This window comes from Dromiciops gliroides, chromosome 3 (genome assembly GCF_019393635.1).
Source record: "Dromiciops gliroides isolate mDroGli1 chromosome 3, mDroGli1.pri, whole genome shotgun sequence".
NCBI classification, from domain to species: Eukaryota; Metazoa; Chordata; class Mammalia; order Microbiotheria; family Microbiotheriidae; genus Dromiciops; species Dromiciops gliroides.
The window spans coordinates 162,491,061-162,635,239 of NC_057863.1; the positions used below are offsets into that span (position 1 = coordinate 162,491,061).

The window sequence follows — 144,179 nt, forward strand, 5'->3', positions numbered from 1 at the left end:
CCACACTATGGGGCAAAAGATCCTGGAGCTAAGGCTGCCCCAGACACAACTATCCTCGGTGGTACTGTTTGTTGACTCAGTGGTATATGCCCAGAGGAATCTGTGTTTCAATCAGGCCTGAACCACTACCACAGGAGGTCAGATCTTTATAAAGTTCTCCCAAATTGTCTTAGACTGGACAACTGCTTTACCTCAATTTTTAATTATTTCTTCCACTTTAAAATTTACTTTGAGGCAGTACTTTAAAATATTTGCAGGGGAATTTGGGAGAGCTGGATAGTTTCCTGACTTATTCTGCCATCTTTCCACAATCCCCATTCAAAGACCTATAATATGGTTTTAAAAAGCTACTTCTTTGTATTCTACATAAAAGTATCTTTTCTTCAGGATAGATGGGATTAACTGAACAAAGTAATAGCCCTGCACCTTATCTAACATTTGGGCAGCTTTTCAAAGTTAATTACTAATTATGTTTAATTGTACAAATCTAGAACAGGACAGATTATTGCTTCTTTTTCTCAAATCCTTATGTGAAGAGAAACTTGATGTTTATACAATGGTAGTTTAAATATGGCTTGTTTAGTTATACGGTAGAGTCAGTTAAGAATAAATGAATTCTTTTAAAAATTATAGAGACAGCAAGAGAGAAATGTTAGCTTTATTCAAATTATTATGTAGGTCATAATTTGTTTTTTCCAAACATTAATGTTATTAAAAAGATATAATCTTCATAGCTTAGGTGAACAATCAAGGGTGAGACCTGCTCTATACAACTCATTTAGCCTACTGACTTTACTTTTTTCCAAAATAATTATTTTATTGATATTCTCATTTTTGGTATGTGTGTGGTTTGAATGTTTTCTAAATCAATTTATCAATCTGTTTAATGTTTTAGATAATTTTATTGAATAATTTATAATTTAGTATACTCTAATGTGTCAACCTGAATTCAACGTGCCAATATTAGCATGGTATTGTTTAGTTCATCAATCATGTTTTTCCTTATCTGTCAGTCCATTTTTGGAATTTTAAGGATCATATTTCTCATCATTATGATTATGCTACTTTCTTTCTCATGAAACATAGTCATAGACCATACTCGGATTTCCCCTCCCTGATGGATTATACAGAATATAGGCAAATATTGCCTTCCTGGTTCCAGTTCACTGTTCCAATTTTTGCAGCTGACACTCACTGGGTAAAGAAAAAGAGTGACCTGATACTTCATCACCCTTTTCCTTTGCATCAGTGAATGATGCAGGACTCCTCTGATCTTATTCCAAGAGTCAAGTAGAGGAAAAGCTGAAACTGGCACAGCATCTATGAGTACATGGACATATCTTTCTTTCTCTTTGTACATTTGTGAGTATTCCAAGATGGAATTATGAAGACAGTAACCTTTTGAAGTTTGAAACCTTAGAATCTTTTTGGCTGATATATCAGTAGTAATGTCCATTATAGCAGTAGTGACCAACAGGGATGGGAGTGGCTGTGATGGGAGAAGAGAGACATGTCAAAGACAGATGGCTCCAGGGAGTTTGACTCCCTCATGGTGGAAAAAGATGCCAGGTAAGGACCTCAGTAAAGCATAGACTCTTGGAGCCCAGCAGAGAAATACAACTAAGGGGACCTTTGTGATTATGACTCAATGGAGAAAGAAATTCTAGTAATAGAAATTAGGAGGTACCCAGATGCCTTATCTATTCTTATGCATTCTCAACATAAGTACCTCACTACCACTATACTATAAATTTATACTCGCTCTCTGCTCCCCATGGAATCGGTGTTTATATGGTGGAAGAGATTGTACTCTAGGATTTTTTTTTGAAGGGTGGGGAGATATTTTGTACTATTTTGTATTCTTTTTATTATCACTTAGTAAATTCCCTTTTAGAAAATTTAACTAATTGAGGTTAATTGTTGATGGTAAGGTCACATATATGAAATGGGTAGCTATCATACTAGAAACACAGCACCTTAGGTTCACCCCTAGAACTCTGAGGATAGCAGCCTTCTGGGCATCCCAACTGTTGTTAGGTGAACCCTAGAAAGGCTGCTTACACTTAGAAGCTTCTAGAGTTTTCCAGTTTCTTCTTGAAGAAAAGGAAATTTTTATAGTGAACTTCTTCATGTATCATCATGACTTTTTTTCTATTCTTACATTATATGTAACTTTCCATTCTTAATTACATATAACCTCAGAGTAACCATATTTGGCTAAACTAAAATGAACCTTAATGTAAATTCAAGGTCTTTTTGAGGTAGCAACCTTCTAAAGCTCTGAGTTGGGGTAGTAGTGGTAGCAGTAGTGGTGGAAATTATCAGCAATAAACATGGGTACATTATTGTATAAGAATGTTTTTAGGAATTTTCCAATGCCTAATTATGTCCCTTCTCAAATTAAGGAAACAACTTTTCCCTTCTGGCCATCGTTAAACACAACATTCCTGCAACAAATATGTTCCTCCTTGCTTTAGGACTTTATACTCACATAATCACAAAATGATAGCATTTGAGAATTGGAAGAGACCCCAATGGCCATATAGTTCAATCCATAAGCAAAGGAATCCCCACTATAAAATACCTGACTAGTGGTTGTCCAGCCTCAGCTCAAAGACATCCCAGGAAAGAGACTCTTCCACCCCTTGAGGCAACCCTTTCTACTTTTTTAGTTTTGGACAGTTCTAATTATTAGGAATATTTTACTGACACCATGCCTCAGTTTACCTCCTTGCAACTGCCACCTATTTTTCCTATTTCAGTACTCTGGGGACAAATGGAATAAATCCAACCCCTCTTCCACATGCCAGACTTTCAGATACTTGAAAACAGTTATATCCCCCCTAAGCCTTTTTGTCTCTGGGCTAAAATATGTCAGGTGCCTTCAATATGATATGCCTCATAAGATACAGATTGAAGGTCCCTCACTCTCTTGGTTGTCTTTTAACTTATCGCTGTCCTTCATAAACCATGGTGCCAGAAATAAATAAGGTAAGAGATGTAACAGAAGCTGGAATGAGATTATCAGCCTCCTGTTTTAGGAAACTATGCCTATCTTAATTCAGTTCAAGACTGCATTAGATACAAGACCCTAAAGTACCATAAAAAATTGGAGTTTGGGGACATACCTGGGGTTGTGCAGTGGATGACTGTCTTGTGTCTGAGGCCGGGTTTTGGCTGGGATCGCCCTGGGTCCTGGGTGGATGTTTTGTCCACTCTGTCACCTAGCTGCCCCATGATGACATCTTTAGGGTTAAATTGAGGGGTGAGGGGAATGCACTGGGGAGGGGGAAGGGCAAAAGTGAAATCCTACATGAAAGAAACAGGAAAAGGTTTATGGATTGGGGGAAGAGATGGGGGAAGGGGAGGGGGAGGGCAGTAAATGAATTTTACACTCATCAGAAAAGGCTGGAAGACCTTAAACTCATCAGAGCTGCTTGTAGGAGGGATTAACACACACACCCAACCGGGTGGAGTAATCTATTTAATCTGGGCAGTAAATGAGCCTAACACTATCAGAATTGGCTCAAAGACCTCAATCTCATCAGAATTGGCTCAAGGAGGAAATAACATACACACTCAATTAGGTGGAGTAATCTCTCTAACCCTGCAGGAAAATAAGAGGGGAAGGGGATTAGGAGAGAGGGGAAAAGAAGGAAGGGCAGATTGGGGGAGGGTACAGACAGAAGCAAATCCCTTTTGAAGAGTGATAGGATGAAAGAAAATGGATAATAGAATAAATATCATGGGGAAGGGAATAGGATGGAAGGGAAACAGTTAACAATAGTAATCATGAAAAAGAGAAAAGGGGGGGGAAACTGTACAAAAAATATTTATAGCAACTCTTTGTGGTGGTTAAGAATTGAGAATCAAGGGAATGTCCATCAACTGAGGAATAATGGAAGAAGCTGTGGTATAAGATTGTGGTGGAATGGTCTTGTGCTATTGGAAATGACAAATAGGATGATCCCAGAAAAACCTGGAAAGACTCATGAACTGATATATAGTGAAGTGAGCAGAGCTGGGAGGACATTGTACATAGTAACAGCAGTATTTATTGTTCAATGAGCAATTGTGAATGACTTGACTACTCTCAGCAATGCAATGATCCAAGACAATCCCAAGGGACTAATAACAATGCTTACTATCCATCCCCATTGAAAGAACTGATAAAAAGAGCATTTGTGGATTGTACATATATAACCTGGTTGCTGTCTTGTGGAGGGGAGAGGAAAGGGAGGGAGGGAAGGAGAAAATTTTGGAACTCTAAATCTTATGAAAATGAATGTTGAAATTACCCTTACATGTAACTGGAAAAAATAAAATAAATGTTTGTTGATAAAAAAAAAAAAGTGCATTAGATTTTTTTGTTGTTCATTTATTTTGACTGCTACATCACAGCGCTGACTTATATTGAACTTTCAATGCACTTAGACCGCTAGCTCTTCTTCTGAATTGATAGAAATTATTAATAACCAATATCTTGGGGGATTGAGTGCCCCCCTCCCATCCTCCTGTAAGGGCTAAAATTCGAGCTAGTCTGTCTAAAATATCTAATGAGTGGTCACCAATAAATTATAAGCTTTAGCAAGAGTTTAGACTTTTAAGCATTTATTAAGGAGAATAAGAATTTAGTAAAGAGAGAAAAAGAGGCCTAGATTCAGCTGTCTATCTCAGGGAGCCAATATCTCCAGCTCCTCTCCCCCCTGAGGTCCCCCAGAAAGAGATCGAGAGAGCAAGCCTCACCTCTTTTATAGACAGTACCCACGAGCAAACATCACTTCCTGAAGCCAAGGAAAACTGCATGGCTTGCCCTCGGATGCCTTCTCCTCATGGCGGAGCTTTCCAACAGTAACTCTCCAGCAGGTAGCATCACTCCAATCATCACAGTCCCCCCTTTGTTTCTTTGAGGAACATGCAGTGTTTCCTTGATGAAACAGTCAAAAATAACAGAATACCCTATGCTAACAAACAATATGTTAATAACAATATAGGAAAGGGAGAAAGGGGAAAAATTAAACCAAGAGAAACCAACCTCAACGTTTGTCAAAAGTCATTCCCTTGGCCATAACTTAATTTCATGCATGTCTCCCCTCTTAAAATAGGTGGATGGGATATACATCCATGCCACCGAACATACTGGAGGAAACTGAGTCAGACTCCAGCTCCTCTCCCCCCTGAGATCCCCCAGAAAGAGATCGAGAGAGCAAGCCTCACCTCTTTTATAGACAGTACCCACGAGCAAACATCACTTCCTGATGCCAAGGTAAACCGCATGACTTGCCCTCAGACACCTTCTCCTCATGGTGGAGCTTTCCTACAGTAACCCTCCAGCAGGTGACATCACTCCAATCATTACACTCCCTTACAAAGTCCTGACTTTAAAGATTTTGTTGATGATGAGACTGGACTTACTTTCTAGTTCAAGGCTGCACACTGGTGAAAACTATTGTTTTCTACTCTGGCCTGGGTTGGATATACATTTGGTCTGGTATAGAGATACTTTCCCTATCCAAGAAATACTCAGCCCTTCATCTTAATATAGCCCGTGTCCAATCACATTAACCAACTAAATTGATTGTTGTTTAATGGACCACCTCCTGTTTTGTAATGATTGGAATGACGCCACCTGCTGGAGACTTACTGTAGAAGAGTTCTGCCCGTGAAGGGAAGGTCTTTGAGGGCAAGACCAGGAGTCTTTTCTTTAGCATCAGGAAGTGACGCGGGCTAGTGGGAGGAGGAAGGAAGAGACTGGCGCTCAGTCTCGCGCTCTTTCCTCTGGACTCTGGCGGAGAAGGGAGCTAGAAATGCTCTCTCCCTTTAATAGATAGAAATCTAGGCCTTTCTCTCTCTCTTTACCAAATTCTTATTCTCCTTAATAAATGCTTAAAAGTCTAACTCTTGCTAAAGCTTATAATTTATTGGCGACCACTCATTAGATATTTTAGACAGACTAGCTAGAATTTTAGCCCTTAACAGTTTTGAAGGGTATATTAATTTTGAGTCTGCCACCACAATCATCTTTGGTCTAAAAGAGAAGGTCAAATGACTACCCTTTTATTAGTATCCTGCTGGCCTTATTAATAAAATGATTAAATTACCCAGAAACTATGTCTCTTATACCTTTTTAAACATCACAGAAGAACTACTATCTAACCATACTTCTTTCATCTTGTACTTGGGTAGCTGATTTATTTTGTACCCAAGTGTAAGACTATATTTATTCCTATTAAAGTTAATTTTTACTAGTTTCAGCCCAATGTTCTCACTAGCCTGTAAATAAAATTTTAGATCCCAATGGTCATCCAATATGTTAGCTATCCCTTCCAACTCTGTGTACATATGATAAGCTATTATTCAAGTCATTTAGAAGTTCCTCTTAGACTTCCAAACCAATACCACCTATTTCAATCATTACATTTACTATAAGAGTCTCTTTAACATACATATATTAAAATATATGTAAATGTATGCCTCTATATTGTACATTATTTAAAATCTAATTAGCATATGAAAGTCTCAGTGGCAAGGATGTGGGTCTTACTTTTTGTTAACAAACACCATAGTGCTTATTTACTGTAGTGTGTATTTAATAAGTATTAATTAACAAATGTCATTAGCAATACAAACAAGTGGAGGTGCTTGAGCTAAAGTTACCTATTATAAAATGAGTTGTCTGAATCACTATCAAGTGAAGGGAAATTATATCAAACAATTCATCACAATTTAAAGTAGCAAACCTGAATAGTTGACTATATAGAGAATTCAAGTGGTAACTGGGTCTTACTGCTTTTCATTCTATTCTTTTTTGAAAATAAATTCAGCAAATTAATAATATTAAATATCCTACCTAGTCATCTCATTAAGGGGGTTGACTTTAAGTGAGAGAATGTTTAGTTAATGGGCCAATCAATAAATCGAACCACTTTTATATTTTAAATATAACATGGAGAACATAGTTAACAGTTTTCCTAATAAATGTTTTTACTGGTACTTTAGCTTAATTATCTTTAAAGATAAATTCTAAAGTCTGTATTCAGAACAGCTCAGAGAACTCTGTGTCACCAGAGAATATATTGGGTCCCCCAGGACCTCATTCTGCTCCTGCTAGGGGGTTTTCTATGTGTAGATCTACATTTATCCTTCTACTATTAAAGAAAAACAAAAACAACCCAGATGTTTTAATTTTCATTATAATTTAAACTAGTCACAATAAAAATTGACAAGGAAATTATTATAATTAATATACCACATGCTATAGAATAGCTGGCATTAGTTAATTTATTTCTTTTTTAAATGGTTCATGCTGTATTTTAATTTTGGGGGAGCCCAAATTATTACTTTATCCATTTAGATAACTCCCTGTGAGGAAACTCCCTGCTCTGCAATTATCCATGATAATAAAATCACAGGTGGTACTTTAGACCCAAGTCTTTTTCACTCAGAGGCCAGGTCCCTAATTATTATAAATACCAGTGGTATATTATGTATGTGTGTATATCATTCTATCTTTTTATACACATTTCCAGATAATTTTCTTTTTAGAAATCTATGTAACCAAACAGTCTTTTGTCATTGTCAACTTCTCTGTGTTGTCTTTTGGGTAAATGAAATAAGATTATCTTGGAAGATTTTGCTTTCTGCCAATTTTCTTTTGGTCAATCTCATCCTCTCTAGTAGACCTTTCTTCTAAGCCAGAAACATGCTTATGGCTCCCCTGGCCTTAAAAAAAGAAGAAAACACCTTCCTCTTACCTTTGCTACCCACCTTAAGCTCATTTCCTATCTTTCTCCTGCAAACTTTCATTGTCAAACTTCTAGAGAAAGCAGTGAATCTACACATTGTCTCCACCATCCACTGACATTCAACTCATAACATGGTTTCTATCCTCACAATTGCATTTAAATGGTCTTTCCAAAGTCATTAGTTGACTTACTATTCATTAAATTCTAGGAACTCTTTTCTGACCTCAAAATCTTTGAATACTTCAGCATTTAAGACTGGTGACCAAGCCCTCCTCATAACCTTTTCTTCCTTGATTTTCATGACAATATACTCTATATGTATATATTCTTCTACTTCTCTGAGAACTGATTCTCTTAGCTCTTTAGTCTCTTTTTGCCCCTTAAACAGAGCCATTTCCCCAACACTTTATCATGTCACTCCTCTACTCTCTCTATACTTTTCCCCCTCAATGATCTCACATATCCTAATGGCTTTAGTTATCACCTTGATAATCAGAATTCTCAAATCTATGTTTCTGCTACTAATCTATGTTTCTGCTCTCTCCACAGAGCCCTAATCACATTTCCAAATGCCTGTTAAATGTTTCCAACTGAATGTTCTACTGTAACGATTGGAATAACGCCACCTGCTGGATACTTACTGTAGAAGAGTTCTGCCCATGAAGGGAAGGTCTTTGAGGGCAAGACCAGGAGTCAGGAAGTGACGCGGGCTAGTGGGAGGAGGAAGGAAGAGACTGGCGCTCAGTCTTGCTCTCTTTCCTGGGGACGCTGGTGGAGAAGGGAGCTAAAAATGTGCTCTCCCTTTAATAGATAGAAATCTAGGCCTTTCTCTCTCTCTTTACCAAATTCTTGTTTTCCTTAATAAATGCTTAAAAGTCTAACTCTTGCTAAAGCTTATAATTTATTGGCGACCACTCATTAGATATTTTAGACAGACTAGCTAGAATTTTAGCCCTTAACAGATGGCTGACCACGAAGAGGAAAGCTGAACCTTACTTCTGATCTTCTGGTTGGGTAAGAAATTTCCCCTCCCTCTCCCTTTAACTGCTAAGTACTGGTGTACTGGCTGTGTTTTCCTTTAAATTTTTTCGAATGGACCTTTTAAACTCCCTAATTATCCTATTTTTGATTTTAGTCTGTTTAACCAGACAAATGGGAGATAAGATCATGTTAATGCTTTGTTTTTGTGGATTTTCTATTTTTCTTTTTATTTTTGTTAAAAGAGCCAGCAACTTACTCACACAAGGAAATATCTCTCCCTCTCCCAACCATGCTTTTTCAGAGAAACCTGAAGAGATTCCTGCAGCTTTTCCCAGTTCTAACAGTAATTGTTGCTTTAATTTTGCATGCCTGGAGGCAATGACCCACCCTCTAGAAGCTTTTAATCCCCTAGCACCTGGAGGCAAAGTGGGGGAAGAGGAATCCAGGCCTGAGTTCAAAATCAAGTCTGATTCAAATTGCTCTGATCCCTCCCCTCCTCTCCAGACCCCACCCCCTACTCCTCCCATGGCCAAGCCCATTGCTTCCCCGGTCTGGGAAGTCCAGAGATCTAATGCTCATGCGCAACTTTCTCTAACTACATTTGCAGCTTCAGGCTCAGCCCTTCCCCAGCCTGGCTGTGCTTCTGAGACAACCTTAGAAAACACTTTAAATTCCAGATATGCTCGTTTTGTTCATAATTTTGCTAACCTGCTTTTGTCTTTAATTAGTAACCTTATAAAGCATTTGTATGGTGAAAAGACTGACAGACAATATAGAGGGGTTAAAGAAGAAAAACTTAAGCTGAATAAGAATGACAATCATCACCATAGTTCAAGACTCTGCTTCTTTTGCCATGGAAGGGTATATATTTTACAGAAATGTAGAAGTAAGCAGCAAGGTATTGATATGAGTATTGGGGATTTTAGATACTGGAATCAAAAGTGTTCTGAATTCACTCAGATTATTAATGTCAGTTCAGAGGTTACATAGGATTTCTATGCTATTACATATACATTTTGGAATTAATGGTATAGGTTTATTTTCATAGAGATTTTAATGCTTTTGAGATTGTGTCTTATACTTAGTTTCTAAAACAAGGAGAATATTTGTAAAAGCTTTTTATAGTCATGCGATCAAGTTTATATTTTGTAATATTCTTATTAATATTAAGTTCATATTCATTTAGATTTCCCTAGTTTGAATTTCATTGTCTTTTATTATTCCACGTGTATTTTCTTCTATTCATTCATCTATCTAATTTTGAAACATGGTTTTAATTTCATAATACAATGTTAATTCTAGGAGTATTGTGCTCCCATATTCTGAGTTGTTTGTTTTTGTTATTTTTTCTCAACTGATTATTTGATCAAATTCTTTAAAGCATTTCCCTGGCAAATTGGTTGCCATGGCAAGTGTAAATTGATTCCAGAAGTATTATTTTTGATAAGCATATTCCAAAAAAAAAAAAAAAGAGGGGAACATTTGTAAAAGTTGTCTTTGAGATTGTGTTGTGCTTTAACTTGTATTTAAATATGTTCAGATTTTTCAAAAAAGTAATTGTATACTAAGTTAAAAAAAGGGGTATTATTTGAAATTGTTGCATAATTATATATTGTGTTCTGAGTCAAGATGTATTCGCATTTTTTGCAATCATTTATTATCCTCAATTTTTAAATCCATATGAGACTTGGATTATGGGAACTTATCATTTAAGACATTAATTGCCTTTATTCTGAGTTATCAGATGCCAGTTGGCCAAGATGCCATCCAATCACAAGAGGAATACATGCAAGAGCAGACACTGAACTGTCACATGAGGGGAGACATGCATGAAGTCAAGGTATGGCCGAGGGAATGGCTTTTGACTAATGTTGAGGTTGGATTCTCTTGGTTTAATATTTTATTTTATTTTTCCCCACAATATTGTACAGATGGCTGGAAGTATTGATCCCACCCATCTCACTTCTACACCTGGCTTCTATGCTCCCTCCTATATGCCTGATGCCATGGACATCTCAATCCCATGCATCTGATTAAGTTTGACTCAGTTTCCTCCAATATGTTCGGTGGCATGGACATATATTCCATCCATCTATTTTAAGCCTGGCATACTGTATGGGCAGTACATATTGCTCAAGTGTGGGAATGCTCATATCCCATCATTTCTCTGTTCTTTTATGGTAACCCCCATAATTATCTCAGGTGTCATGATAAATAACAGTGTTGAATTTGGCCTTGACATCTGTTACTAATTATATTAGATTTTAAAATTTCTCATAATGGCATGAGGATAATTAGGCAGATGATGCAAAAAGTGATGAAACAAAGATAAAAATTACTTTTAATAATTAATATTGCAGCAATTGTCTTCTCAATTACCCTCCATAAGGGGGACTATAGTAATATTATAATTTTAAAGAATGTTTCAATTTTTGTTTTATTATATGTTTCATGTGTAACAACTAAGATTCTGAATTCCCTTAGACATGTTTTTGAGAACTTTCATTGTTTGATTTGATTATTGACAAAGTTATTTTAAAGTTGTGTTAAGCTCAATTTTGTAGGAAATTTTCCTGGCTGATTACCAGCATCCACACATCAACCCCTGAAAAGACTTCCATTCTATGACTACACCTAGAGGACATCTGAGAAAAGACTTTCAGAGACTTTAAATGAACAGTTTTGATTTGTTGTTTTTGTTGTTTTTTTCTCTTTCTGTTATAATATACACCATCTGTAACATGTATTCTCTGCAGAGGCCCTCCCTTTGCAAGACTAATGTCAAAGCGTCGGTTCATGAGGACAAAAAAAAATCGCCCCTCTGGACAAAACTTTCCTCTCTTCCTTTTCTATATTGTTGTTCGCATATTATTAGTTAGCAATAGTTATTATATTCTTTTTACTGTTCCGTCAAGGAAACATTTTGTTTCTTGAGGAACAACAGGGGGGACTGTAACGATTGGAATAACGCCACCTGCTGGATACTTACTGTAGAAGAGTTCTGCCCATGAAGGGAAGGTCTTTGAGGGCAAGACCAGGAGTCAGGAAGTGACGCGGGCTAGTGGGAGGAGGAAGGAAGAGACTGGCGCTCAGTCTCGCTCTCTTTCCTGGGGACGCTGGCGGAGAAGGGAGCTAAAAATGTGCTCTCCCTTTAATAGATAGAAATCTAGGCCTTTCTCTCTCTTTACCAAATTCTTGTTTTCCTTAATAAATGCTTAAAAGTCTAACTCTTGCTAAAGCTTATAATTTATTGGCGACCACTCATTAGATATTTTAGACAGACTAGCTAGAATTTTAGCCCTTAACACTACTAATACTTCAAACTCATTAAGTACAGAACTTAATTCACTATCATTTTATGTTTTTCATAAGGAGAAAAGCTGATTATACTATCCCAACCCACAACATATGTGGATAGGAAAGCACAGAATCATATGATTTTAAATGACAATTTTTAACAAAGTATTTAAGTACCCAAGTTTGTGCTATACAGATATCCATTCAAATGCATGTTATAATCTGGACACAAATAGACACTTTTCATCCACTTAGTCTTTCCTGGATGGACTGTCAGGCCAAACTCTTTTGAGTGTCATGGATCTCTTCCAGGAGGTTCTGAAATGTTTTGGAGCTAGATAAAATGAGCACAATATTATCTATTTTTAAAAAGATATCTGGAAGACTTTATCATTCACAGTGAATCTCTGTTCAACTTGGTTCTCTGCACTGAATTAACTAAATCACATAAGTAAACACCTTTGGAAAGCCTATATATATATGTTTCATGCCTCACTTCATGTTTTTTATCAGAGGGTTAATGAACAAAGTAACTTCTTTGTTACTTTTTCAAAGAATCTTGAACAGTTTTAATATATTTATGGGAAACATTTTGTTGGATGAGAGCCATTAATATCCATTTTGAAGAAAAAAAAAGGTAAAAAAAGATGTTTTGTTTTACCAAATCTGATGTTTTTTTCAAAATCAGAAACAATAAGCACAGTGGGATTTTATATTCTCTACATGTTAGTTGGGAAATAGGATTACTGATAACAGCAAATTGTTGTGGTATAAACAAGTCTTGGCATGAACCTACAGAAATTTCCTACTGTTGAACTAGGCTTAGACACAGGGAATTATTACATAGACTCACTTCCATGTTTCTGAGAGCTGGGAAATTGAAGGCAGGACCCATAGTTATTTGCTTTATCTTCTGCACAATGCAAATATAAGCATTTAATAAATGCTGGTGATGACAATGGTCATTAACACCATATTACTTTATGATCAGCAAATACTTGGGGATAGGATGGTATATCATCAGGTTTCATATATGTGTACCATTTTGGCAAAATGTACTTTGGTGGCAGTGAACCTATCAATAATGCCAAAGTTTGATGGAATTCTTGAACCATTCTGGAGTTGTTCTATATTCCATGATCTCTGGGGAGTCCACAGGATTCTTTCTTCAGGCACTACTGTGATTATTTCAGTAAGTTTCAAATTCTCTTCAAAGTTTTACTTATTTTTTTGCTTTTAGGATTCATTTTATTAGTTTTTCTACTTGTTCTATCTTTGGTATCTTACTTTTTTTTTCTTGAGTCCTCCTGTCAATCTCTAGTCTTTTCTGCATTCCTTTTATGGAGATCATTGTATGCTTTGGCTTCTTTGTCTTGGCAAACATAGGGTTCCCATCCTTTGGGGAACTGGATTAGCTCCTATTGATTTTCATTCCCTTTTCCTCAGGTTTGATGTCTGGGCATGAGCACTTTTGATGTGCCTGATTCCTCCTTCTGCTCTCTACATTTCCTTCACAGTGGTTACGTCTAATTACCATTTTCGAATTTTTCTGGTGCTAAGGGTGGGTGGGGTATTGCTTAAGCAAATCAGTTGAATCATCCCCTCCCACTTAAAACAAGTGTTAAGATGCACTAATACCTAAATGAGTTGAAAATAAGTCTCAAGCAATCTCAATCATAAGCTTTAGTTTTAATCATAGGTTTCAGACTGAGTGAAAAAAGTTTTTGGAACTAAAGCGACATAACATAGGAATCAGTTCAGATTGGCTAAGGAAACTTGATCATACTTCTGTAAGGGTTCATCTATGAAATATCAAGCTAGTTTGAAATAGGATTATTCCAGAAATTTGAGTATGGCATTTCAGTAAAACCCTTGAGGGAGAACTTTTTGAAACTAGAGAGGCCTTGGCCTAAGTTTCTATTCTCTTCCTTTTCTCCTTTGACAGGAAGACCTTGTAAATTTTAAAGGGTTCACAGGATTTTGGATTTCTATCTTCCCACAGGTGTTCTATCCGGTCTTCATTGGGAATCAAGGACAGCCTGGACACATAGATTCATGGTCCCACAAGGAACCCAGCAAAGAAACTACCATGTCTAAGGGGAATTTACTAAGTACCCCACAAGAGGGGGAAAAGGACTTCTGGTGCCTAGGAGCTATGAATTTACACCTTTGCCATGTGTGCTAAGCTTGATCTCACATTCCCTGAACTCTATATGTACTGGTAGTACTGTTGGGGTAGGGAATCTTTTGTACCAACTATTTTTGCTATACCACTTTAGTAAAGATCCCTCTTCTGAAAAAGTTACAGAAATCTGGCTGACAAAGTTGATTCTTAACTAATAATAGGGGTACACTGGTAGGGGCTTTTGGAGCATAGCATTACTGAAAAGAAATTCTCAAGCATACCCCCTAGTGCACTGAGAAGATATCGACAAGCTCTGAGGACCTAACTAAAGAGAGGGGGAAGCTGAGATGGTAGCCTTTGGGAAGGTTTACACTGGAATGGGGGATGGGGAGTGCTGAGGGAGTAATTCAGCTACAGAGAAGCCTACCCTACACTCTGGCACTAGACACAAGAATACTAGTTTATGTTGACTGTCATCAACCTTAAGAAGCTGGGAGAGAAGGGAAGTGAGGCCAAAAGAATACAGAGTGATTTCTCAAAATATGAAAGTTCTCTGGTATTTATAGGTATAATTTAACCTGGGGGAAGGAGGCTCTTCTGTTCCCTCTTCTTAAGGATTTGGTTTTAATTGCTCTACTTTTGGTATTTAATATGGCTACATAATTTTTAGAGAATGATTAATTTGCCATCTTGCTTGTCACATGGCCCTAGACATTTTAAAGCTGTACTTTTAAGAAACAACAAAATATTTTCAGCTCCACAAACAAGTTGTGTTGTTGTTTTTTATTGTTTTGTTTTTTGCCATTTCTGTCTCTCTGGGTCTAATAGGGTGTTTTCTACCATTTTATTCAATCATTTGCTTGAAAGCCGAAGAAGAAAGCACACAACAGTTCCTGCAGAATTAGTAATACCAAATGATAAGAGATTTTAGTTCAATAAATATTAGTTTAGAAGGGGTTTCCTTGAGAGGATACAAGTAAGTACTCTATCAAAATCAAATAGAAATGGGGGCCACTAAACCACATATAAGGATGTTTGTGGGCTGCACATTAAATAGAAAGCCACATTAATTTGTTCTATATTTTATTGTATTTTTATTTTGGTAATGATTTCCAAATTACATTTTAATCTGATTATGAGTGTTGTAGGTGACAGGTGGCTGTGTGCTGAACAGTCTATGGGGGGGGGGAATTTATACATGAAAAATGAATAATTTTAAGGCAGTGTAAATGCCAAACAAGTAATGCAATCAGTGTCATACTAATTCAGACAAGAGAGATCACTGTGAAATGGCGTACTTAGGGAAGGTGTAAAAGAGGCAGTAGGACTTGAAGGGCAAATAAAATTTGAATAGGCAAAGAAGCATTAGGAGGAAAGAGGGTGAGGGAGTCTTATCAAAGGAATGTGCAAGGTGTTTTCCAATGATATGACAGCCAAAGCAGAAGAAATAGTGTGAGGTAATTTTAGATCCTGGAGATTGGGGACAGATGTCAGAGGTCCTTGAATATTAGTCTAAGGAATCTGAGCTTTTATCCTATTGACAAGGAGGAACCATTAAAAGTTTTTATAAGGGGAGTAGAATTTATTATGTAAAAAAGGGCAGGAATAGTAATCATGACCTCAGAGGAAGTTAAAGTTAAAATAGATTTAATCAAAAGAGAAAAAGTTTCTCAAGATCAAACAGGTAAAAATGAGTAGACCTTTGGAATCCTTTACTCTAGAAATCATTGCATATATGTATGAAGATTTCTTATACTTAATCCACTCATAACTCCATAATCCCAATAATGGTTACAGAACTGCTAGAGGATCTATATTTAATTACTAAGTCCTACAGCCTTCTCTCCCACAACACACACACACACACACACACACACCTCTGAATACAATTCTCAAGTGGTCTTCATTTTTAAGAAGTAATCGCCATCCTTCTAAATTATCTAACCTGACTAAAGTAAAGAGCTTGTTGGATATAAAAGATAAAATGAGGTGATATATGTAAAGTGCTTTGCAAACCTTAAAGTACTATATAAATGCTAGCCACTAAGCCTTCCAAAGTTCTTCCAGCTCTAAAGTACAGTTGATTAGGATAGTTTTTACCCAACCTTAAAATGAGGGGATTGGATTGCAGGATCATGAATCATAGGATCACTACTCTCTCCTGTTTCTCCTCTGACCAAGGAAGGAATTTCAGAGGCCATCTAGTCCAAATCCCTCATTTAAAAAATAAAAGGCCCAGGAGGTTCAATAGAGAATGCAAAGTCACACATGTAGTTCAAATCAGAGGTAGAATTTGAACCCAAGTCCTCTGACTCCAGAAATTACAGAGTCCCTCCAACTCAAACATCCCAAGATCCTGTATAACCCTTCATAACCAATTCTGAACCTGTTTTTAAAACTGATGTAAATGAACAGGATAGACTCTAGCAACAAAACAGAATATGAATTTTGAAATATTAAAAACTAGGTAGATTTTCTCTGCAATACAACTTTTAAGCTATTTTCAACCTTTTCATTAATCATGTGTTCAAATGTATTTGTTTTTGCTAATACTGACTTTCAAAACAAAAACAGAAAAAGAATGTTGAAAAAGAAAGTAATGATAATATATTTATTGTACCAACTCAACCCTAATAAACAAAAGATACCAAACCAAAGCCGCTCCCCCAAGATTAATGTTAGTTTTAAAAACTGAGTCTCAAAACTTTCAAGGTTTAGCTTTAGAAGCCAATTCATTATTCCTTTTTTTTAGTCCTCTTGTATCAGTAGTAGAATTTCAAAGGACTCAACCATTGAATAACAAATTTAGGTGTTCAAAAATAATCTATATGCATAAATCATTCAAAGTACACAAATTCATATTTATTGAATGATTCATAAAATATTGAAAAAATATATGTGAAAGCCTTGAAAATTTGTCAATTGTATTAGCTTTTGGGGTGGGCCAGCAGCCTTGGTAGGGATGTGGTAGATCAGGAAGCCCTAGTCAGTACTTCCTGCCCTGAATACCAGAGTGTGGTAACCATCTATACGTGGGGGTTCATTCCCTATCACATCTCTGAACTTTATTCCCTTTAGAATGATAGCTATGTTGACCATCCCTACCCTGTTCTGCCCTTCCCCTCCCCTGGGTCTGTTATGATTTCTAAAGTTTTCTTTTTTTGGAGGCATTCCTTTGTTGCATCATAATGCTACACATGCTTTTCACCTTTCCTATAATTCTCAACAGCTTTTTTTTTTTTGAGGTAATCAGGATTAAGTGACTTGTCCAGGGTCAAACAGCTAGTAGGTATCTGAGGCTGGATATAGTTGAACTCAGGTCCTTCTGACTCCTAGGCTGGTATTCTATCCATTGCGCCACCTAGCTGCCTCTCTTCATTGCTATTTAAAATTTTCAGTCATTATTAAGCTTGCTTAATAGCAGGACTGTAATATAAAAAATATAGACTGCCATCCAACATAAACTTGGCTAAATATTTACAGGTTCTCCTTCGGTTGTCCCAAATATGTGTGTGTAGTTAGTGTGTACACACACACACATATACACACACACGCTACCACCGCTACCTTTCTTCTCACTCTGACTGTCCAGTCTGGCTTCTGCCTTCATCATTCAACCTATAATGTTCTCTCCAACATTATTAACAATCTATTCACTGCTGATTTTAATACCCTTTTCTCAGTCCATTCTTTTTGAGCTTTAAAGACACTTGTCAATCACCCTTTTCTCGATACTCTTTTCTCTAGGATCTCCTGGTTCTCCTATCTAACTGACTACTCTTCTGTCTCTTTTGATCTTCATTCAGGTAACCCTTTGCTGGATCTTCACCAAGCTGGGGATATCCCTCAGGGATCTGGGTGCTCTTTTTCCCCTTTATCCTATTTCACTTGATCTCATCAGCTTCTATGGATTCAATTATTAACTCAATGCTAATGTTTCTCAATTCTACTTATCCAACCCTAAACTTCTCTGTAAACCTCCAGTCTCTAATCTCCAATTGTCTTTTAGGCATTTGAACTAGATATGCCTTAGACATCTTAAACACATGTCCAAAACCTAACCCATTATATTTCCCCTTAAATTTTCCCCTCTTCCTAACTTATCTATTATTGTCAAAGGTACTACCATCCAGTCACCCAAGCTCACAGCCTAGGTGTCATCCTTGACTCCTCAATCTCTCTTACTCTCCATTTCCCATCTTTTGCCAAGACCTGGAGATTTTACCTTTGTCAAATCTCTCATATACATGCCATTCTTTTCTTTGACACTATCGCCAATCACAGGTCCTCATCACATCACATTTGAATTATTGCAATAACCTGCAGGTTGATCTGCCTGCCACAATTTTGAACTCCAGATTATCTTCCACTCACTTGTCAAAAGTGATCTTCCTAAAGCACATGACTGACTGTGCTGCCCCTCTACTCAGATCTCACTGGTTCCTTATCACCTCCAGGAGAAAATATAAAATCCTGTTTGGCTTTCAAATCCCTTCATAACCTCTTCCCATCTCCATGTCTTCTTATACTATCGCCACCACCACCATTACCCAACCTATTCTGGGATCCAGTGGCACTGGCCTCCTTACTTTTCCTTGCACAAGACACCTTATCTCCTAAGGACAGGCATTTTCACTGGCTGTCTCCCATGATTTGCAATAATCTCCCTTCTCATCTCTACCCCTGACTCCAAGCCCTGGCTAAAATCCCACTTTACACAGGGAGCCTTTCCATACCCCCTTAATTCTAGTGCCTCTCTGTTGATTTTCTCCTGTATTTTCCTTGTTTTTAGATAGCTGTTTACATGAAGTCTCTCTCCCCTCCCTCCCCATTAGACTGTGAGCTTCTTAAGAGCAGGGATTATTCTTTGCCTTTCTTTGAACCCCCAGGGCTTGGCACAGTGCCTGGCACATAACAGACATTTAATGTATATTGACTTGTAGTTAGGAAGACCTATGTTCAAATTTTGCTAGATGTCTAACCTTTAGGAAACCACTTAAACCTCTGGTAGAAACAGCAACTCACAGCTATGAGGATAAAATGAGATGATATATGTAAAGTGCTTTGCAAACCTTAAAGTACTATATAAATGCTAGCCACTAAGACCGACAAAGTTCAAGTACAAGAACTCTCAGAAGTTAAAAAAAGATGAGAAAACCAAGGATCTCAGAAGTTAAGTTTTTCCAAAGTCTATCAGTTACTCATGACAGAGCCAAGACTAAGACTCCTGCCTTTTTTCCACCATGCCACGATGCCTATCTATTACCTTGTGTTCTTCTGTTAGTGATTTAATGATTTGTAACGTCTGTCAGTTAATTGCTTTCCAACTCAATAAATGGTGTCTACTCTTGCCAACAAACTAGATATTGAGAGAATATAAACAGAAAAACAAACACCAGTCTCTGACCAAAAGGAATTTACATTCTGATCATGTCCCTCCCCCTCTACCAATAAACTCCAGTAGTTTCCTATTGCCTCCGGGGACAAAGACAAAATGCTCTGTTTGGCATTCAAAGCCCTTCATAATTTAGCCCCCTCCTACCTTTCCAGTCTTTTTACACCTTACTCTCCAACATGTACTCTTGGATCCAGTGACACTGGCCTCCTGACTGCTCCATTAACAAGACCCTCCATCTCTGGCGGTATTCCATGCCTAGAATGCTCTCCCTCCTCCGAAGGAACAACTAACCTCCCTGGTTTCCTTTAAGTCCCAACCAAAAACCCACCTTCTACAGGAAGCCTTCCCTAACTGCTCTTAATTCCAGAGCTTTCCTTCTTTTAATTATTTCCCATTTTTCCTGCATATAGCTTGCTTAGTATATATGCGTTTGCAAATGGTCTCCACCATTAGATTGCAAGGTCCTTGAGGGCAGGTACTATCTTTTGCCTCTTTTTGTATCCCCAGAGCTTAGCACAGTGCCTGGAAGGCACTTAATAGGGTTGAATAAATGAATGAATGACTTGCAGAAGCAGGCTTTGAACCCAGATCCTCTCATACCAGAGCCAGTGTTCTTACCAAACACACACCGTACAAAAGAGGCAACTGAGGCCTGCCTTGGTTCTACAACACCACAAGTCTGTGGTCTTCACACACATTCACACACACACCCCCCTTCATTTTGCAAATGAGGAGTCGGTACTATTTGCAGACGTACCCACGCGCCTGCACCACCTTAATTTTATAAAGAATTTTATAACTGAGGCTCAGAGAGACTTTAGGAACACAAGGTTTTAGGACTAGTGGATTTGAAAATTGTTATGATTCCAGGGCCTCCTCGAGAGAAGCTCGGGTGTTGCAGAATTGGGGGCAGGGGAGGACACGGACACGGACGGTCTCTCGGTCTCTCTCTTTCTCTCTCTCTCTCACACTCACACACACACACACACACACACACACACACACACACACACACACACACACACACACACACACACACACACACACACACACACACTCGCGCTTGCGCGCACGTGTCCTGGGGCCTGTCCTATTCCCTCAGACTGCAGCGGCTGAGGACGGAGGTTTCGGCCCAGAAAGCCACCCTCACCGTCTCCAGGATGATGAAGGCCACTTCTAGCCTTTAGAAGGTTGACAGTACGACCGGCCGGAAGTTAGCTTCCAACCAATCCCTTAGCTCACGTCGCAGTCCGCCCGGGGACTTCAAAAGCTCTCCTAGGATTTCGCTTTCTCCGGGAACCGAGTCCCCTGAGAAGCCCTAGAGCTTTGACCAGGTTCCCGGGGTTGTAGGTTTCGAGACACTCAGCTCCTCCCAATTGCCACCTTCCCACCCCGCCGTAGGCATGGAAACGCTCCGGCTGACGTCACGCGCCGACGCGCGTCGCCTCTTGCTTGCGTTGCCGCTGGTGACTGGCTGGCCCGGCCGCGCGGTCCCTCCTCTCGGGCACGCCGCGGTCTCGCGCTCTGCCGCGCGCGCCGCTGCATGGAAGGGACTGGCTGGCCAGCCGGGGGCCCGGGACTCCCCGCCTCCTCTCTCCGCCCCCATCCCCAGCCGCAGGGTGTCCTCGAGCTCCTCCGCGCGCCGCCTGGCAGTTTGCCTCGTCCTCGTCCTCGCGCCTCCTATCCATGGCCACCGCTGCGACTGAGGAGCCGTTCCCCTTTCACGGGCTTCTCCCGAAAAAGGAGACCGGGGCCGCTTCGTTTCTCGCCCGTTACCCGGAGTACGATGGGCGAGGGGTGGTCATCGCCGTGTTGGACACCGGGGTAGACCCGGGGGCTCAGGGCATGCAGGTGAGGGAGCCCCGAAGGCCGCAGCCCCGGGGATGGGGCGCTAGAGGCCCGGCGCAACGAGGGAGGGGCTGTCGGGGAAGGGGAGACGGGGACGCGGCCTCTCGGGCGCCGCGGAGGCTGCCAGGGTCGCGGCCGCTGTGTGCGGAAGGAGGGGAGGACAGCATCTCGCGCAGGGCCGCGGGTGGGGACTGGTCCTCGCGCGCCCGCCGTGGGCTCGGGGGATGTCCGGGGCTCCCGGGAGTGCAAGGAAAGGGGGGGCCGGAGGGTGCGCTTGAAATATACTCTAGCGGGGTGGCGGGCTCGCAGGTCCTCAGTGACTTGTGCCCAAGGGTCACCACCCCTCCTTGCCTAGTGACCCTCTCGGGTCTGAAGCGCCTGGACACAACGAATAATCGGGGTTTCTATTTTTTCAGTGTCTTAACTGCTGAGGGTGGCGGGAAGGAGCCTGTCGATTGATTGGGTAGTACAAACGAAGAGTGTCTCTTTGAAGATCCTGGTTTTTGTTTGTGCGGGGGTTTTTGGGGGGGAGGCGGCGGGTGAGTGGGGACAGTTGTTGAAGAGCCTGCATTTAATGTGAAAATGAGGTTTCCATTAAGCTATCTTTAGAGTAGGCAGTTTCCGGGAAGTTAACTTCAAGTAGTTTTGTCCATCCTGGTTTTTGGTTTTGTTTTAAATCATAAGCCCGTGCTTTTCTTTTTTCTACGGTCTGTTTTGGGTCTGTGTTGCATAAGATAAAATGGCGAAATAAAATGAAAGTACTATAAATTCCTGTGTTTTATTTGGGATGGATAAATTGAATAAGATTTTGAGTTTTGTTCCTAGGAGGGTTTTCTTGTTAACGTGGGGGAGAAAGCGAGTTTTAAATCTTTTAGAAGTTTATTATACCAAGCCTTGAGAAAGAAATCTTTAGAGAAAAGATAGAATGCAAATGAAAGAATGTCTCTTACATTTATAATAGTTACAAGCATTCTGACTAAAAAAAGCATTTAAAGTTTACAAGATATGGGATTTGCTGGACAGTAACACTCTTCAGAGAAGAGCTTTTTTTCTTTGCATACAATGGATAAAGAAACAAACCCGCCTAAAAAGAAAACATCCTGACTAAACACTCCTTTTGATCACTCTGTTACTTGACATTCCTTCCAGACTTTGTATTATTTTTTGCTACTTTATATCGTTTACTTACTTTTGTTCCAAAGTTATTAAACGCACTTCTTATTTCCCCAACTAGTTCTTTTTTTTTCTTTTTGCGGGGCAATGGGGGTTAAGTGACTTGCCCAGGGTCACACAGCTAGTAAGTATCAAGTGGATTTGAACCCAGGTACTCCTGAATCCAGGGCCGGTGCTTTACCACTGAGCCAGCTAGCCGGGCCCCCCCCTCCCCCCCGGCTAGTTCTTAAGGACTCAACACTAATACTTTTGTAACAGCTGCCAAGCGCAGGGGCTGAAGAATCTAGTTGAAGTCTAGTCCAGAGTTTTTTGTTTTTTCTTTTTAGGAGAGGAGGGTGAACTTTGTAACTAAATATTGTTCCTCCCCCAGTTTTCTTGCGTTTTGACCTCATGGTATCCTTGGTGAGAGTAAAGAGTGAAGGTTTAGGGAACTAGCAGCTTTCGTTCTGGGTGTTGTAGCAGGAGTGAAGAGCTTAGTGAGCTTCCTCATTAGGAAACAATGCAGCTCCTTGAATAGTACACTGTATCCAAAATCAGGAACACCTGAGTTCAAATACAGCCTGGGACACTAGCATTGTGACCCTCGGCATGTTACTTAACCTCGATTTCCTTATCGGTAAAATGAGGTTAATCATATCTCCTACCTCTCAGTCGTGGTTAGGATAAATGGAGCAATGTTTGTAAATTACTTTGCGATCTTTAAAGCTCTGGATTTAGAAACAACGAATTGTAAAACCTTGGTTTTTGTGTGTTTTTTTGTGTTTTCTGTGTCTCAGATGCCTTAACTGTAAAATGAGAGATTTTAAACCAGATTTTACCGCTGAGTTCCCTTCTATTTATAAGTCTATACAATCCTGTGATCCTAACAACTCAAAATATAATGCTAGGAGTTATTGTTAATTTCTAAAAGTGCTCCAGATTGTTTGCAGGATCTGTTGAAGTATTTAATATTTCACAATTGCCATAACACTAATTTAAAAAAAAAAAACTTCAGAAATCACCTCCTTAGTATTCTCATTGAGAACACCAGTCTTCCCATTAGCTTTAATGAATTTTATTAAGGGCTGAGGAACACTGGTTAGCTTGCCTTATCACAGTAATAAGAGGGTCAAAAAAGTTTAAGAAATGAAGACCTTTAGAAGCCACTCTAATATTCTGTTTTTTAACTCTTTAGAATGTAAGATCCTTGAGGGCAAAGAATTTAATTTTCTTATCTTTGTATCCCCATATAATACTTTGCCCTTTGTAAGTGCTTAATAGATGTTTCTTGACTTGAATGAATATAGAAATGAACCTGTTTGTCAAATTGTTTCCTTGTTCTTTTTTTCCTTCCCATAAAGCAACAGTAATGTTTGCTTCCCTAGGATTGCTTTGAAAATTAATTATAGGTGAATATTAATTATATATGTCTTTAAAGTGCTTAAGAAAAATGGTGTTATTTAATCACTCATTTTTAAAGTAGTAGTATTTATTGGCAGAGATTTGTTGTGGGTCTTAAACATAGTATCCTCAGCTTAAATCTTTATTAGATTATACACTTGGCATGTTAACATAATAGATAAATAATAAGATGATAGAGAAAATGATGAAATCAAACAAATCTAGACTTTTCTAGGAACTTTTATTATGAAAGTTCTGTAAAAGGACAACTCAGTTCAAAAGGCATTTATTTACTAAATGCCTATATGCTGTACTCTGACAAAAAGACAAAAATGAAACAATTCCTGTTTTAAAGATGATTGCTGGGGTTAATATGTAAATGGAAAATAAAATACAAACTATATATAAAGTAATTTCTGGGGTAGTCATCAGGCTAGGTATTCTATAGAAGCTGTACATTGAAGGAAGGTAGGAATTCTTTTATGTGGATGGGAATAAAGAGTGCATTCCAGTCATGGGTGGCAGCTTGTACAAAAGAAGTGAGACATAGAATATCACTTATCAGGAACAAGAAATAGACTAATTTGGCTGGAACATGGAGTATTTAAAGGTGAATTAAATGTGATAAGCCCAAGAAGGTAGGCTAGAGGCAGACTGTGAAAAATTGAAACTGTAATTTATGTTATATCTTTGAATCGGGAGGAAGCCACTAGAGTTTCTTGAGCAGGATGTGACATGGTCAGAACTGGCACTCTGTGGTGTATGAATTGGAGAGTGGGGAGTGGGGGGGAGGCAAGAGAGCAATTCTAATAGTCCAAGGTGATATGGTCCTTACTAGAGCAGTAACTTGTGAGTGGAAAGAAGAGAGGTAAGAAATGCTTTGGAGAGTCAGCAAGAATTAGCAATTGATTGGAAGGTAAAGGTTGATAATGGTGACTTTGAGGATCACAAAGGATTGACTGGAAGAATGCTGGCACCCTGAACCAAAAATAAGGAATTTAGAAAAGTAAGTAGTTTAGGGGAAAATGTAATGAATTCTGTTTTGGACAATGTTGAATTTTGAGATGCCTTAATACCTCCAGTTGAAATGTCAAATAAGGAATTCACAATGTATTCTTAAATTAGATTTCAGGAGAGAGATTGGGTCTAGCTATAAAAATCTGGGAGTAATCTGCATGCAGGTTATAGTTGAATCCATGAAACCTGTTAAGATCACCATCAAAACATTGAAGTAATTTGCAATAAAGTTATCTTTCAAATATAAACATTTTGCTTTTTAGATTTTTTTAAAAGATTTTTTCCTTGTTTTCCTTTTTTTTAAATCTAAAGTAAAAGTATAAGGCAATGTATTGTAATTGGGAACTATAAAAGTAAAGGCTGTTTTGGTGTCTTTTCTGACATTTTTCGGGGGGGGGCAGAGAATAGAACAGCTGAAGAGAGGAAGAGAAATAAAATCTTTTAATAAATCATCAAATACTTGAACACTTACTATGGGTCAAGTTCCATTATACAGTCAATCAGCCAACTTTTATTAAACACATACTATGTCCTGGCCACTGTGTTAGATGCTATATATATGAAGACAAAAGCAAAACAATTCTGTTCTCAAGGAGCTTACGTTTTGTATTTGATTAAGGATCAAATTGTTTGCCTTTTAAAACACTTTATAATCTGATTCCTCCCTACCTTTCCAGTCTTCTTGCACTTTAGTCCCTACCATTTTCTTTCTTTTTTCTTTTTCTTTTCTTTTTTTGTTTTGTTTTGTTTTGTTTTGTATGGGGCAATGAGGGTTAAGTGACTTGCCCAGGGTCACACAGCTAGTAAGTGTCAAGTGTCTGAGGCCAGATTTGAACTCAGGTTCTCCTGAATCCAGGGCTGCTGCTTTATTCACTGTGCCATCTAGCTGCCCCCAGTCCCCTCCATTTTCAATCCAGTGACACTGGTTGTCTTGCCATTCCTTATACAATACATTCCATCTCTTGACTGGGTATTTTCATTGGCTGTCCCTCCATGCTTGGAATTTTCGCTTCATTTCCATCTCTGGCTTCCTTGACTTCCTATTAGTCCCAACTAAAATTCTTCCTTCTACAAGAAGCTTTTAGGAATCACCCTAAATGCAAGTGCCTTCCTTCTGTGATTATAGCTGCCATTAGACTTATGAGTAACCCCTTGGCAGCAGCTTTTTCTTTTTCTTTTTCTTTTTCTTTTTCTGTGTGTCTGTGTTTTCCCAATGCTTTATGGTGCCTGGCAAAGAGTAGGTGCTTGAGATATGATCGTTGCCTAGATTTGATAATTCTGTGGAGACATTTGCATAAATAGGTAAATACAAAACCATACATAAAACAGATTCCACATACTTTATTTATTTGTTGGGGAGGTAATTGGGGTTAAGTGACTTGCCCAGGGTCACACAGCTAGTGTCAAGCATCTGAGGCCGGATTTGAACTCAGGGCCAGCGCTCTATCCACTGCACCACCTAGCTGCTCCCATATACTTCATTCATTCATTTATTTTTGCAGGGCAATGAGGGCTAAGTGACTTGCCCAAGGTCACACAGCTAGTAAGTGTCAAGTGTCTGAGGCTGGATTTGAACTCAGGTCCTCCTGAAATCCAGGGCCAGTGCTTTATCCACTGCGACACCTAGCGCCCCCCTCCCCATACTTTAAACGTAGGCTTTCAGATGCTATGCAGACTAGTAAGTTATCATAGACTTCCAGAAGGAAGTGGGGCCTGAGGCAGAATTTGCATTGAGGAACAAAGTAAGTTCCAGGGTAGAAGACCAGTGTTCAAAGTGTTACATTCTTGGAACTATGAGACCAGCCTGAATGCAAGGTGTGTATAGAGAAGTAGCAGTTAGGTAGGTTAAGGTGGAGATCCACTGTGATAGGCATTAGGCTCTTATTTCCTGTTAAATATTTCTTTGAGAAATGTCTCTTTTTAAAAAAAAAAAAAAGCACTCTTTCAAATACTTGCCAATGGTACAGGGAAAAGAGAACTAGCCTTTGAGTCAGAAATTTTGCCTTTGTCACTTGTTATGTGTATTTGCTTATGTCATCTAGACAAGATGATTAACTTCTGGACTCTCAACTCTAAAATCTGTGATTTTTTTTTTTTTGATGGAACCTAGGTAGCAAATGAATGTTTGACCTTTTTCTTTGACAGCTATTGAAAACTTGTGAAAGAATTCAGCACTGACTTAGGAAAAAAAAATAACAGTAATACTTCACTTGGTGGGGAGGTGGGTTCATTAATCCAATAACCTTGACAAAAACCTGAAAGAAAATTTATAAAAGGCCTTGAGTAGTGAAAATAGACACCATGATATTTGGGTACTAAAGCTTAGGTACTTGATTCAAAAGAGAGCCTCTCAAGCCCTATCACTAAGATCTAATGGGGGGGGGCAATGAGGGTTAAGTGACTTACTTGCCCAGGGTCACACAGCTAGTAAATGTCAAGTGTTTGAGGTCGAATTTGAACTCAGGTACTCCTGAATTCAGGGTCAGTGCTTTATCTCCTGCGCCACCTAGCTGCCCCTTAGATGTAATTCTAGACAAAGTTGTTAGAATTATTAGAATTCAAACAGTTTTTGAAATTGTTTATCTGGCTTATCAGGTAATAAATTAGAAAGCTACTTTCAACTTATCAAAACAAACATAAATCAACTTTTAAATCTAAGTCACCTAGGGAAATGAACCCATTTATAGGAAGTTAGATTGCCCACAGCTTTTCAGGAACTCCTTTATTTGCATAGTAGCAAATAGTTATATAACTTTTAAAGTTTACCTAGTACTTAACATAATTTTGTTTATCCTTAAAACAGTGCAGTGAAATAGGTACTATGGATATTATACCCACTTGACACATGAGGAAACGTGCTAAGAGATTGTGACTTGTCTATGATCATAAAAAATGTGGATTTGGGACCTAGGATTCTCTTGACTGCAAATCTGATGCTCCTTCCACACACCAGTGCTGCTTCTCATAACTAAGCTATATATCCATGAAGGTTTGCTGTGAAATTCTTGTATAAGTAAAATGGATTGAAATAAGAATACATTACAGCAAACTTCCTTCATATTACTGCTTCCATCTTTTCTTCCTGGAAATATTCATGTCTGTTTTGTCATTGATGCGTTTTCTAATCTATAGCTTAGCTAGGGCACTGGAAGGGTTTTTTTGTGACTTATAAGACAAAGGACAATAAGCATTTTTTAATAGTTGTGGGAACGCCTTTTTCCACATTACATATAAAACAAGCATATAATTTTTACCATGTTGTTTATTTAGCATGTGCTCTAACTGGATCATCCAGATTTGTTGAAAACTATCACATGTTTTTTCAGTTCCCCTCTCTGTGTCTCTTGATGTTTCCCCCTCCCATTACTAATTCCTTGCCCAGGGTCACACAGCTAGTAAATGTCAAGTGTTTGAAGCCAGATTTGAACTCAGGTCCTCCTGAATTGAGGGCTTTATCCACTACCACCTAGCTGCCCCATAACATTTATTTTTTGTTTTTGTTTTTATCATTTTTTTAAATAAAATTTTGAGTTCCAGATTATCTCCCTTTCTCCTTTCCACCCCCTTACCCCCAAGATAGTAAGCAATTTGAGGCTATATAGGTGTAGTCATATAAAACCTATTTCCATATTAGTCATGTTGTAAAAGAAGAAAGTTTGTAAAAAAAGTACACACACACAGTGTCCTGTTACATTATACCTGTCCAAAGCTTTATTACTTCCATACAGTAAATCTATTCAGTAATGTGTTTATAATTGAATAGTCTAGTTGGGATTTATCAATCTTTTTACTTAGAGATTTATTTTTTTTTAAATCCAGTTATAAGAATCCTGGTCATTTGGGGTTTCTTGACTTTTTTTCTAATATCATACCTAAGTACAAAATATAGTAATTTTTCTCAACTAAAAGTTTGAACTCATAAAAATTATTTCTTGTTTTTCAGATTACTACTGATGGGAAACCTAAAATCATTGATATCATAGATACAACAGGAAGTGGTGATGTGAATACTTCTACAATAGTAGAATCAAAAGATGGGGAAATTGTTGGACTTTCAGGAAGAACTCTTAAGGTAATACCTCATTTATTGTTATTGTTACTTCTCTCTGTTATATTCTTGGTGTCTTTAAAATATCACTTCAGGCTACCTATGGTATGATGATGATAGCATTTATAGAGCATTTTAAAGTTTGCAAAGTGCTTTGTAAATATTATCTCATTTTATCCTCACAACCACCCTAGGAAGATAGGTGCTATTATTATCTCCATTTTATGAATAAGGAAACTAAGTGACTTGTACAGTTCAGAAAAGGCATTATGTAAAAAGATGGTGCTTGAGCTGGGTATTGAAGGATTCTTTTATAGAGAGATGAGGCAGGAGGGAGTTAACAGGCATGTAGGGTGGCCAGTGCAGAGGTATGGAGAGAGTACATGTTGTACTCTATGTGAAGAACAGAGAGAAGTCTAGTTTTTCAAAACCAGATTGTGGGAAGGGGAGTAATATAAACTCAGGTTGGAAGGATAGATTGAGGCCAAGTTGTGAAGGGCTTCAAAAGCACAACAGAGAGGTTTGGGTTTTTTTTTTTCCTAGAGATGATTGGAAGCTACTGGAGTTTTGAGTAGGGGAGTGAAATGGTCATTTTGGCATCTGTGTGGAGGGTGAATTGGAATAGGGCAAGACAGTTAGGGCATTGGCAGTAGTCCAGGTAAGAGATGATGAGGGCTTGAACTGTGAAGTAGTAGTTATGTAAGTAAAGAGGAGGAGTTGGATATAATAGAAACAGCAAGGTTGAATTACTGATCAGATCCGTTGAGAGAGAATGAGAAGTCTAAGAAAATATTACAAATCTGAGAGATGAATAATATAGTAACTTAGAGATTGAACAATTTAAAAGAGAAAGGGGAAGAAAAGTTAAGCAAAACTGGCAGCAGAAAATTCTGACATTTTCTAGTGTTTCATACCCATAGTTCCTCTAAGAAGGGAGGAAATCACTTCTTTTTTCAAGCATGCTCCATACTTCGCACTTTCCTCCAATCACTTAGTATTTTCATAAGTTAATATTATTCTTAACTGCTTGAAACCAGAGAGTAATTTTTACATGAGGGATTTTTCTTGTTTTTTTTTTAAACAAAATCATTCATTACTCAGTATTTGATGTTAGACTCTCCAAGGTACCTTTCAACTCTATCTCTTAAATGATAAGGTCATTGAATAAATGGTTTTCTTGCATGTAGTAGTTTAAAACAACAAACAGGAGAGTTAGAAGATTGTTAGTTAAGCATAGTGACATAAACAACTGGTAACACTAAAATTAAGGGGAAAAGGGAAAAAACTAAACTGTTGATTATTTAAGAAGTTAGGAAAATTTAGGGGATACCTTTTTATAAAGTAAGAAGATTGATTCCACAAATAATATTGGTTTAACTTCATACTCAAAGAGTACAAGATATGTATCTACCTCATCACCGTTCACGGGCCTAACTTTGGTGAGGTCCTGGAAAATTTTATGTACGTAGATAGGCAGCTTGTTCTATTTAGAATGGTTCCAGATAGCATGAAGGTTTTGGGATTTTTGCAACTTCATATGAGATAGGAAAAGAGATCTGTAGCACCTTCAAATGGTAAGCAAACCATAGATACTTTTAAATACAGCAGTTGTTAGTAGATCAGGTAAGGCAGAACTCAGGGTTTAGAGAATCTTTTGGTATCAGTATCTGAACTCAGATAGTAATCATTTACACCACTTGTCTTTATATGTCTCCCCTTCTCCATATGAAAGAAGGCCTAGTCTAACCAGCTTATTGTCACATTTAGATCAGATTTGTCATTACAATAACATTCTTCCTAATCTCAGTTTCATAGAACAGTGTGTAATTAAGAGATAACATTTAATCGAAGACAAATTATTTCACTTTTTTCCTTCATAGATTCCAATAACTTGGACAAATCCCTCCGGCAAATACCATATTGGTATAAAAAATGGTTATGACTTCTATCCTAAAGCTCTTAAAGAGAGGATGCAGGTAATGTATTATACTTATCACTTCCATACATATTAAGAGTTAATGCTAATGAATAAGAGTTAATGCCAATGAATACCATATTTGCCTTCCTTTTTTACCTTGATGAATCCTCACTTCCACTTGAAAATGTTTTCTCTTTATAATCTCCCATCAACATTAGTGTTTTTGCTTTCTTTAGAATGCCAACCATTATTGTTGTTAGAGAGAAGTCTAAGAGTTAAAGGTCTTTGCAAGAATAGATGAATGCTACCTTTTTTAGGAACTATATTCTCCTTTTCTTCTTGTGTTCTGACTTAGTCCCCCATATTGCAACTTCTTATCATCTTCCTTATTGATCTTTCTCGATAGTTGTAACTTTCATGAACTTTGTCTAGTGTTGGAAAAATAAGAAATTGCTATTATAAAGAATGCATTTAAAAAAAAAAAAAGAATGCATTATTAGTAGAAGTAGTGGAGAGACCTGGAAAGGGAACTTAGTATTTGCCTGTACTATTTTAGTTCTTTAATTACAGTTTAATTGGGAGCTCATATGCTATATAAAAACTGTATACTATATGCAAGCTACAAATAATTCACTCAGTTTTTTGGTAAACTTTGTTTAAAAATTGCATTTAAAAAATTAATGAACCCAGTTTTCCTTCCAGTGGCATATTGAATTGCACATTAATCCTAAGATTTTGATGTGGTGATTACAGAGCTCAATGTAATCAAATAGGGCTAGAGTATTGTTTGGAGTAGGCTTTTTTTTTTAACTAGTTAGGTCCTTTTTACATTTAAAATTTCATTTGATATTGAAAAGTACAATTTATACATGTTTTTAAAAACTAATTTATTTAATTAAAATTTTTAATATTTATCTAAATCATTTAATTAAAAAAAATTGCATCTATTGCTAGTTTTGTTTTGTTCAGATAAGTCATGCCATTATCAGACTTGAAGCTTAGCTAATACCAACTAAATGTCAGTGTGGAAAATATGGGCAGTAATGGAGGTGTTCAGGGTATTTCCATATATATTCAACTATTATTCTGTGAAGTCAAAATAATTTTCTAAAATTTTGTAAAAGTTTAAAATTATTGAAAAACTCAGTACTAAATGCTGTTAATTGCTTATTACATTCCTTGTGATTCATTAGTTGTCAGTTACTATAGATGGTCACAGTTCATATTTTTAATTAAAACTATAATTTCTTATTTAAGTAATTTGAATTTGAAATAGCATTTTGATTTGGAAATAGCAAATTTTGATTTGGAATAATTGGAGTGGTGGTAATTGAATAAACATAGGACACTCAGTTTCTTAAAATATAATGCCATAAATCTTTTTATCTTTATTCATTACTTTTTATTTATTTATTTATTACTTTTTATCTTTATTTATTACTTGATTTATAGCCTTGCTAACTTTACAAACATTTTGTTTGCCTGTGTTAATTGTGTAAGGCATCCAAATGTAATAGTAATGAGATTTGCAAATAAAATTGTCTAGAATAATAAAAATGTATTGTAAAATTTTCAGGAAATTTCTTTGTTTTTCAGAAAGAACGTAAGGAAAAAATTTGGGACCCTGTTCATAGAGTTGCACTTGCAGAAGCCTGTAGGAAACAGGAAGAGTTTGATGCTGTTAACAGCTCTTCTTCTCAAGTTGGTGCTAATAGTTTAAATAGAAATATTGGTAAAGAATATGCTTCCTTAGGGAATGAAAATTCTATTTTTAGAAGTTTTTTTAAAAAGCAATTATAACACCATTCCTCTTTTTTTTTTTTTTTTTTTGGTGGGGCAATTGCCAAGGATCACATAGCTAGTAACTGTCAAGTGTCTGAGGTTGGATTTGAACTCAGGTCCTCCTGAATCCAGGGCGGGTGCTCTATCCACTGCTCCCCTTGGCTGCCCCCAACACCATTCCTCTTAAAGTTGATATGGACTCTGTGTCTTAAACTACTTGGTCAGAGATCTTATGTAATATAATATTGTACAGGACTTTAAAATTGGGGTCTTGGTTTCACTTCATTTGTATCCTAATAATTAAAAACAATCCTGTTTCGCCACATTTTCATTGGGAGATAATATTTTTAAATAATGGAAAATTATTATATTAAAGGACAAGACTAAAACAATCGACTTTGACACATTTGAGAATTATCTTTCCTTTCACTAAGCATTAGGAGAGATACTTTTTAAACACTTAGGACAATACTAAGTATTTGTAGCAACTCTGTCTTTTTGAAAAAATTAGCCCCCCCCCCCAAAATATAATTGTGTAACAGTTATTTTTTGATGAGCTCAGATTTCATTTTATTTTCACACTAATTCTGTGATTAAATATAGAAAGCAAGTTTGTTCTAAACTTTTTTTATCACCTGTAGATATGGATACAATGTTTGTGGAACAAACTTGAAAGCTTTGTATGCTTATTTTCAAAACTTTTATGTAGTCCCATCCTCAAAATAATTTTCACATTTGCTGTCTATGAAAAGAATCACTGAGTCCTTTGTTAGCTCACTGGTTTTAATATAACCTTTTATATAGGTTTTATTTTGGAATCTCATTTTCTAACTCTGTAATAGATTTGCTTTACCATTGGCTGTTTTGAAAAATTATAGGAATATAACATGTACATTGCTAAGTTCTTTATATTTTTTTTTTAAAGTTTTTGTAATAGAGATGGTGGCTGCTATTAACCATTTCTTAAATATCTATTATTTCAAATGTTTTTAAAACATCCTTGATTTATACATGATTTAACAACTCTAAAATGGAGATTGATCTATCCAATAAATAGTCGTTTTTTCTTTAGCCTATTAAGTTGAAAAGAATTGAAAACCTGTGGTTTCTATAACTAATGTGGATACTTAAGGAGTTGATTCTTTTTTTCCTAGATCTTTAATGTTCTATGTAATATGAGCTGGTGGATTAAGTAACATGAGTTCTTTTATAACCAGTTCTTTAAATAGCTAGTAAAACTGATTAGAGAGCATTTATAGCTGTTTATTTTGTTAACTGCTATAGGAATAAGGCAAGACAAGTGTTCTTATCATAAGGTTTGAGGACTTAATTTACAGCCATCTCATTAGATGGAACCACAATTTAGGGGAGGAAAATAAAATGACTTTCTTTATTGGAATAAAGTTCATACAGCAAAGTATAAAATTGAGAAAGTGTTGTAGTTATGCGGATTACATTTATAAGTAGAGTTGTGGTATATATTCATTCTTAAAATGTACCCCCAAATATGCATGTTTGTGTTATCTTTTTTAGTTAAGTAAATTAATCAAGGAGGAGCTTCAAAGTCAAGTAGAACTGTTAAATTCTTTTGAGAAAAAATATAGTGACCCTGGCCCTGTGTATGACTGTATAGTTTGGCACGATGGTGAAACTTGGAGGTAAATTCATTCTATGTTTCTTATATATTTCAATAGTTTAAAAAAAAATTGTGGTCTAGAGCAAAATTAAATCTTACAAAATATCCTAATTATTGTCTTACATAACAGTAATTCTACTGTCCAAACTACACGAAAAGCAATGTATGAAGCATTGGGAAAGATTGCATACTTTAGCTGTACAAGGTGTCCCCAAAGTCTTAGTGTGGTTTTAGGCTATTAAACCTTAAAAGTGCACTAAGGCTCTTGTATTCCTTTAGGAACTACATTTTTAAAGTATACTTCATCTTTTGTCACAAGTATGTTAACTTGTATATTAAGTGATGATTTTGTAAATTGAATTGTTTTAAATGTACTTGCTTTTTAAAAGAACTCTGTTGTGAATATTTAACTGAAATGTTTGTCAAATAACATTATAGGATGCCCTGGGTTCACAGTAACTTAATTACAAATGAGAGAGGCATTAGTGATTGGCCAAAAAAAAAAAATCTAACTATAAAACCTTAAATTGGGTCTTTACAGAGATTTGGGACAATGAAATATTTTAATGGGAATATGTACTGTGTCTGCCTTCCTTCCTTGGCCCCTAGATATCTGGGGATTCTCACGTGGTGGGGATAGGGGAATAAAGGATTCCATTGAAGTGGTGCTATTTCCCTATACAGCAACCTCTTGCTTTTTCTCTTTGTGACTAACAGCTGTACTAATCCTCTATTTTCAGTTGAGGCAGGACCTTAGGCAGGGGGTGGGGAGTGGGGTTAAGATGCTACAGTGATCTTATCCAAACGGTTATTTTTTGATTGGTCTGTGTATTGAAAGCTCTGAAGGAAAATGGGAATTATATGGGTGGAAAGTGGTACTTGGTAGTATGAAGGAATTTTCCTCTTGAGACACTAGCCATGATAAATAGTAAAGTTTTGCTATTTTATGTTAGCCTTGGTTAGTAATGTCAGGCAGGCTGTACTTTAAAACAATATTGGTCCAGACAACCTTGTGATTGATATGTTTGTATAGTAAATAAAGTCAAATCAATGATGCATCCATCCCAAGTGTTCTTAATCTGACAATATGACTATGCCTATAAGAGATGTTTAATAGGAGATCAAAGTTGGTCCCTTTATGATGTAGATCTCACAAGGTTAATAGGCCTAATTTTTAAAAACTTATTTTATAAGGTGCAGCTAGGTAGCTCAGTGGATAAAGCATACCAGCCCTGGATTCAGAAGGACCTGAGTTCAAATCCTGCCTCAGATAGCTGACAGGAGGACCTGAGTTCAAATCCTGCCTCAGACAGTTGACAGTTACTAGCTGTGTGACCCTGAGCAAGTCACTTAACCGTCATTGCCCTGGCGGCCCCCCCCCCCAATTTATATATGTGTGTTTGTGTGTGATCCTGGTTTGTATTTTTTGTATTTTTTGCCTTTGACACTTCAGTTTACTATTATTGTGCATTATTCTTCAAGTTTTGATTATTAGCTTGTCATAGACTTCGACCTTTTTCTTTGTCTCTCCAGGCCTTAACTTGGGAGGGGGGAGGGCAATGAGGGTTAACTGACTTGCCCAAGGTCACAGAACTAGTAAGTGTCAAGTGTCTGAGGCTGGATTTGAACTCAGGTCATCCTGAATCCAGGGCCGGTGCTTTATCCACTGAGCCACCTAGGCCCCAGGCCTTAACTTTTTTTGTTTGGTTGGTTGGTTTTGGTTTTTTGGGTTTTTTTAGTGAGGCAATTGGGGTTAAGTGACTTGCCCAGGGTTACACAGCCAGTAAGTGTCAAGTGTCTGAGGCCAGATTTGAACTCAGGTACTCCTGACTCCAGGGCTGGTGCTCTATCCACTGCGCCACCTAGCTGTACCACCAGCCTTAACTTTTAATAAATGTATAGCAAAGAATCCTTTTGCAGTGTGAATGGTGATCCCTTGATTTTATGTTTTATCAATTGAGTATACTTATTTATGTACATTTTGTTTCCCGTGATAGAATATAAGTCTCTCGAGGGCAGAGACTGTTTCCTTTTTGTATTTTATGCACAATGCCTAGCACATTGTAGGAAATTAGTAAATGGTTACTGATTGCAAGATGTACTCGATACTATTAAGGGATTCAGAAATGACTAGATTATGAACTTGCTGTTATATTATCCAGTTAAATATCACATCTCAGCCCATTACCATAGCTTTGTTGATGTAGTTGCCATAAGTTCTTTCAAGTGAAATATTCTAGGTAAATATTTCTCCCTGTGTAATAACAAAGAGGTTATCCTTTGGTGCAATATTTATGAATATCTGCTTCCATTTCCTACTTAATTGTTTATCAAGTACCTTGCATGTCTAAGTAACTGTTCTAGGCATAACAGTGATAGTCTTATAATCAGATTGGGGAGAACAAGGATGTGGTGCACTTTTTAATCATATGTAGTTATATACAATAAAAGGTAGATGTGGTAAGGGCAAAGGAAAGATCTATACAAGATGCTAAAAGAATATTTGAGTAAAGAGATCGCTTTCATCAGGGGTAAGGGAAGGCTTCAGAGAGGCGTTGGCATGTGAATTAAGATTGGAAAAGAAAGAGCAGCTTTCCAACCAGTGAAAATATGGAGAGAAGGTCTCTGGATACATGGATCAGGGGAATGAGATAGAAATCATGTACTAGTTGTCCACTTTGGCTGAAGCAGAATATGAGATGAAAAGTAGTATAAATAAAGTTGAAAGGTAGGATTGGAATCATATTTTGGAAGACAAAAGGGAACTGTTCTTTCCCCCAATAGGTTGTAGGTAGCCATTGAAGCTTTTTTTTGAATGAGGGAATGACATGATTAGATGTGTACATTAGAAAAGAATATTTTAACATCTGTATGAAGGGTGGACTAGTTATATGAGCAGCACACTAATTTGATATTCCAAGGACTTTAGTTAGGCTATGGCAGAGATTGGGAAAGAGGACTATTTGGGAGAGATGATACAAATGGAATCAACGGGATTTGACAAATTATCTATCGGATATGGGGAATGAGGAAGATAGAAGACTTAAAGATAACTTTAAAAACCTCTCTGGGAAGATGGTGGCTGTATCAACAGTATTGCTAAGTTAGGAGGAGGGATGGATTTGAGGGAAAGATGACTGGTTTTAGATAATGTTGGCTGAGGTATTAGAGAAACATGTAGGTAGATATATGAACTGGAGTTTGGGGGACGCTACAGAGCTAAATATAAAATGGTCATTGCTCACATTTAAATAGTTCTATAAAGTTTGCAGTGTTTTGTGTACATCATTTCACTTGAAGCTCACATTAATCTTGATTAGTAGATGTCCCACTTTTACAGATGAGAAAGCTGAGACTCAAGCTAAATGATTTGTCCATGGTCAAACAGCTAGCAAAGTATTTAAGTATCAGAGACATGATTTGAACTCAGGGTGAGCTGGATTCTCTCTTCTGCCTTTTTGCTGATGGTTCAGTTATAATTTACAGACCTCTAGTGAGGGGAATCAAGTATCCCATTCATTTGAAATAGCTCTAAAGCCTATCTCACATTGATTGCCTCAGCCATGTATAATGCAATATGATTTCTTTTATGCTGGTAGCCTTTATATAATTACCTAGCTACTCTCTTTTTAAAGACCTTTGAATGAAGAGGTCAAAACTTGGCATTTACTTTGGTATGCGTTTGAGGTAAATATGGTAGGCCCTTATCCTTAAGGAATAGTGATTATGAGATTTTTCAGAAATATAAACAAATTACATAAAGGAAGGGGCAGAGGCAAAGGGAAATTGTACAGTTAGTGACACATAATTGTCTATAAAATAGACATTTGAATATTAACTATTCCTATTTTCAATTCACAGAGCCTGCATTGATTCAAATGAAGGTGGGGACTTAAGTAATAGTACTGTATTAAGAAACTACAAAGAAGCCCAGGAGTATGGTTCTTTTGGCACAGCTGAGATGTTGAATTACTCTGTTAATATATATGATGATGGAAACCTACTTTCTATCGTGACCAGCGGAGGTATTTTTCCTCTAATCTATGTAGCTAATAATGATGTATCTTAAATCTAAGGATCAAAATACTCAAATCTTAGATTTGTAAAGAATTTAGAGAGTGCCAACCTTCTCATTTCAACTAATTAGTGAGAGTAAATTAAAGGTCTCCTGATTCCCAACTTACCATAAAACAATATCAACATTTAGTATGATTAAAAAGAATACATGTTGAAAATTATGAAGCTGTATATATTTGAGTAGTTAAAAGAATACCATATTTTAAATACATTTCCACCTTTGGTTGTACTTGACTTTTTATCAGCTTATTTCAGTAACTACAAGGAATCTTAAAGTATCCACAAACTCATTATCAAGTACCTACAGTTAAAAATGTGTTCATTATAGTTTATCCTTGTGGTTTCATTGTTATAGGTACATCTTTTGTCAGGAAAACTGCCAGTGCAGATCAGCAAATGATCTGCAATTTGGCATAGTAAAAAGTTGCTTGGATCATTGAGAAGTTAAGTGCCCTGGCCTTGGTTAAATGGTCACAATAGCTAGTATGTGCCAGAGGAAGATTTGAACTTAGATCTTGCTGACTTGAGGTTAACTTCCTGTACTGTAATGTTATTTCCCTATGAGATTGCTTAGGGGTGCAGAAATCATCACAACACACTAATGATACCTATTCGTAAAATTAGTTCTGATTCAAACATTCCTTCCCAGATCACTTTTTCTCTTCATCCCCTGCCCTAGTCATCACTTGAAATTTTTGTTGGTCAGGCACTTCGAAAGAATGGTTTTAATATTGTGGTAAAAAAAAATATGAAAGTTTTTTAACAATATCAAAGGGTTAAGAAAATTGATGAAGCTTTCAAATGGGTCACATTATGTTTCTGCTTTGAAAGTCAAAAGAAAACTGTAGGGTGTTATGTCTGTTATTATATAATTTTGTTGGAAAAAATTATACCCAAAAATTCCACACTAATTCATCTCTTGTTTTAAAAATTAACACAAAAGTTGCTATTATGGCCTAGTTATTATTATAGAATAAAAATTTTATAATTTTTACTTTCATTTTCAGGATGAAGTTGCAATTAAACCTCCTTTTTTACTATTTACTCTGAGATATTGAGCCCTGTTTTAAGTGGATTCCCTTTAGTGGACTTTTTCTGGTACTAATTTACCATTGAATAAGGAAGACTTCCTTTATTAATATTAGGATTTTATATGTTTTCCATATATGTAGTAACTTCAGATTGATTTATCCCAAGGGCTTTGGTACTGTTCACTGTGCAAAACACAATAAAATTCTTAACAAGTTCTGAATCCATCAACACATGTTTTACTCAACATTATATCAAAGAACCTTTTCTTGTAATAATCACATTCCTCAAAGAAAGGGGTCTGTAAGTGCTATCTCCACTTCTTCACTTTCTGCTTCTGTTAACCTTGTATTCTGGTTTCCACTGACGCTACTTCATGAAGCCCTCTATCTACTCGAATCATTTTTATTAGTCTTCTACCTGCGTCTCTGCTGGATTTGGTATTATTGGTCACCGCTATCCTTCTGTTTACTAACTTCCGTGTTTTTATTACTGGCACCGCTCTTTTTTGATCTCTCTGGGGTCAACCTTGGAGTCATATTTGATTTTTCCCTCTTTACTTCCTATATTCCAGTTCTCTAGAGTTTTCCTTCGAAATGTCTCTGATTTATTTATTTCTCCATTACACTGTTACTAACATAGACTAGCCTTTTGCTACAATAACTTAACCTCCTGCTTTTTATTTCTCTTCCCATTCATTTCATGTCACATCACTTTAAACTGATATTATCTTGTCACATCCATGCTTACAAAACTATAATGGCTTCTTACTGTGCTTTGAAACAAATCTAGAGTTCTCACCCTGATATTCATAACTCTTCCTCTATCTTATTCAAATTTGTTATGAAATTACTTTATCTCTACTTGAAAATCTTTGTTCTAAAGATTTTATTCTGGTCAGTATGCAACCTCTTTTAGTAATTGGTTCAGAGGAGCTAATTGTGTCTGATGCTATGTGTTAGTTAAAGCCATGACTAGCATTTAAGTAGTGTCATTATACATTTCAGCTCATTTATTTGGTAAGAAGGACCTAGAAATAGCCATTTTTGAAAGGGAATAGACCAAAACTACCAACAGGAAAACCTTTTGGTTAAAAATATTTATGTGAAAGTTAGAAGCTTCGAGTGCTTGTTCTCCTTACATAGCTATAATTTCATTTCTTATATACACTAGGAAGATGCAGGAGAGTCAGGAAGAATGTCACACAGATTGTGATCTGATGTTAGAAATGCAAAGGGGGGCCATTTTAAATTCACTCTGACAACCTAAATGAATTCCATAGACTGGTACTATGAAAGAAGAAAACAGTGTTGTGTAAGATAGGTAGTCTGAAAGGGCTTTGATGTCATGATAACCCAAAATTTTTTGAGCTTTTTACTAGCTCTTGGATAGTTATATTACAGGATGTATGGGATAAGTTAGTACAAGAATATCCGCAGGTACTATCCCCAACCAACATTTTTTGGCACTAACTTTATTGATGTATTGTAACCAAACCTGATGTTGCAAACAATACTGTTATTAGGGAACCATTTAAAACAGTAAAAAAGGGTAGTGGAAAGAACCCTGGATTTTAGTCAGAAGAGTGGGTTCATATTCAGCTTCTGCTTCTTATAATCTCAGTGACTCTGGGTAACAAACTTTATCACTCTGAACTTCATTCACCTCATCTCTAAAATGAGAGGGTTTAATCATTGCTAAGGTCTCTTTAACACTAAATCCATGGTTCTATTGTCCACAGCAATATTTCACCTAATAACCTTTAGGTTAGAGCCACTTAGCAATATGAGTTGAAGTAAACCTGTAATCTAATGAGTATTTGGGGAAAGACCTTTAGAGATTTAGTGGAAAATATACAAAATTTTCTCCTTTAGATTTTTTTCTTTAAAATTGTGCCTTATATATTCTTTTTCATTATAATGTTTAAGAATGTTATATCCATATTATTTTTAATTTTTTAAATTGATATATTGTTTTTACTTTTTTCCCCTCTGTTCCCCAAAATGGTTCCTTTTCTTTTAACAAAGAAAAGTTTAGCAAAAACATCTTATGCAGTAACCATATCTGATGTTGTATATAACATTCCACTTTAGTATTCCCCCACTCATGTAATCTTTAGGGAGGACATATATTCCATTTCCTGTTCTCTTGGACCATTGTTGGTTTTTCAGTTACTAAGAGTTTAGCTTCCTTTTAGTAATTTGTTCACTTGCACTGCTGTAGTGATCTTGCATATTATTCTGGTTCTACCTAATTTACCTATAATCAATGCCATGTTTCTCCTTCAGTTTTCATGTTTCCAGTTCCATCAGTTTCCATATATTTTTCCAAATTCCTTATAATCATTTCTTTTTACATAATAATGTTCCATTACGTACATACACCATGGTTTATTCAATTGTTTCCCAGACATTTTGTTCATCTTTTTAGTCAAGGATTTTTTTTTTAGATTCCAAAGAAACACATGCTTGTATAAATCTTAAAATCTTGCCTACTTATGCCCGCTGTCCTATAAGCTTTATTGTCTGATCTGTGTGGCCATGACTGAAGTAATGACACCTAATGTCACTGCTTCTAATTGCAACAAAAGTATTTAAAAGGAGGGGGAAACAGCCTATTGAATGTAGCACATAGAAACCCATTGAGTTAGAGTGGTACGGTGGAAAGAGCTTCATTTGGAATCAGAGATTCTGCTTAAAAACCTGTGTGAGTAAGGGCAAAGCACTTAACATCAACTCTCCAAAATGTAAAATAAGGTACTTAAATTACATCTCTAAGGTTCCAGATCTAAATCCTGCCATTCTCTAAATGACATTAAAATTTTATACTTTGCCACTGCTCATATATGACAGATTCTCTGCCTTTGTAGGAAGTTTTAAAAAGTACCTTGATAAATAATTCTCCCTCTCTTTTCTTTGTCAGCTCATAGCATGAATTTCCTTTAAAGCCAGTCTCTTTTGAAGCCTTTCCTGATTTAGCTTAGTTATATTTCCTTTATCTAAATGTATTTGGCATTCGTTCTGTCATGGAAGCTAACTTTTTTTTTTTTGAAGTTAACTCTTAATTAGATATTGCTGGGGTTTTTTGAATCAGCAATTCCTATACCACTAGCACAGTCTTAAACACAAAGGCTTTTAATAAATCTTAGTTGCAAATAACTTGAGTATTCTGTAATGATGCAGTTTTAGACACAGGGTAGCTGTATGATGAATTAAATTAGTGAACTATTTTAATGCTGATGAGTTAGTGACTTGAATAGGGTCCTGGAATAGTTGTATGCCAAGAGGCTTATTAACAAATTATAATTAAAAGGAAATTAGAGCATTGTAAAAGTCTTACAGTTAAGAAAAATGTTTTCTTTTTAAAGACATTATCTGAAGATTATCTTCATTCAGTACCTTAAAGCCAACTAAAATATTTTTCTTATAAATAATTATAAATGTGTAAATAAAACAGTGAAACCATCATTATAAAATTTTAAGTTTTCTCATACACACATTTCTTTTGTCCATAGGAGCTCATGGGACACATGTAGCTAGTATAGCTGCTGGATACTTTCCACAAGACCCTGAACGAAATGGTATAGCTCCTGGTGCTCAGATTCTTGCAATCAAGATTGGTGATACAAGATTAAGCACTATGGAAACTGGCACAGGTCTTATAAGAGCTGTGAGTATTCAATATATTAATCTAGACCTTGGTGATAGAAGATTCTTTTTGTCCTTGGTCTTCTAATTGCCTGCTTATCTATTGGCTTGTTCACTTGTATGTCTAATTAGCCCCTTATCAGGAAATGGAAGATAAAATTCAAACCCCATAATTTGAACTAATTCTGTTTCACATTTATTATATTACCACATTGAAGTATTTAGACAATTTAAGGTTTGTTATAATAGAAAGGTCTCTTCTATATGTTAGGTAGACTAACATTTTAAAAATGTCATTTAAATATTTATTAGATTTGTTCTGAGTTCAGTACCCCTAGTTTGTTGGGGTTTGTTTGTTTTGTTTTTTGGGGGTTTTTTTGGTCACATAATCTTAGAGCTGTGACACTTCTCCTACCCATAGTGTGAATCTTCTCCTCCAAAATCATCCCACAGTTATCTAGCCTTTGCTTGAGCAGTTCCAGTAGCTATGAGCTCATTAGGTCTTAAGGCAATCTATTCCATTCATTCTAACTAATCTGGAGGCCATGGAGTCAAAATAAATTTGTGGAGCAAGTGGGAGTGATAATATAGTGTCCTATGTTATTATCATGAAGTATCATTGCTAGGACTTTAAATATCAGTTGACCTTCCTCATCATTTTCCAGATAAGAAATTGAGACCATTGTAGATAGAGTGACTCAGTCAAGTTCATACAACTGCCTTGTCTCTTCCCTTCTAGCTTTTCTAGGATAGATTTTCTTTTTTAGTATGTGAATACTTCATTTCTTATTTTTTTGTTTGCAGATAAATAGATGTATATCAGATATCAAGCACATAAGAATATATACACATAATATGGCTGATAATAGGAGGTATAAATGACCCAGAAGGTGATTTGGTTTGAATGGGGAATATATGATCAGGGAAATGTAGATTGGCACGGTGAAATCTAGAAACATGTTTTTATTGTAGGCATGCCATAATTTTATTATATGGCTTTAGTTAAATGATTCTTTTTTTTCTTTGCCAGTTTTTTGTATTCCTAAAGTGATTTTTTAAAAATCCTCTTTCCCATCTTAGAGTTTGTAGAACTAATAAGGTTATCGTTATGAAATTATTAAACATCTAATTTGTATATGGTAGTGCTAACCACTGAACAAAGGAAAAGAAGCACCATAGATTTGGAAGTTTACTTTCAGCAGCCTCAATTGTCTGAAGCCTAACTTAAAACATAGGATTAAGTGAAAAAGGCCTTGTCAGCAAAATATAACAAGCCCACACCCTTGATAATTTAAGAGGTGCATATACTAATAGCAACAAGAAATACAACTATTATCTTCTAACAGAAAGAGGAAACAGAAAAACTTCAACGCACAATAGCTTGGGTCCATTTTTTTTTTTTTTTTTTGCGGGGCAATGGGGGTTAAGTGACTTGCCCAGGGTCACACAGCTAGTAAGTGTCAAGTGTCTGAGGCCGGATTTGAACTCAGGTACTCCTGAATCCAGGGCCAGTACTTTATCCACTGTGCCACCTAGCCGCCCCCTGGTCCATTTATTTTAGTGATAAAGAGCCTCAAATTCTTCAGAAGTCTGTGAGGGTTCTATATATTACAGAAAAAAATCAATGTTTTAAAATAATGATAATCCTGAGATGCCATGAAAAAGTTAAATTGTATTCAGCATACTCTATTTAAGGTGTCAAGGAAGTAAATAGTACATTTTATATTTCCAAGAAAAATGGTTTAAAATATTTTAGCATTTAAAGGATTAAGCTTAAGAAATTTTGACAATCAAGAGATAGGAGATGACAGTCTCCCAGCATTGCTAGATACAGGAGATTTATTGAAATAAACTATTTTTGAGCTCCTTCAATGGACTTTTCCAGTTTCTTAAGACTTAGTAAACTAGTATTAATTACTGATAGTTTAATGTTACACACACACACACACACACAGACACACACACACACACACAGACACACACACACATGTTGTTGTTTTTTCCTGGTAAGCCAAGGAAACATAAAAGTATTTAGTGTAATACTCCATTTTCACAATTGGGATAGCTATGGGCTTACAAAATTATGGGGTTTTTTGTATTCTCTTTTCCTACTCACATCCCTACCCCAGGAAATCGAAGTGGTTAGTGAAAAAAATTGAATGATATTTATTGAGGCTTTTATGTCTTTTAAATTTTTTTTCTGAACTTATTAATAAAATAAAAAATGGGAAAACACTGATGTTTATTATAGAACATGATTATTCAAACATTTTTTTCTTCACTATTTTAAAATTTCAGAAGTCATTTATGTGGGATATTCCATTTGTATTTTAGTAGGCAGGCTTCATAAATGGTTGTGGTCCCCTACAATTTATAACTTATTAACCAGCTTTTTGTACTTAGTCTTTAATAGTGTTTCTTTAAACCATAAAAATGTATAGAATGTTGTTGATCCCATACATGTTACCTTTTCAGCCTGGATAGAAACTTCTACAACTTTTATTTTATTGGCTTAGCCTTAAAGAACCAAAATGGTTTTCTTTATGTTCTTTAAAGTCTTGTAACTATTAAGGGACCTTTTCTCAGTCCTCATCCTCCTTGACTTCTGCAGTCTTTAAAATTGTCACTTCTTTATTCTAGATGATCTCTTTCCTTGTTTCCATGGCATTAGGATCATAAAATCAGATTAAGAGCTGGAAAGGGACCTCAGAGGTTAACCCACCTCATTAGGAAAATGTAGGCTTAGAGAGGTTGAGACTTAGCCCAGTGTTATACTTGCAGTAAGTAGTCTAAGTGGCATTTGAACCTAAGTCTTCTGATTCCAAATTCAGTGCTTTTGCCTCCATGTTGCTTTCCTTCTGAAGCCCAGGACTGCGTCTCTTAACTGCTAACTGGGCATCTTCTCTTGGCTAACCTTTGAGTTTAGCTCAGCTTACCCCAAACTGAACTAATCATCTTTCCTCTCATACTCTCTTCTCTAAATCTCCTTGTTTCTTTTGGAAACATCACCATTCTTGATATGATTTTATAATTTTGTCATCCTTAATTCTTCACTGTCTCTTAACTACTTAACTCAATCTTTTGCCAAGGCTTAATCTGCTTCCATGAAATCTCTTGCATTCTTTTTTTCTGTTCACCTGGCTTCCACTTGACTTTCCCATCACTTCTTGACTAGACTTTTGTAAGACTTACTAACCTTTTAAGTGATTACCCCTTTCCCCAGTCCATTCTCCACAAAATTGCTAAAGTAATTTTCCTAAAGGACACAAACTAAAATGTTTTCTTCCTGTCCCATACCCTCAGCATGTCTCCCTATTTCCTTCTTGCTGGATAAAAGACCAAACTCCTTAGCCTGACATTTAAGGCCTTCCACAATCTGGCTCCAAATGGACTTTTGTAGTCTGTCTTCTTATTTCTTTTATCCTATATAGTTCAGTCACACTAGACTCCCCAAATATGAAATTCCTACTATTCTTTGAATTCTCAAAAGCCATCCCCTGTGCCATTAGATTGTGAACTCCTCAAGGGCAGGAATATCTTTTGCCTTTCTTTATATCCCTAGCACTTAGCTCAGTGCCTGGCATATAGTAGGTGCTTAATAAATGTTTATTTACTAACTGCCTGGAATGTATTTCTTTCTCATCTGTACCTTTCAGAGTCTTTATTCTCTTGTAAGTTTTTCCTGATTTTCTTCCCCTCCCCCCATAGTAAGCAATGTCCTTTCTTCAAATTGACTTATATTTACTTAGGCATATATGCTGTAAAATGTTTTTGCCTGCCCAACTGTCCTGTCAACCATACCTGCAGGTCTTTGGGGAATAAAACTTTTTTTTATGAAGCTTGGGAGAAGGACTTTAGTGAAGGTTTTTGTTTTGTAAAAATGAGTTTTGGGGCAGCTAGGTGGCGCAGTGGATAGAGCACCGGCTCTGGAGTCAGGAGTACCTGAGTTCAAATCTGGCCTCAGACACTTAACACTAGCTGTGTGACACCCTGGGAAAGTCACTTAACCCCAATTTCCTCACTAAAAAAAAAAAAAAAAGAGTTTTACCCTATAGTTAAGCATTGCCTACAATAGTGTTTGCACTGAGTAAATTTTTAGAGTTGGAAAAAGGAAGCTTATGGAAGATCATCTGTTTCCATGCTTTTGTGTGAAAGAAGAGAACTCTGTGGCTTCAAGAGCTCAAGTATCTTGCCTAAGGATTATTTAACAGTAGAGCTGAGATTTCTAATCCAGAACTCTTTCCCTTCATTAGCATTTCAAATTATTTAACATATTTATCCTTATCTTATAGATCTTATATAAATTAGATTTGAGACCCTCGGATGATATTTGTTTGTGTCTAGTATTTAATATATAAAAATAAAAGCCTTTTCTGAGACAGTTGAAAAATATGAACTGTACTTGTTAATATAAATGATTAACTGGTTAGAGAAATTTTTATTGAAAAGTAAGATTTTTTAAAAATTAAATGATTTTTTTCTTCAAGCTTTTTAAAATAACTTACATAAAATGCTCCTACAAGTAAAATCCTTGAAGTTTCTTGTTTTTAATTTTTTTTTTCACATGCATTTTGGATGCAGTATAATATGTTGTTTAGAGTTTTGTTTCTAAAACCGATAATGGAGGTTTCCTGAAATGCAGGTGGGTGAATTCTTTTAAGAGGTCATTGAAACTTGAGCTATAGAAATGTGTTTTGATGGTAGACAAAATGGCAAATTTGTAGCACAAACAGAAAGTAGGACTAGAGTGAACTGAAATTCTCTTATTTTCTACATTTTCTTGCTGAAATTCCTTTTGCTTCTTTAAGCTCTATTCTAGGAGAAATACCAGAGTTACAAAACTCAAAATAATTGCTTGAGGAAAATAGCACCTACAAAATTAACTACAGTTTATAAACAAATTGAGATTGATTTATGCTTATAAACTAGTTTGAGACTGGTGTAGACTTGCATGTTTTATTTGGAACTTTGAATTTTTAAAAATAGTATGAGCTTGATCTAAAGAGAGTACTCTATTCCTAATGTAAGCAAAACTCTGAAACTTTATTTTAAAACAGATGATAGAAGCCATAAATCATAAATGTGATCTCGTCAATTATAGTTATGGAGAAGCAACCCACTGGCCAAATTCTGGGTGAGTATGAATAAAACTTGATTAATGATTTGTGATCATATCTATAAAAACTTCCACATAATGTCTTGTGCCCCTAATCCCATTTTATTCTTAAGTTTGGTGATTTTTATTGCTTTATTTTGCATGCTTTGGGGACAAGGGGCAATTGCATGGTGCAGTGGAAAGAGTGCCAGGCCTGGAGTCAGGAAGACTCATCTTCCTAAGTTCAAATCTGGCCTCAGACACTTAATACCTGTGTGACCCTGGGCAAGTCAATTGACCGTGTTTGCCTCAATTCCTCATCCGTAAAATGAGATGGAGAGGGGCAGTTAGGTGGCGCAGTGGATAAAGCACCAGCTCTGGATTCAGGAGTACCTGAGTTCAAATCTAGCCTCAGACACTTGACACTTATGGGCAAGTCACTTAACCCTCATTGCCCTGCAAAAAAGAAAAAAAAAAGAGATGGAGAAGGAATGGCAAATCACTCTAGTGCCAAGAAAACCGCAAATGAGATCATGAAGAGTCAGACATAACCACCAACAACAAAATGTTATAGTATCTCAATATACAAAATCAAGCAATAAAAACCACCAGACTTTATGAGAAAATTGAGGTTAGGGCACAGGTCTCAAAAACTTTATCAGTGACCCATTTAAAAAAGATAAATAATTACTAAATACATGTTAAATAGTTTAGAAATACATACATAGGGACAGCTAGGTGGCGCAGTGGATAGAGCAACACTTACTAGCTGTGTGACCCTGGGCAAGTCACTTAACCCCAATTGCCTCACAAAAAACAAAACAAAACAAAACAAAAAAACATACATACCTAATTGTTACCACATCCACAGCCTCAGGCTATTGATTGGCCACATTGGAACAAATTCACATTTTTCAAACATGCATTATAGCCGAACTTCTTGAACTTGTTAGTAAAAATACTGAATATCATCATCAATAATATAATGAGCAGTAACCAGAAGAAAAGTATTAGATATAGCTAGGTTGTGACTTAACTTTATTTTTTAGAACCATGAAAATAAGCCATTATTCTTACCCTTCTTTAGTTTAAATAAAATACATATAGATACGGCATTAACCAAAATAAATAAAACCCTTGCTGAAAATCAGCTTGCCCTGATATTGTTCAACCCTCATAACATCTTCTGTATCATTTCACTTTCGTATCTGATCTTACTTACTCCTGCTCCTGGTACCTATTATCTTAATAAACCTTGTACTTTTTGTTTTTAAGATAAATGTATTTAATTGTGTTGTTCCAGTATCCTTTTAAAGCTCATTTACACTAACTCCTTAGCCTTCATCTCCTTTTTAAAATTCATCAATTTCCCCTTTGTTTTGATCTTGCTCAGCCCTGAAAAGGCTTACTATTTTGTAACATGCTCAACCTCTTCCTCTGGCTTATAACTCCTTTTCATGATGAATCCAATTCCTTTCTTCCCATCATAACTTTAGCTGCTAGAAGGGAGAGCACTTCTCATTCCATCTTTTTATATCCCCAGCCTTCAGCATGCTATGCTGCACATCATCAGAACTTAATAAATATTGAATTGAGTTTTTTCTCTTCTCTCTCTAGTCTGCATTCTTCCATCTCTTTTACCAGCCTATTTCTCTCAATTCTCCTCCAACCCAGCCAAGTTCTGCTGTAATTAAAACTTTCTAGAGATTGTCTCTATACCATATTTCCTCCTTTTTTTCTTTGCTATTTTAGGTCATCCCTATAATTCTTTTAGTTCTATGATTGGCAGCTCCTGATACCACTAATCTCTGAATTTTTCCATATTTGAGTAATGTGTACTTACTACAAAACAGCTTAGTATTTGAGTTCCATGGAAAATGTTGGAAAATGTTTTGTGCATTCAAAGGGCTTCTGTCTCTCTTTCAGGAGGATTTGTGAAGTTATTAATGAAGCTGTGTGGAAGCATAATATAATCTATGTTTCAAGTGCTGGGAATAATGGTCCTTGTCTCTCCACAGTAGGTTGTCCAGGTGGAACTACTTCAAGTGTAATAGGTTAGTTCTTTGCTTAAAAAGCCATTTGTGCATATTTTGTTCTAAACTTACTGATACCTATGATAAGATTCAGTTCAATGTGATGAATGGCAATGCCAGAATATCTTAAGAGGAAAAAAATACCTTTTTTATTGTTATTTTTAATTGAACATAACATACTTTTGCATTGATATCACACATTTTGAAAACTGAAAGCTGATATATTGTAAGATGCCCTCCACCTGCCCATGTTTACTGTCTCCCTACCCTCAGGAAGAAAATGAGTTCTTTGGGGGTAGGGGCTTTTTTTTATTCTTGTAATTGCAGCACCCAGCATAGTACCCAGAATAATTAATTTAATTTTTTTTCTTTCTTTTTTTTTTGAAATGAGAAGGCATTCTCATTTCTATTGTGCAAGACAGAGTGGAAATCTTTAGCAGGAGTAGTTTTTCTGAATGATAAAAGATACTTGCCTGTATTATAATGGAACTCCAGTTTTTTCTTATAATCACATGGCAAATATTACCTCAGCCTTCTTTATTATTTTAAATTTGTTCTATATGTATGATGGTAATAAATAAAAACAAAAAACAGTCCTCAACTCTGAACCCTCCTGATCTTTTACTTTCTCTCCTTTTAAGCTAAAGTTCCCTATCACTCAAGCAATTCCTTTTCTTTTTGTTCTGCTCCTTAAAAACCACACAGCACTTTAAAAAAATATATATGTTTGGAGTTGTTGTTACTAAGTGCTATAGGAAAGTTTAATTGTGGAGACATAATAAAACCATTGGAAAAGCTTATAGAATCCTAAAAACCTTATTAACAGTTAATTCTGATACTACATGCAGTCGGTCTTGGTCTTTTTTTTTCCCCTTTATCTTGCTCCTAACACAACTCTTATTCCTGATTTTTGTCTTCAAGTGTAACCTACCCCCTTTCATTTGGGCTAAATACTAGGTAAATCAAAGTGTACATTTCCAAGTTATAGAGATTCACTTTGTTAAGGCTATGTAGTATCAAGACACGTAGAATCTTAACCAGGTCTTAGCACTTGGTACAGGGGCTCAAGTTTATGGCAAAACCCTGTTTATGTAGTATATCTATTATATCTATCTCTTCAGGGCAGCTGGTTGGTGAAGTGGATTGAGTGCTAGGTCTGGAGTCAGGAAGATTCATGTTCCTGAGTTCAAATCTGGCCTCAAACCACTTACTAGCTGTGTGACGTTGGACAAGTCACTTAACCCTATTTGTCTCAGTTCTTCATCTGTAAAATGAGATGGAGAAGAAATGGCAAACCACCCCAGTATCTTTGCCAAGAAAACCCCAAATGAGGTCACACAGAATCAGACATGATTGAAAAACAACTGAACAACAACACCCCCCCCCCCCCCCAAACACACACCCTCTGCCTCCTTTCCATCCCACCAACCTAAAATGAGTAATTTACCTGGGATTCATTGATTCATTTCAGGAATATGTCCAGTTTGCCTCCCTATCACTAGTCATTAACCTATAGATTATCCTTGCCTTCAATCACCAGGTGAGAAATATTTTCCTTTGTTAGTCTCTAAATAATTTCATCCTCAGGGTTTTGCTAGTTCTTGGAAACCATCTTGACTTTCACCCACCCATTCTGTAGTAGCCTAAAACAAATTCACTAACTCAATTAGCTGTTATGCTTTTTATGCCAAATAAATTCCTACTATCTCTAAGGGCATAACGTCACTTTATTTGCCATAATTCAAATATTTCAGAGTATTTTTAAAAATCATGTTTTTCCAATGTTGCTTTCCTTTTCCCAGGAAAAGGCTTTTAGCAGAATAGCCTTGAACCATATTCCATTCTATTTTCTAAAATTGTGTTTATGCCTTTTTGTCACCACTTTTTTTTTTACTAGTGTACTCTCCCACTTCCTTTTAAACAAAGAAATAAGGTAAAACAACAAGCCTTTAATAACACATGCAATGTCTTTTCCTCTATTTCATCTGCTTCTCTACTACGTAAAGGAAATTTCAAGATTGTTAATCCTTTCTATAGAAATGTAATTTTATTTAGCTGTCAATAAATTTGGGGAGTTTTAATTCTACCATAGAATTGAAAGAAAGAAAAGATAATTTTTGGTTAAAAATGGTTTTTTTTAGGCACCTGAAGGTTTAGGGTAGACCCAGTTAAGATTGTAAAAAAAGAAATCTTGTTTTAAGCCTGGCATCGTGATTCTGTCTCTTTTAATCTAATAGAGATTTCAAAGAATTCATAGATCTTTAGCAGCTAAGATCTTATTCAATTTAGATCACCACCAAGAGGTGGCAGCAGAGAATGATAATTTTAACATGTTTGGCATCTCTCCTTCACTTTTTCTCCAGGGCTGTAAACACAATTTTCCAGTGTAGCTGTACTTTTTTTTTTTCAGTTAACAAGCATTTATTTTCTCTGTTCCCCTCAATTAAAAAGAAATGTCAAATTCTGATAGCAAAATATGCATAGTCAAGCTTAATAAATTCTTACATCGTCCTCGTATAGAAATGTATTCTCATTTTGTATTCCAGCTAAAATTCTGTAAAACTTTAACTTTTGAGATGTCCAAACTTAACACTAATATGGTATGGTATAGTAGAAAATTTAGGAGTACTGGGTTCTAATCGCAACTTTGCTTCTAAGTAGATGTTAGACCTTGGTATTTAATGTTGTTTTGGAGCTAGTTTCTTCGTTTTGTAAAATGAGAACTTTGGACTAGGTAACGTAACATTTGTGATTCCTATGAAACAATCTTCAATTAAACATCAAATACTTCCCTTCTAACTATTAGCTACCCTCTTTTCTTTCTCTTAAATCATTTGAAAGGTTATAGGTTTTAAAATTTCTCTTATCCTCCACTTATCTTTTGTATCAAAACCCCTTTATCATGTTTTCAACTCTGACAAGATTCTGTTAATTTTCTAATTATCTCATGCTGATCGATGGTTCTCCTTTTAGAAGTTCTTTTTTATTTGGAGGGTTTCCTTCTTCCTTTAATGTTTTCTCTGCACAGTTTCTCTAATGAAAAAGTCAGCAAGAAAGGAAGGTATGAAGAGGAGTTTTATTTTGTGATTTATTAAAAGTCCTTCACCATAAGATTTGCCTCTCTCATCCTTTTTAATATAATTCCTCATCATACATTCTGTATTCTAATCACACTGCTCTGCTGACCTTAACTTCTGCATGGAATTTCTCTTCCTGTCCTGGTAATGCCTTTGTACTCATGCTCCTCTATGTCAGAAATGTGCTCCCTCCTCGTTTCTGCCTCATAGGATTTCTAATTTCCTTTAAAGCACAGCTCAGATCCAAGTCTGTACAAGTTTTCCTAATCATCTCAGGCAGTTGTACTCTGTTCATATTGAAATTACTTGGGATGTGTTGTGTATCTGCCCAATGAATTGAGTACTCTTCCATGGTAGGAATGCCTTCATTTTTTATCTTTGTGCCCTTGGTACCTACACATTGCCTTAAACATGTTTATAGAAAATATTTGGCAGTTGAATTAAATAAGTGGTTTGTGATCCATTTCAAAAGGTGCTTTTTTTTCTTTCTACCAGAATTAAAATGAGAGCATAGAGCTATTATTGACTTCAGACATCTAATTCAAACCTTGGATTTGTATTATGCATATGCCCTTAGACTTGTTCTAAAGTGCTATAATTTATTGATTATTTAAACTAAAATTATGCATAATAGTTAAAAAAATACTAATCACAAGAAGTAAGCACCACTTTTTTTTTTTTTTTTTTGCGGGGCAATGGGGGTTAAGTGACTTGCCCAGGGTCACACAGCTAGTAAGTGTCAAGTGTCTGAGGTCGGTTTTGAACTCAGGTCCTCCTGAATCCAGGGCCGGTGCTTTATCCACTGCGCCACCTAGCCACCCCCTAAGCACCACTTTTGATGTATTTTCTAAAAAACTAAAGGATAAAGGGATTCCAGAGAACTGGGAGGAGGTGACACAACTTTATTTTTAATACACAAAATCAATATATAGAAAATATTTTTATATTCATTAGATAATTTAACTTAGTTTTTACGTTTTCCTCAAGTAATTCAGTTCTATAACTCTGTGTGCTCAGTTATAGTAAACCAAATACATTAACTGCTTCATCAGAACTGTGAACTCTATATATTTGTGGGTGCTTCTAAGTTTTAGTCTCATTTATCCAATTTAAGTCTACAGGCACATACTGAGCTCCTTTTACGTATAATTCTCAGTGCTAGGAAAAGGAAGACACAGAGTTCTTTAGCCATAGTTTCTACCCTTTAGGAACTTAGAGTTAAGTCCAGGGATAGAATTCACAGACAAATAACCAAAACAGACTCTGTGTCTACTCTGCATTCAACTTCAGCCCTGCTCCTTGACTTAGAATCTTATTTCATTATTTTCATTTGTAGTGCCTACTTACTATCATTTCTTACTTAAAACTAGTAGGAACTTAAAAAATGTAGATTTGTCAAATTTGTCTTTGGCCTCTGAACTAGAGGAATATAAAACATCAAGAAGTCCTTCTTATATATATTTAGCTTTGTAGGGAGTTACTCTCAGGCCAGAAAACCATTGGATGCCACTTAAAACAGTTGTGATATTAAGTTGTATGTAATAATGTGTTTCCTAATGGTGATAGAAAAAGACAATGTATTCTTTTTCTTTTTTTTTTTTTTTTTTGTGGGGCAGTGGGGGTTAAGTGACTTGCCCAGGATCACACAGCTAGCTAGTAAGTGTCAAGTGTCTGAAGCTGGATTTGAACTCAGGTTTTCCTGAATCCAGCTGAATCCAGGGCCGGTGCTTTATCCACTGTGCCACGTAGCTGCCCCCAAGACAATGTATTCTTGGTTTTTTGTTTGTTTCGTGGGGCAATGGGGGTTAAGTGACTTGCCCAGGGTCACACAGCTAGTAAGTGTTAAGTGTCTGAGACAGGATTTGAAACAATGTATTCTTAACAGGAAGTCAATTTTGTAGCAATTGTTGGTCTAAGGAGGGGAGTACTTCATTTAAAATAAATATTACTAATGAAACAGGTAGACATAAGCTATTTAATAATTACATCTTTTAATTCTTATCCTCCACCACCAAGGTTGTATGGCATTGTTACGTAGTAGAAAGGATATACATTTGTTTGGGAGTTCACTCTGCTTCTGCTGTGTGACTGTAGGAATGTGTACGTCCTCAGGGTCCTCATCTGTAAAATAAGGGAATTGGACTAGATTATTCATCAAGCTTCTCCCGGTTCTGAAGTCTGACTATTTATATTCTTTCCAAATGCCTTGAACTTGAATATTTTTCAGTGCTGTCAAAATTTGTCATACCTCAGTTTTTCACTTATGTTTATTTGTATTAGTTTCCTTCATCAAATTGTGAACTTTGGTAACAAATATAGTTGTCTGTTCTTTGCAACTTTCTTTGCAGTCTAAATATGACATATTTAATAAATGTTGTAGGTACAGCAGTTAACAAGGTAATTTTTTTCTGCAATAAATTTAGTGACATTTTATGTAACAGTTATTATTTCCATATTACATAACATTGGAGAGTGTTTTTGTCTTTGTTCTAATTTGTTAATTCTGAAATCTGTTTTGTAGGAGTTGGTGCTTATGTTTCTCCTGATATGATGGTGGCTGAGTATTCACTGAGAGAGAAATTACCTGCAAATCAATACACTTGGTCTTCTAGAGGCCCTAGGTAGGTCAGACTTAATATCTTAAAGGTATTATATTAAAGGTATAATGAAAAGAGGATATAAAAGACCCGGATTAAAACCCAAGTTTTTATATTTACCAAATGTTATGACCTTAGACCAACCGTTTTTCCCTTTGTGTGGGACTCAATTTCATGCTCTCTAAAATGGTTGGATTAGGATTTAGTGCTTGAAGGGACACTAGATAGAAGGTGGACTCTAGATAGAAGTTTACTTTCATTTATTCTCTCAATTCTATTCTTTTGTCAGATTCTGATTTTACTGATACTGCTACCACAAAGTGAGCTGGTAGATAGCAGAATAAAGCTCAATTCAGTTAATTTATATTTTCTGAATATAGTTTGACAAAAAAAAAATTATTTTTGAAAGTAAAATGCAGAATAAATTCTATTAGGTTTCAGTTACTATAACCTGAATAGCTACAATGTGGTGACATTTTTTGTATCTTTAGGATAATTGTATAGGTGTTTTTATCTTATAATACTAACGCTTAGAGTTATGATAAAGTCAAATGTTTCTTCAGGCATTTGTAGAGCTTCCTCGAACAGGCTTTTTAGGGCCCATTCCACTTTTAGCTTTTGAAGTAATATCTTGGGTTAGGAAAAATTCAGGCTGAGGACTAAAAGCAATCAAATAGTAGTTGGGTTTTGTTGTTTTGGGGGGGGGGGAGTGAGGGTTATGTGATTTGCCCAGGGTCACACAGCTAGTAAGTGTTGGTGGTTGTTAATCCAGGGCTAGTGCTTTATCCACTGTGCCACCTAGCTGCCCTCTAACCAAATAGTTTTAAATGGCTAGAGTTATTCCCTTTTTTTAGGTCATGCAGCCCCGGCTAAAAAATATCCCAGAGATATAACATTTTCTCAAGAGTTATTTTAATTTTTTTCTCTCTTAGGGTAATAGTGATTGTATGCAATGAGATTACCTAGAGTTTCCTCTTAAATTGCACATGGCACCATTCCTTTGGAGATCACCTTAAGTCCTTATCCAATTAACTTTTCATTTTTTATTTAATTTATTTTTGTGGAGCAATGAGGGTTAAGTGACTTGCCCAGGGTCACACAGCTAGTACATGTCAAGTGTCTGAGTCCAGATTTGAACTCAGGTCCTCCTGAATCCAGGGTCAGTGCTTTATCCACTGTGCCACCTAGCTCCCCCCCCCCCCCCAATTAACTTTTTAGTTAACATAGTTATAGAAGTAGAAAAAACCATCAGGTCTCATCTATTCTAAACCCCTAATTTTATTAGTTAAGGAAGCTGAGGCCAGAGACATGACATAACATTCATGGAGTCAAATGAGATAATAAAATAACAGAACCTAATGTTTATGTAAAGTTCATGGCCTAAAAAAGTGCTTTATAATGAGAAATAGCTGCACATACTATTAATATTTAAACAATTCATTAATTTGCCAGTTTATATGATGTATATATATTGTCTTCACAGAATATAGTGACCCATTGATAATTTCATAGTCTTCCTGAGTTGCTGAGGCTGAAAAAATGCATCATGATAAGCTTCTCTGAACTTAGCTGAATTGTATGGTAGACAGTCTTTCACTGCAACCGTATTTAAAGCCTTTTCAGATTTAGTATAGGGTCATATAATGATTATTCACCTTTGTATGTAAAATGCTTTAAGTATACAATGTTCTTTTCATATAAAAGTCTGGTACAATAAATAAAATAATATATGTATTGTCATTTTATAGATAAGGAAACTGAGGCTCAAAGAGCTTAAATGATTTTCTTATGGTCATATAGTGTGAATCCAGGATATAAAGCTAGGTCTCCTAAATTCAAGTCCAATAGATTTTTTGCTATACAGCACTGCCTTTGATTATAAATAACATAGGGTTCTAGCATTTCCTAATGCTTCACCAGTATTCCAATACAAATGAGAAAGGAAAGTAGCATTAGCCCTGTGATGAATTGCTATTCCTCAGACTTCTATTGCCTATATTGCTTATTTAAGGTTAATATTTTTTGTTTTTATTCTTAGTACTGATGGGGCACTTGGAGTAAGTATTAGTGCACCAGGTGGAGCTATTGCTTCTGTTCCTAACTGGACATTACGGGGAACCCAGCTCATGAATGGAACATCTATGTCCTCTCCTAATGCTTGTGGAGGCATTGCTTTGATACTCTCAGGTAAACAAATCATGTATGTCATTTGATAGGTTATTTCTATTCATTAATGTATCTGTCGAAGCATCCATATAGGTATTCTTTCCAGGGGTAAAAATTGCAGCCTATTCATACCTTCTCATACTGTACACATTTTCTCCACTGTCTTCCATAAATCTTTGTAGAAAATCTGTACAGTCAATCAGGACATTGTTTTAAGACATCTGCTCTATATGATCAGCACTCTTAGGGAGTAGGGATACAAAACCAAAAATGAAACAGTCTCTGCTCTCAAAGAGTGTGCATCCTGTTAAAGGAGACAGCATGCCTAGTCCATACAAAATAAATACAAAGTAAGGGAGAAGGGAGAGACCTAAGAACTTAGAGGTATCAGGAAAGGCTCCATTTAGAAGAAAAGGCATGAACGAAGTCTTGAAGAAAACGAGGCTTTCTGAGATGGAAGTGAGGAGGTGGTGATCCCAAGCATAGACAATAATTAATACAAAAGTATGGAGAGGGGAGATGGAGTGTCATGAGTGAGGAACAGCAGAAAGGTCAGTTTTGTTAGACTGCAAAATATAAAAAGGTAGGTTGGGGCAGATAGGAAGGGCTTTAAATGCCAACTAGAGGAGTTTATATTTTGTCCTAAAAGCAATAGTGAGCCATTGGAGTGTGAGTAGAGAAGTGACGTAGATCTCTAATTGTCCAAATTGTGGGGTTCATCCTCTAGTTCTTTTTAGTATACTGTGGGTAGCAGGCAGCATAGGTATTTTGCTGTGTGACAAGCCCACCCCTCCTTTTATGATCATACTCATCATGTCATGGGTAGCATATTTTACTCCACATTTTATGTAGAAGTAAGTCATCATTGGTAATAAGTTTTATTATCCTGCCATTCATTACTCCATTGCCCTTTGGTCACCCAAAATTTTTATTTTGACAGTGTGACATGGTGCCTGGAGTGCTATCTAGGAGGCAGTGTGGGGGGTGAGGGGAATCTGAAAGATTCCTGTCACAGATATTTACCAGTTCAGTGATCTTAGCAAGTCACTTAATCATGATTTTTTATTTTCTCATATGTAAAATGTGATAATGGAAAGTACCTCACAGGGTTTTTATTTAATGAGATCTTGAATGTAAAAAATACTTCACAAACCGCTAAGGACCATATAAAGTTTAGCTATTATTATTTCAGCAAAATTGTTTTTTTGTTTCCAAATCAGAAATGATATACTCTAAAACAAAGGCCTACACATAAATCCAAGTTGAAAGAAAATGTTTCCTGAAGCCAGGTCTCTTTAAATGTATTTTCTTTTTCCATATTTTAGGACTGAAAGCTAATGACATTCATTACACGGTTCATTCAGTCAGAAGAGCACTGGAAAATACTGCAGTAAAGGCTGAAAATATAGAAGTATTTGCTCAAGGACATGGTATTATTCAGGTATTGTTTTCATGTGCCAGAAAATGGATTATAAACCATTAAAATGACAGCCTACCACAACCTTATTTTGAAATAATCTCTTTGAAAGTTTTGTTTTACTTATCTAAATCTTAGGTTGAAATATTCCATTCTTTTACTTAGTGTAGTTTCCTGTGCTACAAATGAAAGAGAGAATAGTTTTCTGTTCATGCATTACTCAGTTTTGTTTTGTTTTTTAAGCAAAATATTGGGGTACAAATGAAGATGGAACCTTGGCTAAGCCAGTGGCCTTGGTAGTATTGAATTATAATGGTAGATTGGATGACTTCTAAACTGTGATTACATTGGTACAAGAGTATAAGCAAAGTTAAAAAGAGGTGAGGGTGAGAGCAGTGGTGTTTATAGGCTACTGCTAAATGAATTTGTGTAAATTGAGCTATTTTCTTTGCCTTTACTAAAACCATTGTTATAATGTGAAGAGGAGATTTTCATGATATAGTTACTATATAGTTTGAGAGCTAATCATTAAGAAAATATTTTTCTTCAAATTTGAAAACAGAAATTGAGGCAGAACTACTTCGTTCTTACTAAAGCAGGAGGTCAATATTGATTTATCAAGTAAAAGTACTTTTTTTTTGTATATAGTAGAATATAGTCTGTTAGTAATTTGTTAGAAGCTACCTCTCCTTTCCACACCAGCAGGGTTTTAAAACTGCCAAGGGTGAATGGCCCAAGGCCAAACTAGGGTAACATCCGGAAAGGAAAGTAATGAAGCAGTTTATTTACCTTGCAAGATCAAATATAAAAACCAGTTTTGAATGGACAGTGATACTGTCCTTTGTCATCACAGAAAATTGGGTTTGGCGGGATTTGAAGAATCGAAATAAGTATTCACACAGAAATCATTTTAACCAGATTATTTTTAAGTTCTTCACATTTAAAAAATAAAATTATAGGATCACAAATTATTTGTAGGCTAATGAACAACTAGTTCATCTAAAGTTAAGGTTCAAAGGAGCACACGCAAAATCACCATGATTTGAAGCCTAACATTTTACCCTAGGAAATTTCATCAATATGTTCATCAATAGGGTTATTCCTGTGTAACATTCTTAGGCGTTTAAGCCTGTATTTTTTAGGATGGTTTAACATCGTAACTTTTTTGTACCAAATTTCTTTTGTTTAATTGCAATTTCTGGTGGTTTACAACCAAACTTAAGTTTCTAGACCTAAAATTATGTTACTAATTATCAATTTGTTATTCTGCTTAGGTTGATAAAGCATATGACTACCTCGTTCAAAATACATCATTCACCAATAAAATAGGTTTTACTATTACTGTTGGAAGTAACCGTGGCATCTACCTCCGAGATCCTGTTCAGGTAGCTGCACCTTCAGATCATGGGGTTGGCATAGAACCTGTATTTCCTGAGAATACTGGTAAGCAGTTAATAAGGTAAATTTTGTATAAGTAGTTATAGTCAAACGTGATGAATATACAGGTACTACACATTACATTCTATATAGGAGCAAAATAGAAAAGTGCTAATTATATCAGTTTCCAAAATTATAAATTAATAGTTTGGAAATCCATATTCAGACTATTTTAGTTGTAAAATTTGTTTAAATGCATTATCGTGGCATAGAGTAGACTAAAAAAGTATTATTAACTATATGATTCATGAGTAAGGGTGGCAGCATGGTTCAGTGGAAAACATACTGGATTGGAGAGGACCTGAGTTCAAATCCCAGCTTGGCTATATACCTTGGGCAAATCACCCTCTCTTTGGCCATATTTTCCTCATTTGTAAAGTGAATAGATAGGACTGCATGGTGTTTCTTAACACTTCTAGCTTTAAATCACTGATCCAATGATTTTTTTAAAAATCTCATAACTATAAAATCTTTAAGAATAGTCTTTGAGGGAGCAGCTAGGTGGCACAGGCCCTGGAGTCAAGAGGAGTTGAGTTCAGATCCAGCCTCAAACACTAACACTTGCTAGCTGTGTGACCCTGGGCAAGTCACTTAACCCTTATGTCCCCGCCATAGTCTCTGAATATAATAAGGATATCTGATGAAAATTTGAGGTGGTGATAAGTAAGCTTTTATATTTGATTCTGTGCAGTACACCACAACTTGATTTTGAGTTATTACATATTACTGATTTTTAAAAATAGGCTAAGAAAGCATATATTAAAATCATATGTTAAAGATTCCTTTATATATGAGCAAAGAGGTAATTTTGTTCAACAATTCTCTGATTATCAGAATAAAGCAAGGCATAAAATAGGAACATATGTGCTTACCAAAGGACTTCCTCTGCAATGTTCAAATGAAAAAAGGATTTCATGTTGATTATGAGGTTTTCCAGAAGCTCTTGTTTGCAGATGACATTGTCTGATTTTAAGGCACATTCTAACATTCTTTAATCATCTCAGAAAGGTCCATGGCCTAGCAATTCCTACAGGAAGAACCATGAATAAAATGTTTATTGTCCAGATTATGAATTGCAGTTGATTGGTAGTCATTTAGAATGAGGTAAGAATATATAGAAAGCATAAGTGTGGTACTGATGTGCCTGAAATAAGAGCTAGAGGAAAACCTTCAGAACATTGATTAGATCTTTTATGGAGGGTATATGGAAGGACAATAAGAAGGTATGTGTTGGTTGCACATTGGTAAAGAGAGTATACTTGTGAGGTATGTCATAGATCCAAGGAAATTTCATTTTTGTCTTTAACAGCTAATAAAAGGAAAAAAAAATGAAGTCATTTCCTAGGCATTGTCGTTCCTGCTTTAATCCTCCTACTGGAGGAGGTGGAGGCTAAGCTGCTGCAGGGCTAGAGCCAGTTAGGTGTCTTGACTAATCAGTATCAGTCCCCAGGAGCCTGGAAGGTCCACCAGGTTGCTCAGAACAGGTCAAACTTCCTAGGGTGATCATGTCTATGAATGACCATGGTGCCTCTAGCCCAGGCAATATAGGAAACCCAGTCCGCCCCCACCCCAATGGTCAGTCTCAATCAACATAATCCAAATTGTTAGCTCCTGAAGCTTTCTTCTAAGAGTGCTAGTTAAATTGGTTTCATTTTTTTAATTGTACTTTTTTTGGTGTATTTTGTGACATTCCTATTCCCTGTCACTTTGCACTACCTGAATATATGGGAAGAAACTTCTTTTGATGATTGGGGAATGGAGCCATCCATGGAGATTGACAGGTTTTTCCCTTCATATATGCTAGAATAAAAATGTATGAACTGTCTCAGTTACAGAGGAATGAAATATTCATATAGCACATTACCCAGTATATGAGGTTATTTTCAATAATTTTTTTAAAAGTATTGACAGGGATTAGATCTTGTGTTTAAAATAAATACATTAAATGAGAAAAAATATTGATATGTAGCTTTTTGGATTTTTTTAATGACAGATAATTCTGAAAGAATATCTCTTCAGCTTCATTTAGCTTTAACTTCAAATTCATCATGGGTTCAGTGTCCTACTCATTTAGAGCTCATGAATCAGTGTAGACATGTAAATATCCGAGTGGATCCTCGGGGCCTGAGAGAAGGACTACATTTTACAGAGGTATTTTTTTTTTAAGTTCTCTTTAAATTTTCCCTCTTTTTTCTACCTTTTTATATTTAAGAGAAAAACTAAAGTGATTATTGCTTTCTTGGAAATGGAAACTTTCCCGATTTAACTGCTAATTATATCATGTTGTTAATCAGTTAGAAAATAATTTGTAGGGCATAATGAATGCTATTTCTTTTAATTATAGTAAAGTATCTATCTTTTAGGATTCCCTCTAATTTGAAATTTTTCATACTTAAAACATAGGTAAAAATGAAGCTTTAGATGGTATAGTAGAAAGAGCACCAGGCCTGGAATCAGGAAGATCTGAATTCAAATCCAACCTCAGATACTTACTAACTTTGTGACCCTGGGAAGTCACTTAATCTCTCTTTGCCTCAGTTCTTCATCTGTAAAAATGGGGACACATTGGAGAAGGAAACAAAACCACTCCAGTGTCTTTGCCAAGAGCTGGACACAACAGAATAACTCAACAACAACAAAAATGAAGCTTACCTTTGTACTATAATAAATACTGTAAAACTGTTGAATGGAAGGTAGCGTTATTTTTAGACATTTAATGTAGAAATTGTTACTACTGCAGATATTCTATGTGGCTCCAACTTGCTACTATTTAATATAGAATAATTAAACTTAATTCTTTGGAGCCTGGAAGACTGAGTATAATTTCCATCTCTGACACATACTAGCTCAATGACCCTGAGCAAATCACTTAATCTCCCAGTGCACTAAATAACTCTCTTAAGACTATAAATTTCAGAGGAAGTGAGAGACCTTTCTTGGTATGTGGAGTTTACTCCTCTACATATTCCCTGTGTCATTGAAATCATGGATCCACACCATACCCTACTCTTTTAAATACAGAATTCTTGTGAATTAGTAATATCTTAATTCTGTGCATTTGAATGGTTCAGAATCTAGCAAATTTGTTTATCAATATTTTAAATAGATCACAGTTTCCATGCCTTTTTAAAAATAAACCCCAAACTGGAGAATTATTTAGCTGTTTGATTTGTTCAAAATTTAAGTACCTATCTATGTAAGACAAATATGCCCGTGTTTCCATCATACTTGTTAGGTGTTTTTTTAAGTCTCTGAAATATAAATATGGATCAATTTATTTTAATAAATATATTTTAATAATTGGGGGTTTTTTGTTTTCAGTATAATTGTAGCAACTAATATTAACAGTTTCTTATTTTTTTAAAGGTATGTGGTTATGATACATCATCACCTAAAGCTGGTCCTCTATTTAGAATTCCAGTTACTGTTATCATATCAGCAAAGTGAGTATCTATAGCATATTAAAGGACATAATTTTGAACTCATGTGGAATGTTTGTTGGTTATTGAACTAAAATGGTATCATAGAATAAGTGGTGGATCCAGAACTGAATTCTACTCTAAAGTTTACCACTACCTTAGATTTGAACACTGGACTAAAACCAGAAGACAGGTTCTCTTTTCTAATTCTGCTAACTATAATGTGATCTTAGACATATGAAAAATAAAGATCACTAGGTGATCTTTACGGTTCCTTCCAGCTAAATGGTCTATTAGTTCTTTGACTTCAAACAACTCATTCTAGTCATTTGGTGTCTTGATTGCTTTTTCTGTATGTTTTCCCTGATCTTTTTTCTGAATTGTTAAGTGTTACTAGAGGAAGGTCACAAAATTGGTTTTGGATCCACTACCCTAGACCTCAAATAAAGCCAGTACCCAAAATGAAAGGATGATGTGATTCATCTGAAATGGAAACCTATGAGAATCAATTTAAAATCAATGAGATTAGCCATTTGTAGATATCAGTCACCTCAAGATATGGTGTGTAAATTCAGCATATTTTTTTTTTTAATTTTAAAGCTTATTTAATAAAAGGTTTAGAGATACAGAGAGACATTCAAAAGTAAATTAGTTACATGGGTATATTGCAATCACATCAGCAAGTTTTTCTCTAGTGTATAAATTTTTTTGTAAAGATCACACAGAAAATAAAATCTTCATTCTGGTCTATCACAACTTTACAGCCACAGAGTTATATTTTATGTGTGTGTATTTGTGTGTGTATGCACATTATTTTACAGTGTGAGAAAGGTTGCAGCAAGCAGCAAACACAAAAAAGGCAACATCTGATCATTTTTTCAAAATAAAAGTTTATTTGTATGCTATTAAAGCATTTATACAGTAATAATTGTTCCTGTTCTCTATCCTCTCCTAAAAGACCTTCAGTTTACAAATTTAAACACATAATGGTTGAAATAGCTACAAATTGTTATTAGCAATATTAATAAAACTGATGATGAGAAGGGAGAATATCTGGTCTTAAATACAGAAATCTTTTATAGAAACAGACATATTTCTGTAAACCTAAAGAGTTAGCTTTTCTAGTCTGGTAATACTACCTCAGAAGTATGCCCCAGAGAGAATATTGAAACAGTTGAGGCTTGAATATATATATATATATATATATTATATTCTCCATTCATCCTAGCATATGGCATGAGAGTAAGAAGTGATATAATGGAGGCAGGTGAATGTAGACAATCCCTTTTGACCCAACTAGCATATTTTGACCCCTGGTTGAACTTCATTTTGTACAGTGGGAGGTATGTGGATGGCAGGAGAGGAAGGAATATATTTGAACCACGGATAGAGATTGAATGCAATTAAAAAAGGGGGGAGGCACTCCACTGCTCCCTTCATGTATAATTACTGGATCAAGTTCACAGTCTAGACCAGTGGTTGGGGGAACCACTTTTCTTTCCAAGGACAAAAGTCACTAGGAAATGTCATTAGGCAGTGTAGCTTGTATCCACACTGTTAGAGAAATCAGTTTTTCAGGTTGAATGACACTGATAATTACAAAAGGCTTTCAGATAGCAGGTTCCCCCATTTAGATTCTGAAATATAGGCACTGAGGTAGATTATAGTTTCATGCCCTTAGGCGATGGTGGTTTTTACAATGGACATGGAATGATAGGAAGCAAAAATCTTTAAAGCTGGAGACACTGATCCAGTTTCCCAAATCAATGAACCTTCTGTAAATCCAGCATTCAAATGGAAATTGAATAGATGACCATTTGTTGTGAATGTTGAATAGGAGATCTATGTTCTTTTCCAGCTCTTGGAGTTAATATTATTTGTGTTATCCAAGTCTCAGCTGGTGTTCAGTTACTCTTGTTGGTACTCAGTAATTTTTTTTTGTATCCTGGTGAATGTTATTTTGTTGTTATTGTGTCATTTCAGTCATGTCCAACTTCATAACCCTATTTGTGGTTTTCTTGGCAAAGATTCTGGAGTAGTTTGCTATTTCCTTCTCCTCATTACAGATGAGGGTCTGAGACAAACAGGATTATAAAGTGACTTTCCCAAGTCACTCAGCTAGTAAGTGTCTGAAGCCAGATTTGAACTCATGAAGATGTCTTCTTTTCTCCAGACCTGGCACTGCATCACCTAACTGCCTACACTTATGGATGCCTTTTAGCACATAATGAAATGGCATCCCAAAGCTTTCTTAAATCTTCTCACTTCCGGTACCATTCTCTCTTCAGATGAATTGGCTAAGAATCTGAAGACCTTGTGATGTGAGCCTCCCTCTATTCAAAGGAGTTAAGATATGAATTGATAACAGGGAAAAGGCCAAACTACTTAATTCCTATTTTGTCTGATTTTTCAATTACACAAAGCTAGGAAGAGATAGCTAACAGATTCAGAATCCAGAAAGATAATTAACAGTGAACTGAATCTGTTCATGTGACATTGAATAGAGATAGATAGAAATTTCTATACTTGAATTAAAAAGTTAAAAAATCTAGGATTTACCTTTTACTTTTCTATTATTCTCATTCCTCCACATTCAGTTGAACTAAAGAGAGGGAGAGTAAGTGAGAATGAATTGGGAGGTAGGAACTGAACCGGGAAGAAGCAGTATCTCAGAAACCAGAGGATGAGAGTATAACAAAAGAGGGAACAAATACTAAGCAATGTTAAATGCTTCAGAAAAATTGAATTGAAGACTGACAAGTCATTTGGCATTTAGGAGATCATTGGTGACATTTAAGAAAGCAGTTTTACTTATTGGACTTAACTCTGTGTGTGTGTGTGTGTGTGTGTGTGTGTGTGTGTGTGTGTGTGTGTGTGTGATGAACCCTTTTGGCAGTCTCAGAATAATGTTTTTAAATGCATAAAATAAAACACATAGGATTAAAAGCCAAATCCTTATATTGAGATAGTTATGGAAAGATTAAAAAACAACCTAGCAGCTCCCAGGTTAAGAACCCCTTGTACTAGATTAATAGTAATAGATGCCAGTTTGCAAAGGTTTGAGGAAACCAAGGCCCAGTTGCAGTGCCATCTTTTTTTTTTTTTAATATACTTTTTATTGCCTATAAATGGCAATTTTCTTTGCTTTTTTTTTTTTTTTTTTTTTGGTGAGGCAATTGGGGTTAAGTGACTTGCCCGGGGTCACACAGCTAGTAAGTGTCATGTGTCTGAGGTCAAATTTGAACTCAGGTCCTCCTGAGTCCAGGGCTGGCACTCTATCCATTGTGCCACCTAGCTGCCCCCATCTTTTTTTTTTCCATGAAATTTTTCCTGCCTTCCTCCTTGATAAGCTAGGACCTCTCCCTGTTTTATATTATAGTCATTTGCATACTTGTCTCAGCCTTTCTACAAGATTGTTTTTTTGGTTTTTTAGTGAGGCAATTGGGGTTAAGTGACTTGCCCAGGGTCACACAGCTAGTAAGTGTTAAGTGTCTGAGGCCGAATTTGAACTCAGGTACTCCTGACTCCAGGGCTGGCGCTCTATCCGCTGCACCACCTAGCTTCCCCGCTTTCTACAAGATTGTATGCTCTTAGTACAATCTTACTTATCTTTGTATACCTTGTAGTATTTACTCCACCAACGCCCAGGTAATACTGCCTCTCAATTATTTATTACATAGAATTGCATTGAATTGAATTGCTAATTTTTGCCCTTTCAGCCATAAAGGGTTGGTTGCTTGGAGAACAAAGTGAGATTAGGAATGTAAACTAGTGCTATGAAGAATTATAAAGTCCTAAATCAAACCAAGTATTATTTGAACTAGATATTTGGGTGGGACTCATGCATGTAGTTAGAGCACCAAATAAATTAAATATTAAACAATTTGAATAAGTACTAAATGTTGTGGCACTCACTAGAAGTATAAATATGATTTTAGAGTACTCATATCTAAGTCCTGTCCTTAAATATAAAGTTTGAAATTACACAAGGTCTAATTATACATTTGACCTGTGACTTGGATGTTTCATGTGCTTCATTGATTACAAGAAAGACATAAAAATATTTATTTTTCTCTTACTGTTTTTAAATGGGTGGGACAGTATGAAAGGCACAACTACTGCACTAATCATACATGATGGCCATGAGGAGAGAGCTAAAGAATAAATTAAGCCAGTCATATTGTTAATTGAATGTTATTTCATCTGGGGTACTATGTGGTGATAACCAAGTCCAAAGGGAACATAAATTTACACCACCTTCATAATAATTAAGACAATTCAGGAGTAATCAAGATAATGTTTCCTCCAAGATCCTAATGTTACTTATGTTGTTCTTTGCTGAATATTATATTCTTTGGAAAGATCTGTCATTCAATATTATGGATAGTGATTCCAGACACAAATAAATATGAAAGTTATTTTCTACATGGAAATTATTTAAACATTAAAGAAAAATGGGGTTTAAGATGTTAAATGATCAGAGTATTCAGTTCATTGCACAAATGCGTATTGAATATGTTTGCCATCTTTTTTTAATTACTTTCACATGTATTTAATTTTAATTTTTTTTAGAGTAAATGAATCATCACATTATGATCTAGCCTTTACAGATGTACATTTTAAACCTGGCCAAATCCGAAGGCATTTTATTGAAGTTCCAGAGGGGGCAACTTGGGCTGGTAAGTGAAAAGAAAATATTATTTCTTATTAAAACTTCACATGTATTTTTTTCCTGTTTCACCAATTAAATAGACTATAAAAAGGAAATGGTGCTGTTGTGTTTTGATTTGAAGATTACATACATGTTTTTGTTTTAATTAAGCAAACAATAGAAAAATAGTACACATTCATTCAAAAAGCACTGTAAACTTATTATTTTGGAATGTTATAAACACATAAAACATATATTATTCTTAGGAAAAAAATTTTTTTTCCTCCATGTTAAGATATAGTCTTTTTGTAGGGCAATGAGGGTTAAGTGACTTGCCCAGGGTCACACAGCTAGTAAATGTCAAGTGCCTGAGGCCAAATTTGAACTCAGGTCCTCCTGAATCCAGGGCCGGTGCTTTATCCACTGCGCCACCTAGCTGCCCCAAGATATAGTCTTAAGGTAGCTTGTCATATCTTACAATTCATTGCATTAATTATGAAAAGATTGGTAAACATTTGTGATTTGAACTTTGTTTCAAATAGGGTCTGTGTCTCTCTTGTGTCTGCATTCTCACAAACCCTCTAATATTCTTGGAGCATACTCTCTTCCATATGAGCAGAAACCATTTGACAGAATCTTTTTCTTCAAGGCTTAACTCATGTGGCACCACCTACCTCCTCTATGAATTCAATCTCCCATTTGCTAGCACTCTCTCTCCTCAGATTACCTTGTAGTATATTCATCCCTGTAGGTGTGGTAACCTATCTCCAGCCCTCACCACCTTTAAGACGCAAGTTCTTTGAAGAAAGGAATTTTGTGCCATCTTTATGCTCTAACACAGTACTTTGCATATAATTGGCATTTCATTATGATTATATGGATTGAAGTGATGGTCATTTGTTGTGAATATTGTAAAGCAAATTTTTACATCAGGTATGGGTTAAATGAGATGACCTCTGAAGTCCCTTCTTTCTCTGGCACTTCATGCTTCCTTAAATTACAACAAGCAGGGACGGCTAGGTGGCGCAGTGGATAAAGCACTGGCCTTGGATTCAGGAGTACCCGAGTTCAAATCCAGCCTCAGACACTTGACACTTACTAGCTGTGTGACCCTGGGCAAATCACTTAACCCCCATTGCCCTGCAAAAAAAAAAAAATTACAACAAGCAATACGTAATTCAAGGGGAAAATTAAAGATTATGTAGAAGTTATGTTTCCTTATATAGCTGGGTTTTCTGCATTAATATAGCAAAACAATAGTATGGATAATCCAAATGTGAGTCATTTTAGATTAGTTTCCAAATTTATTGCTATTCCTCTTCTGATTTGCCATCATTTTTATGATTTGTCTAGGCTAATAGTTAAACTAGTTTGTTTCCTCCAGACACCCATGAAAATACAGAGGAGAGGTTCCCCAAGGAGCATTGTTAGATAATGATAGAAGAGATTAGTATTAAAATATCCTACAGGTAGTTTCTTCTGCACCTACTCAAAGGCTGCTGTACACTATGCTGGTAGAAGTTGCACTACTGGATCACTACAGATTTTATGTCATTTAATTCCAGATGGGCTCTCACTGCTGCAAAGAAATCCTTTCAATCTTTGCTAATTGATTTCTTCCTTATTTCCTTCAGCCCAAACCTCTTCTTCTTTACTCAGTTCTCTCACACAGCCTACTTTCCCTCTTCCTCAGTAGAGAACATCACCTCATGTTTTGCTGAGAACATAGTCCATTTACCATGAGCTCCCTCTTCTCTCTTTTTTTTAATCTTAAAAAGTTCTTGACATCATCCCTCTTTATCTTTCCTTTTTCTCCAGGCTGTATTGAAGATGTGGCTGTTTTTACCAAGGCCAAAATGTCTACTTCTACCGTTGATCCCACCCCCTCTTTCATGTTGCATTTACCTTCACCTTGTCTTCCACTCACCTTAGTCTCTATATACTGGCTCCTTCTCAGTTTTATATGCTTTCAAAATTCTTCACTTGTTCTGCTATTCCTATCCAACTGTTAACCTATATCTTCTCTCTTTCATAGCCAAACTCCTTAAAGAAGCTCTTTACATTCATTACTACCTTCTTCCTCTCAACTCTCAATGCTTTTAATTCTGGCTTCATAGTCTAATAAGTGCCATGTATGTAGATACAAGATATGAGTCAATGATTGTTTTCGAGAGGTAATCTTCAAAGGAACTGGAAGAGGCAGGCAAAACATGGCATTTGAGCTGAATCTTGAAAAATGCCAGGAGGGGAGAGCATTTCTGGCATGAGACACAGCCAATGAAAAAGCATGGAGTCAGATGAAATATTGGGTGTCAGGAATAACTAGAATGCCAGTGGTGCTGGATTATAGTGTTTATAGATGAATAAAATATAAGAAATCTGTAAAGGGATGAAGGGGCCAGGGCTTTAATAGCCAAAAACACAGGATTTTATGTTGGATCCTAGAGATAACAAGGAGCCTCTGGATTTTATGGGGGAGAATATAATTTTGACAGCTAAATGGGGAGGAACTTAATGCAGAGACACGAGCCAGAAGGGTATTCCAGTAATCTAGGCACGTGGTGATGAAGGCATGTACCAGGATGTGGGAAAAGAGTAGGGGACATATACAAGCAGTGTTATGAAAGAAACAATAAAACTTGGCAACAGATTGGATATATGTGGGGTGAATGCAAGTAGGGAAGCAACAATGCTGCTCAAGTTGAGAGCCTGGGTGACTAAAGTGATAGTAGTATCCTTGACAGTAATAGGGAACTTGGAAAAAGGGGAAGATTTGGTGGGGAAAGATAATGAGTTCTATTTTAGACACACTGAGTTCAAAATGTCCAATAGGCAGATGGTGATGTGAGACTGGAGGTCATGAGAGACATTATAGCCAGATAGATATGAGAAAGATTTGCATAGATGGTAAGCTGTGTCCCTCAAATTCCATAACATTTTCAGGTGTCATGAACACGTTACTAAATTTGGCTTTGATCCAGATACATCCAGGCTGGAAATCTAGGCTAGACTGGAGCTGAAGCTTCTGATTTAAGGCGACCACAATTTAGATTTTAAACATCACAGTTGAAAAGATCCTCAAGGGAATTAGTATAAAGAAAAATAGAAGAGGGATTAGAAGAAAGCTGTGGGGGATATCCATATGGGATTGATCTAAATCAAAGCTTCTTAAATGGTGGGTCATGACCCCATATGGGGGGGGGGGTCATCACTGTGAATGATAACAAGATTATAGGTATGAGGTAGCATGGAAGTGGAAGGAATTTAACTGTCTTTGAGTAATATTGATTGTCAGAAATGGGGTAGACTGAATTTTATGTTTTAAAAATGTTAGGTAGCTTCATAGCATATATGTATGAAGGAAAAAAGTGTGTACATTTACAGCTGTATTATAGTTTTATGGTCATTGTTCCAAACTTGTTACTATCAAAACTTACTGTTAATTACCCACATATGAACCTCCTTTACTTTGGCCTTTAGCTTTTTCTACAAACCATGGCTAACTTTTATTTTCTAGAAAAGATGAGAGTTTTTTTCTATATATGTGATTTCATACCTTGATAATCCAATAGCCAAAAATGATTATTCTTATTGCCATCATTATAGATCTATTTCAAGATTATATTAATGTATAATCTTTTCTCTTACTTCAGAAGTTACAGTATGTTCATGTTCATCTGATGTGTCAGCCAAATTTGTTCTTCATGCGGTACAGCTTGTGAAGCAAAGAGCATATCGAAGTCATGAATTCTACAAGTTTTCTTCCCTTCCAGAAAAAGGAACTGTGACGGAAGCATTTCCTGTTTTAGTAAGTTGATAAAATATTTTGAACTACTGTAAAACTTTTCTGTTGTGTCGACTTACAGATTATTTAGTTGAGTAGTAAGTAGTAAGGAAAAAAGGAACTGAACTCAAGTTTTAAGTGACTTGCTTATATTCTCACATAGGTAGTAAGTATCCTTTTTGTTTTATTTTATTAATGCCTTTTGGTTTTATATTACAAATATTTCCTGATAATCCCTCCTTGAAACCTTAGTAGAATCCTCTGTTGTCATAAAGAGCAGTCAAGCAAAACTATGCAGCACAGTGACTTTGTCTGATACCATTTGGCACTAGGGTTAGGACCAGATAAAGACTGGGATTTCCTTGGTATATAGAGAAGTTCCCGATGAGGAAACTACCTTTACCACTGCAATCATTACCTTTTCTGCAACATGTTCTTAGGGTTTCCCAGCTTATATATGTCCAAAGGACTTGAACTTGGGTCTTCCAGGCTTTAAGGCCAGCTCTAAATCTCCTATATCCTACTGCCTCTTAGTTTTCTGTTATAAAATGTACTGTGAATATTTTGTTAAATATGAATCATTTCTGTCTTTGACCTTTAATTTTTATCTCTTTGACCTCTATCTTTGAACTCATTATTGGGCTCACTGTATATGAATAGTTTAGTAACTTCTTATGTAATAACAATTGTTGTCCAGAATGTTTACACCACTTCAAGGCTTCACTAGCACTATAGCATTAATGTGCCTATCTTCCCATAGGCCTTTCAGTATTCCATTTTTAAAAACAAGTTTGACATTTTTTCTGAATTTTATTTTTTTGGTTTTTGTTTTTGTTTTTGTTTTTTTTTAGTGAGGCAATTGGGGTTAAGTGACTTGCCCAGGATCACACAGCTAGTAAGTGTTAAGTGTCTGAGGCCGGATTTGAACCCAGGTACTCCTGACTCCAGGGCCGGTGCTCTATCCACTGCTCCACCTAGCTGCCCCGAGAATTTCTGTTCTACTTTTTTTTTTTTTTTAAAGTGAGTCAATTGGGGTTAAGTGACTTGCCAAGGGTCACACAGCTAGTAAGTGTTAAGTGTCTGAGGCCAGATTTGAACTCATGTACTCCTGACTCCAGGGCTGGTGCTCTATCCCCTGCGCCACCCTGAATTTTATGACACATTATTTTAAAATTTGTACTTCTTTTATTGTTACTGATTTTGAGCATTTTATATGATTTTTCTTTCTGATAACTTCACATTTTGTCACTTATTTGTTCGAGATAACTTTTGGTTTCATTTGTGCTCAAATCATGATTTACGATATCGGACTTTTTAAAATCTGTGGTAATTTGATGAAAATTTCTTCTCCCCCCCCCCATTTGACAGCTTCTTTTATTCCATTTGCATTGTTTTTATTTATGCAAAAACTATAATTTGCAAATTGTCTAGTTTGTCTTTGACAAGTTTTTTATTCCATGTTTTATAAATTTTCTACCTAATCCTTGATCTTGAAGGAGCTTCTCTTCATTCCTTTCCCTACCCCCACCCCTTTTTTTTTTGTGAGGTCACCTTTTGTTATTTTGCTTGGACATTTGAAGCTTATTGCAATACATAGTATAAGACCATACTTTCCACTCATTTGCTTTTCAGTTTTCTTAGAAGTTTTTGTCAAAGAGGAAGTCTTTCTCCCCTGGTTTGTGTTCTTGGGTTGTTGAACTCTGTATTTACTTCTAAGAGATAACTTGTCTGGTCTTTTTTACTAGTGTTCTTTTCTTTATAATTAGTACCTAATAATTTTGAAGACTAAAGTTTTTTCTAATACAAATGTGTGTGTGTAGACACACACATACACACAGTCAGGAAGCAAGAATTGTTTTAATTCACATTTTTCTAATTATTAGCAATTTATAGCATTTTTTCATGTGACTGTTGGTAGCTTTGACTTCTTCCTTTGAAAGTGCCTGCTTATATCCTTTAACCATTTATTAATTGAAGAATGGCTCCTATTATTACTAATTTGGATCATTTCCCTATATATTTAGGAACTGAGGCCTTTATTGGAGCAACTTGCTACAAAGGTTTTTTGAGTCCCCATTCCCCCCCCAGTTTCTAATTTTGGCTACATTGCTTTTGTTTGTGAAAAAAACTTTTAATTTATGTAATCACAATTATTCATTTTACCTCCCATGAACCTCTCTTTTTTGGTCACAAATCCCTTATCCATATATATGACAGGTAATGTTTTTCTATGCTCTCCATTATCAATCTTTCTGTAAAGTATCTGAGATTTATAGTTTGTATGTAGCTTTTATTTGAATTGTAGACATGGTATTTTAGTATTTAAAATAGAATCTAGTAATGTGGGAAACTTGTAGTTTGTGGTTTTGAATTATCTTGATACACTGAAGTATATTCACGTATCTAGTCATATTCCATCAACACTGCACACATTCTGAGTTTTTCTGATTTCTTTTCATATGAATCCAATCATCTTTCAGTATTTTCTGGTTTACGTCAGAAAATGAAATTTAGTATTATTTACTGACATCTCCCTAGATTACTGGCTTTGGTAAAACTGCCATATAATTGTTTTGGGTGCTTATTTATTTACTCATAGAAGGAGTATTAAATTGTTCATGACCCGTTTTAATTTAAAATTAAAATATTTGCATCTCACATTAGCAATTTCATGAAATTATTTTAAATAGCAAAACAAGGGAGTAGCAATGATAAACTTGCCTTATACCAAACTCTTATCTAGGGAGGAGCATTGTAGAAAAGTAGCTTTGTAAAATGTAGTAATTATTGAGGAAAGTTAATGAAAAAGAGTCTTATATCTCATTTAAGGGGATAAAAGTAAAAATGTAATTATGGTTACATTTTTATATTTGGGAGGAATTTTCTATCCTTGATTTGTGATTATAACATTTTCTCAGCTACCTATAATTTAGTCACTTCCAGTCTTTTGTATTTTCTTCTTTGAAAAATTTTCATACATCTGCTGATAGATATATAGTACCTTCACCCTGAACATTATGAAGTCCACTACTATCAAAACCTTTGAAAATTTCCCCTATTGAAAAATAATGACATGGAATCTTCCCCGGTTCAGCCACAGAAATTACACTGCGTGTTATAAAATATAAATTTTTCAGATTAACTCATTTTGGGACTTTAAGTTTTTGTGTCTTCTCTATAGGCTTTTATAGTTTTTTTCAAATTTGTTATAGTTTTTTTTCCTCTTTATTCTCTACATCATGTGTTATATATACTTCATGGTGGAAACATTTCTAGTAGATTTTCTTCCTCTTATCTACTCTGATTTTTATTTAATATAACACAGGGCCAAGAATATGATGAAATGATCATTCATTATTTGAGAACACCTATCCTAAATTTGAGTTATTTTAGTGCCTAGTTTAGATATATGCCTATCTTGAAGCATTGAATATTGATATTCTGAAACTTAGGGTGACATGAGTATTAGGAAAGGCAATTAAATATTCATGGTTATATTTTTTCCATTCACAGGGTGGAAAGGCAATTGAATTTTGTATTGCTCGATGGTGGGCAAGTCTTAGTGATGTCAATATTGATTATACAATTTCCTTCCATGGAATAGTTTGTACTACTTCTCAATTAAACATTGTAAGTATAATCACATTGCATTTTAAAAATTATTAATTCTTTGTCTTATTGTAAAATCATATCTTCTCAGGGCAGCTAGGTGGTGAAGTGCATAAACCGCTCGTCCTGGATTCAGGAGTACTTGAGTTCAAATCCGGCCTCAGACACTTAACACTTACTAGCTGTGAGACCCTGGGCGAGTCACTTAACTCTCTTAATTGCCCTATAATTATAATGTCACTTAATTGCCCTATAAAAAAAAAGAAAGAAAAAAAATACATATCTTCTCATGGCAATTATACATAAATTGACCACCTGCAGGTGATCCTCCTTTCTATATTTAATCAGTTTGATCTTAGATAACATGTATATTGGTCAGTAGAAGCCTGCTTAGTCTCTTCTATCCTGGTAGAATCTGCAATGGTAGAGTAGCAGAGCAGAAACATGCTAGGCAGCCTCTAACCCCAGGTACTGATTAAATTATATACTAGAGATTTAGGTTAATTCAGTTTAAATGGAAAAGTAGCTATGGTTCTGCAATTTCAAATGTTTTAAGTTACCTTAAAAAATTACCCTGATGTATTTCTTAAAAATTTTAGCTTAATTTGAAACATGCTTGGGTATGTAAATGTTTTAATTATAGGGTCATTCACTCACCTTGAAGCTAGTGGCATTGACATTTTATTTTTCTTTTTTCTTTCTTTTTTTTTTTTTTAGTGAGGCAATTGGGGTTAAGTGTCTGAGGCCAGATTTGAACTCAGGTACTCCTGACTCCAGGGCCGGTGCTTTATCCACTGTGCCACCTAGCTGCCCCCGCTATTGACATTTTAAAGCTAACATAGAAACTGTTTTTTTTTTTTAATTTTGTTTTTCTGTAGCATGCCTCAGAAGGAATAAACCGTTTTGATGTTCAGTCTTCCTTGAAATATGAAGATCTTGCCCCCTGCATAACTTTGAAGAGTTGGGTCCAAACTCTACGGTATTAATTATATTTCTGTGAGCTATAAATATTAATAGTTTTTTGTGGGGAGGCACTACTGTTATCCAAAACTTTGATAGTTTAGTGTATGAGTACCCTCATGCTCCCAATGCTAGAACTACCCACAGCCCAAATCAAGACAGCCATGGTAATTTTTTTTCTATTTGTACCCCATTTGAAATACTTTGTGTTTGATGAGTATAGGGTATCCCTGGCATTTAAGAAGTTATCCTTTTTATTGTATGCTAAAAATACCAATAGCTTGATAAAAAATTAACAATTTCTCCATTTTTGCCTTTTAGTGATGTGGGCCTGGGATATTTTCAGAGACAACTGAAAAGCTTCGAATTATTCCTGAGTTGTAGAAATATAGCAGTAATTTAATATTCCCCTGCCCAAGTAGTTCTGTCTGTAAAATGGCTGTATTGATGGATGCTAACTACTTATCTCACACTTTAACTATGAGGATAAAGTAGAAATCAAGTGAAAGCTCTTTGTAAAAACAGCATTAGTAAAACAAGGAAGTATTATTTATTTTTATTGTTCAGATGAATCTGATCTTAACTCATATCAGCATTGGCGGTATTGGCAAAGTACATTGTAAGTAATCTAGTGCTGGGAAGAAATCCCTTGGTGATATACAAACTATCTAGAAGTATGACTTAGAATTGACAACAAAGCATGATAAAGTCGAAGTTCTATAAGATATTCAGCCATCCAAGTTGCTACATGTCAGCATTTTAAGGCTGAATACCAAAAATTGAACTGCATTGCAGGGAAGTAGATCGTCCTCATAATTAATTTTACCTATACAATTCAAATAATGTACTGAGAACTGTTTTTCTTTACTCTTTCTACACTATTAATATCTTGACTATTATTCTCAGAATTACTTTATATATTGAGTACTTTCTTATTTTTAAATTTTTTTGTAGTGTGGCTTCATTTAAATTAGTTCCTTACCCTTCTGCTATTCATTTTATCCAATTTGATTACACTTGAGTCATTAGAATTACCTGGAGCTAAAATCTTAATTTCTTTACTGTCTTTGTTTTTCTAAACATGATATTCTCAAACCTAGATAATTAATTTGAAAGTAGTTTTGAAACTTTGGGAATGAATTTTTGCATATAGTTATCTAAATCCCAAACCCACAACATATTTTTAAATTTCTCCTTTTCATCTTACTTGATGCCTACTTTAGATTTCAGAATGCATTATAGTTGATATTTTCTCTAACACTTTTATAAAAAGGAATACCACGTCTCTATTTCCAAATTAATCTTCTTACATACTCTACGTGAATATTAAAGGTACAGCGCCAATCCTTTTAGGCTAACTCTTCATGCTGTACAAGTCTTTGGTTGTTATTTACTGTTGAAACAAATTATTTTTGAACACTTAAAAATCTTTGTTATTCAGAGATTAATTTGCCTGTTAAATATGTTTAAAAGGAAATTATTAATTTTCTTCTATTAGAATTACGATGTCACATTCCAGTTTTAGAAATATAAAGTAGTATTTAATTAAATGAGTATTATTTTATTTAAATAAAATTATAATTCCCTAATTGCAGACCAGTAAGTGCAAAAACAAAACCTTTAGGATCCAGAGATGTTTTACCAAATAATCGTCAACTTTATGAGATGGTCTTAACATATAACTTTCATCAAGTAAGTATTTGTATAAAGGATAATATTATTTATAGTCAAAATATGTATTATTTTAAGTTTGCATTGTTTCTTTGAATCATCATAACTGAAAAGTTATGGATAGAATGTAAGACCTAGAGCAAATAAGCAAGTGTTTATCCTAAAACATTCTGGAAACAGTGCATATATTAGTACCACCATAATTCCTGTTGGTCAACTAGCATTTGTTAAGTGCCTGCTATGTGTCAAACTCTGTGCTAAGAACTGAAGATACAGGTAAAGGTTAAAAAAAAACAAAAAGGATAAAGCACCAGCCCTGGAGCCAGGAGGACCTGAGTTCAAATCCGACTTCAGACACTTGACACTCACTAGCTGTGTGACCCTGGGCAAGTCACTTAACCCTCATTGCCTGGTCCCCCCCCCCCAAAAAGAGCTGCTATAAATATTTGTTTTTTGTTTTGGGGGCAGGGCAATGAGGGTTAAGTGACTTGCCCAGGGTCACACAGCTAGTGAGTGTCAAGTGTCTGAAGCCGGATTTGAACTCAGGTTCTCCTGAATCCAGGGCCGGTGTTTTATCCACTGTGCTACCTAGCTGCCCCCTATAAATATTTAGAAAGAAAGGAAGGAAAAAAACTAAAAACAGTCCCTGCTCTCAGTGGGAGAGACAAAATGCAAACAACTATGTACAAATATGATAGATATGATAATTGGGAGTAATTTTAGAGATAGGGCACTAAGTTTAAAGAAGATTAGGAAAAGCTTCTTGGAAAAGATTAGATTTTTAACTGAAGCATGAAGGAATCCAGAAGGAAAGGATAAAGAGGCAGAGTTCCAGCCATTGAAAACTCTGTCTAGAGGTTTGTAATGTCTTGTGTGACAAAAAACAAGGAAGTCAGTGTCACTGGATCACAGAGTACCAGGGTATATGAAGTATGTTTGAAGTATTGTGTATGAAGACTGGTTTAAGAAGGGACCGGTTTATGAAGTGCTTTAAAAGCCAAATAGAAGATTTTGTATTTGATCCTGGATGTAATAGGGAGCCACTGGATTTTGTTGAATAAATGATTAGAATGGGAATGAAGAGGAAACAGGAAGACCAATTTGACATCTAAGTGGAGGATGGACTGGAGTGAAGAGTCACAAGGCAGAGAACAATCAAAAGGCTATTGCAGTAGTTCAGGGGTGAGGTGAAATAAAGGTCTGCACCAGGGTGGTATCAGTGAGTGATGTTATAAAGGAAGAAATGACAGGACTTGACCACTGACTGGATATGAGGGCTGAGAGTGAAGATTTGAAGATGACCCTTCTGTTGCAAGCTTAGGTGACTACAAGAATGATGGTATCCTTGACAGCAAAAAGAAAGTTAGGAAGAGGGGGAGACTTGGAGGAAAAGATAATGAGTATGGCCCTTTACTTTTATATATGTTGAATTTAAGATGTCTACAAGATTTCTAATTCTAGATGTCTAAAGGGAAGTTAGAGATGCAGGATTATAGGACTGCTGAGATACTAAGGTTGGACAAGTAGATTAGAGAGTCATCAGCATAGAGATGGTAATTGAATTCATGGGAGTTGAGATCATCACGTGAAATAGTATATAGGGAAAAAAGAATAGGACCCAGGACAGAGCACCAAACCTATCAAAGTTACCATTTAAGGGTACTGGAATATTTTTGAAAATTTTACTGTAAAACTGTCATTAAGTCTACCAGGTATTAAATAGTGAGGGTAAAGAATAACATCTTTAATGTGTCCTGGTATACCCTTTCATAGCTATTTAATTTTTGATAGGTAAGCCCTCATTAATTTTCTGTAAACCAGCATAAGGTGTATGCCAAGTAACATGCCTCAGATTTTAACATTCTATAGAAAATCACACTCAGCATTTTCTTCATTTTTCCTTTTATCTATCTTTTAGAAAGACATTGATATAGTCATATCAAGTACAGTATACAATTACATGTTTATGAATGTCTTTATTATAGTGATAGTGAACCTGAGTATCTTTCAATATGGAACTTTTGTCTATCAGTTCTGGAAAGTTTTTCAAATATCTAATTGTGTGTTCTCTCTCTGTATCTTTAATGAAGTTAAATAAAGCCATACATCTTTGCTCTTATTATATTTGAAATAAATCTTATTTTTTCATAGTATTTATTTTTACTTTCTTGGAATTTTTATAATGGGGAAATCTCTGATCTTTTGTAAAGTATAAGGCTAATGAGCATTTTTATTTTTATTTTTTTGGTGAAATTCCCTCTTCCTGTATTTTGTTTTATCCTGCAATGCTTTTTTAAATTTTTTGTTTATTCTAAGCTTAATTTTAGAAGTATTATCTTAGGCATAAATGGTTAATTTTTTTTTTGAAGAAATGATATTTGTATTTTTTTTTATTTATTTTGTAGCCTAAGAGTGGGGAAGTAACTCCAAGCTGTCCTCTGCTTTGTGAATTGTTATATGAATCAGAATTTGACAGCCAACTCTGGATTATTTTTGATCAGAACAAGAGACAAATGGGATCAGGTGATGCCTATCCTCACCAGGTATCTTTAGAATAACTTCTTTACTTGTGATTGTGAAGTAAATATAGTCACTTTATTTAATCTATATTTCCAACCTGTCATATTTACTAAAAAAGAAAAAAAATGTGCTTCTGCTACATGTAAATTTCTTATGGTTATCATTAGATTGATAGATCAGAGGAATCCCATAGATATGGGGTTCTTAACTTGGAGTCCACAGGCCCGATTTCAGTAGGTATATGAATTTTTTTTTCAATTTGATAACTTAATTGCATGCATCAAATTTGGTTTTCTTTGTAATGTCATGTATTTTTATTAACTTACATATACTAAAAAGGGTCCATAAATCTCATCAGATTTCCCAAAGAGTTCAACATATGCACGCGCACGCGCACACATACATAGTTTAAGAACTTCTACTATAGATAAATATAAATCAATTTCAGTATGATATTTTTCAGATTATCTTGTGACACCCTTATGGACCAGATGGACATATGCTAGTTAGATGGATTCAGAACTGTTTGTGTAATCAGAACCAAAGAATAGTCATGAAGGAATGTTACTATGGGAATGCCCCAGCAATCTGTCCTTAACCTCTTTTGTAGTCACCATTTTTTGTCAGTGACTTGGATGAAGACATAAATAATAATCTTGTCAAATTTGCAGATGGTATAACACTTAGCTAACATTGGAGATAAGTCAGGATCCCCAAAGCTCTTGATGACCTAGTAGAGTGGGTGAATGTGCATTTATTTATTCTTGTCCGATTCTTATTAATTGGGTCAAATCAAGTTCTCATTTTCAGAAAGCTAACTTTACGATTAGAGGATGGCAGAGAAATGACTAACAGATGACTTGTGTGAAAAACATCTGGAAGTTTAAGTGGACTATGTTTTGTTTTAGTGAGGCAGTTGGGGGTTAAGTGACTTGCCCAGGGTCACACAGCTAGTAAGTGTTAAGTGTCTGAGGCCGGATTTGAACTCAGGTACTCCTGACTCCAGGGCCGGTGCTCTATCCACTGTGCCACCTAGCTGTCCCTTAAGTGGACTATTAATTGTACTTGGTGTGAATTCAAAATTGGAGCATAGGCCTAATGAACAGAATAATGGTAGTGATAACTGTCCTACTTAGACTCCATTTAGAGAATTGTATTCAATTCCGGGTAGCACTTTTTAGGGAAAATGTTGTTAAGATGGATTATTTCTAAAATGAGACCAGGTTTGTGAGAAAATTAGAGACCATATTTAAATTTCCACTAAAAGAACTATAGATATTTAGCCTAGAAGAGAGAAGACTTAGAGGTTCAAATAGTTGACTGTGTTCTACTCAGCCCCTAAGGGCAGAACTAGGAAAATGGGTGAAGATCACAGATAAGCCATTTGAGGCTTATAAAAATCTCCTTAGCAGTTTGAGTTTTCCTGTGAAATGCTTTGTTTCATGTTCCCTCCGAAAGTAGCCTGTTCTCCTTTTGTTGGTTTTCCTATGGCTGGCTTTAAGAAAAGCTAGATGACTACTTATCACGAATGTTGTAGGGGAGGGATTCGTGAACTTTTATACTAAACTGGATGACATCTGAAGTTGCTTCCCTGGGATTCTGTGTTTATAAAGCTGAAGAATTATATTATTCCTACAAAGCTTCTAAAATAATTCCCATTTTAGCTAAGACTAGAATTCATTTTCTTAGTATGACATATTTGCTTGATTAATCTTTTTTTTCTTATAAATTTTTTTTTCTTAGTACTCTGTCAAACTGGAGAAGGGTGACTATACAGTTCGACTACAGATACGTCATGAACAAATCAGTGATTTGGATCGTCTTAAAGATCTTCCATTTGTTATTTCTCATAGATTGTCTAATACTTTAAGCTTAGATATTCATGAGAACCATAGCCTTGCTCTCCTTGGAAAGAAGAAGTCAAATAGTTTAACACTACCACCAAAGCATAGCCAGCCATTCTTTGTTACATCATTATCTGATGACAAGTAAGTAATACTGAATTAACAAAATAAACCGAATAATTATCAAATTATTTACTTCTTGTGTTTCATAAACTGTATCTGTAATGTGTAAGGGTTTCCTCCTCTTTTCTGCCATATGCACTTTTCAGAATTTCAAGAGATGTAGGAATTATTTCAGTTTAATTTTGGTTCTGATTTTTTCCCTTTTAAAACCTTTTCCCCTCTTTTCAGGATACCCAAAGGGGCAGGGCCAGGATGTTATCTTGCAGGATCCTTAACATTGTCAAAGACTGATCTTGGAAAGAAAGCTGTGAGTATCTAATTACCTAATGAATATGCTATTGTAAAAAAAAAAATCATGTTTCTCCAAAATTGTGAATTAACCCAGGCTCACAGATAAGTCAAACAAAACAAACAAAATTAGATGTGAAAGTTTTTACCACCCTCTTCATGTATTATTAGTACTGCTGCTATTTTTTTTTTTTCATTTACATTTTAGAATTATTTGTTTGGGGTTTTTTAGGCTATTAGCCTCTACTAATTTTTGAATGAGTAAACTATGCTTAAACCTCCTGTTATAACTGTACATTTTTTTAAAGAAGAAAATCAAACTAAAGTGGTTTTAAAAATCAAATGGAGTGTTTAAAACCAAAATAATTTTATTCCTAGATGTTCTGTTAGACTAACTTAAAATCGTGGCCATTGGACCAAATTGTTACATATTATTATATTGCTTCTAAACATTTATTTTTAAATACTGTAATGAACAACAGGGTTTCCCCACAGTTCTATAAAACTTTTTTGGAATGGAGATTTGAATTTGAATAGAGAAGTGTATTTTAAAATATATAGGTACGCTATTTCTGGATTATATTTTGTTTATGCATGTTTGGTAAAAATGAAATTTATTCGGTTTGCATTTTTAGCTAATACAGTTTAAAAAGCCTTTTATTTAACAGACAATTGCTGTTGCAGGCTTCCTTTTTATAGATTTTTCTTTTTATTTTTTAGCTTTTCTCATCCACTGTAGTGTTATAAGACATCTCTTCTGGAAATGACATTTCTCTATAGTCACTTCTCTTGAACATTACCCGTCAAAAACCATAATTTCATTCAATTTTAGCTTAACCTTACCTGCAAAAGTTAATCCAGCCTTTCATCATTTTGTAATTTGATAATATCTGCAAAAATTAAATCAGTCTTTCGATTTCCTCATGTTGGAGTTTATGAAAGTTGTTATTGAAATGGATAGATTTCATAGGAGTATTAACCATTTTTCAACGTTCCCATTTTTCCATTGACCTTGAACAGTATTTTTAGGGTTTGTTTGCATGTTAAAAGAAAAAAAAATCTTTGCCCTGGAGTCACTTGCCTCAATTTATGTCTCATATGATCTGTAGAGATAAAAGGATCAGAATCTACTGGTACAGTGCTTTTTAGAAACACTGGTTTCATGTACAGACTTTATAGACATGGCTCTCAATCTGAAATGTAGGGTTTTTGTTTATAGATCACTTACTTGTTTTTAACTACTTTGTGAGGCCTAAATAATAAAAAACTATCTCAATTTTAAAAGTTGGGGGGTTTTTGCCCCCATTAATAAAATTCAACAAATGGAAAATAGTAACTAGTTCTTGATTAGCTTCTGAGGCAATTGGGGAATCAAAGAAACTTGGAAAACTTGTGAGATTTGCCAGTAGCTATTGTCAGATTTAATAAAATCTTATTTCCTTAGAAACAGAATAGGAAAAAGTCCTCATTCAATTTAATTTTATTTTCCACCTCATTCTCATAATCATTCCTCAGCAGATTTCTAGCTTTTATGGAGTTCCTTGTTTGAAAAGTTTACTTTTCATAATTTTTCTTATTGTGACCACCATAAGTGATACATTACTTTGCATGGTCCTTTTTGAGAAACAGCATATGAATAGAAATTGTGCTATTGTTATTTAAACTGGCATTAGAAAAACAATTTGAATAGCATCTTGTCAACAAATAGTTAAATGTGATTGTCTAAGATTTATTTTGATAATCATGAACTTTGGTCTGCTTGATCTTTGAGAGAAGTGTTTACAACGTTTACCACATAAAAGACAATTATGCTTAAGCACATTAGTATTAAAAAATTGAAAAGGCAGTAGTGCTTTAAAAGCAAGTCAGTCTTCATTATAGACTTGACACTTCAAGTAGTATAATCCATGCTAGTGGAAAGTAAATGAGACCATATTCAGACAGAGGTGGTATCTCCATCCTGTGTAGTGTGTGCATGTTTTCTTACAGAATGTTGTTCTAACTCCCAGGGGCAGTCTGCAGCAAAACGACAAGGAAAATTTAAAAAGGTACTGAATGTCAGTTCTTGAAAAAGATGTGTTAAAGCCTTTTTTGCATATGACTTAACATTTTTCTGTCCGTATATCTTTTAAAACCTTCCCCTCAATTTCCTTTCCTTTTAAGTTCTACAGTTCATTGCTACTAGCCACACTTCCTATAAACACTGACATGCTGCTTTCCTAAATCTCTTTAAGCAGCATGAATTGCTATAAGACCCTAGTTCTTTATATCTTGTCTTTATGTTACTCTTCTAATCATAGACTCTTAAATATTCATGATGTTGAGTTAGTAGTATTTTAGGATAAAGTGCTCTGCTACTCTCTGTCCTTGTATAAAGCATTTCCATTGTATTTTATATTCTTAACTACATTATTCAGTATTTTGACATTTTATATATAGAAAACTATAGGGAGAAAATAATCTTTTTAAATTTGTGATCTTGGTATGTATAGGTGAGGGTACATGTTTGCTTTGGTTTTTTACTATCAGTCATCTGAAGGAGAAAGTCTCTTGAAGGATTTAGTTTTATAAAATATTTTCAGCTTTGAAATGAAATTTGCTACTTGTTCTTAAGACATTTAACTCAGGGATGTCAGAAGAATAGAAGTAAACCCAGCAAAAAGTTCAGGATGGGCCAAAAGTCACAAAGGGGTCATAATATTTAATAACTTCTATTTTTTGTTTTTAACTTACAATACCACAGAATTGTATATGTATGAGAAAAAGTTATTAAACCATTGTGACTTTTGGCCCACCCTGTAGTAGCAGACATAGTTTATTTTAGTTTATTATTGGTTGGAGATCATCCTGTAGGATTTAAAACAAGATCTGTGATTAGAATAGATAGTCCCTCAAAGGTCCATTGAAAAGGGGACTTCTAAAATAGTGTTATGATTCCCTGCTTATTAGAGCCACAGTGAAACCAATAAGGAAAATGAACTTTGATGTCTTATTTTAATGAGACTGCTTAAAAGGTAGTCAAGAAAAGAAGTGAAAATATTGGGTGTTTGGTGTAGAGTTGAAAAGAACTCCTGGGAAAATTTTGGTAACATTGATTAGCCTTTCTTTTTAGCCCCATAATTGTAGATTTTCATTTGTTTCACTGATTACCTTATCACATAAAGAAGATAACAGATAATTAAGATTCCTCAGGTTCAATCAATAATTAACAAAAAGGAGAATTAGAATTTACATGGATTTGTTATTTCACAAAATGTAATTCTTTTTAGAACCTTTGGAACATAAAAGTTGGAAGTCACCATTTTGTAAGAGCAAGTAAAAATTTATTAAAAACTTATTCTCATATAGCACTTAGTTGATTAAAAAAATGTCTAGGATTTAGAGAAGAAATAGCTAAGGACCAAACTCTGTAGGCAATTAACAAGTGAAAATAACCTGTAGGAGACAGGTATTATTCTAGCTCTCCCCAGCTAGATGTTGAACATCATTTTGGAAGTTGATGGCTCTTGTTTAGATTTGGTTGCTTGAAGGTAAAAGGTATTAAAAGATTAGTGCTACTTACTATAGTAGCATAAAAGATGCATAGTAGTTCACTTACTAGAATTCATCCTAGTGCACTCTATATGGAATGTAAGACCCTAGAGAGAATAGAAGTTGTTCCTTTTTTACTGGCTTCTCTCTGCCATCTTGGCTCTGCCTCCCTCCTTTTTAAAAAATTTGTGTCCCCAGTATCTAGCATAGTGCTTAGAACATAGCAGGCATTTCCTAATCAATGTTGTTGATTATTTACCATATATAACCAAGTTCATTGGCTATGAAAAAATGCTTTTTACATCCAACATTTATTAGATTAGAAAAGGTACTGGCAGTAGTCAGAATTTCGAGGGATATTGGGGAACCAAGATAACAAAGCAGTGTTTCTATAAGACATCCTCTTAGATATTGAAGGATCTGTACAATGAAGCTGTTTCTTTGTACTGGAACTCATGGAAGTGGTTCTATATCATTGACATAGTTTGGTGGCATGGTGAGTAGATCACTGGACTCGGAGTCAGGAAGACCTGAGTTTGAATCCTGCTTCAGATACCAGCTGTGTGACTGGGCAAGTCATTTAATCTCTCTCAACCTCAGTTTCCTCATCTGTAAAATGGGGATAATAATAGCAGCTTCCTCACAGGATTGTTGTGAGGATCAAATGAGATAATATGTAAAGCACTTTGAAAACCTTAAAGAGCTATTTATATAAGTATGAGCTGTTAGTACCTTTATTATGTTACCCAAAAGACTACTTCTATTAGCTCGTGTGAATTTTGTTATATTTTAAGGATTTGCAGTTGTGAATAATCATATATCAATGTTTAAAGGTCAATGAATGAGCACTTGAACCTAAGAACATGTAATTTGAGATTAACATGAATCTTAAAACCTACTAAACCCATCTCTATTTTTAGCAGTTTATTTCAGTTTTCCTATCTCCTGTTACCTTTTTGTGTTTTTTTTCTCCTTTGTTTTCTCCCGTTACTCTTCCTTCCTCTTTATTTTTGCCCCTCCCTCTTTTGCTTTCCTTCCTGCCTTTAATGTATTTAACTTTCCTTGAGGTTATAATATTCCTGCCTTTAATGTATTTAACTTTCCTTAAGGTTATAATATTACAAGGCTCAATATAATTATTATCATAAAAGAAAAAAATACTAATATATACTCTCATTTTTTTAGGCTCAAGTCTACCAGAAACAATTTCATATTAATATCTTATTATTTCTAGCTTGGAGAGATGTCCAAACTGTGGCCTCGTTCCTTAATGTTTTCTGATAACACTCTAGCTCAAGACAGTTTTAGGTAACATTTATAGAAATCTTGAAAAAGAAAATTACAATATGTTTTTTAAAATACAGTTTGGGTTAACATTTTAGAAAAGTTTAGTAACCAAGTCAAAATTTCATTCCTTCTTGAACCACTTTCCTCATACAATTAATAGGGGCTCCTCTCAGATCTGAATTGAGAATCTCCTCTGAGAGGCCAAAGGGTGCCTTCCTTTCAGTGAAGTAGAGCACTTTTCTTTGAGTGAGTCCAAGTGCTGATAGCTTCAGGATGGGGAAAATCAGTGGATTTATCTAGACAACAGTTAAGTTTGGTTATCACCCTTAATTAATTTCCCTAAGAGAGGTCGTCTTCCATTACATTGGCAAATAACTTTGGTGATGAGCATGTTTCCTTGTTTTATGCTATGTTTGATGCTGATATGGAGTGGCTCATGAGAACAGTTATCTCCATGGTTACATCTTTCCTAGAATTTTTTTATCATTTTCCTCTATGAATGGGAAACCTTGCTTAAGAGAAAGAAGCCTTTAAGTCTTCATTTTGTTTTGTGAAGTAAAATGCTTCTTTGAAGGCAATAAACATTAACCACAGCAGGATCTTACACTCCTTAAACCTTTCATTCAAGTGTGTGACTATGAAGATAAAGGTCTTCTTTAGAAAAACAGGCCTGCCTGGTTGTTTCTTTCTTGTTTTTTTAATCGAGTATCCTTGATGGGAGCATATGGGCTAGTAGTTGCTTGTCATCTCAGTCATCTTTTTCTTTTCTTTTTTTTTGGTAAAAAATTATGTCTGTGAACTTATTTATTCTTTTGAAATCTTCCCCTCTTAAAGCTATCTTGAAAATAAATCTAAAAATTTTTTTTAATATTCTGTTACCACCAGCATGGATTTCTTCTATATGTATTTGGTTCAGGTCCAGCCACTCTGCCTGACTTCATCATCTTAAATACCTTTGTCATTTCCACACATACCTAGATCAGGTGGTAATAATGTAATAGCATGTTTATGGCCCCTTAAAGTTTTAAAGCACTTTACCCAACAACCATGAAAGGTGGTACTATTCCCATTCCCAATTTACAGTAGAGAAAACAGGCAGAAGAGGTTTGTGTCTTGCCCAATGTTGTACAACTGGACAAGTGTTTGAGTCAGGATTTAATTTCAGGTCTCCTTCATGCCGAGTCCAGTGCTCTATCCATTGTAGTATCCAAAGTCTAAATGTAGGGACTCCATTCTTTAGTAGATGACCACAGAAATACTGAAAGATTTTTCATTTCCAGTGTATTTGTCATTCTTCCAACTTAATCTACAAATGCTTTTGGATGATCTAACTGAATTGGCATCAGTGCCAAATTAGAAGCTTGTTTTCCTGTCAACAGCTTTTATAATTTTGTAAAGTTAAAGTGATCATAATCTTGGATTCTCTTTTTCTATTCTATTTAGTAAATGAATGTTTATACTGATCCCACATTGCTCTTAAACAATTGCTGTTACAAATGGGTTTGGACTCCTTTAGCCTTCTCTTTGTGGCAATTAATTTGTATTACTTGAGCCTTTTTAAAAACATGGTTATATTCAGTGCCTTCAGTTATGTTCACTTCCCATTTTTCACAGTGGACAGGTCGTTTAAACAGACTGGACTGGAAGTATTATAATTAAAAGGAGTGTTTTCTTTTCGTCTTAATCTTTTCTTCTGATTTGATATTTTGACCTTTGTACGAGCCATTTGCTCTGACTACACCTCTATTCTTGTAGAAAGTGTTTATGACAAGGCTTCTGATTTATCATTAAGCTTTTGGTCTCTTAAATTTCTCGGTTTTGAACCATATTTTCTAACATTTTTCACCCTGCTTCCTTATGTCCACTTTTACAGTGGAGAAACTGACAACATAACATGTGTGACAAGATAAGATGCCTATTGTCTTAGTTTGGAGGATCTTGTCAGTATCTTCATATATTTTCCTCTATATCTTTATCCTTTGCAGAAGATTTTGGTGCATAAAGCTGTATTTTTTTCATGGGATACTATTTGCCATATTTTGTTGTGAGCATTGTTAGGCAGGATGATAATGTGTCCCATGAAATGATATTTCTTGTTGCCTTTGAGTACACTGAATACAATGAGTACACTGAATCCAACTTCCATCAAGCCTTTTGTTCATTTCTGAAAAGAACCTGTGAACTTTCCATTTAGCTAAGGCAATTTTGTCTTCTGGTTTCATCTCTATAGATGTGGTTCATTTCCTTGTAGGCAGCCTAATAAATTAAACAATTTTTATAGCATGCTTTGTTTCCTTTTTAGGCAGTTACTGCAGAAGCAGAAGAGTTCCACATAGGGCCATTTCATGATTTTTGTTTATTCATTGGTCACTATGGTCAAAAATAATTCACCTTTTGATCAACCTTTTGATGAGCCGTTCTAACATAACTGGGATGAGTCCTGAGGCAGCAGACACAATCTGTTACTTGGGCTATATTTGTTACTCTCTACTGAAAGTGTTTGTAAAACCAAGTTTACTACTATGCCAAAATGAGACACCAGGGTAGGTAGGACTTTTGTAGTGAAGCGACATGATTTTTACAAATAGCAAACAAGGTTCTATGTTTGTTGTTTTGTTCTTAAAAGATACTTTTGAGTTTACAGTTTTAGGTAAACCTATTTTAACTGATACCTCTTCCGAGGTCAGTCAAAAAATAATTTGACCTAATAGAAAATGTCAAGTACTTAGCTATTTTTGACTGCTTTGTTAACTTGTAGAATGATTTCTCAAAATTTAATGAGAAATAGTTGCTTCTGCTTACTTGTTTTGAATTAACACTATAAGAGTCTTATTAGATATACACAGTCAATAATTGAAGGAATGAATAATGAACTTGATAAAGTGAATGAATGTAAAATGAGTAAAGGCCCAAGTTTCTCTTCTGATTAGGAATTCGAGCTAGTATATCCATTTCAAGGTTAATATGTTGTATTTTAAGTAATCATCTTTTCATTTTATTCATATGGTACTATAAGATCAAATCATCCTTTTGTTGTCACTGGTTTGTTTTAATTTAATTTTTCTATGTGAAGTATAGATTATTAGCGGTTAAATAAAATGACTTCTTCCTCAGCCCCCAGGATCTTTTATAAGATTGCATTGGCATTAATTTCTGTATTTGTGAGAAAAGAAGTTTAAGATTGCTGTGATACATAATTTAGTTCATTTTTTTGTTTGTTTATTCCTTAGTTTAAAAGTTAAGCTATTAGTGGTACACATTTAGGATATGTACAATTCTGTTTTCTCTGCTTTCTCCCATAATACAAAAGTCATTCTTGTGTCTACCTTAATTTATAATTTCAAAGAATTGCCACTCCCTTAACATAGAGTCCTGGGCCTCATCCATGTCTGAGCTAGACATTTCTAAAAAGAAAACATGATTACTTCAACTTAAATTATTGCATCTTTTAGTTAAAGCAATTATACTGCTATATATTCCCTTATATGGGAAAGGTGGTACTAATTTAAGATGTGTATAGATAGTTCCCAATCATAAAAGTATATAGCCCACTATAAGAATGTTGGTGTTTTCCTTTCTAGACAAGTGTAATTAACATTAATAAAAAGATATTGATTATAAAGCATCTAATGAAACCAAGGAAGAAAATAAAAAGCATCGTATGAAATAATGTTCATTGCATACAGATCATTTATAGTAGTCAGATGTTAATTCTCTTTACTTGCCTGTTTTTTCTTTATATGACTGAGAGCAGTCACTTTATACATTTATACATACATACATACATATGTGTGTTTTTAGTAAAATTTTAGTGTATATATCTTTTGTGATCACTACCTAGCTTTCCCATAGTCAGATACGTTTTAGTAAATACATTAACTATAAAGTTTTTTGAGAATAAAATGGTATTTTTCATAAAGTTGGACCAGTTCACAAGGCTTCCAATTAAAGGAGAAGGTAGTAAGTAAAATATTAAAAATTCAGAATTTTTAGCTAACTAGAGTGAAACGTAGAAAGCTTTTTCTGGATGCAGTGGAGTTCTCACTCCAAACCACTATATTCTATTTACCATATTATGCTAATGTTAAAGATGTGAAGCATGCCAAGGAACTACTGATAAAAATGTCTTGTTGAAAGTATAAGGTCTCTAAGTTTAATTTACAGAATATTTTATGGTCCAGTTGTACATATTCTTGCATTGTAATAGCTCCTTTTCTATATAACATTTTAGTTTGCAGAGTGGTTTACATTATTTCTTTTTTTCAGCAACCCTGTTTAGTAGATACTACAGATATTATCTATTTTACAGAAGAAAAAAATTAGGGTTATAGAGAGTAATTAATTTGTCAAAAGTCATATATCTATAAAATAGCTAAAGTATAACTAAAAAACCAGGTCTTTTAACTCTGAGTCCAGTGGTCTTTCTACTACATCTTTCTGTGAAGTTTTTCCCCATCCTATTCACATGCTAAGCTCAGTACAATTAGTATGCTTAACAGTATGCAATCAGTATCTATACAATTTTATTTTCTCTGCTTCCCACTATATTACAAAATAGTCATGTAAATAATACTGGGTTTTTAATAATAGAAAGAGCCATCTAAACAAGTCTCAAGTTAGTAGAAAACAGCACAATGTGGGAAGTAGAGAAAGTTAGGAAAGAACCTCAGAATGGAGAGGAAAAACCAGAACAATCTAATTGAAGAGAAAAAGGTTAACATATTGTCACCATTTTCTCAGCGTTTATTTTTTGCTAAGAGAATGAAACCATTATTAAATTTTGTTATGATAATTTCCCTATTTTGAATTTCTAGGTAAAGGAAATTTCTTTTGCCTCTTTTGTTTGATTCATTTTTGGGAAATCTGTTATCAAGTATTTTTAATATAAAAATGTTGACAGAAATGATATAAATCAAGAGAATTCAATGCATTCTAATTGCTTTTTTTATTCCCATTGTCTTTAAGTACAGTACATCAGAAATCTCAGCTTTGTTATCAGCCTCGGAAAGAGTTTTGCTCAGACATTTTTAGTACTTGTTTTAGTTCACCTTGATGATCTTCTTTTATTTACGTTTCCATAGTAGAATTTCCTATATATATCATTTAATCCCCCAACTTAACATCACAGGTACAGTACATCTCATAAGATAGTCAAATTTAATAAACAAGTGAAGAATTTTATATTTTCTTTATATTAAGGTTCTTTCATATGTTCTTAAATCGTATGGTGTTTGGGAATATTATTAATATGAAAAAGAATACTTTTGATTCTATTATTACATTAATTGGGGGGGTGAAACAGTGCTTTGTGCACCAGCTAGGCTATAAAATATTAGTTAATTGTGAAAAGTATTACAATGGATATGCTGCTATGGACTTTATATCTAGATGATCTTTTCCCCCCCTTCACTTGTAATCCTCTCTTAAATACTTTGCATGTAAGTCACATTTTTTTTATAGCAAACTTTACTTAACACAGTATACTGTTGCTTACCCTTATGTTGCTTTTCTTAGAATAGTAAAACATTTTAGTTACATACTTAGCTCAAGGTTTTTGAATGTGGGAAATTTAGTGTCGGTATTTGTAGTACAGTAAAAATATTATCTATGTTGTATGTAAACTGAGAAATATATTTAACTATTTCTGTTTGCATTAGGAACATCTGATATTATAGTCCAAAAATGCACCTTAGCAGTCATTTCATAATGGTAGTATGCAATTTTATTTTCTGGTGACTTTATAATATTGACTTTTCAAGACTTAAGTGTATATATGTTGTTATAGTAGCTAGAATAAGGAGATGACAGTGTTGAAGGGATCTTTGAAGTCATTCAGTTGAGATAATTGTTACTTAGAATTTTGGGAGGGGGAACCATAATTCTCACCTACAGATAGAATTAAATCATATAAGAATTTTTTTTAAACATGCCCCAGTTCTACATATAGCTACAATTCCACCTTAATTTCAGCCTGACAAAATTTTGGGGCTATTTGTTATTGTTTTTTAACATCTTTTCCCATTGCTAGGTAGAAAATGTAGAATTATGACCCCTACCCTAATCCTCCCACCCTTTTAACTCTTTATGGATTCTCCTGTTTGAATCTGTCTCTGACCCCATTAGTAAAGTATGACTATTTAATTTAGAATTCAGAGAAAAAAACTTTAAAGTCAATGCACATTGGAATTTATGGCTTCATTTTTGGTTTCTGAAACACATGGATAGCCCATTTCAACAGCACACTAAAATATGAAAATATACGTGTATTTCATATGTCAAATCATCACCAGATTATTGGGGTTTTTTTTTCAAAGCTAACTTATCTACTTTGATCCAAGAAACTGATATATTTTTCCCCTACATACACAGGATATAATCCCTGTTCATTACTACTTAATACCTGCACCAACAAAGACAAAGAATGGCAGTAAAGACAAAGAAAAGGATTCAGAAAAAGAAAAGGACATCAAGGAAGAGTTTGCTGAAGCATTGAGAGATCTTAAAATACAGTGGATGACAAAGTATGTTAACTTTTGTTTTTAATGTTGTTTTAAAAGCTTTATATAAAATGGAATTTGCTAGAAAATTAATGATGATTTGGGCACATATTTATTTTAATAGCTTATTTTTCTAGTATTTACCTTTTTACCATTGTAATATCAAGCAGAGGTGTCTTAATATATTTCTAACCTGTTGCTTTGCCTAAGTATCTTGTAAATATTTGTCTAGGAACTACATTTCTAAATGACCCATTATTTTCCTATCATGATCACCTTCTAAATCAGAAAAGCTTCCATGTTAAACATCTCTTTTTAAAGGAAATGAAATAAAGACTCTCTTCTGTTTGCAGGTTGGATACTAATGATATTTATAATGAATTGAGAGAAACCTTCCCTAATCACCTTCCTTTGTATGTTGCACGACTTCATCAACTGGATTCTGAAAAGGTTATGAGTTATTTATCCTGTAGATGAGTCTCGTGTTTGAAATTGAGATTGATTCTTACTTCTGTGATCTGAGTATCTTTAGCCTGGGAGGAGCAATGAATGAGTGGAGATGGCACTTGTCTGGTGGTAGCACTTGGTAACAGATTAGATACTATTTTCTGTTATCTACATTAATGGACTATTTGAGGGTAATCATGAGTTGAACTTGTAATTTTAAAATGCTTGACTTTTTAAAATGCTTGAATTTTGTTCTAAAAATACTTAAATTGGACCAAATCTCACAGGTGTTTATAGCAGATAGGGATGTGCTTAATATCTAAGACTAAATTACATATAACCAACTAAAATTTTGCAGGTTTAGAGGAGATGAAGAAGGTGATTTTATGGAGGAATCCATTAGATTTACAAAAGAAGAAAACGGGTGTATGAGATTAGCACAGGAGTCACACAGATATTAATAACTACTGCTTTATTTCTCTTTTTAAGAAAGAGTTGGCAAGAAAATTAATCTCACTATTAGTTATTCTAAATAGCCTGTTTGAATAGCATAGAATAATTTCAAATTTTCATCTTCAATTCCTTAGGTGTAAAATGAGGGAATAGAATAGCTGACCTGCAAGATTTCTTCAAGCTCTATATCCAGTGATTACATTTTATGAGCATGATTATTTTACTAATACTTCCATAATTCCTTTCAGTCTCACTGCCTCCTCAGAAAAACATTATTAGTGTGTTTTGTTTATAAGATAAAGATACCTTTTTTTGGATATATGAGTAATGATTTCACTTGCTTCCCCTAGCCAACTAGTATGTTATTCACTCCCTTCCTAGTCCTACTACCAGCTACCGTATGGAAACATGTCAAAGGAAGAATTAACTTTAGTGATAAATGCATCTGAAAGCTTTTAATATTTGAGCCACGTTTTTTAGAGGCAAAAGCCTACGGAAATGATTTGAGTGCTATTAGAGCACAACCTCCAGGTTCTATCTATATGTGGACACACGTGGTCTGATTTTTGTGTGTTGCATCTCTTAAGTGGTTAAGACATCAGAAATGAAGCATCTAGATGTAAATAAACATGTTTCAGTGTACAGATACATGAAATTTTACCTCTAAATTCCTTATTTTTCCTTTTCCCCCAATTTAGGAACGAATGAAAAGACTTAATGAAATTGTTGAAGCTGCAAATGCTGTTCTCGCTCACATAGACCAAACAGCTCTAGCAGTTTATATTGCAATGAAGACTGATCCCAGGCCTGATGCTGCTACTATAAAAAAGTACCTGACCAGTAAATACTCTTTCTTGCATCTCATTTTTAATCACTTAAAATAGGATTTAATACTTTTTTAAGAATATAGAAAATTTAAAAAAAATAGTATTTGATTTTGCTACTTCTGCATTCTCAGTCTTTGAGGATTTAGTGCCATAAACCATTTGTGATACAAGAAAAATGATAACATAGAAATGGATTTATGATTTTTATTATCTGATCTACCAATTGATATCATGTGTATGTGGAAGTATATTGAAACATAAATATACTTTCAAGTACATTAGCATGAAGAAAGAGCTATGGAATATCATTCAAGCACTAATAGTCCCTTTGGGGTTTCATTAGCCTGCTTATCCAGAAGATTTAAAATTTGTTCCATACCTGGATGGTTACATTAGCTAAACTGAATTAGTAAAGCATTATCTTGCTTGGAGAATTCATTCTAAAAATACATGACAATTTTAGCATAATCTTCCCTTCCACAAATTCCCAGAGTAATATCCATCTTCTGCTAAAAGTTTTCCAATGTTAGGAAATCACTTCCCTGCTGAAGCAGTTCATTCTACTTTGAGAACATAGATAAGGTTTTTTCTTTGTTTTAAGCCCCAGTTCTTTCACTATCATAGCCACCTTTGTGCATGTGCTCTAGTTAGTCAGTATTCTTAAAAATGTAGAATTTGAAATTTACATGGCCAAAGAATAAAAAGGAACACTGGACTATTTGGATTTAAATAATAGGTATTAGGTTCTTCTCAAGGAGGGGAAAACTGGCTACTTAGTAATTGTATGACTTGGAGCAAGTTACTTAATCTCTCTGGGTTTTAATTTCCTCATCTGTAACATGAGGTTGATTGGACTAAGTGACATGAGGTTCTTTCCAGCTCTGAGTCTGTGATAATTTTGTTTCACTTCAGTTTTCATGTAAGTTGGGGGGACGGAGAGGAGAATAGAGATAATTGGTTGGTTTTCAGCAGCTTTTTCAATTAAATGCTTTCTCCAGTTGCTTATATTTTTTAATAATGAACCATGTGCCAAAACCCATGTGTGGTAACATATATGAAATTATTGAAAAGTACCAGCTTTTCTTGCTGTGACAGGGTCAAATTGCTAGTTAAATAACACTGAAATGAAGTTTTAATTTGAGTCTATAGATTATGTGATCATGGAAACTAATTATTTACCTGAGTTGTTTTAAAGGATTGCATAGAACACATAGCAACATTATAGTATTTAATGTTCCTCCTCCCTGCCCTTATCTTCTTTATATGTGGTTATGATAAAAATAGTTGAGTAGATAAGAAAATCCTAGAGCCATGTTTTTACTGAACAGTTAATTAGCTATTTCCACGTGCTACTTTTTGAATTATGTCTCACTCAGCCAAGTATAAGGATACCTTAACTTACATAATATGTAGTAGTCAGTCAGTAAACATTTATTAAGCGCCTGCTATTTTCCGGGCACTGTGCTAAGCCCTAGAGATACACATATGAAAAAGAAAGACTATCCCTGGAGGTTACAGTCTAATGGAGTAAGACACTCCACAAAAGGAATCTGAAAAGGTGGGCAGGGAGAGAGAAAAAGAAAGGTTCCTGATATTAGGGCATCTGTTAGGGTAGATAAGTCAGAAGAATCCCAGAGTAGTGTAGCCAGGTGGGAAATAAGGAGATTTCATGGCTTCTACCCTCTAATCAAAGGAGAGAGTGATGATCAAATGTGAGAACCATTAAGGTTCCTGGTGAATGGTGGATCAGTTAGTATATAATAGCTCACTTGGTTTTAATCTAATAATACATATTTTGTGCGTAATAAATTATGTACATGCAGAAAATAGCTTCATCTTAGATTTAGACATTTAGGAAATTTCACCGTCAGGGTTTTTTTCTCCTCTGATTTGCAGTGACATGGACAAGCAAAAATCTACATTATTAGATGCTATTTGTCGAAAAGGATGTGCATTGGCTGACCAACTTCTTCAGTTGCAAGCTCAAGATGGGGCTATTTCATCAAATGACATAGAAGGAAAGGAGGAAGATCGAGAGAGCTGTTTAGATTCCCTGACAGAAACTTTCTGGGAAACCACAAAATGGACTGACCCTTTTGACACTAAGGTAGCTTTTCTTGGGGTGTAGTTTTTTTTTTTGGTGAGGCAATTGGGATTAAGTGACTTGCCCAGGGTCACACAGCTAGTAAGTGTCAAGTGTTTGAGGTCACATTTGAACTCAGGTCCTACTGACTCCAGTGCTGGTGCTCTATCCACTGTGCTACCTAGCTGCCCCTAAGGGATAGTTTTTTTGTTTGGTTGGTTTTTGTTTTGGTTTTTGGTGAGGTAATTGGGGTTAAGTGACTTGCCTAGGGTCACACAGCTAGTAAGCGTTAAGTGTCTGAGGCTGGATTTGAACTCAGGTCCTCCTGACTCCAGGGCTGGTGTTCTATCCACTGTGCCACCTAGCTGCCCCACTAAGGTAGCTTTTCAGTATTTTGCATTTTGGTTTTCATTTCATTGTTCAGTACTTCATTACTTCTGCCTAACCCCCAAAGTGTATTTTCCTAACTATCTACTGCATGGCTGAACTAGCACCAGAAGCTAAAGTGGGCTATGTGTTAAGATATTGGAAATAGGGCTTTAAGTCCTCATCTTGAAAAGATTGTGCATTCTCTTTAGAAAAGTTTTCTGGTACTCCTCCAGTTATGGGAGTGGAAATTCTTTAATCACATGAACCTTAAAAAAACACTTTGAATATTTATAGTTTTTTAGCATAAGTAAATATCAGTACATTCAGAAACTATAGAAAGTTTTGGGAATTATAATAATTAGCTTTCCCTTTTATAAAATTCAGATTGCCAAGTATAAGAATTTTCATCCTTAAAAATTGGCTACATTTCTATCAAAATGATGATTCTTTTCCCCACTTGTTTTTAATAATGTAGCTTCTAAACATCTCCAAAATATATCATCTTGGGAGATATTTGAATGGATTTGATGCTTGTGACACTCTTCAGAATCTAATTACATTTCCTAATTTCTGACTTCTAATTTATTTCCCATATTATCCCAGTGTTTGTTTTAAAGGCATACTAGAATTGAATTTCTTAATTCAGGTCAACCTACCCAGACAAAACTCATTTTGTTGCAAAAATTGTCTGAAAAGCAACTTGAATTTTTAGTGGAATTTTTTTTTTACTCTTTTTTTAATAAGGGGAGCATAAGGCTATTGCAAAATTGGTTTTTAAAAAAATGAAGTTTGGAATTGACAAAAACTCTAGTTCCCATTTAGAAAGATATTCCACCTTTATTAAGGAGAATAAGAATTTGGTGAAGAGAGAGAAAGAGGCCTAGATACCTACATCTATCTCTCTCAGGGAGCCTGCATTTTAGCTCCACTCTCCACGAGAGTCCTGACAAAAAAAGAGTAAGAAAGCCAGCCTCCTGTGAAACTGGGAACGTCCCATCCACACGCACACACATCTTTAAGCTAATTGGCTGGTAGCTTTGATAGACAGTACCCTCGAGCAAACGCCACTTCCTGACACCAAGGAACTGACCACATGGCTTGCCCTCAGAGGTCTTCTCCTCATGGTAGAGCTTTCCTACAGTACCTCTCCAGCAGGTGGCGTCACTCCAGTTACACCATTATATATATGTATGTACATACATATGTGTATATGATATTTGTGTGTGTGTGTGTATGGATAGATAGATAGATAAATAACTTGTATACAACAAATACATATGCCCCTTCAGGAATTTGGTTATCTTGTTTTTATCATATCGTTTTTTATATGTGGAAACTAATGAGTTATGATTTGCTGTTTCTTCTGTCCTTTTAACTAGCAGGTCAATTTGAAATACTGAAAATTAGACACAAGAGGTACATTAATTATAGATATTTGATTTTTTTTTTTTAGATTATGAATTCATAGGCTTGTAGTAAAGGTTGTCTTTCAAGAAGAATCATTTCACTGGGTAAGGTGGTACATTCCTAGAATCCCTGCAGCTCAGGCAGGTAGATTGCTAGAGCTTGAGAATTCTGAGCTAGAGTGGGCTAAGCTAATTAAATGTCCTTACCACGTCTAGCACCAATATGGTGTTGCCTCAGGAGCAGAGGGGCCACCAACCAGGTGGGAAATGGAGCAGATCAAAACTCCTATACTAATCAATAATGGCCTATGATTGGCTTTTGCATTTCCAACATGGAAAAAATAGGAAGACTGAGTCTCAAAAAATATGGGTGGGTGGGTAGGTGGGTAGATATGGATTTTTCTTTTAATAAAATATTCTAATATAAATGATGTATTATGATTCTATATTTTGAGGTTCGGAATTTTTTAAAATTTTAAATGCGGGGGCAGCTAGGTGGCACAGTAGATAGAGTACTGGCCCTGGAGTCAGGAGGACCTGAGTTCAAATCCAGCCTCAGACACTTGACACTAGCTGTGTGACCCTGGGCAAGTCACTTAACCCCAATTGCCTCACCAAAAAAACAAAAATAAATAAAAATTTTAAATGTACCAGCTACATTGTACAATAATTTTTAATAATTGTAGTGTCACAGATGCTTAAATTTTAATTTATGTTGCATGTTGACCTATTGTAGGTTTTGACATTTGCATATAAACATGCATTGGTAAATAAAATGTATGGGAGAGGCCTCAAATTTGCAACCAAACTTGTGGAAGAAAAGCCAACTAAAGAAAATTGGAAAAATTGTATCCAAGTAAGTAATCACAGAAAAAAATTTTAATATTCTCATAAGCATGTGATCATTAGGAAAGATAGCTAAAATCTTTGTTGAAATAATGATTGTTTTCTATGAATTAAAATTTCTACACTATATTTGAACAACCTGTCATAAAACCATTATGTTACAAGTGAAATATGGTGGTATAAAAATCTAATTCATTATAAATAAGAGAATATCCTTTTCAAATTTAAAAAGGCCTTTTAAAAAAATCAGTTTCCAAGGAAAACTTTATTTTCACTTTGCTATTAGAAAGTCATTGACTTTATTTGTAATTTTAACATAGGGACTAGTGTTTTGTTATTTATTAGAAATAAAATGCTTTTCAGTCATTATTATGTAGCAAATTTTTTAAAATGGTATTAACTGAAAAATATTTAAACTTTAAAGATTCATACTTTATATTAGTTCTTCTTTTGCACAAAGTATATAAAATGGTTTTCTGAGCATATTGTTAATTGAATATGAGAGTATTGTGAATACATTAATACTTACAGAAAGGATTTAGGTCTCGCTTTAATTCTGTAGTATGAATAGTGATCCATATCCACAAATAATGTGAATGGGGCAGTACAGTGAAATTTCAATCAAGCATAACATGATGAGGATACAGTCTGAAGTTTTTAAAGTTCTATATAACAAAAGACAGTGTATATTAACAGATATCTTTAAAAGTTAGATAAATAGAATTTCCACTAACTATATAATTGTATAATATAAATTTTTTTAAAAGAAAAAAATGAGAATACATTAGTCCTCTCTTCATAGAGCTATTATTCTCTCCCCCTTTTAAGAACTGTATAAGCAGTCCTTAATAAGAAAAATTTTATGTTAACCTGCATTTCAGTGTATTAAAGAACTGAGTAAAGACACTGTATAAAAGTGATTAGTAATTATAGCTTTACATAAAAATTATGCCCATTTATATGTTAAAGTATCTAGGCATCATAAATTATAATAACAGAAATTTAGAAGACTGGTTTTAAGTGCAGAATAGATTTGGGAAGTACCTGCCACTTTGGAATTAGGTATTTTCATATCAATAAGAACATAGGAAGGGAAATGCCATTAATTTGCTATATTTGGCAAACTAGTGGTCTACCCATTATACTATTCCATAATCTAACAAGGACTTCTTCAGGCAATTTATGGTGATGCATAGTTGCTGTTTACCTTCATGACCTTGTCTTTAGAAGTAATACTGGTACTTCTTTTTTTTTCTTTTAAAGAAATAGGTTTATATTGATGTCTTCTGTTTTTACATCATCATAGCTATCCCTAGCATCCTTCCCCCTTCCAAAGCCATCCTATGTAAACAAGTAGTATTTTTTTAAAACAAAGGGGGGGGGGGGAGAAATCAGCACAGTTGATCAGTACATTGAAAATCAAAAAGATTTATAATGTCTGTGTGACCCTTCTACCTCCCCAGAAGGGTGCGTTAGAATTATCTTTTCCTGTCTCTTCATTTGAGATCTTTGTAATTTTGTTAATTTCACTTTTGATTTTTTTGTGTGTGTGAGATTATTTCCATTTATATTCATGTAGATATTTTTCCATGCTTCTTTGTATTCAACACATACATTTCTTACAGCACAGTAATAGTCTATTTACATTCATGTACCACAATTTGTTTAGCTATTCCCCGATAGATGGGCCTCTACTTTATATTTTTTTTTTTTAGTGAGGCAATTGGGGTTAAGTGACTTGCCCAGGGTCACACAGCTAGTAAGTGTTAAGTGTCTGAGGCCGGATTTGAACCCAGGTACTCCTGACTCCAGGGCCGGTGCTCTATCCACTGCGCCACCTAGCTGCCCCCTCTACTTTATTTCTAATTCTTTGCTGTCACAAAAGGTTGCTGCTATAATGGTTTTTAGTATACATGGGATTTTCTTCTTATCAGTGGCTTTCTCAAGATTGTTATAATAAAGATTTGGTTCAAAAGGTGCAGAGATTTTAGTAACTTAATTTCTTAGTTCCAAATTGCTTTCCAAAATTGATATACATTTTGTAGCACATGTCACAGTTTTACCAACAATGTATCACTGTGCTTATCTTTCCACAGACTCTCCAACATTAACTATTGCCATTTTTATCATTTTTGCCCATTTGCAGGATGTGAGATGAAACCTCCAGTCCATTTTTATTTGCATTTCCTTATTAGTGAAAGAATGCAGCATTTTTTCATGTGTTAGCAAATACTTTGGAATTCTTTTGAGAAGTGATTGTTCATATTCTTTGACCACTTACTTATTCAGGAATGGCTATTAGTACTTCTTTTTTAATTACTAATAAGTACTTAATTGTTTGAAATTTTCATCTTTTGGTTGATTTCTGATTTTTTTCCCCAGTAAGTAGAAAAGGAGCTAAGAAAAGATAGGAAAGCAGAATAGAAATTGGAGGTAGAACCTTGAGACTATAGAAAAGTAATGTCATAGTTGTATAAACCAAAATAAGAATATAAGGGGATAGCTATATAAACCAGAGAGAACAGAGTTGATAAATGAGTATGGTATATTCTTGAGATCTTTAGATGCACACTAGCCTGTGTTAAATGAATCCCCCATTTTTATAAGTTTAGTATAGCAAAACCCCACATATTAGCTTGCTATTATGAGCGGATGGCCAACGTGACTAAGGAAGGGAAGAGAGAGAGAAAGAAACTAACTCATCTTTATCCTTGGATCACACATTATATAGCTCTCATCACTCTCCTTTGGTTCTAGAATTGGCCTAGTCCTACTGCTGTATCACACTTAACCTCATTGATCAGTCTTTACCAAAGTTTCAAAAAACTCCTTTTTAGTTCATCCAAGACAAGTCCAAAGTTTTTCCAAAAGAAATTTTTACTTCAAAACTAGTCAGGGACCTAAGCACTCAAATGTGTTTTAAGCCATAATAAAAAATTATTTCCTTTTACTTTCATCTGCTAATATAAATATGATTTTCTGTATTATGGATTATTTCTCATCGTAAAATGTTTAATGAAGAATTGAATGATAATTAGGTGATTTAAAGTATCTCTTTTTCTATTTTAACAATATATTTATGTTTCATTTTAGCTGATGAAGTTACTTGGATGGACCCATTGTGCATCTTTTACTGAAAACTGGCTCCCCATCATGTATCCTCCTGATTATTGTGTATTCTGAAATATCAACTAAGACTTGAAATTTTAAAAAAAGAAAAAATGTTTTATAGTGACCAGATATACAACAAATTTGTGACATTTTTATTCTGATGCATGTTCATCCACTATTAAAATGATGTGTATTTATCAGAAAATTCACTGGTGTGTGGCTTAATACATGTAAACTCAGACCCCTGACATCAAGAAGTTTTCTTCGTGCATCACATTGCTGGCAATGGGATGTGTTTTTACTGCCAGCACCAAGGATTTTCAGTTGGGTTGCAACTTATTGCATGCATATTAGGTTTTTAACTGTTACTTTGAACTGCAAACCTGTAAAATTTCTATTTTTATTTTTTAAATGGACAGGGTTTTAAAATGCTTGACTTTAATTTTTTCAATTGTATGAAGGCCTTAATAATAAGCTACAATGGGTGTAGCTAAAATTATTTATTAGACTAAAGTAATGGAACCTCATTTCATTTTTTGTTGTTGGCAAACGTTTACATTTCAATTAAGGATTCAAATGAAAAACTGTCACAACTAGTGTGTGTCATTTAATGGAGCATATCTCCTCCTATAAATCTTCATCTTGGACTTATTTCAGGCAAATCATTTTTAAAAATATCTACGTGAAGTTCAGAGTATCAGGATGAACTGATACATGTATAAGTGCCAGACTGCTAATTCTTTATCAGGTATTGTAAAGCTATACATATGGTATGTTTATTAAAGTTGAAATAATGTAAAACACTTGAGAATAAATGTGCAAAATTGAAGATCAAAGTACACCATATGCACTCTGATACCTTAAGGAAATTTTTTTATAATTAATAAAAGTGAATATTGAAGCTACTTCAAGTTGGTCTTAATTTTTCATAAATAAAATCTTGAAAAGCTGATAGCACTTAGCAAAAAATATATATTAAATCCTATGGGAAAATTTTATTAGTGCAGTGTTTTATGTTGAAATGTTCTTTGTTAGGATTGAAATACTGAAATCCTGTCTATGACACCTGTCAACCATGTTCTCATGAAAAAAATCACAATGTTTCTTCTGAGTCTCCATTTCCTTACCTGTAAAATGAGAGGTTTGGACTAAATGACCTTCAAGTCCCCTTCTAACTCTAAATCTGTAATATTATAATCATATTTTCAATTCCAAACCTTTTTAATTTTCTCTTTTCTCTCAAAGTAATCATGATAAAAAAATATTCTGTATTCACCAACATAATTCTTTTATTACAAGCACGATTTTTTAGTAGGTAGATAGGCCATTAAGTTAGCATTCTAAAAACCTGAGTTGTAGAGTCAGAGAACTTTGGGGACAAACAAGGAACCCCACCCCCAACAGTATAGCTCTTGATGTCTTTCCTTGGATTTCATTAATACAAGCAGGACCCCACGAGAAACACTCACATTTTGAATTGTCATCTCTAGTTTTGGTACAAGATCCTCTTATTTCCCCCCACATTCCCACCTTTGAACCCAGTGCGAAAAGTAAAAATAGCACCATTGGCTCCATAACACCAAATAGAAGCATCCCAGGAGCCAAAACGTGTTACTTGTCCACTAAACATAACCCACCGGTTCATTGGCTCAATGACTCCTGGTAATTTTCCTAATTAATTCTTTCTGTGTTCATGATTAGAATTTAAATACTATTTTGACATGAGATGGATGTAATAACAAACATGAAGTAGGCTATTACTTGGTACCACCACTAATTGTGTCATTGTGCTTGTCATGTGACCTCTATAAGATGGAGATAAGGTTTGTTCTGTCTGCCTCAATTGGAATATAAGTATGAAAATGGGAGAGCCCCTGTCTTCCAAGACTTTGTATTGTGCTAGGCCAGATAAAATAAATAATGGAAGATTTATATAAGATAGATGTACAATGTGGTGGAGGATAGTAATAATGGAGGGACTCTAAAAAGGCTTTTGAAGGAGGCAGCCCATGAGCTGAGGCGTAAAGGGAGATAGGGGTTTCGGCAGGCAAAGATCAGGAGGTAGGCCATTCTGGCATGGAGTAATTGCATGTACAAAGAAAGACAAATGAGAGAAGGAATGTCATGTGAAGAACAGCAAATAGGATGGTTTGGCTGTGACGTGGTATACACAACAGAATAAAGTGAAATCGCTCCATAAAAATGTGTTGGAGCTATATTGTAAAAGCCATAAATGCCTAACAAAAGGGTTTTGTATTAGATCTTCAAAGCAATGCCATGGGAAATGGAAGACAGGTGCAGTAACAAGGCAGCCAGTTTAGCTTGTCCAGAGTGGGAGGAGGGAGTAATGTGTAATCACATTAGGAAGATATGCTGGAATACGTTGTGTGAAGAGCTTCAAAAGCCAAAAAAGGAGTTGGTATTTTAACCTAAAGACAACGGGGAACCACGGAAGTTTCTAGCACAGGGGAATGGCATTGTCAGGGGTCAGGGATCAGGGAAGAACTAAATAGGAATAGTCCAGGCAAGAGGCGATGATGAATTTTTCACTTTTACAAAATAGCTTCTGTGAGGGAGAGGTATGGAAGTGAGACAGAAAAATGAGAACTGAACTTTGGCAAGTGCCAACAGACCCAGCAGTCAGCTGGGCATAAACTATAGTGAAGATAGAGAACCCCTGATACTTTTTCCCAGTTTCTTCATAACAGAAGCAAGTTATCTGTTCCAGCTGGCACACCAAAGGGACTTGGGAAATTGCAAAGTGGGGAGCCATAGTGAGGATTTTTATATAACAATCATAGCACGGTGTAGGTGTGCTTTTATGTGCTTGCACAGACTTGAGATGCTCAGAGCAAAAAACTTACAGCCATTTCTCCTAGGTGTCTGCTTTGGTTACTTTGTTCATTCTCTTCCAATAAGACAAAGGTCCTTTCCCTTCAATAACAAGGTTTGAAGAACAAAGGTTGTTATAAAATAATTTTATTTTTCAATTTGGGGAGTGAGGGAAATACACAATTATTTTTGAACTGCCAAAATCACCATAAATCACAATTTTGAGTAAATGCAATATTGCCATCATCAAAAGAGTGGAAGTGTGTTGAGTGCACGCTGCTGTAGGATGGTGGCACTCTAGGAACTACAATAGACTGTGGGCCCTGATGTCAAGAAAGAAGGGGAGCTTTCTCCTTGCTACCACTTGGCTTGGATAGGTTCCGTGAAGATTGGAATCACAGGCATACCTGTCTACCTTCCCAGAAACAAACACAGTGCTTCGCACACACTAGGTGCCTTATATTTGAAATGAATTAAGTAATCTTGCAAAATTTATTTGGGATTGAAGTAAATACTTGAGAGCCAATCAGCCAATACCAATATATTTTATGGAACAATTATCTTCCTCAAAAGTGAACTAAATTAGGGGCAGCTAGGTGGCGCAGTGGATAGAGCACCGGCCCTGGAGTCAGGAGTACCTGAGTTCAAATGCAGCCTCAGACACTTAACGCTTACTGGCTGTGTGACCCTGGGCAAGTCACAACCCCAATTGCCTCACTTTAAAAAAAAAAAAAAGTGAACTAAATTTTTACAAAACCCAAAGTGGTATTCCATTGGTATATATTATAAAATATTAAATGTCAGTACTAAAATACGGTAAAAATTAGTCAAGAATGCAATAGTTTCAAATCCTACCTAAAATATTGATGGTAATGTACTAAGCAATCTCAAATATCTAAGACTTGTATTTTTAAGCTATATACAACCTTACCTTGCAATCTAAGTGATATATCTTTTTTTTTTTGTGAGGCAATTGGGGTTAAGTGACTTGCCCAGGGTCACACAGCTAGTAAGTGTCATGTGTCTGAGACCGGATTTGAACTCAGGTCCTCCTGAATCCAGAGCTGGTGCTCTATCCACTGTGTCACCTAGCTGCCCCCTAAGTGATATATCTTATTCCTTTTATTCAGTTGAATGTGTAACTTTTTTTGTTGTTGCTGTTGTTTAGAATTACTATTACTTAGATTAGTGTCAAAAACTTAAAACAATCATGTAATTGCTTTGAGACTGCTCATAAAAAAAATCCTAGAAACTACATGACATAGAGTATAATCCTGTTATGTATTCTATTCTATATTTTATTTATTTATTTATACATTTGTCTCATCAAACCTACTATACCGCAGTCTCCCGGAAGACAAAAGACTATGTCTCATTGCATCTTCCCTCTGGGCCTAGTATATAGAGTCCTGCACACCCCGCCTGTAGTTCTTATTCACTTCCAATAAAGTATTAATATCAGTCCATGGGGGAAAGGCTCCAGACATCCCTATGAATAATGTCAATTTGTGATGCAGAATGGCCTAGAGTACGTTTGCACGTAGTTTTGACTTTATTCCAATAAAGGAATTTTTACATTCATGGGATAAAACTTCCTGATATTTATATGAATAATAGCTGTTCATTGGTTCTCTCCAACCCTTCCACTTTTTCAGTAAATAGTCTTCTGATTTTAACAAGGAACAATTAGCAGTTAGATGGTGATACAGTTTTAACATCTAGTAGCTTATGATTATATCCAACCAAGTAGAAATGTAACTTTTCCTTTTAACAAAGAAAGTATATCCCAACTCGAGGCATCTGCAGTGAGCAGTTGTCAAAAGGGGTTGAAGTGAAATTATATAGAGGAAAGCAGCTGAATTAAAAATGAGTTATGGGGGGTGGCTAGGTGGCGCGGTGGATAAAGCACCCGCCCTGGATTCAGGAGTACCTGAGTTCAAATCCAGCCTCAGACACTTGACACTTACTAGCTGTGTGACCCTGGGCAAGTCACTTAACCCCCATTGCCCCGCAACCACCCCCCCCCAAAAAAAACAAAAAAAATGAGTTATGAATAACAAAATATCTAAAACTGTAAGTGCCCAGATCATGATTGCATTTTTTTTTCAGGTAGCAATTTTTATCTACAGTTGAAATGGACTTAATAGTGCATGGGTTTCTAACCTAAAATGATCTTAGGCAAACCTTTCTCTGGGTTTCTTGTAAAACCTCTTCTTTTCTATTCTGGAATTGCTTTATACTATATTAAACCTATAATTTTTTTCTTCCTTTTAATCTGTCTCTGTTCAGCTGTCAATATTGGAGGAAAAGGAAGTTTCACAATGAAACCTGTATGGATACTAACAGTGGAATGAGCAAATCTGCTTTAGGGTCATTTAATACATTGACAATTTAAAAGAACCCTGCTGTGTAGTAGAACTGACCAGGGTGAAAATACAGCATGCTTATTAGTGAGGATTGTTCCAAGCTAATACTTAGAAAACTTAAGCTGTAACGCCAAGTTATTAGTATACGTCTAACAAAAGTATACTAATTTAGTATAACTTGGTGTTATAGCAGAGTTAAAAGCATCATTGTTCCTAGCAGCTATAGTTATTTCCCATATCCTCATTGCCCTAAGAGTTTTGCATTAATCTTAGTAATTACTTAGACTTAGGTTATTGAGTAAATGCATCATTTAACAAATACGTGTTTCCATTACACTACAAATTTAGTGTGAAATAGTATATTTTAAAGCTTCTTGAATTTGGGGTTTCAAAAAGAGTTGACCATATTCTGGTCAAATTTGCAAAGAATTTGGCAGTTTTATATTAACCTAATGTTTGTAATATCTTTGCCCTATATTATTTCATGTTTTCAGTCATTTTAAAGACATAAGCTAGATGTGATTCTAATAATTCGGGGACATTTATTTCTAATATATGAGGATAAAGTCAATAAAATGAGTTCGTACTTGCAATATGAATATACATTAAGTATACATTACTATTTCAAAATATGTAATATTCATGATTTCTTTAGTATAAAATTTGGTGTAGCTATACATAAATACATAGATATAAAATTTGGTATAACAGTTTCTGAAGTTAAGTATTTTATTTTTATTTTTTAATTTTTTTTTTTTTAGTGAGGCAATTGGGGTTAAGTGACTTGCCCAGGGTCACACAGCTAGTAAGTGTTAAATGTCTGAGGCCAGATTTGAACTCAGGTACTCCTGACTCCAGGGCTGGTGCTCTATCCACTGCGCCACCTAGCTGCCCTGAAGTTAAGTATTTTAAAGACTTAATACTTAAATTCATTTTGATTTCTTATGTATTTCTGTTTGGCCTCAAATGTAATGAATGCATCAGCTTCTGCTTCAAAAGGCATACTAACATGATGCCTTTCCCCACCCCCATATTATTTTGTTTTTGGTGGGTTTTTTTGTTTTTTTTTTTTTTTTAGTGAGGCAATTGGGGTTAAGTGACTTGCCCAGGGTCACACAGCTAGTAAGTGTTAAGTGTCTGAGGCCGGATTTGAACTCAGGTACTCCTGACTCCAGGGCCGGTGCTCTATCCACTGCTCCACCTAGCTGCCCCTCCCACCCCCATATTATTTTAATCCCATTTTAGTGTTGCTTTAAAAAGCTTGACTGTTGACTCTGGAAATTCAGCAAGTAGTGTTGTGTTGAAAATCTGCTTGAATTTTTCCAAAAATTCATAATCTGTACTGAATCTGAATTTGTTTGCCCAGAGCAACACTGTTCCTGGCTGACACAAATGTATCATTGTGGTCAGCAGTTTATCGAGAAAGTAATGGTGGTACACCACATCGGTAGCTAAAATGAAATCGTAATAATAAGCTGACTTAGGGAAATTCAGTTCAAGATCTTCCCCCCACACTAGTTTTCTCACTTCAGGTTGGTGCACTGTACAGTTGTGTATATTTTCCAAAATGTTGTATTGGAGGTTTCCTAGAACATCAGGAAGATCAGTTGCTGTCACCTGTGCTCCTAAGAAAGAAAAAAATAGACAGTCAACAATTAGAAGTAATGTTTTGTGTCTATGGGCAATTATACTAGACGCTCTGGGTAAATATAAAGAAAATAAAAGACATGGTTTCATACTCTTACTAAGTTTTATACTGGTATGGCAAGGTTAGAACATAGCCAGGTATAGCCATGTTTTCATTGACTGGTCAATATTTTGTAAATGTCTTTGTATAGATGTCTCTATGACTTTGCTTTTTCCTTTATCTCAGTCATTTTCATCACATTTTCTTTCCTCAGAACAAATTCTGTGTTGCAAAAGTGGCACAAATGTTTAAGAGTCTTAGCACTTTCTTAAGTTAATATGAATAGGAATTCTAAAACACTGAAGAATTCCTATATTTGTGGAATAACCATAAGTTTAGAAGAGCTATAAAGTAATTCAATGTACTGACCTAATAGACTAGCCACAATTGACACAAGGCCTGGTCCAGCCCCAATTTCAATTACTGTAGCACCTTGAAGTTTGAGTTCTTCACTATGTTGTTCCAAATATTGACACAAAGCTACAGCCTAAGAAATAGTAAAATATTGCAGTTAGACACAACCAAGCTCTAGTCTTAGCTATGGGAGCAAGCCATTTCAACTCACAAGGTCCCAGTTTCTCCATTCTAATAAGGTTGGACTTCCTCCAAGATCCTTACCGAATTTAAAATCTATGAACCTATGAAATTGTTTGGGCTCCAATCTTTTCATGTGTTAAAAAAGATTTGGAATATATGGATCTTAAATATCCTTTCCAGTTCCAAATTACCTAAGTATGGAATCTTAAAGTTCTCTGAATATAGAATTTGACAGCTACTGAAAATTAGGATTATAGGATCATTAACTTAGAACTTGAGGTGATTTTGACTGAGCTAGTCCTTCCAGCCCCATTTTACAGATGTGAAAACTGAGGCACAGATACTGACTTGCAAAAAATTACAGGGGAGGAGGCAGCTAGGTGGCTCAGTGGATAGAGCACTGGCCTTGGATTCAGGAAGACCTGAGTTCAGATCCAGCCTCAGACACTTGACACTTGTTTTGCTGTGTGACCCTGGGCAAGTCACTTAACCCTCATTGGCCTGAAAAAAAAAATTTTTTTTAAATCACCGGGTTAGTAGATGGCAAAAGAATTCAAACCCTGGCATTCTGATTCCAAATCTAGTATCCTTTTAAAGATCTAAAAGGTATCATTCTACTATAGAATCTTAGAAATAAAGGTGGCAAAGAAATCTGTCCTGTAATATTCTTTATGGTAATACTACTATTTAAAGCAATGCCCAAGGATTTAAAGGATCATCAAATTCCCTTGGTTCCTACAAAGTAAGTTTTGATGCTAAATAGAAGTAATTAATTTTGGTTGGTCATAGTTATTCCCAAATTGTTCTAAATATTTTACTATAAACTTTTTTTTAGTAACTTACCTCTTATACTATATTATTAGAATTGGATTGGATGTAGAAAAATCTGCTTTTTTTAAAATAGTCATTTAGTAACCATATATAAATTGGTCCACATAGAACTTTTCCAAGACCCCCCTCCCCCTCCATTTTTTTTTTTAATTCGTATTGATGCAGAGTAGAGAAACAGCATGATGTGGAAGGAAGTATACTAGACTTTGTGTCAGAAAACCTAAATTCAAATCCCAGTTTTAAACTTAACTGTATAAAATCGACAAGTCATTTAAAGCTCTTTGAGCTTCAGCTTCCTCGCCCATAACACTATGAATAATATTTACACCATCAAATCACAAAGTTATTGTGATCATTTTGTAATTACATTAATATAAGGTTCAGTGGAGATTTCTATGAGGTTTCTTTTTGCAGGGTAGCCCTACCTTAGAATAAAGGAGTTTGTAAGGAGGGAAATATCAGGATAATATTGAAGTATAAAATACCTTTTAAGAGGCATCAAGATTTAAAAGCAATAAATTGAGCTGTATGAAGCCGGAGGAGACAAAAGACTGGCCTCAGAGTCAGATAGACCTGGGAATGAGATGTATCTCTTGACACGGTGGTTTTGTGGTCCTGAGCAATTCAGTACCCCAAGAAAACTTTCTAAAAGTTGCAAAACAGTTGTTGCTCTGCATTGTAGGAGTATCCATCCCAGGCACCCTATACCAGTGAAATCAGTAGTATAGATTCTCTCTCCCTTAAAGACAGCATGATATTTTGTTTTGTTTTGGTTTGGTTTTGGTGAGGCAATTGGGGTTAAGCGACTTGTCCAGGGTCACACAGCCAGTAAGTGTTAAGTGTCTGAGGCTGGATTTGAACTCAGGTCCTCCTGACTCCAGGGCCAGTACTCTATCCACTGTGCCACCTAGCTGCCCCGAGAACATTATATTTTAAATGTCATTTGTATACATTCTAGGTGAATCAGCAAATATTTATTAAGTGTTTAGTATGTGCCTGGCCCCATGCTAGATTAGCTGAGGATACAAATACACTTCCATTCCCAAAAAAATGCACAGTAATTTGGGGGAAGGGCACATTAATAACTGGGAAAGTTGAGCAAAACTTCTTGCAGTGGGTGGTAATTGATCCTTGAAGGGAGCTAAAAGAAGATTATTCAAGTATGGGAACCCTATTCAAAGATGTAGAGGCTGGAGATGGAATGTTGTGGTGAGCAACAAACAGTTCAATTTAAATAGAGTGAAGACTATGTGAGAGGGAGTAACCTATAATCAAAGTGTAGGCTGGGGTCAAATTGGGCAATTTCTTTAATTTCCAAGGGGTAGGTAAGTGGGCAGAGTGCTAGAGTGCTGGGCCCCAAGTCACAAAGACTCATTTTCCTGAGTTCAAATACAGACTCAAACACTTATTAGATCTAGGTGACTCTGGACAAGTCACTTAACCCTGTTTGCCTCAGTTTCTTCATCTGTAAAATGAGTTGGGGAAGGAAATGGCAAACTAGTCTAGCATCTTTGCTGTGAAAACCCCAAATGGGGTCACAGAGAGTCATACAGAACTGAACAACTTAATTTCTAAAGAAGAGTTTGTATTTTAAATGCTTCTTGACCTCATTTACTTTTCAAAATTTTATGTAACTGAGATGACATTATCTGAACTATTCTACATCTGAAATAATCAACACTATTTTAATAACATATTTAACAAAATCATTCATATTCTGTTTATTTGTATGCTCAAAACAATATCCTGGTATAAAGGAAATCATAAATATATATCCATTTTTTGTCTGCCTCTTCTCCCCCTCTTCAGAGTTTTAGAGGTATTTAGTTTAAAAGATGTATATGCTCTTCTTTATATTATCCAACTGCTAACAGGTTTGAGCCATAGTTTGAAAGCATTTCTCCTCCCAAGATATTAAACACTCTTGTCTTTGCCACAAGCAACTTGTAAAACTGACTGATTTAATAGTACATCAAATTCACTAGTTTAGAGGAAAAAGGACTATATTTGGAGTCAGAGGACCTTAGTTCAAATCCCAGTTTTCAACGTACTACCCAGTTAATCTTGGGATAGTCACTTCATTGCTTCTTCATTCCTAAAATGAAGATGGCTTTTAAGGTTCTTTCCAACCCAAAATTATGTGACTATTCACAGAGTAGAATTTTGAAATTTGGATTCACTTAGAAGTGTTTTTGAACTTAACAAGGAGCCTTCTTTTATGCATCTTAGGATACTGAGGCACCAATATGCTGGTTAAGTATATTGTCGTAAACATAGCAAGGCATTGTTAATCTCTACATTTTCAAGTTTTCTGACAAGGTAAACACACTTATTTTTCTACTACAAAGGCATTTTGAAGTAAAGACATTCTGTCCTACAGGGCCATAGTAGCACAGTTTCTGGTGCAAAGTAAGTAATAAATGCTTCTCCTTTCTCCTCTCTGAGAGAGAGAGAGAGAGAGAGAGAGAGAGAGAGAGAGAGAGAGAGAGAGAGAGAGAGAGAGAGAGAGAGAGAGAGGTCACAGACATACATGCATATGGTAAATATATATGACAAATATAGTGTCTTTATGTATTTTTTTAAAACGTAATCATAAAGTTAACAACTTACACCTGGCCATACTACAGCTCCATAGCTCTCTATTGATTCTTGAATAATAATATTCTTTCCTGCATATGAATAATGTTCTTTAGTATAACTGTTATAATTCGTAGGAAGAAGTTTCTGTAGATTAGGAAGAGAAGAGGATCCTGCATCATTGAAATCTGTGGATGAAAAAAGAAAATGTACCTTATTATTTGCAATGGTGCAATAATTGTTACAGTAGAAAATACTTTTCAAAGTACTTCTCTAAAGATAGAGGAAAGCTACTTAATGCCAGTCTGAAACCCAGATTTATTTATATAGCCCATTATAGCTGGATTCGTGAAATATCTATGTATGTGAATATTTGGATATGCAAAAACCCAAGTTATCCAGAAAGATCTCTTAGATCTCTATCCAACACCTCAAACCCCCTTTCCAACATATATACAATTTCAAGCAGCTACTCTTTTCTGATAGCTGAAGACTTGAGTGAGTTTGCACAGCAAATGGGTCCAAGTAAAAGTCCTGAATAGAAAAGGGTTAATAATATGTTCACTAATTACTATTGGTTAGACTTAAATGAAAGATAGTAACAATAACTATCGATATTGACTTAGAGCTTTACAGTTTGAAAAGCACTTCACATATGTTGTAGAGATTTGTTTCTATGTCTGCTTGTCAGCTGGAGAATGAATACATTTTTTGAATCTACCCAAATAGAAGTAGTTACTGAAACAGTATCCAATCTAGGCCCTGTGATGTATAAAATCTAAATGTATGGTCGCCTTAAATTAGAAGCTTTAGCACAGTCTTTGGGCATTAAGCATTTATTTAAGCATACTAGGTATTAGTAAAAGGAGAACACGTGGAGTTCAGAAAGTTAAGAAAAGGCCTATCTAGCCTAGAGTTCCAGCCTGGTCTGGTTCTTCCTCAAGTCCTCTGGACCTATAAAAAGCTTCCACACTCCTGGGAGCAGTTCATGGTTGAAGAAGGCTCCTAATGGAGCCTCTATAATAATTAAAATAATAAAATTATCATCCAAGCCCTGAAAAAGATTACAAGTGTACCTTCCATGCTAATTATACCAGCATTCAAATGATAATGTAATTATCTCATAGGATATATTACCTTTTCTAGTGTCAGGGCATTCTCCTGTAACTTGGGAATGAACAACTTTCTCCTGTGACTTGGGAATGAATTCATTTTCTGGGAACTTGATGTGAGATTCGTCTTTATTGTCCTCTGTTTTTGTTTCTTCCAGCAACACAGGGTACTTAGCGGAACTTGAACACACATCCATAATCTGACCAGGCTAGAGGGGAAATTCCTAGGTAAAAAGCTGAAATGAAGCACAAATCAAATACATATTTTTGTGAACCTGCAGAGATAAGTCTTCAAACAGTTTACATAGAAGTGGGAAAGTCCATATTTTCCTGTTGGAGAATCCCCTATTGAGAACATGGATTTGTACAGTGTACAATGTATTGAGGTTCAAAACACAGAGACAGCTTTGTAGTGCAGTGAATAAAACACTATGCCTGGGGGCAGCTAGATGGCGCAGTGGATAGAGCACTGGCCTTGGAATCAGGAGTACCTGAGTTCAAATCCGGCCTCAGACACTTAACACTTACTAGCTGTGTGACCCTGGGCAAGTCACTTAACCCCAACTGCCTCACTAGAAAAACAAAAAAAACAAAAAAAACACTATGCCTGGAGTCAGGAAGATTTGAGTTCAAAAACTGAACTTGACTTCAGATTTGGGCTCTGATACTTACTAGCTCTGTGACCCTGAGCAAGACACTTCACCTCTCTGACCCTCAATTTGCTCATTTATAAAATGGGGATAACAGCAGCATCTACTTCCTAGAGTTTGTGGTTAGGATCAAAGGAAACAGTATTTGTAAAGTGCTTAGCACAGTGTCTGGCATATAGTAGGTGCTCTATAAATGCTTCTTCCCTTCCCTTCACTCCCTTCCCTAGACCTCAGTTTCCTTTTCTATAAAACGAGAAGGTTGGACAAGATGTTTGCCAAGGTCCCTTCTAGCATGAAGCCTTTCATCTATGATATATTCCAATCTAAGAACCTAATTCAAGAGGTTTGAAGTGGTGTGGTTTAGTGATCCTGCCCAAGAGTACTTTATTAGCAATCAGAGGACCTACCTATGTTCAAATGCCTGCTCTGTTACTTTTTACCTTTGTGATCTTGAGCAACCCAATTAATTTCTTAGGATTCCACCGCTCATCCACAACGTGAAGTCAGAAGAAAGGAAGGAAGGAAGCATTTACTAAGTTCCTGCTATGTGCCAGACAGTGTGCAAATATCTTTAAATCTCCACAGCAGCTTGCACGAGGTGAGAGAGCTAGTATGTGTTTGAGGTCAGATCTGAATTCAGGTCTTCCTCATTCCAGGGCTAGTCCCCTATCCACTGCACCACCTAGCTAGGCTTAGTTTAAAAGAGATGAACTCTCAGAGCTGAATTTGTAGTAAAAGGACCTATGTTCTACTACATATTAACTATATGACAATGGGCATATTTACTCCTGGATCTCAGCTTTTGACTGACGCTTGACTTTGGTAAAGCCTCTTGTTATTTCTTTATGAATTAGAGGAAGAAATATGGTTGGATGTTAGTTTCAGATTGATTTCTGAGAGCTGTCAAAGTATTCTCAAAAATTGGTCAATTTGGGGATCATCCAAAATGCTTTACTCCTACCTGAACACTGGTGAGCAATGCCAAATATTGTGTACAATTAGTATAGAAAAAGAGACTAATGCCATTTCTAGTATGGATTATCTTTCACCTTTCTCTTACTTCCTTGCTACTTTTCACTGATACTGGCAGAATGGAACAGCCAAATAATTCTAGAAGTTTTAAAGACAATTAATTTTTATCTTATCTGTTCCACACCATGAGTGCACTCCTGATGATGATAATTCTACATACTGTTTTTACTTTTCCTAGGTCATTAAGCAGATGCCAATGTTTCCAATAATATTCTAATTGGTCTTCCTCCTTCTGGTCTTTCTCCTCTCAAATCCATTCTCCACATAAATGCCAAAGTAAATTTCCTAAACCAAGTCACTCAACAAAATCCAATGACTGTTACTTCTAAGATCAAATACAAACTCCTCCTACAATTGACATTTAAAGACCTTTACAATCTGACTCCAGCCTTATACCATTCTCCTTCCCATACCCTATTGTCAAGTCAAACTGACCTCTGGTTTTTACACAGTACACTCCATTTCCCTTTTTTATGTTATTGCCTTAGCTATCTTCCCTCATTCGAATGCATTCCCTTATCACCTCTGTCTCAGCCCTACTTTCCTTTAAAACTCAGCTCAAACCATCCACATAAAGCTTTTCTTGATTGCCATCAGCAGCTGGTATGCACCCAAAAGTAATCTTTCATGTATTTTGTGTATATGTACATGTTTTCTCACCCAAAATGATGTTAAGGTCCTCGAGGACAGGAACTTTGACACTTTTGTCTGTCTCCCCTGCACTTTGCTCAGTGCCCAGCCCATAGTGGATGCTTAGCAAATGCTTATTGATTGATAACTGACAAACCCTGTAGAACATAGAACATAGAACATAAAAGCACATAATCTCAGAGTTGGAAGAGACCTTAGAAGTCATCTAGTCCAATTTATGTCTAAGCAATACACCCCTCTAAACATCTCTTACTGGTGTATGAGACAATTACTTCAGTTTACCCAAATAATCCGAGAAGACCACCAAGTCAAGCAGAGAGAGATTTATTTCATTCTCATAAGAATGGGCGACCTCATGCAAGGAATGAGGAGCCGGCCTATGAGTTCATGAGTTGGGTTTTTATAGAAAATTTGAGGGGGCAGTCCCCTCGTGCACAGGGTGGGTTCACAATCTAATATCCTATCCTGTCCCATCCTGGGCTTGTGATCAAGGTATGGATGCATGTTCAGCTAGGTCCTAGAGCTGGGGGAAGGGGAGGGGAAAAGGGTGCAGGTGGTTGTGAAACCAAAGGGGAGAGGGAAAGGATGAAACCACTCCACCCGTGTAAGAAGGGGCAAGTGGGAAGAAGGGAGGAGTTACCACTCCAGGAGCCAGGGGCTTTGGAATGCAAAAAGGGAGGGGTGGTACCAGTGAGGGGTTTGCACTAATAGGAGACAGCTCTCCTGCTTGACCACAGAACAAGGGGGGAGGGGTGTGTGTGTGTGTGTGTGTGTGTGTGTGTGTGTGTTTTGTTTGTTTGTTTGGTCTTTTGGGTGGGGTTATGAGAGTTAAATGACTTGCCCAGTGTCACACAGCTAGTAAGTGTCACGTGTCTGAGGCCAGATTTGAACTCAGGTCCTGAATCCAGGGCTGGTGCTTTACCAAAGTGCCATCTAGCTGTCCCTGGGAGGTGTGTTTTAGCAATGGGATAGAATTTGGAAAGAATGCTCTAGCAATAACAGGGACTGGAGGCTGGGTACTTTCCAGACCCCAGCCTCAGAGTCTGAACTGACTCAAGTCCACTACATATCCCACTCACTGGAAGACCTCGAATTGTGAGGAATTATTTACCTGTTAAGGCAGACCATTCCACTTTTGGGCAGTTCTAAGTATTAGGAAGTTGCTACTTATATCAAGTCACAGTCTCACTCTTTGCCACTTCTAACCATAGCTCCTAGATTATGTACTCTGGGATCATGTAAAATAAATCTAATCTCTCTAAACAAATGATAGTCTTTCATATATTGAAGCACCTAGGATTTGGAGTTGGAAGGAACCCTAAGCATCATATAGTCTGACTAGCTCATTTTATATAGCTATGGAAATGAGCCTAGAGACCTTAAGTTAACTACCCAGGGGAATATAGGTAGTGACATGGGTATTGGGACATATGGAAGAATTAAGGGACTATTAAAGTTTAAACTGCCCAGCTAGATGTCAGGAGGAACACACCTAAGAAGTTAGGGGAGATTAAATTCTATAGCAAGAAAATCAGTTAGGTGCTATTATCTGAGCTAGGAGACAGAGGTAACTCCAGAGGTCAGGACTAACTTTCCAAAAAAACATCCCACCCCCTCATTCAAGCTTTCCCCACCACCAAAGAGAACTTTCCATTGTCAGATGGTCACCCTATTCTCCTCCCCCCCATCCTTCCTCTATAAAAGCTTTGGCCTCTCTTCTGGTTGAGAAAGATGTCTCTAAGCCATCCCTTCCCCTCCAGGCAAAGTCTTTGACTTCAGTCTTGGTCACTTTCTCCAGCACCCAAAATAAAAGACCATTTTATTCTAATTGGATTGTGTGTGGAGAGTTGTAAAGAACTCTCACCATCTATTTCTCCTGTAACAATAGCATTTTTTAAATTTATGAGGTGTATTGTGTGTGTGTGTGTGTGTGTGTGTGTGTGTGTATATAATTTTTTTTTTAACTGGAATGAAGGTCTTTGTATTTCTCTCTATTAATTTTTTTTTTCACATTCAATTAGTCACCTTTGCCCGTCAATATCTTTTCTGGCTACTGTTTGTATTATCTGCAAATTTGATGCATATGCAATCTATGTCTTCATCCAAATTATTGATAAAAAATTTGAATAGAATTAAGCCAAAGACAGATTCCCTGGACCACTATTGAGAACAAGAAAAGATCGATCCATCTTTATGTGGACAATCTTTAAAAAACCACCTTGGGGATGAGCCATTCAACCATTGCCAAATCCATCTAAGGACACTGGTTCTGTGGAAAACACTAGGATGACTTATAAAGGAGAGTAGCCTGTCAAGAAGCCCAGGTATTTAGAAATCAATTTATTCCTTTCAATGTGCAAATGAAGAAGATAACTATCACAACCTCACAACTTGCAAATGAAAAGCCAGAAATCCTTTTTAAAAGAATACTGCCCTACTTTTATCTGGCATGAATATGACCATAGTAAAGACAAATAATGAAGAGCAACCAAAGAGCTGTTAGAATTAATGGAAAACTATCCCCTAGTCCTTATTTCTCAGTCTTGCCCATATAGATATCATGAGAGACCCTGCCGATTCAGAAGCTGAAATAATTGATTAGGGGGGAAAATGTGCTAGACCTAGACAGATTGAGGAACCTTTCCTTCAGCAGTAAAAACAGTTTTTGTACTATGTAGCAATGATGGTCCATACCTGGACAATTTATGTAGAAATAACATATTATATAATATGTGAACCAACACTAACTCCACAGTACTTAAAAATTGCTTGAAAAATACTTTAACATTGACAGACATGTGAATTGATCGTCCTGCCCATTTCTCTCACCAGTCAGACCATCCCTTTTTTTGCAGGGCAATGAGGGTTAAGTGACTTGCCCAGGGTCACACAGCTAGTAAGTGTTGTGTCTGAGGTCAGATTTGAACTCAGGTCCTCCTGAATCCAGGGCCGGTGCTCTATCCACTGTGCCACCTAGCTGCCCCCCCCCAATTAACTCTTTAGCAAAAGAGTATTCCTTCCTCTATAGTTGTAGAGGACAAATTGTTGAACCCTGCTTCAGGAAGGGGTTAATCAAGTAGAGTGTTTATTTGTTTAAATTCACAAAGTCATCAAATCCAAGTCTCTAGAGTTAATTTAACTTTAACAAGTATAAAATTCTACACATTCTTTCCATAGCCCCTTTCCCTGCTTCCCCTTTTGTATCTTCCCCCTCCCTCAGATTGTATGCTGATTTGTATAGAGTCAAATGTGCTTCTCTATGTTATATATTCCAGAATTGAGAACTTTACCATGCTTAATAAATATTTTTAAAACTACTAATTCTGTTTCCCCCATCCTAAAACTTTTTTAAAAAATAGATATTCAAATTAGAGTCAAGAATAAATATCCCATTCATCACAATGGGACGACTGTCCAAAAAATGCATACAAATTCTTAAATCGCATTTCAATGAAGAAAGGACCATTTAAGAGACTATTGCTATAGCAGAATGAAAGAATAACTTCCTCTCCCATCATATTCAATGATACGTGAAATTTATTTTCCATTTCCAAAGTCAGGTGTACATTGATAAGCCGCTGAAAAGCAGCTGAGAAACTAACTGCTGACCCTCCTTTGCTAAGTATTAGTCCCATATTATCAGTTTACAAGGTCAATTTCACCGTTTAAGAGACTCGATCTGAAAGGTTAGTGCTTAGAACAATTATTCCAAGTTGTTAGTTTAAGAGGGGTGTTGTCATTACCTTCTGCATCAGAACAGGTTTGAGGTTGCCTGTGCATCCTTCAATCCCCTCTGAGTTTTTATATAGATCTGCACCTGAAAGAATTAGTTCTTGCACAAAAGCCAGCCAGTGGGAGTTTGTTCTATTTAGGGTAGCATTACCCACCAGCTCTTACAGGGAAGTTACTATGTTACACTTCTTAATGTAGGTCTTGCAATGCAAACGAGAATCTCTCTCTAAAGACCCAGAAAGGGAATTGTTCTCTCACAGTTGCTGAGATGTGGTTTGAAAAACTTCCGTTGTTTCCTTTGGGGCTGGGGGTGGGGGTGGGGAAGGGAGACGAGAGTAGGGAAGGCTCGCCAAGCTTTCAGATAGCCTGAAAAGATCCTGTGGCTGGCTAAAAGAGAGCAATGAGTCCAAGGCGCTGGTAAATAGACACTGGCTGAGAAAACCAGAGATAAACCAGTGTATTACAGACAGGAACTTCCTGCAGTTCCTGCAGTTATGTTTTTGTTTTTGGCAAATGAGAGGCAATAATGGGGAAAAGTTTCTTCATTTAGGAAAAGAGAAGAGCCTTAGAACGAAAGCCTAATAGATATGAAAAATTAAATTTTAAATAATGATTATTTACATATAATAAAAATATATTTATTGAATATTTTTAGTTTTAGAATTAAATGACCCTGGAATTAATTTAATTTTAAGAAATATAAAATCCTATACCTTCTATCCATGCCCCACTTACTGCTTCCCTTCTTTCTTATCTCTTTTCTCCCATTGTATGCTTCTTGCATAGAGAGTCAGATATGTTTCTTCATGTTACATATTCTGGAACTGGGCACTTCATCAGTGCTGAATAAATGTCAAATAGCTACTAATTCTGTTTTATTCTTTTCCCTCCAGAGCTAAAACTTTCTATTCTTAGTGTCTGCAGTTCTCCTATCTGTCCACTAGGTGCCAGCTATACCTGTCACTAAAATGAAAAAGGCATCATCCTGTCCTGGGCTTGCTTTTAAAATAAAGAAGAAAAAAAGCCAATTGAAAAAAAATATTGCACACACATGTATATACTTTAAAAATTTCATGGGTATTTGCTTTCATTTGCATATGTATTCTCTCCATTAGTGCAGATTATAGCCCACCAGTGCCTCTTATTCAGTATGATTCTTGTCCGTGTTTTCTAACGGATCTTCCATTTAGGATCTACCCAACATTGGTACAAGATGAGCACTCCTTATGCCCATCAGTTTTCCCTTTCCTGGATAAATGCAACTATAGAGATAACTTTGTTTTGTGAGCTCCTGCTTTCTAGCATCAAGTGTGGCATAAAGAAAGGAGATGTATCCTTTATTTTTTTTTGTTGGTTTTTTTATCCTTTATTTTATTTTATTTTATTTTTTGGTGAGGCAATTGGGGTTAAGTGACTTGCCTAGGGTCACACAGCTAGTAAGTGTGAAGTGTCTGAGGCCGGATTTGGACTCAGGTCCTCCTGACTTCAGGGCCAGTGCTCTATCCACTGTGCCACCTAGCTGCCCCTATCCTTTATTTTTTTAATTTATTTTTTATTTAGAATTTTCCCCAAGTTACATGCAAAAAATTTTTTTTCACATTGATTTTTCAAAACTTTGTGTTTCAAAACATCTTCCTCCCTTCCTCCTCAACCCTCCCCAAGAAATCAAGCAACTCAATACAAGTCATACATGTGCAGTCATGCAAAACATCTCCACATTAGTCAGGTAGTGAAAGAAAACAGACAAAATAACTTTAGAAAGAGGAACTAACAAATAAAATTATACTTCAATTTGTATTCAGATACCATCAGTTCCTTCTCTGTTGATGGTTTGCATTTTTCATAGTCCTTCTGATAGCATCTTGCTCATCATTTCTTTCACAGATACTATTGCTAACTGTATTACCCTCCCCTTGATATTTACTCTATTTTCTATCTTCCTTCACCCTATCCCTTCTCAAAAGTGTTTTGCTTTGTTTGTTTGTTTGTTTTTTTGCAGGGCAATGAGAGTTAAGTGACTTGCCCATGGTCACACAGCTAGTAAGTGTCAAGTGTCTGAGGCCAGATTTGAATTCAGGTACTCCTGAATCCAGGGCCAGTGCTTTATCCACTGTGCCACCTAGCTGTACAAGTGTTTTGCTTTTTACTGCCCCCTCCCCCAATCTGCCCTCCCTTCCTTTGACTTTCCTCCCCTTTTTCCCTTCCCCTCCCACTTTCCCTCAGGGCAAAATACATTATTATACCCACTTGAGTGTGTATGTTATTCCCTCTTTGAGCCAATTCTGATGAGAGTAAGGCTCACTCACTCCCCTGCCCCTTCCCTATCTTCCCCTCCACTCCATAAGCTTTTCCTTGTTTCTTTTATGTGAACTACTTTACCACCTTTCACTTCTCCCTTTCCCTTTCTTCTAGTGCATTCTTCTTACCCCTTAACTTTATTTTAAAGATGTCATGCTAGGTCAGTTAGGTGGCACAGTGGACAAAGCACCAGCCCTGGACCCAGGAAGCCCTGAGCCCAAATCTGGCCCGAGACATAAGCCACCCCACCCTGCCTGCTCCACACACAAAAAAAGGATAAACAAAAAATACAGATATCATCCTGTCATATTCAATTCACACCTGTGCCCTCTAAGTATATTCCTTTCAGCTGCCCTAATGCTGAGCAAGTTCTTATGAGTTAGAAGTATTATCTTCCCATGTAGGAATGTAAACAGTTTAACCTTTTAATATCCCACATGGTTTCTTTTTCCTGTTTTCCTTTTTATGCTTCTCTAGGGTTTTGTATTTGAAAGACAAATTTTCTATTCAGTTCAGGTCTTTTTGTCACAAATGCCTGAAAGTCCCTTTTTTCATTGAAGTCCCATTTTTTTCCCCTGAAAGATTATACAAAGTTTTGCTGGGTAGGTGATTCTTGGTTGTAATCCCAGTTCCTTTGCCCTCCAGAATATCATACTCCATGCCCTCTGGTCCTTTAATGTAGAAGATGCTAGATCTTGTGTTATCTTTACTGTAGCTCTACAGTACTTGAATTGCTTCTTTCTAGGGGCTTGCAATATTTTTCTAAAATGTATGGGATCTCTCTCCATCTCCCTTCATGCCTGAAAAACTTGTCCAATTGCAAAATGGTATTCCTTGTACAGGCCAGTTTCCTTGAGATCCTAGCAGATACTGTGGCCAGACAGTGTTACAAATAATAGATCATGCATCTCTTTCTCAACTTTGTAAGTTCTAATTTAGTCCAATATCTTAGGATGCACCCCAGCGATGAGCCTTTTGGTACACTACCTTTCTGCCCCATGACTGTACCCAGATATTGTCCTGTCTAAGGAGAATGGTCTGAACGTGGTTTAGAAGTTAGGTTGGGCTTTCTCATGCTGCCTCTTAATGAATGTTAACAGTGTGAAATATGATTGATACTATACAAGGTCCCTAGTTGTCATAAGGAAGGAACTTTTTGTACTATAGACTGTGAGAAAATTATTAATAATGGGGTGTTTGAGGACTCAGAGACCCCCCCTTTCCCCCCTCCCCCCACCACACACACACACACACACACACACATATACGAACTCTGGCTGGTTTTGTAGGGCCAGCCCAGAGTCAGTAAAGTTGGACTCTGAATAGAGACAATAGAGATTAAAACCACACCTACCTGAAAGCCTTTCCCCCAGAGGAACTGTGAACTGTGAACTCTGACCTAAGCATGCACTGCTCATGGACCACCCTCAAGTCCAGTATCCCAATGGATTTGAATGATGCCAGCCAATTAGGTTTGATCAGTGTGTAAGGGTCACCTCTCCTCCAGACCACAGGGAGCTTACGGTCTCACATGTGTTCTCTTGGCCTGGGTGGCTGAAGGAGGCAGCCACATGGCCCCTCTCTCTCTCCCCCCTCCATCCTAGGTATTTAGGGCTTCTGAATTTTTGGATCCATGTGCTCTCTCTTTACTAACATTTAATATGATTTAATAAATGCTTAATACCCAAAATTGATTCTAAAGCCTCTAATTTATAAGTAGCAATATATTAGAATCCCCAGCTAATTTTCCTTAAAACCTAGAACAGAGACAGGCACCCCCATATAATTTCAAACGACACAAGACTATAAGGAGACATCATTGTACCTTTTGAGCAGAGGAGTGAAATAGTCAAACTGGTATATTACAGGGAAATGTTTTTCAACTGTGCAAATGTAGAATTAGAAAAGAGAGTGCCTTAGTGTATATGGACCAGTTATTTTAGTTCAAGTAGAAAGGAATGGGGTGGGGTGTAAGGTGGTAGTAGGGTGGTAGTAGAATGAGTAAAGAGGAAGCTACAAAAAGAGCCATTATGGTAGAGGTAGAATCAACAGGACTCCACAGTTGCTTAGATGTGAGGGATGAGAGAGAAAAGAATAGAAAATTACACTGCAATTTTAAAATGACCCTTTAGTAGGAAAACAGTTTTTGACCAAACAAGAGATAGAGTATATTATAGAATGCAAAATGGATGATTTTGATTACATTAAATTAAAAAATTTTTGTACAAACAGAAGCAATGCATCCAAAATTAGAAGGGAGGCAGAAAGCTGGGAAACAATTTTTGAGGCCAGTACTTCTGATAAAGGCCTCATCTCTAAAATATATAGGGAACTAAATCAAATTTATAAGAACCCAAGTCATTCCCCAATTGAGAAATGGTCAAAGGGTATGAACAGATAGTTTTCTGATGAAGAAACCAAAGCTATCTATTCCCATATGAAAAAAATGCTCTAAATCTCTAATGACTAGAGGGATGCAAATAAAAACAACTCTGAGGTACCACCTGACACCTATCAGATTGGCTAAAATGAAAAAAAAGGAAAATTATAAATGTTGGAGAAGCTGTGGGAAAATTTGAACACTAATCCATTGTTGGTGGAGCTGTGAACTGATCCAACCATTCTGGAGAGCAATTTGAAATTATGCCCAAAGGGCGATAAAGCTGTCCATACCCTTTGACCCAGCAATACCACTTTTGGGTTTTTTCCCAAAGAAATCATGGAAAGGAGAAAGGGACCCACATGTACAAAAATATTTATAGCTGCTCTTTACATGGTGGCAAGGAATTGGAAGTTGAGGGGGTGCCCATCAATTGGGGAATGGCTGGACAAGTTGTGGTATATGAATACAATGGAATACTATTGTGCTATAAGAAATGATGAGCAGGAAGAGTTCAGAGAAACCTGGAGGGTCTTACATGAGCTGATGATGAGTGAGATGAGCAGAACCAGAAGAACATTGTACACAGTATCATCAACATTGAGTGTTGATCTACTGTGATGGACTATATTCTTCTCACCAATGCAATGGTACAGAAGAGTTCCAGGGAACTCGTGATGGAAGAGGATCTTCAAATCCAAGAAAAAAAAAAAAAGAACTGCGGAGTATAGATGTTGAATGAACCATACTATTTCTTTTGTTTTTGATGCTGTTGTTTTTTTCTATTTTGAGGTTTTTCATCATTGCTCTGATTGTTTCTCTTATAACATGACTAATGCAGAAATAGGATTAATGTTATTATGTGTATATATATATATATAAAACCTATATCAGATTACCTGCTGTCTAGGGGAGGGGGGAGGGAGGGGAGGGAGGGAGAAAAATCTGAAATTGTAAAGCTTGTATAAACAAAAGTTGAGAACCATCTTTACATGTAACGGAAAAAAAATAAAATACTTTATTAATTAAAAAAAATTGGAAACAAAACAAAAAAAAATGACCCTTTAGTGTTTATACTAATAATTCACACTTCTATAGAGTGTTAAGATTTATGAAGGAAGTACCATTTAGGACAATTTATGAACTGATCATATGTATGTGAGACTCATGGCATTAAGTACCTGGGATACTATGAGAAGTGCATTGCAGGACCTGAGTTCAAATTCCACACCTGTAATCTCCTATCTGCACTAACTTGGGCAAATCATTTAACTTCCATGGGCCTGAATTTCCTTATCTATAAAATGAGGAAGTTTGGATTAAATTGCTTTTGCTTCATTTCAAGATCTAGATATACACTGCAATGTTCTTAATATAATCTATATCATGAAAGCATTCACTCTCTATTCAATTTCATCCAGTTAAATGAGCATTTATTAAGCACTTTCTATTTGGGGGGGGGCAATGAGGGTTAAGTGACTTGCCCAGGGTCACACAGCTAGTGTCAAGTGTCTGAGGCCTGATTTGAACTCAGGTCCTACTGAATCTAGGGCCAGTGCTTTATCCACTGTGCCACTGAGTTGCCCCCTTATTAAGTAACTTCTATGTGCAAAGTATTCTGCTAAGGGACTAGGGATTCATAGTCAAGAATGAAAAAGTCCCTGCCTTCAAGGAGACTACATTCTATCAGGGAAAACTACAGGTACATGTGCAAGTAAGGGAGAGGGACCATTAAGCTATAGGAGAGGTCAGAAAGTATACCCTCCTTATATAGGAGGGTGCACTTAAGCTGTACTTTGAAGGAAGCAAGAAATTCTAAGTAGAAGAGTTGAAGGAGAGCTTTGCTTTGTAACATTCCTGACAAGTACTAATCCAGGCTCTATTTGAAGAAGTATAACAATAAGGACACCATCCCTGACCACACAGGTTTATATGTGATATGACCAGAAAAGAGTACAGCAAGTATAGGCAGTATATCAGCATACTGATTCTGGACACTGTGTACCTTTTAATGCTATCCTAGGCTCCATCCACTTTTTTGGTACCATGCCACTCACTGTTGACTTAAACTTGGATTGTAGTCCACTAAAAATTGCCAGATCTTTCTCACATAACATGTTATATTATCTATGCTTCTCCTATTCTGTACTTGTGAAACTGATTTTTTCATACCAAGCATAGGATTTTATATTTATCCCTATTAAATTCCAACTTATTAAATCCAGGTCATCAAAGATACAAGATGTTATCCAGGGTTCCATGTCTCTCTCTCAAATTCAATTCATCTGTAAATCTGACACATGTGCAACTTATGCTTTCATTTCAAATCACTGATACAAATTTTGAACGGTACAGGACGAAGGACAGTTCTCCAAAGGCAGCCCTTCCCTGAAGTTGAAATCAAGTCATTAAATGACTGCTCTTTATATCAATCATTCGAGAAGTTTTGAAGCCATCTACTTTTACACTAACTGATCTTAAATCTCTCCTTGGTGTTTACAAAGATTACATGAGACTCTTTGTCAGAGTGGTGAAGTAGAAGAATGATGGGCTTGAATTTGGAGCCATGCCCCAAAGGCTTTATAACTGTACATACCCTTTGACCCAGCAATACCACTACTAGGTGTATATCCCAAAGAGATCATAAAAAACGGGAAAGGACTCACAAGTACAAAAATATTTATAAATGCTCTTTTTGTGGTGGTAAAGAACTGGAAATTGAGAGGATGCCCATCAACTGGGGAATGGCTAAACAAGTTGTGGTATATGAATGTAATGAAATACTATTGTGCTGTGAGAAATGATAAGCAGATGGATTTCAGAAAAAACTGGAAAGACATGTATGAATTGATGCTGAGTGAAATGAGCAGAACCAAGAGAACATTGTTCACAGTATCAACAGCATTATGTGATGATCAACTGTGATAGACTTAACTCTTCTTGGCAATACAATGACCTAAGACAAGGTCAAAAGACTCATGGTGAAAATGCTCTCCACATTCAGAAAAAGAACTATGGAGTCTGAATGCATACTATTTTCTTTCTTTTTTTTTTCTTTTTTTTCCTTTTGCCAGGCAATGAGGGTTAAGTGACTTGCCCAGGGTCACAGAGCTAGTAGTAAGTGTCAAGTGTTTGAGGCTGGCTTTGAACTCAGGTCCTCCTGAATCCAGGGCTGGTGCTTTATCCTCTGTGCCACCTAGCTGTCCCCAGAAGCATACTATTTTCACTTTTGTTGTTGCTTTTTTGGGTAATTATTCTTGTTTGTTCATTCTTGCATTTTTCCTTTTGTTCTGATTAATGTGGAAACCCCAACATGATTGTAATATATTACCTATATCAAACTGCTTGCTGGCTGCAGGAGGAGGGAAGGAAGGGAGGTTGGGAGAAAAATTTGGAACTCAAAAATATCTTTACATGTAATTGAGAAAAATTAAAAAGAAAAATAAAAAAGGAGGGTGGGCTTGGAAACCAGAAACATGGGTTTGAATCTCACCTCACTCAAGAAAAGTTCTTGAAAGCCACATCAATGATTCTTTTTTTTTATATGTTCTGATGAGGCCTTCCTAACAAAAGTATAGAAAGTGTGTTCATAAGTTTCTAAACCAAGATACAGGGAAAGAGTGAGAGACAGTCAGAGAGAGACAGAGAGATAGTGAGACAGAGACATGGAGAGAGACAGAAACACAGAAAAAGACAGAAACAGAACCAGCATGTCCAGATTGTTGAAGTACTCTGCTGCTTTAAGATAATGTCTCTGTCCCAAGACCATTGTTTCTTTTTTAAATTAATTTTTTAAATCTTTATTTATTTATTTCTTTTTAAAGACCACTATTTCTGGAACTCCTTATCTATTTCTTCATTCTGTACCAATGGTCTGCATACTCCGATGACAATGTCACATCTTTTTCTCCTTCCATTGAACTGTGCCCAAATACTCTCCAACATGCTTTCCCCTCAAGTTCTTGGATTTCCTCATGTGAATATATTGTCTTCATATTCCCTTATTCCACTACATCCTTTAATTTATTTTTTTCTCTTGAAAAAAGGCTTTTTATCTTCTTTAGCAAGAGCTGTCACCCCACATATAGCATTGCAGTATCATTATGCAACTCAAAGGGTGGCAGAATAGATATCTCTAATCTCCCCTCCCCTTGTCCAAGGGAGACTTCCTACAAGAAGGAGAAGCTAGAAATTGGAGGCAGAAGTTTCTCCACTCTGCTCTCCTCAGAGAGAGGGAGTACCAGGTTGTAATTATATCTGTCTGCTCTCTTAAATAAGGGATATGGTTTTTCAGGTTTAAGAAAACTTCTGATCACTTTTATTAATGGAGGAAGCAAGACTCCAAATTTAATGTCCAGTGCTTGACTCTTTTCCTACCAAATACCAGTTCCAAAATGAATATACACATACTAATTAGCCAATTTATTCAAATACCCATTTATCCAAATCATAGCAAAAGAGAACTCAAAGAATGCATGACATGAAAATGTATACCAGACAATAGAGTGAAAGAACTCCCCCATTGTAAGCAAAGTAACTCAGTTCAACCAAGAGAGATAGTCCTAGATTTCACCCAAAAGGAAGTTTCCCAATGTCTCTAGTGTCTCTGAGAATAGGGACATGTTAGACTTCTATCTCCTCTCACGTCAGCTTTTTCCCAGAGTTTTTTGCTTCAATAACCTGAAGTCAGGTAAGCATTGTCTATCTTTGTCTCTTGAAGCTGGAAGCCAGGAGATCCTGAAGCCCAAAGAAACTCAGTGACTCCAAGAAAACTGAAGACCTATCCTTTTCCCTACTTTCATCAATTCTGCCTCATACATCATGCTGTTACAGGACATTGATGTCCATCAGTTAGGATCGAGACCCATACCAATGGATTTTGGGACTGGGGGTTACATTCCATTTGCGTAAGTTCTGCTCTGCTATTGCTGTAGGGAAATGTTTGGAGATCTTCCTAGAGTTTCTTTTTCTACTTTCACCTCAGCTCAAGTTACCATTGCTTCTATGAGCTAACAGGCATAGTGGGACTAAGAAAACTGCCTTGAACCTTTAATAAACTGCAAAAGGGTACTAGCAATATTTACTGGGCCTCTGACACTAAAGCCTTTTTTTCCCATACATAAATATAGTTCTATATGCATTTGCTAGGAGTACTTTATACCTGGACAAAAGCCTATGATTCCTATATTTCAGACCCCCAAATCAAAATCCTATTCTTAGACATCATTTTTAAAAACAAGTGTTCATTTCCTAAATCTACTATTTATCTTTTGAAACCTTTATCTTCAAAGCAGCAGCAGTGATAAAAAGCCATATATTCTTCAAAAGTCTATTTTTTGCTTAGGAATTCATAATCCTGAGCAAGATTTTAAAGTCCAGGACCATTTGTCCTCACGTCAATCACAAGACTGATGTAAGTGTTGTCAGAAATGACAAGTCTGACAAGACTCTCCATCATATCCCGGATATATGCCTGAGGAAGATAACAGGCCTTTCTATTGTTAATGTCAGATCAACAAATACCCATTTTGGTTTCACACAGGAGGAAGTCACAAATCATTAGTATTCACTAGATGACCCCTCTCCTTGAGTACCTGACGATAACAAATACCATCTCTATTTGGTCCACAAATTTAGTTAATCCTTTCAGAGTCTAGTTCAATGCTTTATAGGAAGATCCCTATGCTAATTGCATAGCTGCAAGAATTCAGTGGTCTTTCTCCCCTTCATGCTCTTTTTTTTCTCATAATCTACCCCTAACCTCCTGCTACATGTTAGGATTCCCCTCTATTTCTTCATATTCTTTTATCTTTATCATTTTCTCTTTGAAATACTTCTAGCTTTTCAAAGAGTGTTTCTTTCCCCATGATTGCTTATAGAGTTTGGATGTATTCCTCCTACCCTTTCATCTTCTCTAGAAGGGAGTCCCTTAGATATAATCTATTTGGGTGACAAATTTATTGAGGAAAGCCAGATCACCTTTTTCCATCTCCTCACTCATCTTAAGTTTCAATTCACCACTGATCATTTTTATTCTAAACTTTAGTATATTTGTTCTTTTCTGGTGGAGACGAGTAATAATAATAGCTATAATTTATACAGTGCTGCATATGGCACTATATAATGATCTCCAATCATTTACAATCATTACCTCGTTTGAGCATTTGAATTGGTAACTGTTTCCTAGTGTATTTTTGAAGCTTATTCAAGTCTCAGTCAATTTTCTTCTTATTTTTAAGTAAAAAAATTATTAATCATCCTCACACCAGTCATAGTCATGGGAAGTGCTACTTGTCACATGCAGAAACACAAATATATATATTTGCTAAAGGTAACTGTAAATTTCTCCCTTAATTCCATACTTTTTAGAATATAGTTGCTCAAGCCTCTATCATTCTAAGGCCTGTATCTTTAAGCTCCAAGTATCACTTATACTTTAGTGAAATCACATGTTCTTAGTGATATTCTTTCTTGCTTTCTCTTTTCCTCATTCTTATCAAAAGTTACAAACAATATCTTATTTTCTGCATTCTGATTCTGTGAGATTTGAAAGTCAATAGTTTTCCCCCTTTTCTAATAAAAAAGAGTCAGTTTTGGGGGCAGCTAAGTGGCGCAGTGGATAGAGCACCAGCCCTGGATTCAAGAGGACCTGAGTTCAAATCTGGCCTCAGACACTTGACACTAGCTGTGTGACCCTAGGCAAGTCACTTAACCCCGATTGCCTCACCAAAAAAAAAAAAGAGTCAGTTTTGAATCAAGAGGGTACTACCCCATTAATTAATAGAAAATAATCTCCTCAATATGACTAATTGGAATCCACCTTCCTGGCTGAAACTGAGAGGGGAAAAGATAGGGTATATCATCTCCTCCATTATTTTTTTTTGTTTAATGTATGAGGTATTTTATTTTTTCCATTACATGTAAAGATAGTTCTCAACTTTTGTTTATACATGCTTTACAATTTCAGATTTTTCTCCCTCCCACCCCTCCCTCCCCCCTCCCCTAGACAGCAGGTAATCTGATATAGGTTATATCTATATATCTCTATACATATACATATAGATAGATAGATAGATAGATAGATACACACACACATATATATACACATAATAACATTAATCCTATTTCTGCATTAATCCTGTTACAAGAGAAAGAATCAGAGCAGTGATGCAAAACCTCAAAATAGAAAGAAAAAAAAAAACCAACAGCACCCAAAACAAAAGAAATAATATGGTTCAATCAGCATCTATACTCCACAGTTCTTTCTTTCTTTTTTTTTCTTGGATTTGGAGATCCTCTTCTATCATGAGTTCCCTGGAACTCTTCTGTACCATTGCATTGGTGAGAAGAATATAGTCCATCACAGTAGGTCAACACTCAATGTTGATGATACTGTGTACAATGTTCTTCTGGTTCTGCTCATCTCACTCATCATCAGCTCACATAAGACCCTCCAGGTTTCTCTGAACTCTTCCTGCTCATCATTTCCTACAGCACAATAGTATTCCATTGTATTCATATACCACAACTTGTCCAGCCATTCCCCAATTGATGGGCACCCCCTCAACTTCCAACTCCTTGCCACCACGCAAAGAGCAGCTACAAATATTTTTGTACATGTGGGTCCCCTTCCCCCTTCCATGATTTCTCTGGGCAAAAGACCTAAAAGTGGGATTGCTGGGTCAAAGGGTATGGACAGCTTTATCGCCCTTTGGGCATAATTTCAAATTGCTCTCCAGAATGGTTGGATCAGTTCACAGCTCCACCAACAATGCATTAGTGTTCCAATTTTCCCACAGCCTCTCCAACATTTATTATCTTCCTTTTTTGTCATTTTAGCCAATCTGATAGGTGTCAGGTGGTATCTCAGAGTTGTTTTAATTTGCATCTCTCTAATCATTAGAGATTTAGAGCATTTTTTCATATGGGAATAGATAGCTTTGGTTTCTTCATCAGAAAACTGCCTGTTCATATCCTTTGACCATTTCTCAATTGGGGAATGACTTGGATTCTTATAAATTTGATTTAATTCCCTATATATTTTAGAGATGAGGCCTTTATCAGAAGCACTGGCCTCAAAAATTGTTTCCCAGCTTTCTGCCTCCCTTCCAATTTTGGATGCATTGCTTCTGTTTGTACAAAAATTTTTTAATTTAATGTAATCAAAATCATCCATTTTGCATTCTATAATATACTCTATCTCTTGTTTGGTCAAAAACTGTTCTCCTTTCCAAAGATCTGATAGGTACACTATTCCTTTCTCTCCTAATTTACCTATGGTATCACCTCTTATGTCTAAATCATGTATCCATTTTGATCTTATTTTAGTATAAGGTGTAAGATGTTGGTCTATGCCTAATTTCTGCCATACTATCTTCCAGTTTTCCCAGCAGTTTTTGTCAAATACTGAGTTCCTATTCCAGAAGCTGGAGTCTTTGGGTTTATCAAACACTACATTACTAGTGTCATTTACTACTGCATTTCCTGAGCCTAGCCTATTCCATTGATCTACCACTCTATTTTTTAGCCAGTACCAGATAGTTTTGATGACTGCCGCTTTATAGTAAAGCTCCAGGTTTGGTACCGCTAACCCACCTTCCTGTGAATTTTTTTTCATTATTTCCCTGGATATTCTTGATTTTTTGTTTTTCCAGATGAATTTTGTTATTATTTTTTCTAGCTGTATAAAATAATTTTTAGGTAGTCTGATTGGTATGGCACTGAATAAGTAAATTAATTTAGGCAGTATTGTCATTTTTACTATATTAGCTCTGCCTATCCATGAGCAATTGATATCTTTCCAATTATTTAGATCTGATTTGATTTGTGTGAAGAGTGTTTGGTAGTTGTGTTCATAGAGTTCCTGGGTTTGTCTTTCATCTCCTCCATTATTAATAGGCATGAGGCATCAGTTGTTAATTTTTACATTCCCAAGCAGGCATGCTCATAACATTTTACAGTCAGATCCAGAGTTTAGTTTTATCTTTGAAGCTAGAGTTGCTTTCTATACTGTGGAAAAGGTTTTCTTGCCTATGATGGTGACCATTTTCTTCATCTATCTTGACTGAAGGCAATTCACTTCAATTTCTTCTGTTGAGGTCAGTTTCTGCTGAGGGTACTGCCATTCTTCCCATCACCTAGATTCACAACTTCAGTGTGATCCGTTATTCTTTTCTGTCATTTATTCTATATATCCAATCAGTTGCTAAATGTTGTTATTTATTTCTCTATAATCAATCAATCATCAAACATTACTTGGCACCTACTACCTGCCACATAAAATATTAGGCACTGAGGATACAAGTACAAAAAATAAAATGAACCCTACACAATGAATTTGCCCAATTCCCCTTCTCTCCACTCATAGAGCTACCACCCCAGTTCAGATCCTCATGACTCTTTTGCTTGGATGATAGCAGTTATCTCCTAATTGGCCTTCCTGGCACAAGGCTCTGCTATTCCAATATAGCCTTTACCCAGCTGCCAAAGTCATTTTTCTAAAGCATAGACCTGATCATGTTCACTCTTTTATTTAAAAAACCTTCAACATTACCCTACTACCTTCAGGATATAATATAAAATCCTTTATTTGCTATTTAAAGCTCTTTATAACTTATCCTTCCTGTGTTTCTAGCCTTTTAACACATTACTGCCTCTGTACACTCTTCAATCCAGCCACACTGACCTATTTCCTGTTCTTCCCATGTAACTCTCTATATTGACCTGTGAGGGTCAACATCTGGAGCATCTACTTCTATTTCAAATTATTTGAGTACACTTTCTGACCCTCTGGATCTCAGAGCTTTCTTTTTTGTTTGTTTCTTTCTACCTGTTCCTCTCTCCCCAATTTTTCATGATGTCTCTACCATTGAAGAATGGGGTAACCGAAAAGTCAACTTCAGCCTATTTCAACTATTTCGACTGCTGCTTTGTATTTTCATGTCAACACTGAATGGAAAGGGTGGTCCAGAAGGAAATAGCATCAAGTTTCTTATATCAGACACTGTTATTCGCCAGACTTCAGTCCTCTTTAAACTTTGTCCCTAAAATAGCCTCCACATCTGTTGTCACACCCTCAATCTTATTTTGAGGCTTGTTTTCTGAATTCTACTGGAGTGAGGGGCATCTCTTTAAGTTGCACACAAAGGAAGAATAGCTTTGTTAAGAGATCTGGCCAATAAGGATCTTTTTCTGAAGTGGAGATAGGGAGTCCTGAGCCCAGCAAAGATATTACCTCAAGGCTTACAGAATTCACTCTATTGGAAATCAGAAATAACCACTATTACTCCAGATTTTGATATTAGAAACCAATAAATTGATTAATCATTTATCAAGGGCTTACAATGTACCATATACTGAATTCTGGGAATAAGAAGTCCAAAACAGTCCTTGTCCTCAAGAGTTGTACTTTCCTGACTTTAAACAGAGCCTGTTCTTTGTCTCATTGGCTTATTGTTTTGTCTTGTGATATAACCTGTGTTGTTTTAATCTTTAATTGTGGATTGATTCCACTTCCTAATCCTTGTCATTAGAAAAATATAATGGAGAGAGTCTAAGGCATTTGACATTTTGACATTTTGTACAAGTGAGGGGATGTTATAGGATTAGTTAAATGTGAGATTATAAAATATTATACAAAAATTAGAGAATTTTAGAGTTGAAGGGACATCAGGGACCACATTTTAAATAAAAAAAAATCAGCTATGATTGCAAAAGGATTTAAAGCTGAAAGGGAACTTAGAAGTTACTTTGGGGAGCAGCTAGGTGGCACAGTGGATAGAGCACCAGCCCTGGATTCAGGAGGACCTGAGTTCAAATCCGGCCTCAGACACTTAACAATTACTAGCTGTGTGATCCTGGGCATGTCACTTAACCCCAATTGCCTCACAAAAAAAGAAGTTATTTATTTTAAGATGAAGAAACAAGGCCCAGAAATTAAGTGATGTGCCCAAAGTCATAGGATAAATTACTTTTATATTAGCACCTTGTCTTGATCTTTTAGCCTGAGTGTCTCTGGAATTTCATTCATTAATTTATCAAAGGTTCTGTAGGGGTTAGTGTTGGTCTACTCATTCTTTAGATTCAGTATGCTCTACATCAACTTAGTCACTTCCCACAGAACAAATACTCCTCTCAGATCCCACTATTGTTAACAAATCACTTATACCTCCTGTTATAACCCAAAGCAAAACAGGTTAATTGGATTAATAAAAGCATGGCAATATTGGGAAGCATCAAGCAAAAGGTAATATACATCCATCACTTTTACAACATCCCCAAAACCATGTCCCTCCTCAACCTATAGAGGTCCAACCTATGCATATAGAGGCATTTTTGCTGGTATCTTTCACAAAATGACTAGAATAAAATGATCTCTTGGAATTCACTGTACATCATAGTAATTTACTCTATTTCTTCAGCTATCTAAGTGCTAGAATTCCTGAGTCCACATAAGAAAAACCTAAGAAAGGATGTTGGTGGGGTATGGCTTAGGTTCAGCCATACATCCATTTGCTGCTGTTGGTTAAAGGGAATTCACCTTCCCAATCAACAAATGCCTGATTCTCCTCTTAATAGATGGCCAAATACTCTTGACTTTCTATTAGCCACTTGTATAAAATACAGCTCTTTTTCTCCAGTTGTACTCTATTGGTGCTATTATGAAAATGGGCTGCCTCGACCTTCACCCCATGCTCTTCTTCTGGAGAAGAGATTCATTAAACTTTCATTTCTCAGCATATTTGTCTTGAGTTACTGAACTTGAATCCAGGTGACCCAAGTGGCCTCTCATTTTGCTCCAGTAACCCATATGTGAGGAGGTATTTCAAACCAGGTGAGACTAATTTTTCTTGTGACAACTATTTATACCTATCTACTAACCCCTCCTGCAGTAGTTTGTCATATCCAAACTGCTCTCTTTACTAATAAATCATAACCAGGAGCACCTATAGGTCATTGTCATGCACTAAGTCTCTGCCTACACTGCCATCAGTATGATGTTGCCTGTCTGCTCTAGACACACTGAGCTTTTGACAATATGAAGAAGGCTTTCTTTCCCTAGGCAACATTAATTCAGAAGGTGCTAATACCTGCCATTGGTTGTACACCTATACTACTATTTTGTGTCAGTTTGTACACAATGTACAAAATAAAGCTACAGTGACTAATAACGTTACAATAGTACAGAAGATGCTTAGCAAACAAAATTGGCACTTTATTTACCAGAGTATCATGGGAAAATAGCTGTTCTTTTCAGGAAGGCTTTCAGTGAGAAACAAGAAAAAGTTTTGAACTATTAAATACAGCCTAGCAGAGAAAGGAGAAAAGTTTAATATTTTTAATTCAGAAAGTTAAAATTAATCACAGAAAAGCCCACATAAATAAAATGGTTTCTTTAGGAATTTATGGAAAATCTTCCTTTTCTATTACTCCTACTTCTACTTAGGACCCAGATTCAACACATCTCAGCCCCCATCCCATGGGAAACTCTATCCTCTTAGACCGTTATTGTTAACAAATAATTTAGATCTTACTGTTCCTGAAAGCAAAAGAGTTGAATTATATTAAGAAAAGCATGACAATCTTGAGAGGCATCACAAGCAACTGAAAATAGAGCCTGATCCCCAAACCATCTTCTTGACCCTAACTTCAGGCTGATATATGATTTCTAACCTTAATCCTACCACATCCACGCACTGGGGAGAATGGGGAGTCACTCACAGAAGTGACTTTATATGAGGTTCATCTCATGCTCTACTGATTGCTCTGGTTTGATAGGACAAAAACAAAGTTCCATTATGTTGCAGATATGGGAGAAGAATTAGGGTCTACTCTACCCTGGCAGGATGGAATTTGCCAATGAGGCTTACAAAGTGCCCCACCCAAAACAACCATTGTCTTTTTCTTTCTTTCCACCTGTCCTTCCTTACTGTTCTTTTAAAAAAGAATTCTGTATATCCATCCAAAGTTCATATCTCCTAGGCTCTAAAGAATCTCAAGAAGAATGGGCATAAAAACTAGAGTGTTGTCTTCTTGGCAAGGTCCCAGGAAATGCCTTTTTATACATTCAATAAATATTTATTGAACACTTAGTAGTTACACAATGCTTGTATCTCTAGTCCATCTCACAGCTTATTTTCTGGGAAAGAGCCCATTTTATTTATCTAAGGTAAAGTTAAATTCACTTTATCAAGAGTGGTTCTGGAGGCAGCTAGGTAGCATATTGGATAAAGCACCAGCCCTGGATTCAGGAGGACCTGTGTCTCAGACACTGTGTGACCCTGGGCAAGTCACTTAACCCTCATTGCCCTGAAAAGAAAAACAAAAAAGAATGGTTCTTCTCTTGGCAACACCTCTTGACAGAATAATTATAATAATATGTATTTTAATAAAGATAAATGTAAAGTCCTGAATTTGGATTCAAGAAGTCAATTTGGGCAATGCATGTTGGAAGCAGCGTACCTAGATGTTCAATGCCTAAAAATGATCTAGGGGTTTTCATAAACTATAAGCTGAATATAAGTCAAATGTTACATTGGACAAAAAAGCTAGTGTTTTCTGTTTCTCAAAGGCAATGCATGACAGGATCCCAAACCCTAACTCTTTGGGGAAAATTGAATGAACTTTTTATGCCTTTAAGTCAGTAATAATGATATTGATCACAACAGGGCTAAAGGCAGGACCCTGGGGCATCCCAGTGGAATTCTCCCACTAGTCTGACATTAGTCTATTAATCAAGATTCTTTTTATTTATTTATTTCTTTTTATTTCTTTTTTAATTTTTACAATTAAAAAAAACTTTTGTGGGGCATTGAGGATTAAGTGACTTGCCCAGGGTCACACAGAAATTAAGTGTCAAGTGTCTGAGGTTGGATTTGAACTCAGATCCTCCTGAATCCAGGGCCAGTGCTTTATCCACTGTGCCACCTAGATGCCCCCCCAATCAACACTCTTTAATTTAATTTAAATTAAATTTTATTTTATTTTAAAATTTTTCCAATTGATATGGGGAAAAAGCACGTGGGTCCTTAAGATTCTTCTGTAATGAATTACACTCTTCTGCAAGTCCTATTTAGGAATAAAAGAACAAGTTTATTGGGGTACAAGAGAAACTGCCCTGGAGGAAGGTTTAAAAATGCTTTTCCTCCCCGACTAGCTTGGGGAGTGCCCTTTTATAGGGATAAGATGGCATGGGTAAAAATGTCCCTTATTGGGCGATGGGTTGGGGGTCGTCTGGTGGTGGGCTGGGGTAGTTTGATGATGGGTTGTGAGCAATCTGGTGATGGGCATTAACTCCATCCTGGTGGGTCAGAGCAGTCTGCTGGTGGGCAGTTCCTGGGTCTTCTCTTGGTGTAGCCATGCCCAACAGGATTACCTCATCCAGGTGGTGAGGAGGGCTGGAATGTAGGGTGGTGGTCCTGGAGCTTGCTCAGTTCGATCTGGTGCTGCTTATCTCTATAGGTGTGTCTGTCCTCTGGTTTAGTTTCTTAAGGAGAAGGTTCTTTGATGTGCCCCAGAGAACTTCTGGGGTTCTATGGGCCCATAACACAATTACATGTTATTTTTTTGAGTTCCAAATTTTTCTCCCACCCTCCCTTCCCTCCCCCGTCCTAAAGCCAAAAAGCCATCTATTGTAGGTTATACATTACAATCATGTAAAACATATTTGGACACTAGTCATGTTGTAAGAGAAGCATCAGAACAAAAGGGAAAAAATCGAAAGAAAGAATAAACAACAACAAAAGTGAAAATAGGATGCTTCAATCTGCATTCAGACTTCATATTTCTTTTTCTGAATGTAGAGAGCATTTTCCACCATGAGTCCTTTGGAATTGTTTAGGATCATTGTATTGCTGAGAAGAGTTAAGTCTATCATAGCTGATCATCACACAATGTAATCAACACTCTTTGGGACTATTCTTACTGTTCCTAAAATGACCTAACTATACTATTGTTTAACATGCATTTCTTTGCTTTGGGCAGATAAACTAACTGGTTCTATAAACAGCACTTAATGTATGCATTCTCACTGAAGAGTTTATAATTCTCTGATATTCAATTTTGTCAGTGAGGGAATTCCTTTTGGCATTTCCTCCTTCTCAGTCTGATTAATTGGCCAGGGTCTATACCTAGAATTTTTGTCAACTGACTAGAGCTGCCATAATAAAAATTTAGGTAGATTTCATTAATGACCATTAATTCCATCAATGACCATTGCTTTGTGTGATGTTAGGTCTAGAGCCAGACTAATCCAAAGCTGATGGTATCTTCAGAGATATGGAAGCTGTATCCCAGGACAGCTTTGCAGGAACTCTTAAGTAAGGATGATGCACTAGAGACAATATCAGCCCAGATTCAAAACCACTGACCTTACAATGAATGTGATATGAGTGATACCAAATAATATGAGTTATGCACTTGTACTACTGTACCCATTGTTGAAGTACTTTTTTTGTTTTTAATAACTTTAATTAATTCCCTTTTATTTCTTGTCTTTTGTTTTTGTCTTGTTTTTGCGGGGGCAGTGGGGTTAAGTGACTTACCCAGGCTCACACAGCTAGTAAGTGTCAAGTGTCTGAGGCTGGATTTGAACTCAGGTCCTCCTGAATCCAGGGCTGGTGCTTTATCCACTGCGCCATCTAGCTGCCCTCTTTTATTTCTTTATATGCTGTCCCAAATTCAACTGACACCCCGAATCAAATCCTCTCTTGTAAAAAAGAAACAGAAGTTAGACAAAAAAAACCCCAAACCAAAAACCACAACCAATACAAGAGACTGCCTCTGACAATGTACGCAATTTTCTTCTCTAGTAGTCTCCCATTTCTCTGCCAAGGGGATGGAGAATTTTCATTATCTGTTTTCTGGGATTATTACTGGTTTTTCAGTCACTCAGGATTCAGCTTCCTTTCAGTGAATTTTCTTTTTCATTACACTGTAGTCATTATGTATTTTGGTTTGGGGGGAGGGTTCCTTTTGGTTTTACTTCAATCAAAATTGGTTCATGGAGATATTCCCACATTTCTTTGAATTTCTCATGTAAACACTAATATTTTATTATATTCATATCCTTAAACTTGTTTAGTCATTCCTCCCTTTGTTGGACACTCAGTTTGTTTCAAGTCTTTGTTTCTGTTTAACTTTATTAAGGAGTTTGCCTATTCATAAGATCTTAGGGTCAAAGTGTGTGTGTAAGTATATTCATATATTTATGTATGTGTGTATATAGATATATAATAGACAGACAGATAGGTAGGTAGATACGGCTTTTACCCTTCTTGAATAATTCTAAATTGTTATCCATAATAGCAGGACTAATCAATAGCTGTACTAACAGTGTTAATTCCCGTCTTCCCATATCCTCTTGATCATTGACTTTTCCTATTTTTAGACATTTCTGACAAATTATACAGTGTAAGGCAAAAGTTGTTTTAATGGACATTTCTCTTATTAGTGACATGGAACTTGCTTTTTTTTAGTTCAAAATCTTTCTTTTGAAAACTATACTCTTTAAGCACTTATCTATTAGAAATGGGATCATGTATTTGCATGTTTCCTGTATGTTTTTTTTTCTTTTTTTAGTGAGGCAATTGGGGTTAAGTGACTTGCCCAGGGTCACACAGCTAGTAAGTGTTAAGTGTCTGAGGCCGGATTTGAACTCAGGTACTCCTGAATCCAGGGCCAGTGCTCTATCCACTGCGACACCTAGCTGCCCCTGTATGTTTTTAAATACCAGTGTTTAGCAATGATATTTGACATGAAGTTTTTCCCATTTGGTGATTCATTTCCCATATTCTATCTGTGTCAATTTTGTTGATACAAAAGCATTTGAGAGTTACATATAACATA

At 35.8% G+C, this 144,179-nt stretch overlaps 2 protein-coding genes across 5 annotated transcripts; one reads left to right on the forward strand and one right to left on the reverse strand.

The window, feature by feature from the left end:
• Positions 1 to 21,084: 21,084 nt before the first annotated feature.
• TPP2 (tripeptidyl peptidase 2) lies at positions 21,085 to 105,555 on the forward strand. 3 transcript variants are annotated; one of them, XM_043994780.1, is made up of 30 exons: positions 21,085 to 21,397; positions 28,908 to 29,036; positions 30,893 to 30,988; positions 32,527 to 32,631; positions 34,246 to 34,370; positions 38,210 to 38,373; positions 42,969 to 43,123; positions 48,159 to 48,235; positions 50,123 to 50,250; positions 55,828 to 55,927; positions 57,942 to 58,090; positions 59,395 to 59,510; positions 60,761 to 60,929; positions 62,917 to 63,074; positions 64,290 to 64,366; positions 68,915 to 69,021; positions 72,647 to 72,801; positions 76,291 to 76,407; positions 77,265 to 77,365; positions 78,942 to 79,038; positions 81,423 to 81,560; positions 83,281 to 83,525; positions 83,733 to 83,811; positions 85,802 to 85,840; positions 94,980 to 95,131; positions 95,461 to 95,557; positions 96,706 to 96,836; positions 98,731 to 98,941; positions 101,429 to 101,548; positions 104,632 to 105,555. In XM_043994780.1, exons 1-30 carry the CDS (start codon positions 21,233 to 21,235, stop codon positions 104,719 to 104,721), a joined length of 3,792 nt encoding a protein of 1,263 aa, XP_043850715.1. In that variant the 5' UTR covers positions 21,085 to 21,232; the 3' UTR covers positions 104,722 to 105,555. The 3 variants fall into 3 exon arrangements, with proteins under 3 accessions (XP_043850715.1, XP_043850716.1, XP_043850717.1); XM_043994781.1 differs by lacking the exon at positions 85,802 to 85,840; XM_043994782.1 differs by lacking the exons at positions 101,429 to 101,548; positions 104,632 to 105,555 and having other exon boundaries at positions 96,706 to 96,847; positions 98,731 to 98,906.
• Positions 105,556 to 109,487: 3,932 nt separating this feature from the next.
• On the reverse strand, positions 109,488 to 122,867 carry METTL21C (methyltransferase 21C, AARS1 lysine). Of its 2 annotated transcripts, XM_043991366.1 has the most exons (6): positions 122,668 to 122,867; positions 118,934 to 119,061; positions 116,617 to 116,827; positions 115,513 to 115,667; positions 111,904 to 112,021; positions 109,488 to 111,472 (listed from the first exon to the last, which is right to left on the reverse strand). In XM_043991366.1, the coding sequence occupies exons 3-6, from the start codon at positions 116,786 to 116,788 to the stop codon at positions 111,078 to 111,080; spliced, it is 840 nt and encodes a 279-aa protein (XP_043847301.1). In that variant the 5' UTR covers positions 116,789 to 116,827; positions 118,934 to 119,061; positions 122,668 to 122,867; the 3' UTR covers positions 109,488 to 111,077. The 2 variants fall into 2 exon arrangements, with proteins under 2 accessions (XP_043847301.1, XP_043847300.1); XM_043991365.1 differs by lacking the exon at positions 118,934 to 119,061.
• Positions 122,868 to 144,179: the final 21,312 nt, after the last annotated feature.

Bases quoted from the DNA above. Each gene is read 5' to 3' on its own strand.
- TPP2 (XM_043994780.1), top strand. From the start codon at position 21,233: ATGGCCACCGCTGCGACTGAGGAGCCGTTCCCCTTTCACGGGCTTCTC. The intron at 64,367-68,914 runs GTGAGTATCTAT...AATTTTTTTTAG, and splicing joins ACTGTTATCATATCAGCAAA to AGTAAATGAATCATCACATT. The intron at 95,132-95,460 runs GTATGTTAACTT...TTCTGTTTGCAG, and splicing joins AAAATACAGTGGATGACAAA to GTTGGATACTAATGATATTT.
- METTL21C (XM_043991365.1), bottom strand. From the start codon at position 116,788: ATGGATGTGTGTTCAAGTTCCGCTAAGTACCCTGTGTTGCTGGAAGAA. The intron at 115,668-116,616 runs GTAATATATCCT...TTTCATCCACAG, and splicing joins ATGCCCTGACACTAGAAAAG to ATTTCAATGATGCAGGATCC. The intron at 111,473-111,903 runs GTCAGTACATTG...TTTCTTTCTTAG, and splicing joins AATTGTGGCTAGTCTATTAG to GAGCACAGGTGACAGCAACT.